Below are 144179 nucleotides of genomic sequence, written 5' to 3'. Positions count from 1 at the left end.
AGGGACTATTCCTCTCTATACTAAGATTCTTAACCTTTTTATGCCATGGACCTTTTTAACATTTTTTGTAAAGCCATAGACCTCATCTCATAATAATTTCTAAACTCATGAAAAATATGTAGGATTATGAAAGAAACCACTTTTATTAAGGCACAATTATGAAAATGTTTTTTCAAATTTAATTTTAGAGTACAACATGTGTTTCTTTATTAAATTAAATGATGTCTAATGGCAGTCTAATAACTATCATAATTTCAAAGCAGTAATGGTTGTAAACAACATTTCAAGATATGTACAACAACTCTAACGTGATATGAAAATATCTGTGTTTTCTATTGGTGATAAGGTTAGAGAACTGCTCTTATTTCTGTAGCTTGTTGCCTACATTTAAATTTTTTTACATGCTAAGGTTTAGCATTTGGAAGTTGGAAGTTACTGAAAATAGAGATGTGTTTGGAAGTTACTGAAAATAAAGATGTATTTTTTTTCCCATCCAAGTTTGTGGACCATGGACTCCTTGGGGATATTTGGATCTCAGGTTAAAAAACTCCATTCTACACCTATCCTTGGATCCCTCAGATAGCCAAACACTTAATACCACTTCTCAAAGTGTGATCAGGTGGTCACAGTTATGGAGTGTTTATTAAAAATGCAATTCTCCTGGTCTTTTCCTAGACCTGATGAATATGCATTCTTAACAAGCATCAAGGTGACCGATACGTACATAAAATTTGAGAATTGCTTCAAAGATGGATACGTCAATCACTGTTTTTCAGTAGAATCATAATTATCAAGCCAGAGAGTCTTAAATATTAGTTTGAGATGTTATAATATGTTGTAATAATGTGACAGGTCTGCAAAGGGCCCAGAAAGTTTAATTTTTTAATAGGCATTTTAAACATTTTGATGAGTATGTTCTCAACTCCATTATGGGAAATAATCCTAAACAAAGACACTGAAAGTCAAAGTATAAAATCTGTCTGGGAATGAGAGGAGCTCATAAGGGCCTTTGCATCAGAATTGTCATAACTATACTCCACCCCCCCTTTCCTTTTCTGAACCAGTTAACACACCCTTCAAAAGAAAACCTTTACATAGAACAATCAAATATGGAATCAGTGCATTATATCACAGAGGATGCAAAAGATGAGTGACATTTACCATGCCCATTTTTAACATCATGCTTTAAACCAGTAGGCAAAAATTAGTCACCAAGAACATGAAAAGCAGGAATAACAGAGAGTGGATAGGGCTATGTAAGATCTGAAGATCATCTTGAGCTTTTAACTGCTACCTTTATCCTCTGCCTCACAAATCTCTATCCCTATCCCAGAACTCTCTGTAACCTGAACTTCAGATCAGTATATCCAACTGCTTATTAGACATTTACCCCTGAATATCAGAGACAACTCAAACACTACAAACCAAAACTGAATTCATCACATTTTCCCACAGAACATCTATCTCTTTTATACTGTCTTAGATATTGTTATCACCATCTAGCAAGATATTCAGAAATTGTCCTAGATGTTTCTCTGTTACTCATTAAGTTTTTCTGTACTTGGGAACACGTTTGGAGTGATGACCAATTTAAACTTCCAACCATGGCCGTGTTCTCTGAGTCAGCATTTTTGGAGTACCAACCTCTAATGCAGCCAATGTCATAAGATAGACATAGTGATTGGAAGGGTCCTCCTCAGACAACTCTCAGGCACCAAACTAACTCCAACAACACAACGGCAGCCCTAGGAAGACTCGGGAGAAGTGGCTCACACCAGCTCAAATTTAGGGCTCTGAAAGAAATGCTTTTTGCTTCTATGATTGATTTTCCTTCCTATTCATGTTTTCCTGCCCTTTACTTCATTCAATTAGTGAGATTTTTGAGGTATAAATTTAGGGTATAGTTCTTGGATTATGGCGTCTCAGTTTGCCACTGATCCAGGCAAGAGAAATTCCTAGAGGCTCACAGGGTTCTGGCTGAATCATAAGTAGACAACATTGGGGTTGAAAGCCAAAGGCCAACCTAATAGCACGATTCAGAATTTGGAATTCTGGGGCGGAGGGAGGAGCCAAGATGGCAGAGTAGAGAGACTCACAGCTCACCCTCTCTGACAAAGATACCAAGAATTACATCTACAAACCCCCTGAATCACACAGAACATCTACTAAACTCTGGCAGAGTGTCTCTTGCTTTGAAATACAGGAGGATTCTCACAAAATCCAATAAACAACAAGTTCATACTACAGTGTAGGGAACTATATTCAATATCCTATAGCAACTTATGGTGAAAAAGAATATGAAAATGAATATATGTATGTTCATGTATGATTGAAGCATTGTGCTGTATACCAGAAAATGACACAACATTGTAAACTGACTATACTTATACATATATACAAAAAAAAGTTTTGGAATTCTGATCACCAACACCTGGTGTAGTTAAGCTGTCCAAACTGAGTATATAGCTAGGTTTGGGAGGTAAGATCACTTGAGAATCTCAAACTTAAAGGGCTGTTGCACTATTTATGGGTAAATCCCCACGAGAACAAAGCTACTGCACCAGGAAGGTGCGAGTATGTGAACCACAGTCCTGTCAAAAACGAAGATTCAGTTCCAAGGTATCAGGCTGATCTCAAGGCTGAGCTCAGTACGTAAACTTCTGACTTAGCAATGCCAGTCCCCTTGCTGGACTGCTCTGTGTTCTCTACTCTCAGATCTGTTTTCCTCTTCATCCTATTCCTCAGCCAGAGCTGAGGATAAGATGTAACTCCAGAGACAATTGAGCAAATTCCTGCTGAAGCAGGAAAAGAGGTGACAGAGAAGAATGTATGCATCACCATGAGAAGATAAGTTTAACCAAAGCCATGTGATTTCAATACTGACAACAAAGGTGCGATTTGGGGCATGGGACAAGGCAGAGATAATGTACTTCTTAATGAGTCGCTGCATGTAAACTAGTAGGAAGTGCTTCGTATAAGCAAACAAAGCTGGGGTTCTACTGGGATTAAGGCAGCTCAAAGAGTGGGGTTCCATGTTACTGAGTGCAGGCAGCCCTCAATTCAGGATTCTGAAGCCAAAACAATGGGACCCTTAGGGGACAATAGGAATAATTCAGAGAAAGATAGAAGAAGAGGATCTCAGGAAAGGCCTGTGTCATGGAGGTGACCTTGCAGTCAGTGGAAATGGATCCAGAACAACTAACAGCAATTGATTGGTTTCTTGGTAAGGTTGGAACCAAAAAACAAAAAAAAAGTACTTTATTTTTGTGTCTACTCCCTTAACCCAGAAAATACCACTGCTCTTTTGGCCTATGGCTGGCAACAGCAATGGGGATCTAGACCTTCTCTCTCTAATCTAGTAGGCACTAACGTCTTATGGCTATTGGCCACTTGAAATGTGGCTTGTCTGAACTGAGAGATTCCTTAAATAGAAAAATACTTAGTGAATTTCAAAAACTTGGTACAAAAGAAAGAATGTAACATACTTCATTAATTTTTATATTAATTACATGTTGAAAATATATTATCTTGGATATACTGGTTTAAATAAATATATTATTAACATTAATTTCCTCTGTTTATACTTTTGAAGAAGCAATTACTAGAAAACTCAAAAATTACATATGTGGTTTCCCATTGGACAGAGCTGATCTAGCCCCGTGACACATATTAGTTCTGGTGCCATTGCTCTTTTTGTGTGTATGTGCTGAATATAAAGGAACTATTATTTAACCAATGGTTCTAAATTTAGTGTGTTTAAAAATCATCTGGGGAACATCAGAAAATGCCATTCATACCCTCACCCACCCAGCAAGATTCTACACAAGCAGTGAGTTTGTATTTTCAACCACTGTCCTAGAAGATTCTGATACAGGAAGTCCTCTGATCTTACTTTGAGAAATACTGGCTTTGGGTGTACAGTGCTACACCGATCATCTTTGTTTCTAGGATGGTCTTCTGTTTTTCCACATTTTATGGATGGGACTAGCTACTGTGATAATCATGTTCTTGTTGACCCTCTGGAACTTGGGCTAAGTATACTGATGAGGGCTTTGGGACTGCATTAACTAAACCTTGGAAATGCTAACACTTTAACCTCAAATTTAGTGGAAGATGGCTCCGGATACAGCTGCAGAGGAGAAACCTCAGGCTGCAGTGAGGACCCCGAATTCATCCTGTGTGAGGGAAAGCATGGATTAAAAACAAAAGGTGCTTGAGTGCAGGCAAGCAGAAGGGAGGCATGTAAGAGGGTATGAGACACTGGATCCTATATTGGAGCTCTGACTTCCCTGTAGGGACAAGAAATTGGCTTTACACTGGGGAGAGGTCTGTATTATTAAAATGTATGTGGTATATGCAGTAAATATCCGACATCACTTGCTGCAGTCAGCAAGGGTGCACTGTGTATAAACAATGGTTAAGAGATGAATTTAGGAGGTGGACCAACCTAGTTCCAAAACTATCCCCACCTTGGGCAAGTCTCTTAACCTCTTTCCTTTTTGTTAAAATAGAAAAAATAATTTGTTATGAGGATTAAGTGAACTGACTTATGTAGAAAACACAGAATTGGGCCTGGCACATAAGACCTAGAAGAATGTTAGAAATTAAGACTGTATTTCAGTGTGGTGAAATCTGTTGGGCAATATACAGCTGAATATACTGCAAAATAAAAAAGGGAATAGAAGGAGACGGTTTTGCCGATCACAAACAGCAACAGGAAGCTGCAAGCCAGAATGCTTGTAGAGGGCAGGGAAGTTGCACAAATACACATATAAGGTATATTAAGGGATGAGGAGAGAGGTAAAGAAAGTAGAGAATGATGGAACCTGGAAGGAGTTTCCTTTTGCAAATCAGAGTAATAAGCATGTCCAGCCTAAGGACATTCGAATTTAGCATTCATCAAGTGCCAAATATAAAAAACGTGTTTGACTCAGATGACCCTCAACTCCCAGTCAGCCACATGCGTAGATTCTGGAGCTGCTATGTGTCCTGTCAGCTAAACTATTATTCCTTTCTCTTTAAGGGAAACTTCAGGCCTTGAGGAGGCTGAATGGCCCATCTCCGGATGATATGCAATTAAGGCATTTACAACACTGTGAAATCTCTCTCGAATTGAACAGCAGCACCCCAAGGCTTGAGTGTCAAGTCCACAGGAGAACAGAAGACAGGCTCCTATGGCCTATGTTACTTGAGGGAACTCAAGGTGTTTCTTGCTTCACTTCACCTTCAAAAGAGGACAAGTGATAAAAACAAAAGTAGATAACAATGCTAGGGGCTGGGGCTTTTAATGTGACATGTGACAAGATTAAAGCAGAACTTTATCAACCTTTTTCGATTTATGTCACAACCTGAGGCAACTGGCATGGGGGCCTGGATGTCTGGCTTCCATCCCCTCACCTGGCCCAAAGGCAAGCTTCAGACCCTTTCCTTTGAGAAGCACTATGTAGAGTCCTGTGAATCCCTGTGGTATTACATCTGGCTTTTCCTCACTCAGTGTCTCTCTAAGAAACTTGCTTCCTTTAGGGGTAAGTAGCAGATGACTCCAGGGCTCCTCTTAACTGGGAAGGTGGCTTCTCCTTTGCTTTCTTCTCTTCCTTTCCTAAACTGTGCCTTTTAAAAAGAGCCCTTGGGAAAGCAATCAAAGAGATTATTTATGTTTGAAATGCTCGGTCTTCAGGAAAGAAAGAAAAAATCATTTTTTGCTTGCAATATACCTTTGCTTGGGGTAGTTCTTCCTAACTTTCTACCATCTATAAGCCATCAAGAGTCCAGATTAGCATGTGGGCTTATGAGAAAGTGGTCAGGAGTGACAGATGGGCATTAAGAAAGTGTGTAAGGGTGTAGACACAAAGGAAAAGGGAAGCAAATTTGCCTAAGCAAAATACAAAACTGGGAATCATAGTATTGACCTTCATCTACCAAACTAGAATAATTTTATTTAATATTAATTAAATATACTAACTCTGGAAAAATTCATTGCCTCAGGTTTCAGATATTCAGAAGTATTAAGTATGGGAATGGGGATGGCATATAAAACCTCAGTAATAGTACATAGAGTCAGTTACAGTGCAGCTCTCTTAACACATTTAAATCCTCACTCCTGCTGGCTGATGCCCATAGTTTGATGAATCTTGCACTGAAGTGCCTTTCTAGTGCCTTCTAATATGCTACTCTCCTAGCTGAGTTGTAAACTTTTTAAGAGTTATATATGCATTCCTCTACCTATTTCAGCCAACTGCGATTATCAGTATGATTACTTAATTTAATAAAATAAATTAAATATTTAATAAATTAATATTTTATTAAATTATAAATGAACACTAATATTTTAATAAAATATTCTTAAATTTAACATAATATTTTCCATTTTATTATATTGTAAATAAATGCCAAAATATAATATGAAATTTAAAACTAAAGAAATATGATTGTAAAAAGACAGAGTTTATCTATAAAAACTAAATTTAATGCCTATAAAGAGTCAATAAAGGTGAGTTTTTAAAATGTTTCTGCAAAGTTAGTGTTCAAGGCAACTGTAAAAACTGGCAAGAAAGTCTTAAAATTCTAAACAGGCCGCATTCAAATTGATTTATAAGTGTCATTAAGTCCTATTTCACTTCAAAGAAACAGAAACTAAAAAGGGAAATTCATGAATAAATGAACATGTATATGTTTTAAGTCAAGATAAACTATTTGAGATACGTTTGTATCATTAAAAAAAATGATTTCCCAATCTTAATTGTCACTTTTGGTTTGAACCAAACAATTTAGGGTCATCTTTGGGTCCCAACCACGTGGAGTAAGGTGGCTACTACTGAGTTTTTTAAAATTTGTAACTGGATGCATTTATGTTGCTTCCTAGGGTTGAATGCTTCTATTTCCAGGGGAAAAGAAATGGCATCATATTACTAGAGGATATTCTGTAGTACCTAGAAAACAATGTATAGGTGGTGACAGTGTAACAAATAGTAGGGATGAAACAGGCTTCTCAGAACACCAAACTTTCAAAACAGCCTTAAATAGCTAAATAAGAATTTTTGGAATTTTTTTGCACTTAACTTTTGTTATTTAATAGTATTTTCATGTAACAAAATATTTCAATAATGTTACACAACAATTTTTATACTGAATCGAAATTTTTGCAATATTCTGAAGGAGGTAGCGGAAATACAGTTACTGAATATAAACTGAAACTTATGTTTTCTAGCACAAAGTCACACTGCTATTGGAGTTCATCAAGGTCTATCAAGGATGCTGTACTCAGAATTCCTTTCCTTCTTTCTATACCAAATTACATTATTCAACTGTAAGTTTTTGTAAAATGCGTAAGAATTGTGCCAAACTGTAGGTGACTTTCAACAGACTCTAATTTTTCTAGGAAAACTGTGTAGCTAAAGTAGTTACCCATTCATCTCTTTTTAATACCCTAACACATTTCAGAAACCAAGAGATGAAGAGGAGTAGTATCAAAGTTAAGAATTTTTACATTAGTGCTATCAAATAACTTCATCATTTAATATTAGAAGCTTGGTTTTTTTCACAGATTTACTTTCTTATAGAAGACATACAGGACAACTTTTCAATCACAGTAACAAGTGACTAAGGGAAAATTTTTATGCCTAAGGGGAATCTGACTTCTAAGCATAAACAGAAAAAAAAGTCCAAGTAAACTCCTGTCATAATGCACCGGTGTCCCATTAGAAAATATCTTCCAGTAAATGCTAGAGAGGGTGTGGAGAAAAAGGAACCCTCCTACCTGTTGGTGGGAATGTAGTTTGGTGTAGCCATTATTGAAAGCAGTATGCAGATTCCTCAAAAGACTAAAAACAGACTTATCATATGATCCAGCAATCCCACTCCTGGGCTGAAACCTATCTGGGGGAAACCCTAATTCAAAAAGATACATGCACCCCAGTGTTCACAGAAGCACTTTTTACAACAGCCAAGACATGGAAGTAATCTAAACGCCCACTGACAGATGAATGAAGAAGATGTGGTGTATATATACAATGGAGTACTACTCAGCCATATAAAGGAATGAAATACATTTGCAGCAACATGGCTGGACCTAGAGTTTATCATAAGTGAAGTAAGTCAGCCAGAAAAAGACAAATGTATGATATCACTTATATGTGGAATTCAAAAAATGACACAAATGAACTTATTTATAAAACAGAAAGAGACTGATCAACATAGGAAACAAACTTACGGTTACCAGGGGGAAGGGGGAAGGGAGGAACAAATTGAGATTTTGGGATTGGCACATATGACGTACTATCTACAGAACAGATGAACAACAAGGTCCTACTATATAGCACAGGGAACTATATTCAATGGCTTATAGTAACATGTAATGAAAAAGAATATGAAAAGGATATGTATATCTATGTATGCATAACTGAGTCACTATGCTGTACACCAGAAACTAATACAACATTGTAAATCAAAAAATAATAAATAAAAACTAAAAACAGAAGAAAATACGTTCCTTTTCTTTTTATTTATATTGCCAGGAATAGTAATATATTTAACATTTTATCAGAATGACTGATTAAAGCTTTAAATAAAACTCTATAACTCTTATTAGAGCAGTTTTATGTGACAAATTATGCCTCAAAAAATTACAACAAAATTCCCTTTACTTAAAGATCCCCAAAGGATATAAAAATATTATGAAGTTCTATAATGATAATTAATTATAAAACCTAATCTACACTCTTAATGGCACATATTTTTAAGTTGTCCTTTTTTTAACAACCAAGGAAGGACATACACTTTTAAAATAATATCCCTTTTCATTTACAGTGAAAATGGGAATAAACCTACTTTGCCTTAACCGAATAGAAATCTTTATTCCTACATTTAGAAAATATGCATGGAGTGTTAGATATGCTTGACACTATTTTACACACTGGAGATACAGCAGTAAACAAAATAACCCTTACAGTGTTTACATTATAGCAGAGGGAGACATAATAAAATCAGTAACTATTAATGACTAAGGTTTTCAACTAGTGACAAGGCCTCAAAATGAAGCAGGAAAGGAAGACAGAAAGTGTGGGGAATCTGGGGGAACACAGAAGGCAGTGTGAAATTTTTTTAAACTGATTTTTTCTTTTTTTAACAAATATTTTATTTATTTATTACTTTATTTTATTTTGGTGTGTGTAGAGGGGATTAAGTTTATTTAGTTCTAAAGGAGGTGCTGGGGATTGAACACACTCTACCACTGAAGCTATACCCTGCCCCCTTGAAATTTTGAATAGGTTGGTCAGGAAAGGCCTCAGTAAAGAGACATTGGTAGGGCTTGTAGACATTTGTAAAAACGTTGACTTTCATGTTAAGTGAGGGAAGCTTTTAGAAGTTTGGAAAAGAGAAGTGGCATGATCTGACCTACCCTTTAAAAGGATCCCTATCTGCTGTGTTGAGTGTAGACTGGAAAGGAAAGGGATAGGGTGGAGGGTAGGGAGAAAGCAGAGGATGAGTTCAGAGGCTACTGAAGCAATTCAGATAAAAGATTAAAAGGTATTAAAAAAAAGTTTTGAAATTGGGATAGCTTTTGAAGGTGGATTCTAAAAGAATTAGTAATTGATTAAATGTGAGTATAGAAAATAAAAATAAAAATTAATGATTAGTCCAAACTATAAATTCCTTATTGTAAAACAGCATTCCAAAAAAATAAACAAACACAGCAGTTAAAAAAGAACATCTTTCGAAATAACAGTAACAACAAAAATAATTATCTGTATTAGTCGGGAGAGTCTACATTATGCTGTTATAAGAAAAAAAGAACATTTTCAGATAAAAGTTAATTTCTTCCTTTATGCAAAGCTTGTTGCAGGTGCAGGAGTTGTTTTAGGGCAGCTGTGCTCCATAGACTTTTCAGTGCTCTAGATTGCTTCAGTGTGTTGGCTCTTTCACCTCAACTTGTGGCCTCCTCCATGACCAGTAAAACAAGAAAGATGAAGAATTGCAAGTGGACTTTTCAGTACTTCTCCCTAAAAGTGATATGCATCGTTTCTGTTCACATTTCACTCATCAGTTTTAGTGCCACAGCTCTACTCAACAGCAAGGGAGCTGAGTTGTCGTCTTCTGGGTGTCAACAAGAGGAAAAGAACATGTATTACTAAAGCCAGCTGACATGTTAGCTAACATGATATAGCATTTTCAATGTGGCAGGTTATATGTACTATGACTCGCAAACAAAGACTTCCAGTGACATGTTTTCAATAGTTTCTACACTGATTGGTGTAGCACTTAGGCGTGTCTAGTCTGGGCTCATCACTCTAGACCCTAACAGAAATGATTTCCAATGCTTGGGGATATATAATGACCTGGATTTAAAATTGCTCTGGGAAAATCCAACTACTCCTAGATATGTACATGCAATAAGGAAAACAGGGATTATGCCTGCCAGTTTGCACCTTTATTTGTGGGTCATAGTATACCTTAGAGATGGGATTACAATACTAGCTAAAGATACTTCCACATAAACAAGCCATAGCTCTCAGCAGAATCCATGCTTAGGCATAAACATTCATCAACTCTGTTCTTCCAATGCTTGGATATCAAATTTCATGTCCTGGGAAACTGGTGCTGTGTTTGAAAAGATTAATTACCAAGGTGTCCGGTATTCCTATTCTGGGGCATCCTCCCACTTCACAAATGTTACCCCTGCCAATAACAGTTAACTTTTATACCTAGTAGGACTCAAAGACATCCAGGCACCCAAATGGCACCATATGCAATAAGGATTCCTGTACCTAGAACTGAATTTAGGCCCAGTGTCTTTATTATATTGCCTCTCATTTACCTCATGTCACCCATCTCAGGCCAGAACACAAGTGTTTATCCAAAAATACAAACTTAGCCTACATAAGCAATTCTCCAATGAAGATAAGCAAATGGCCAATAGGTCATGAAAAAATGCTCAATATTGATAATTATCAGAGAAATACAAGTCAAAACTACAATGAGGTATCACCTCACACCAGTCAGAATGACCATCACTCAAAAGTCCACAAACAAATACTGGAGAGAGTTTGGAGAAAAGGGAACCCTTCCATACCATTAGTGGGAATGTGATTTGGTGTAGCCATTATGGAAAACAGTATGGACATTCCTCAAAAAACTAAAAATAGACTTAGCATAAGAGATCCAGCAATCCCACTCCTGGGCATATATTCAGAGGGAACTGTAATTCAAAAAGATACACACATCCCAATGTTCATAGCAGCACTATTGACAATTGCCAAGACATGGAAACAACCTAAATGTCCATCAACAGATGACTGGATAAAGAAGCTGTGGTATATTTATACAATGGACTACTACTCAGCCATAAAAAAAAATAATAAAATAATGCCATTTGCAGCCACATGGATGGACCTGGAGAATGTCATTCTAAGTGAAGGAAGCCAGAAACGGGAAGAAAAATACCATATTATATCACTCATATATGGAATCTAAAAGAAAGAAAGAAAGAAAGAAACTTATTTACAAAACAGAAACAGACTCATAGACATAGAAAACAAACTTATGGTTACCAGGTGGGGAAGGGGGCGGGAAGGGATAAATTGGGAGTTCTAGATTTGCACATACTAACTAATATATATAAAACAGATAAACAACAAATTTTTACTGTACAGCACAAGGGAACTATATTCAATATCTTGTAGTAACTTATGGTGAAAAAAATATGAAAATGAATATATGTATGTTCATGTATGACTGAAGCATTGTGCTGTATACTAGAAACTGACATACACTGTAAACTGACTATACTTCAGTAAAATTATATATATGAAAAAAAAAACAACACTTTTGACCCCTTAACATCTTTGAAGGGCATTCCTCCATGTTAATTGTCCTAGAACCATGCTGCAATACTAAGTGGTGGTGGACAGGTTAATACTGATCAAAAACTTATCTTTTATTTAAGGCCATGCTCAGCCCCAGACATTACAATCCTTTGTCCTTTATGGTGCACCAAAACATACTCAGTTCAAGTTCAGTTTTTGGAAAATATAGACTCATTGTAAAGATAGAGAGATTTTTATTATCTTAGAAGCAAATGTGAGAGTTTTTTTGGGAGAGAGAGAGAAAGGGAGAGAGAGAGAGAGTGAGCTGTTTTTATTGGGAAAATACTCTTCTTAAAGCTAAGGATAGGAGCTAAGGTCCTGAAGTCTGGATATTAGTTGGCATGAAAAATTAAGAGGAAGGGAAAAGTAACTCTTCATAATAGAAGCAAAGGAATTTGAGTTTCTGAGGAATATTACAGAGGGGAGCAAAGAAAGAATTCAGCAAAGGTGACATATAAAAGAGGGACGGGCCAGAAAGAGCAAATCCCTATGGCATGTTATCTAAGAAAGAACTTATGAAATCAATGATGTCTTGCGAGAATATGAACCGTACCTAGAACTGAATTTAGGCACAGTGTCTATATTACAGCATGCAAACTACACCTTCTCCCCTGCAATAGCTCAAATGAAGTCTATATTTCTCACTAATGTTTTAGTGCAAGTTGACTGTCATGTGAAGGATCTGAGTTCCGCATCTTGGATGAGACAAAGTAAAACAGAGTGAGCATATGGGGATGCAGTAGGCAAAAGGAAAAGGCATTTTCTGTTGATATCTTCATTACTTCCTAAGATCTCCATAACTAGGTTCTCCCCACAACATCCACTAGATAGACTGTGTGAAACTTGTTCTAGGAGAAATCCTCTTATCTTATTATCAGCCAGTGGTTTTGAAGGAGAAATAAAAAGCGTTTTAAAGAGAGGAGTGCACAGTAGAGACCAAGAGAAATTCACTAGAGCTTTTTTTGTGAAATGTTCTTATTTGACTGAGGCCATAACTCATAAAATTGTTGACTACCTCAAAAAGTTTGGCAGATTTTGTCGAGATGTCCACAAACGTGTATCTCTTCCTAAGCAAACCGACAACATTTCCCTGCCTGTTATAATTAAGTGTGTGATAAGACTGAGCTCTAGCCAACAGAATACAGGTATAAATGACATGAGCCACTTTCAGCCCGGCCCATGATAAATTCCCAAGTTAAGGTCTTCAGTCTGCTGCCTGATTAGAGAGGTCTTGGAGGACTTAGAATGGGGCAGAGTCTGGGTCTCTGAAAAATACCTGGAAGGCTTCCCAATCAGGGCACCTACATAGGATGGTTGAAAGAGTGAGAAATAAGCTCAATATGTTAAGTTACTAAAATTGGTTTATCTGTTAGAGCAGCTGGCATTACAGCTTAACTAATACAAAGAATCACAGTTTTCACTACAAGAAAAGATTTCTATTTTTTATCTGACATTTAAATCATAGAATTCTGGATTTAAAAGCGAAATAAGAAATCATATAGTCCAACCTATGTTCTACACTTACTGAACTCCAAGTTTGTTAATAATTCTTCATAAACTCTCTTCCAAGTGGAATAACTAACTTCTTGTTTCACTTCCAACATCTTTCCACCATATAAGTCTGACTATGCAACATTTTTGCCTCTTTACCTGGCCTCAGGTGGTGGTACCATCTACGTTTCAAGTCAGAAGTATCATTTTCTCATCTGGGAGAGAAGCAGAAAGTCTATGATAGATAGAGGAAACAGTATGAACAAAGAGATACTCATACATATGAGGCATTCAGGAAAATTGGAGCTGTCAATCATTTTGAGCATAGTTCCATCACCATCACCACTTCCAATGGCAAATCAAGTAGGCAGATTGGGGTACCTGCCAGTGGTCTGCAGCAGGACTTGAGGTAGAGGGTAGAATTACTCACTAAGCAGTTAGCCATGATAGTGTATATGTTGCCAGAGGTGTTCTGGAGCAAGATGGAGCTATCTGCTGTCCCATCCTCAAAGCTAATCACTATTCTAACTTCTAAAATTTAGTTTCTGAAGTTTATATTAATGTAATCACACAGTTTTATTATTTGATGTCTTGTTTCCTTCAGTTAACATTATATTTCTGAGATTCATGTATATTGTGTATGTAGCTATAGAATATTTCACTTTCACTGCTGAGTGGTATTCGATTTTATGAATAGGCCACATATAATTTATCCATTTATTATGATTATTTTATTGTGACTTAACATGAGATCTCTACTCAACCAATTTTGACTATACAGTATATGATTGTTGTCTACAGGTGCAAAGTTGTACAGCAGGTCTCTAGAGCTTACTCATCTCACTTAACTGAAACTTCATGCCTGTTGATTAATAACTCCTCATTTCCTCTCTACCCAGCCCCTGGTAAGTACCATTCCAATCTCTGACTATGAATTTAACTATTTTAGATACATCATATAAGTGGAATCAAGTAGTACTTATCTTTCTATTTCTGGTTTATTTCACTTAGTATAATATCCTCAAAATTCATCCATGTTGTCACATATTACAGAATTTCATTCTTTTTTTAAGGCTGAACAGTATTTCACTGTGTGTGTGTGTGTGTGTGTGTGTGTGTGTTTTCTTTGTTTAAGACGAACTAAGGAAAAGCTGGCATGCATTCAGGGGCAACCTTGATATGGGAGGCTGGTTTGCAGCACACAAGGTCATCAGGCCACTGCTTCCACTGTGTACCCTGATTCCTCTCCCCAGGCTGTAGGCCCTAGATGTAGAGCAGGGTGTATGTCAGCCAGGCTTGACATGAAGGAATTAAAGATGGTGTAAATGAGCAAGGGTGAATACAGGAGGGAATACCAAAGGGTGGGTTAATTCAGTGAATCATCTTAAAGAACATTATCAATTGCCTTCAAACAGGTGCAAGTGTAAATGCCTATAAGGTAGGGGGAACCAGCCAGTGTTTCTCACGTGGTCTGACTGCTTTAATGTTGGTCTAGGTTTCTATATATTTAATATTGCTCTTTGCATAATGGAGAATATTTTACTCAGGTTTTCCAATTATAAGAGACAAGCTGACTTCTAAAAAAAGACAGGGAGGAGTCACAGACATAGAAAACAAACTTATGGTTACCAGGGGGGAAAAGGGGTGGGAAGGGATAAATTGGGAGTTTGAGATTTACAGATACTAACTACTACATATAAAGTAGACAAACAACAAGTTTCTACTATATAGCACAGGGAACTGTGTTCAATATCTTGTAGTAACCTATAATGAAAAAGAATAGGAAAAGGAATACATGTATGTATATGAATGACTGGGACATTGTGCTGTACACCAGAAATTGACACAGCACTGTAAACTGACTATACTTCAATAAGAAAATTTCTTTAAATAGCAAGGGGAGAGAAATTTCTTTGCTTGTTTAATTGAAAAAAATTGAGAAGTTCATGATTTCAGACATGACTACATCCAGGGACTCAAAGACAATTGATTGGGTCTCTCTCTCTCTCACTGTCTCTCTCGTAAGCCTGTGTATTGATTAACAACAGCATATATCAAGGCTGAGTAACATAGTGATAATAAACACAGGTTCCAGATCCAGACTGCCTAGATTCTAATCTCAGCTTTACCATTAGCCATAAAACTTTGGGCAAGTCATTTAGCCTCATTTACCTCATCTAGATCGAGGGTGATAAAATGCTGACCCTGCCTCTAAGGTTACTGTAGGATAAACGATTAAATGTGTGGTTAGTTAACACATAGCAATTGCTCAATTAATCTTGACTCTATCTCCTCTGCATTAACTTCAATCTCAGATAGGCTCTTCTCAGACAGGCTCTCCACAAATGGTAGCAAAACTGCTACGAGCAGCCCAAGATTTTTATTATTAGGTTTAAATCTGCTGTAAAGAAAGCTATTCTGTCCCCAGTAATTCCAACATATAGCTCAGAAATTATCTTCCTATCTTCTATTGTGTAGTTATCCATGACCCAAGCACTGTGGATAGACTAATGCGATTTTCTGACTGGATCACATAATCACTCCTGGATCAAAGCTGGTGGCATCAGTCCCAACCTAACAATGTGGATTGACAATGGAAAAGAGGCAATGCTCAAAAAAAAAAAAAAGGCTGATGCCTTTACTGTAAGAAAGGAGAATGTGCTGGCTAAGCTAAAACATCCAATGTGCAAGAGCAGAGAGGATCCTGTAGGTTTTCTTGAGCAGCTCATCCAGGTATCAATCAGAGGCTTGTTAACAGAGGGGCAAAAAATGGGAAAGTAGGGATGGAAGCTGTGATGAAAATGAATGTTGTGATTAGCTGAATGGGGAGGGAACATACTGTGAAGATCCCACTGTGATGAATTATTCCTTGGGCCTCTATATGTGTATAGTGGAAATGATCTTCTATAAATGATCTTCTAGAACATGCTTGGTGCAGTAATTGTGCTAAGATGGTGGGTGGTGGGCAGTGGATATGGGGATTTAAAACACTGATGAGGCAACGTGGGGACAAATTTCTGTCGTCTATAGGCAATATCACCTTGTCACTTAATTACAGCCGGTCTAAGGCACCCAGGTATTTTCTAAGTATGCAAGTCTGTACACTTTTTTTTTTTAAACTCGTTCCTTAACTTCCTTTTCTCTTTTCTTTTTCTTTTGCCAGTCTGTACATTTTTATGCCTAATCAAGTTTATCATTTTTATGTTCTCATCTTTCTTGAACAGCTTCCCTCCCTCTCCCCCACAATAAATGCTCCCAGATTCTTCCTTTAAGGGGACACTAACTAGACCACAGATTTAACAATTACTTCATTTTTAAACTTTATTTTCTTATTAAAATATCAGTGTCATGAGGAGGGATTTGACTGCCCCCATCAGGAGTGCGGCCTCTACAGTATAGCTAACATCAGTTGTGGTCTGTCCTTTGGTCAAACTCCAATTGCAGTTGTGGCTCATCCTATGCTTATCACCATAAGAATGTAAACACTGTGCAGTTGCCTCATCCTTATCTATTTTCACAATGTCTTGATGATCTTACCCTTTCCTCTGAATTCAGTAAGTTCAAACATTCTGCTTTTTATAACCTACATTAATATAATTCCATTCTCTAATATAAGACATTTTCTCTCTGATCAGTTGTACTCAACACCAGGGATCTGAACTCTCAGATCCTTCAGATTCCTTCCTTTAGCAGAGGCCCCAAGCACATCCCCTCCAGAAGGTGACAACTCCTCTCTCTTTCTGTCTCTTTGAATCCTCCTTTTCAGGGTGGGGGGAACCCTAGGCTAGTTTTGTTTTTGTTTTTGTTTAGTGTGTTATGAATAATGGATTAAAAGGAAATGAAATTGTAGTGGACATAGATTATATCAAAATGCATTGCAAGTAATAAAAGATTTTTATGTGAAACTTTTCTTTCTATAACATATATATACACTGAACATTATACATATATGTGTAACTGGGTGATAAAACAATGTTTGCTATTGTCATTAGTGGTGCTTTGAAAGCTTGGTAGCTATTAGGCCTAGCCTTTGATACGTTAAATGCAAGTAAAAAGGAGGTTGGGAAAACCTTTTTGACCTCCAGGTTTGCAAGACAATTATCTTTCTAGAGAGGTCAGGAAAGTCAGCTTTTGAGTCTAAAGCTTATCCTTTTTGGTATAGCTTCTTTTGTATAATAGCCTTGGGCTCCTTTTGTGCAATAAGCCTCAAACCCAGGGGAAGAAAGGCTGCAAAGAAGCACTCTTGTATCAGTAAGATATCATCTCACCCAATGAAACATGCCAATTATAAGCCTTGGGCTTCCATATGGAGTCGCAGTTGCTTAAGCAAGAAAGGCAGTTTTCCTTCATGACTCCAGGACACGTTTGAGGAGGTGAAGCAGTGATGGCTTGCAGCTCCCTTGGACAACTGTGCGAGGAGATGCTGATACCTGTAGGGCAAGCAGTTCCTCTTTTGAAGGAAGGTGGGTATGTATAAATATTGTGGTCAGCATTCCTCTCCCTCATGTCTGAGCTTCAACAGTAGCACTTATTTCACTAGAATGTAAGGATTTTTGTTGATGGCTATATCATTAGTAACCAGAAAAGCATCTAGCATGTAGTGTGTGCTAAAAAAAATTTGTTGAAAAAGCTGCTGATTTAGTCTATTTTTGCACATATCTTTAAGAAAACTATGTTCCCAGAATCAACAGTTAGCAGCAAAATATCCATTGTCCCTACATAGGGACTGGAAGTTAAGTTTGCCTGGGCTGCAGACCGTTGGGCACGAGAATGACCATGGTGACTAAAGTACCCACAGAGGTCCAGAATAGAGAGCCAAGTCAGAGTCCCAAATTCAAGATTTTAGGGTTAGAACTTACATAGACGTGTCAAGCTTAGGAAGTAGAAGAGATAGAATAAGGGCTCAGGATACATATAAGAAGTAGACTACAAACAGGTAGTGGGGGCCAGAATGTCTTTGCAAATCTAATGGGCAGTTTCTTTTACAGGCCTACAAGTAAGTGGCACATGGTGAGTTAGAACGCTTAATTAGAGATGCAACACTGAAAGAGAAAAATGGGAGGATGGTTAAAGAAAAAAGATTGGATATGTAGGTGGGGTTTTGGGCAAAAAAGAAAAAAAGTGAAGGCCTGAATACAGCAGAGAAAAAAAAACAGACTTTAGACACTCTTCTGATTAGAATTTTCAAGACTTGGTGACCAATTGTTAGTATAATATGAAGGAAGAATAACAATGATAAAGGTAATTTATTTTGGGGAACTGGGAAGATAGTGATTGTATTAAAAAAAGAGATGGAGACTCTATGAGGGAGCACTTTTCTTCCTCCATAAATTCATTACCTTTATAAATTTAATTTTGAACACAATGAATTTGAAGTGTCTGTACAAAATTCAAGTTGAGAGGTAAAAAAGGCCTTTGGAAATTTTCATCTAAATCTCAGAGAAAAGGTTAGAGTTGGCCAAACAATCTTGAGAAAGAAGAACAGAGGTGGAGGCATGAAGCTCCCTGACTTCAGACAATACTACAAAGCTACAGTCATCAAAATAGTATGGTACTGGCACAAAAGGAGACACATATATCAATGGAATAGAATAGAAAGCCCAGAAATAAACCCACACATTTATGGACAATTAATCTTTGGCAAAGGAGGCAAAAATATACAATAGAGAAAAGACAGCCTCTTCAATAAGTGATGGTAGGAAAACTGCACAGCTGCATATAAAAGAATAAAATTGGTACATTTTCTCAACTATATACAAAAATAAATTCAAAATGGATTAAAGACTTAAATTTAAGACCAGAATCCATAAAACTCCTATAAGACTACAAAAGCAGAACATGCTTTGACATAAATCATAGCAATATTTTTTTGGATCAGTCTTGTAAGGCAAAGGAAATAAAAACAAAAGCAAACAAATGGAACCTAATTCAACTTAAAAGCTTTTGCACAGCAAAGGAAATTACTGACAAAGTGAAGAGTCAACCTACTGAATAGGAGAGAATATTCGCAAATGATATGACCAATAAGGGGTTAACATCCAAAATATATAAACAGCTCATATATCTCAACATCAAAAAGAAAAAAGATTAAAAAATGGACATAAGACCTGAACAGACATTTTTTCTTAAGATGACGTACAGATGGCCAATAGGCACAAGAAATGATGCTCAATATCACTAATCATCAGAGAAATGCGAATCAAAACCACAATGAGATATTACCTCATACCTATCAGAATGGCTATTGTCAAAAAGACCACAAATAACAAATGGGAGAAAAGAGAATCCTTGTACACTGTTGGTGGGAATGAAAATTGATGCAGACACTGTGGAGAATAGTATGGAGGTTCTTCAAAAAACTAAAAGTAGAACTACCATCTGATGCAGGAATTCCACTCCTGGGTATATATCCAAAGAAAATGAAAACACTAATTCAAAAAGTACACCGTAATGTTCATAGTAGCATCATTTATAATAGCCAAGATACGGAGGCAACATAAATGTCCATCAACAGATGAATGGATAAAGAAGATGTGGTATAGATATACCACATATATATTATATATATATATATATACACACATACACACACACACACCAATATTCAATGGAATATTACTCACCCATAAAAAGGAACAAAATTTTGCCATTTGCAACAAGTTGGATGGACCTGGAGAGTATTATGCTTAGTAAAATATGTCAGACAGAGAAAGACAAATACTGATGTTACAACTTCTATGTGGAATCTAAAAAAATTAAGCAAATGAATGAATATAACAACAAAAATAGACTCAAAGATATAGAAAACTAGTGGTTACCAGTGGGAAGAGGGGAGTGGGAAGGGTCAATACAGGGGTATGGGGGGTAAGAGGCACAAACTACTACATATAAAATAAATAAGCTACAAGGATACATTGTACAGCACAGGGAATATAACCATTATTTAATAATTACTTTAAATGAAATATTATCTATAAAAAATTTGAATCACTATGTTGCACATCTGAAATGAATATAATAGTGTAAATTGACTATATACCTCAATAAAAAATGATAAATTAATTTTTCAAAAGAGGTTAGAGTTGGAGCCAAAGATATAGGAATCCATTTGTGTGTAAGTGTTGATTAATTTCATAGGACTAATTTGAATGCAAAGGTTGCTCTTGGGATCTTACAGAGAAAAGAGAGGGAAGGATGGAAGGATGAGGCAATCTAAAATTGGGGGCAAATGGAAGAAAGCAATCTAGTAAGAGAAATACATATCAAATAGGACCAGTGGTATTTAAGAAAATGAATTAATACCTATCGTCCTTTCCCCTACGATTATGCCACAGATGATAGACAAGACTAATTAGCTCATTCAAATTTCTCCCTTTCTCTCCCACTATGTCCATTTACACATATATGTATACTGTTGCAGGTTGAGATCCCAGGAAACAGACTCTGAGATTCTGATATCCGCATGTAGGAAGCCGCTGAGGGTGGAGGACACTCTAGGGAACAAGATCTGTGAGCGGTAAGATAAGTAGGATTGGACACAGGGAGAAGTTGAACTGTGATGCAGTTGTAACAGAGTCCTCAGCTGACCCATGGGAGCTCTGAAGCCCCTTCAGAGAAGTTCTGCATTAAGGCAAGGGGCCCAAACCTTTGGATCCTTACATCAATGAAGAAGGTGTAAACTTGGATAAGGTCGCTTCTTCAGGTCAAGATGAATTTCCAGAGAAGAATGTAGCTAAATGATTGCACCTGCTGCCGCCAGCAAAGTTGCTAGTCAGAACAACTTTTCAACTCATATCCCAGAGGCAGAGACAGCATAAACCTGGGCAGGAAAACCAAGGTGGAGGGAGTTCATTTCTTCCCTGAGAGAAACAGTCATAAAAATGATCACTCTTATGCTTCTGATCTTCACAGTTTTCTCATCTTGTTGTCTTTAAATGGGAACTATGTTATATTATCTAGAACTATCTAAATAATAACAAACAGAATTTTTGCCAGAAATTTTTAAAGCTTATCAAAGTTCTAAGAATAATTCTAATAGGCATATAGATGTCATTATAATGCTCTGTAAGTAGTGATTTTTATAAATTATCCAAACTTAATACTATAGTACAAAGCAAACCTAAGAGTTTTATGCTTTTTAAAAAAATATTTCCAGGTTGTCTCAAATCCTCTTTGTAAAGAATTTGAATATTATAAACATTAACATACTAACATAAAAATAGTTAATGGAAAACTAGATAATAGGATCAGGAAAATGCATCAGATTTATCTGTAAATTCAGATAAGGTAAATTAAGGATTTTGAATTAAGTAATTCTGAGGGGGTAAACCTGACTTTATTCAAGCCTAAATTTCTTCAGATCTCTTCTGAATCCACTACAAAGTTCATGACTAGTTTCCATATCAGGGACACAAATTAAAGAAGTGATTAGTTGTTGGGAGTTCATATTAAAGACAAAATTAAGCAAACTTTGCCATCAAGTGGCTAGGTAATTTTGGATACATCACGTAAGCTATTTAGCCTTTTCTTTTCTTGCCTATAAAATGAGGGGGTTAGACAATTACTTAGTACCCTGTATTCTCTAAGAAATGTATCAGAGGTAAAAATGATTCATGAGCAATGAGTTCAGACAGCATGTAGCATGTTACTGAAGGAAGAGTTTTTAAAGCAGAATTATAAAATTTTGCCTCAAATGTATGTAAACTATAGAATCCTTGAAAGTAGTCAAGGACTGCCCTCTCCTGTTAATTATATGGTAAAGATAAGAAATAAACCAAATACACAGTGTTTTTATTTTAAACTAACTTGAAACATTCCTACCACCCCTCCCAACAAATACTCATTTACTCAGAAAGGAGGAAGTATATTAACATATACATTCATGTGGGTCTGATTGTAAAAATTTACAGTAAAAGCCCAGGGCTATCATTGCATTAAGAAATTTATCCAAGAAAATAATATGTAACCTATTAGGCACCATGAATTCAGGTCATTAAATGCAAGGGTAATATTTACAAGGCATAAAAACATGTTTATGCCATAAAGAAGCAGAGTTAATACAGTCACAGTTTTGCCTCTGAACAAGCAGCAATTTCTACTATATACATGCTTGCCAAAAATCTCAAAGCTCAAGGATATATTCCAAGTATACAGGTAACGTCCCCTGACAACTAATTATGCTATTTAGATATTTTATTTAAATTTCCTTTGTTTTTATTTTATTTTAGTTTTATTTATTTATTTATGGTCATTGTTGTTTTATTCTGAGCATCAGAAGTCAGCATTTTAAATTTGCAACATGAATTCTTTACATCTACATTCAAAATACAACTACTTTATTCATTCAACAACTTTTTCTTTTAAGTTGAGATGTAACTCAGATACCATAAAATTCACTCTTTACAAGGGTACAGTTCAATGGTTTTTAGCCACAATAGACACCAACTATTTCTTGAAAGCCTACCATGTGACAGGTTTCTGTTCAATTTGATATTCACGCACTACAAGGCAGAGTTTTGCAATTACAACATGTACATTTCATAACTATGCCAGATAAACCAGGCAATGTTGGAATAATTACTGGTTCCTGACCAGAGATCAATTTAGCCAATGTTGAAAATGGAACATGCTTTCAAAGTTAAAAACAATGGAGCGTGCAGAGTCAAGAACTGTTTCCCCTTTGCATAGCTTGGCCTGCTTGTGAACATAGACTGAATCTCTGTTATTGGCTGCATAGATGAGGAATGATTTATCAGCAGGTAGAACTGGAGATCAAGATCATAGAATTTTAGAACTAGGAAGTGCCTTAGAGATCATTTATATCTTCTATCTCCACCATACAGATCAGGGTACCAAAGACCAGAGAGTTAACAACCAGCTTCAAGTTACAAACTCAGAGCAAAGCTTTCAGATTCTTATCTAATGCTTGTTTCTTTATAACAGTTTGCAAACTGCATTTCTCAGGGACTCAGGATTCTTGGAGGAACTCACAGAGCTTCTAGGATGATGGCAGGGTGTCTGAATAAAAAAGCCCCTGCATCTCTCCCTAACTTCGACTCTAACATCTTTGACTTCATAAGATTCTAAGCAAGCTTTTGTTTTAAAATAGCTTTACTGATAAAAAAAAACAAAACATGGAAAGGTTTTCAAAATTGCTAAACTACTCTATAGTATCGGGAGGAGGTCTGGACCTAGTACTGCACATACAGTTTAAATATCCTGCCTAGAAAACTGCTCAACACCATCTAAACACTTAACCGGTTTCTTAGTAAATGGTGTATGTTTTAGAAATTGCTCCCTTTTCATGCTAGCAGAAGCTTTAAAATATATTATGCATGCTTGAAAACCCCCAAAAGAAAGCATTTTTCATTTACTGACCTCAATTTCAGGTAGTGAAATTACAGGAAAAAATATAGATGACTATATTTATTCACTGAATGCCAATCCTATCTATATTCAAAAACAGTTTTTATAAAATTAATCTGAATGGAAACTAGAATAGCATCTTCCCTAGAATACTTCATTTTTAAAAATAAAGCACTTATAAAGAGTTTGAGGTCAAATTATGTCTAAAGGAGTAATAAAGATGCTCTGCTGAAGAGTCTAGTCAAATACATGTTTCTGTACGAGTATAGTACTACTATGAGCATAACAAGTATTTATTTCCTAAGGGGACTGGCCTTTGAGGAGTATGAAAGGCTGACTTGGTATTTGGAGTGCCCAATATGTTTACGAAGTGTCATCAAATGTGTTGGAGTAAAAAGAGTGGGTGCAGACACTCACTATATCAAAGTTCTTTGAAAGTCATTTCAATAAATGTACTTCCATAGCAACTTTGACGCTTTCTTTGGTCACTTACTATATTCCAGGGCTGCCATTACAAAGTACCACAAACTGGGTGACTTAGACAAAGGAAATTGATTTTCTCTGAGTCCTGTGATGCAAGAAGCCCGAGATCAAGGTGTCAGCAGGGTTTTCTTCTGAAGCCTCTCTCCTAGGCTTGTGGATGGCTGTCTTTGCCCAGGGTCTTCAAGTGGTCTTCCCTCTGTACCTGTCTGTTTCCAAATTTCTTCTTATAAGGCCAGCAAGTATACTGGCGTGGGCCCCTCTTAATGATATCATTTTAACTGAATTACCTTTTTTATTTTTAATTTTTTAAATAAATTTTTTTGGGGGGGAGGTAATTAGGTTTATTTATTTTTAATGGAGGGACCGGGGACTGAATCCAGGATCTGGTGCTCGCTAAGCACGCACTCTACCACTGAGCTGAGCTATACCCTCCCTCCCTTGAATTATCTCTCTAAAGAACTTATCTACAAATGCAGTCACATTCTCAGGTCCTGAGGGTTAGGACTTCAGTATATGAATTTTGGGAGGACACAATTCAGTCCACAATGCTTACAGGGAGCAATAAATGCTGCTGGTAAATATATAACAAGCAGCCCTCCAAAAAGAAAATGCCCTGAATTGTAGCATTTACTTATTTCTGTGGTTAAAAGCCTCCTATCACAGCCAGGGTCAAGCTACCAGTGTGATTCCTCTGAACGCAGAGCTGGGGAGAGATATGAAGCAGCATACCATTTTATAGGCTTTCTCCCACAGAAATACAAAGCTGTAAATAAACTTAAGAACAGAGATCAGGAGTCAGCAAACTTTTCTGTATATTAGGCCAGGTAATAAATATTTTCGAATTTGCTCAACTCTGTGTTGTAGCATGAAAGCAGCCATAAACCATATGGAAAGGAATGGGCATGGCTGTGTTCCAACAAAACTTTAGTTTGCAGTTGGTCTTTTCCTAGTGATAAGGAGTTGGCGAAATCAAGTGTTCTAATTGCTTCTTCAGCAGCTTTCAACCAGCCCTTCATGTTTCAGCCTTCCTTCCCACCCCTGCCCAATGAAGTTCTCCTGCTACAGTTGTTGGCACCCCCTGAGCTTTCTCAGGCTGGATCAGCAGCACAGCCATGAAAGGGCACTACATAGAGTCTTCCTTAAAGACAGAACTTGCCATTCAGCTGCAGTGGATTCTAGTAAGCTACCTGCCTTCATCTACAGCATTTTTAAGATTTGCTATAGGGTTCCAGTTGAGGTGACCTCTTCCCTGGCAGCCCTCGGCCAATGACTGAGTGTGGTGATGGTACTAGGGTCATTTCTGTCCAGCGTAGGATTTCTGTGACAGGCAGTGTTTGCTCCAGAGCCCCACACTGTATTGACTGAGCTTTTGTCAGGTCTGTATCACCATCTTAAGCTTTTTTTTCCCAATCCCACTTTCTCCCCCCTTTTCTATTCCGAGACTTCTTGTACTCGGAGCTTCATATCTTCTATTTCTTGGAACACCCAAGGCGACACAGTGGATAAAATGAGTTGGAGAACACAGGCAGTATGATGGGGGTGGGACTAGATCAGAACCGTCCCACTATCAACCAACCTCATTCCCGATGGTATTTGGGGCATAGATAGTCCTTGGCAAAACATGGTGGCCTGATTACTAAATCTCTCACTAGTTATGACTTGGGAGATTATTCTGACACAGAGGAATGCCTGGCTGGGGAAAAATGCAGGCAGTTCAAAAGTTTGTTTACGCGTATGGAACAATGGACACAAGTTATTATTGGCTGGCCATTATTAACTAGCGTTGAGGCCTGCAGAAAGTTAATGAAAACCTCAGAGTAGTTAACAAACAAGTGAAAACTCACTGCTTCACCAGAAGGAAAACAACAGCTTCTTTAGTCACTTCCAAAGAAGCCCTTATCTCCTCATCTCTGGGAAAACAGACACAGCTTTAACACCAAACTCAGAACTTAATCGTCAAGAAGGTTCAAAAATAACTGAAGCCAAGGATAGGTAACTTGCTGGAAAATCTGGGACCCTGACATGTGGATGGAGACAGCTGGGTTCATGCCCCCAAAGATTCTGGCTACCCTCAGAGCCTACCCACCTTCCTTTCTAAAAGCTAGTACAAGCAGGAAGCCACTGCAGTGAGCGCTTCCCAGCAAGACAACAGAGGGCCCCTCAGAAACCCACCCAACCTCCTCTCAGGGCTGCCACACCAACAGCTAGGGGAAAGTCACAGCATAACCCACATGGGAATGTACTAGGCCTGATCTATACCCCAAAGGATGTGCAAGAATTAGTCAGCACATACTGGAAGGAAACGGGGAGTATTTAGGACTGGATTTTGATGGTGCTTGATCAAGAGAGCTAGAAAGTGAATCTGGATAAGGTTGAGCTTATTGAGGCATTCTTGGGATATGGGATTTAACACCCTGGCACCAGGGCATGGTGCAAACTCCCTGTCAGGATGATTCCCAGAAGTCTAGAGGAAGTAATTGTCTGTGCTGAGATGCTGAAATGCCAGAATTGCAGACAGTGGAGTGTGGGTCTAAGAAGTTCAGGGAAGTGGGAAGGCTGAATGGGAATATATTACTGTGAGGCCAGAAGCCCACAGGGAAAAAATCATGTTCCCTAGGACGGGCCAGAGGGTATACCATTCACTGAGGTTATTGGGAGAGCCCTGCTAAGAGAGATGCCACCCTCACTAAGAAGTTCAGGGACAGCTCACCTCTGAGGGCCAAGGTTCACAGTAGGCGACGCTGTCACAGACTTGGCCCATTAATTGCAATGGGAAAAATGGGGTCCAGAAGCACAGTAGATCCAGGAGGCAGAACTTAAAGCCAAAAATCAGGGTGGTCACAATTATCATAGTGACTGGCAAAATATTAGAGTGACAGCCAAGGGAGCTTAACCTGGAGAGAGCTGTGGAGATGTTTTACAGAACCCAGTGCCCCTGGGGGAAAAACAGATGGTCAGACAAGGGTACTGCATAATTTATGTCATCAAAGAAAAAAAGTCAGATGAGGCGCCTGAGGGTGGCCACTACAATAAGAAATGTCATTATAAATTGGGAATTCAAAAATTGCACCTCTTGGGGAGAAATGGAAATGTTAGCTATCTTGATTGAGGTAGTGGTTTCATTGGAATATACATCTATCAAAATTCATCAAATTGTACATCTGAAATATGTGTAGTTTACTTTATAGGAACCATAGCACAATAAATGTGTTCCAAAAAAAAAAAAGTCATGATCTCTTGCCCAGTTTCCAGATCTGAGCCAATTTTCAGACCCAGAACCTGTTGACTGCAGAAGTGGCCAGGTCCTGGAGGAAAGGACCCCACAACACTATGCCAAATGTATATTGCAATGATTCTTCCAGTCCTTCCCCAAAGGGAGCTAGGCTATTTTCTCAGGGGACTGTGTACTGAGAAAAAGGAAATATCCAGACATTTCAGGGAAAATTAGACACAGGGTCTGGGCTGACATTAGAGTAGAAACATTTAGAGGCCAGGTAATAAATGCAGTCCTGGCCAAATTGTAGCTCACAGCACGTACACTGGGTCCATGGCAATCACTAGTGGCCATTTCCTCAGTCCCTGAAGATTACCATTGCAATTGTATACTCAGCAGGTGGGAGTAATCCCCCCACATTGGGGTTTAGCTCCTGAATGAAATAAGAGCTATTGCAATGGGGAAGGCCAAAAAGAAGTCTGGGAAACAGATACCCAGCCTACTTCAGACAAAATAAACTGAAACCAACAAATCGTATTTTGGCTGGCAATGGTGGAGATCAGTGCCACTCTTAAGGATGCCTGGGTGGTGGTCTGTGACAGTTAATTTTCTGTGTCAAGCTGACTGAGTTACAGGTTGCCCAGATATTTGGTTAAACATTCTGGATGTGTCTGTGAGGGTGTTTCTGGATGAGATGAACATTTGAATTGGTAGATTGAATAAACTACCAATGTGGGTGGGCCTCATCTAATCTGTTGAAGGCCTGACGAGAGCAAAAAGGCTGAGTAAGGAAGGATTTGCTCTCTCTGCCAGACTGTCTGTGAGCTGGGACATCAATCGTCTCCTGCCTTCAGACTCAGACTCAAACTGGAACTTACACCATCAGCATTCCTGGGCTTCAGGTCTTGGGACTTGGACTGGAACTACTCTATGGGCTCTCCTGGGTCTTCAGTTTGCCAACTGCAGATCTTGGAACTCCTCAGTCTCTAGAAATGCATGAGCCAATCCCTTACAATAAACCTCTGTTTATAGATAGCCTACTGGTTCTGCTTCTCTGCAGAGCCTTCACTAATACATGGTCCCCATCATATCTCTATTTAATTCAACTGTCTGCCTCCTGCAAAAACTGGATGAACCCTGGAGAATGACCACAGACTCCTGCAAGCCCAACCAAGTAGTAGCCCTAATTGCAGGTGCAAGGGTCTGCCCCCTTATGAGAGCATATTAATTCGGTTTCAGGTACACAGTATGTGATAAAGCGAACTGAACCTTCTGCATGTTTATGCTGCTTTCCTTTTTTAACAGTTGTTTCATCAACACCTCACTTATCTGAATATTTTTAGTCAATTGTCTTCAGTTTTTAAAAACGGTTCCACAAAAATTTCATAGAAACAACTGCTTGCCTTCTTATAGTTCATCAGTTTAAATAGTTTTTTCAATGACATAATTGCAAGAACGAGTGGCCTTATTAGCCTTAAGAACAAACACATCATCTCTTAAGATACACAATTCAACTTATAGGTGCAGAAATGTATGTTGCACTAGAGCAGCTCACCACCTGTAAGCATTTGGAGATTCAGCATGCCCATGACTAGTGTGTTGTACAGATGGAATGGAGAAGGTCTGCTGTTCATTCCAAGGAATTAGAGTGGATTTAAAGATTAAGTGGAGCTCAGTTATGAGTGTGTTTACCCTCAGAAAGGACATGATTCTCATCTCCTCCTTCCTCCTGTGGGGGTGGGGGGAGCAGGGCATGGAGAATAGTGATGGGGAAATGTACTTTTGCTCTTTTTTGACACTAAGCAGACATGATCTTATCACTTGCCTGCCCCCAAACTACCATCAGTTCCCACTGCCTTCAAGACAAAGAAAATTCCTTAAAAGTAGTGAAAAAGGCCCATCACCAGCTCAGACTCCCTATCATTTCAGTCATATTTCTACCTCATGCCACTTCCCCCTCTACCAAACTCTCTGTCATGTCAAACCAGAGAACATCATGCTTTTTCACTTAACTCTGTCACTGAGTCCAGAATGACTTTTTTCCTTCTTTTTAGGGTAACTGCAAAATTTACTGTCCAAACTGGTACCCATATGATAGTGAAAGGGACACTAACCAGACGTGACAATGGGAAAACAGATACAAGCGGGAGCAGTCCTAAGCAGACAGGTCTACGATCTCCCTACTCATTATGGACTCACTGATTGTTCATGTCTGTGACCTCAATGCCTAACACTCAGTGGGTGCTCCAAAATGCTTAATTGAAATTGGTTATATATTCTACGACCTTCTCCTCTTGCTGTTTTTATTTCCCTCTCCAACCCTGGTCACCACTAATACATATAGAAATTCTGTGTCAATGACAAAAACTGCCCTTTCTTCCTGGAAGCAAATTCCAGACTGCACGGTGAATGGACACAGGATGGATTTCAGCTACCACTTTTCCCTCACGTGGGCACTTCTGTGTAGTGAAAAAATTACTCAATGTGTCTCCAACTATTAACCTGTATAAAAATTAAGTGGTTGTGGAAGATACTGAAACACTCCACTAAAATATATGTCAGATGACACTTGAAATCTCGATGAGAAAAGACGTAAATTTGTAGTAAGAGGAGGAAAGTATCATACATTATCTGGAATTTTATGCAGAGTGAACATGAGAGCACTGTGAACATCTACTGGGGAGTAAAACGTTTGCTTCACATAGAAACAGAAAAGAATTTTACAAGAGGAATATGGGCCATAATATTATTTAGAGAAAGTGTATTATTAATATCACTCTAAGAAAAACTGATATTCGTACCAATCAGAAACAGGCCATGATACCCATATATATATATATATATAAAGTGTCCATTTCATTTTAAGAAATGTCTTAATAAACAAGCACTCAGAACTTTTTTGGTCATTCAATATTTTTGCAGCATAGTGCATACATTTAAAGATATTGGTCATTAGGCACTTAAAAAAATAAAAACATATTCAAATCTCTTATTCTTTCTACATCTAGAGCACCAAATACTTTAAATTTTTAAGTTGCTTGTGTTAAAATAATAATTAAAGAAATAATTTTTTAAATGAACTCAGTTTGAAATTCTAAATTTCATTAGGTTCTTTTTGAAAAAAATCTAATTAAGAATAGCCTGGGTCTCACCTCTCTTCCCTCCATCCCTGGTCCCTGTTTCCCAGAAACAAACACTTCAACTATTTAAAGTTATCTCTTCCCTTAGCAAGCTCCACTTTTCTAAATTATACATATTAACATAGGAACATATCATTTACATATTTTAGATAATATCTTTTGACTTTTTAAAGAATTGGATTTTGTCAGTTAGGATACCTCAACTTCTAGTAACCCCAATCCCACTCGGCTTAAGAAACTAAGAAATGCAATGCACTGATTCTCACAACTGGAAGCCCAGAGTTTGTAATGAACCTGAGTCACCTTCACTCAGTAGCTCTTGCTCCATTTCTCCATGATTCCCTCAGTTCCATTCTCCTCTGGGTGATGTTCCCACCCTTAGATTCCTTCTCCTGTGGGGGCAAAAGAGCTGTTATAACAGTTTCTGGTTTCACACTGACACACCTAACATACAGAGGGAGAAAGAGGTCTCTTCTCTGATCTTTCCCATCAGAATACGGAAATCTCTTTTTTTCTGAATTCCTAGACAGCTTTATACTATAAATTGGGTCACATGCTCATTCCTGAACCATCCCCTTTGGCTAGGAATGCCATGAATTTATTGGCTTAGACTTGCCCATATATACATATATATATATACACACATACCACTCTAATATATATATATAGATAGATAGATATATAAGAGGAATTGGATCACACAAATCAATCAAGATAAATCAGACCCACTTCAAAAGCTGAAGTACATGGCCATTATGCAATGGGAGAAGGAGGGAACGGATGTTGCATGACAGTGCTGACTTCCACTGTGGACATTTAGCACTCACATACCACTTCCACCTCAACCACTCCCTACAGAATTACATCATCACATTTATTCAAAACAGTAACAGTGTTAAAGGGGAAGGTATAGCTCAGTGGTAAAGTGCATGCCTAGCACGCAGGAGGTCTTGGGTTCAATCCCCATTACCTCTAAAAATAAGTGAATCTAATTTCTGCTACCCTAAAAAAGAAAAAAAAAAAAAAGATAAAAAAAAAAACAGTAACAGTGTTAACTAAACCAAGACCATGGAAAAGATAGCAATAGGATACTATGATTTTATTTCCTTTCTATAGAACTTTTACACTTTATCAGTAATTTTTAAAGTGGTTTTTAAAAAATCCTACAAAATTTACTTTCTATATATCCTTAACTTTTCTAAATGTTTCATGATAACCATTTACCAGGGAGCTTACCTTCTAGTAGGAGAGAAAGCAATAGACAAGTAAGACTAGTAAAATGAGGTAACTGTAAAACATGGTCATTACTACGAAGAAAATAAACTAAGTAACTAACTAGAAAAAGTAAATGAGGAAGCCCTCCTCAGAGAATGGTGTTTAGAAGGCCTCTCTGAGGAAGTGACATCTGGCCTGAGATCTGAAGGATGACGAACAGCCTGCATGAGAAGAGCTGAAAGAAGCATTCCAGGCCTACAAACAGCCAGAGCGAAAGCCTATGAGTGGTGAAGAATTTGGCAGGCATGTGGACAGAAAGGAGGCCAAGTGGCTGGAACATAATGAGTAGGGGGAGAATGATGGGTAAGACTTTGGAGAGCGGGACTGGAGTGAGATCACGTAGGCTCTTGGAGGACCATGGAAGGGAGGTTGGCTTTTTCTGAAAGGGTGTTAAACAGGAGAGCAATATGATTTGTTTTATGCTTTTAAAGACCCCCTCTGCTTTCTCTGCTGAGAGTGGGTAGAGGGTGGGGGGCAGGGCAAGGCAGAAATGGAAGTATGAAAAACAAGCAGGCTACTATTGCCACTTGCTTCCTCAGGGCAGCTCTATTGGACTGTACTTTTTGTCCTATAAAGACAGTTTTTAAGGAGGAGGTTTGAACAATTTTGAAAATGTCTAATCAGCTTTATTTATTAATATATTGCTATTTAAAATTAGACTAATTTAACTACAAAGACTTGTAGGACACCAAACAAACACTCTCACTTATTTTTCTTTCCCTTCAAATATGTCTATTTGTCTTGGCTAATTATTTCAATGAATCATGTAGGCTCACTTATCACCTCCTCTGGAAGTTTTGTTAGTGATACATATAAATTGATAGTTTCATGTAAATTCTACCTACATTTCTCTAATTAAAGTGATAGTAACTGGTCAGAGTAAAAAATAGGTGATTGACAGTGACAAATAATACTAAGAAACCATAAAATCAAATTGATTTTTATTTTTTCTCTGAAATAAAGTATTTATGCCTTATAACTGTTATACCCAGTGTCCCAATACTTCAGATTTCAGGTTGAAAAACTAAAATTGATGGAGAATTTAAAATATGAAAAGACAGAAGCTTCTAGTTAAACAAGTATTCTTACTTCCTCTAATTTGTGTTAATACAAAAATTAGTATATATAAACAATTTTTATAAATTAGTATGTGAGTATGCACTCTACTGAAATCACAATGGATTCTTTGCTTTTCCACAAACATCATAAGCACACTGTGGCCTTATGGCTTTTTCCTCACTCTTCCTTGTGGTGGAATGTCCCTGCCCCTGCCCCTGCCAAGTATCTGCAAGTCTCTCTTCTTCACTTTATGCAGGTGTTGGCTCACATGTCTATTACCTTATCCGAGAAGCTCTCTGTGATCCTGTTAAAAATACCATCCCCATCACCCTCTACCCCTCTCTCTATGTATATATTTTTCTTCAGAGCACTTACCGCCACTAGGTATAACCTATGTTCATTTTCTGGCTCCCCTCACAGGGATGTAAGTTTCCAAAAAAAGCAGGGGCTCTGTTGTTGATTGCTGTATCTCAAACATCTAAAACAAATGGCTTGATACACAGATGTTCAACACATAGTTGTTGAATAATAACAGGCCCTTTTCATATTAAGACATAGTCTTGGCATTAACTGAGTCTAGGCTGTCTTAAACTCATAATGATTCAACTAAATCCTTTTCAAGTGGAGACTTTCTTTGCTCCTATATTATGAATCTTAGGGTTAGGACCTGGGGCCAGTGACCTCCTTGCAGCCAAGAATATAAGCTCCTTTGAAGCTAATGTTATCAGCTCTACCACTGTTCGGTCCTCTATAACTGTCCACTTCCAGTCACTCTCTAATTTATTTCTAACTTTAGTTTCTGGTTTACTATCATATTTTTCCTTTCCAAGACTCCACCCCATGACTGAGTTCCCTGAAATTTTTAACCCTTAAGAGCTGCCTGCACTGACCGCCAGCAATTCACAATTATAGTTCAGATCTTCTCACTCTGGACTGGTTTTTGCAGTGGTTTCTGCTCATGTCTGTTTAGGTAAACCATGACTCCTTGTATTCTCCTGTCTCTCCAATCTTGGGGACAGAGGTCTGTCCTGCCCTTTCTTATGGCTCCAAGAAGAGTTGTTGATTTTTCAATCTGTTAGGATGGAGTGGAGACTTGAAAGCTCCTTATAGGTAGAACTAGAAAAAAACCTTAATTCTTTAACTTCATCACCTTCAAAGACTACTACTCAACCTCAATTCATAACCTAGACTAACCCAGGAGCAGGGAAGCCCTGATAACTGCACTTCCTGTGAAATATCATTTTAAAACATCTTATTCAGTCCACTGCCTCACTTTAGCTTGGCAGTAAGTCTGATTTCTTAGAGATGTACTGTCCATTGACCACTCCCAAACCCCCACCACTACACACACTACTTTTTAATTATCTGTATTTACTCTCATGTTTACCCAGCTTGTATCTCATGGTTTATCATTATATTCATTGCTTTTCAAGGATAATCAATAGCCTTGGCTCCCATTTTCCTCTTTTGAACTCACTTAACAAAATCCCAAACCTCCTTGAACTCAATTTGTTTTTTGTGCGGAGAAACAGGCAACTTATAAATAAATAATGCAATTAGCTGATTGATACATCTTTCATTTCATGACCACAGATGGAAAACGAGCACTCAAGTCAACCTGGCAATCCTACTACGCTTCCATAGGAAGTTCATGTTTACAATCTGAGGTAAAAATATCTTATTTTTTTCTGTTGTCTCAAACTCCTTCACTCTACCCATTTTCAAATGGTTATCCGACTCCCTAATTCATTCAACACAGAAACCATCAGAGGATTTACTTCATTTTCATTCCAACAAATATTTGCACCTCTCTGTATCTGTTACTCACCTTCTCAGACTTCTTTTCTGTGAAAAACTGAAAGAGTATCATTTTTTCCTATCATGGGCAATTTTAACTCTTAGAACCAAAAGTTTCTCTTCTCGATATTTTGGTTTTTCGGTTATTCCATTTGTCTATTGTGCAAATTTTTATTCTCTACTTATTATTCATGCCAATTGACCAACATAAGGATTTTCTACTTAAATAAAAAATTCTTCAATGACTTCTTCCATCTACTACTACACCTCTCTGACCTTTTCACGGCAAAAGTTACACATACACATATTTATATATACAACTTTTATAAGAAAATAATATTGAATAGAATATTTACAATAAAAAACAACATTCCTCTCCCAGCCCTCTCCACTTCCAATTATCTTCAAATTTCTAGCTCTTTGATATGTCTCCACATTTTCACACAACATGCTTTTATTGCTATTTATCAGTTAACGTATTCAAATACTAATGTATGGTGGGTGAAGACTTCAGCTCAAATGCTGTTACTTTAACATCCCCAGTGTATCTTGCTTCCATCTTATCTATATCTCCAAAGCTACTCCTCTAATCCCAATAGCAATTATACTTGAGAAAAGCTTTCTAAGTGCAGAGACACTCTTGCTACTACTACTATCCATTTTCTACATAGCAGCTAGAACAATCTTATAGAAAGCAAATCAGATCATGCTATTCTTCAGTGTAAAAACTTTCCATGCCATCCTATTGTGTTTGGAATTAAACCTCAAATGCTCTCCATAGCCCACAAGGCTCTAGATCAAAGGAGGTTCCTTGACTGCCTTTTCAACCTACTATAAACTCAGCTTCTCACTCACTCTGCTTCTGCTCTCCTTGCCTCCTTCAATTCTTCACACATAACAAATCCTTTCTTACCTTTGGGCCTTAGCGCTTGTTCTCCTCCCTACTCTTCTCATGACTCTTGCCACACTAGGCTCCAATTCATTCTTCCAGTTATAGCTCAAAGAAGCCTTCTCTGACCACCCCACTGCTCTTTCCATATAAGTACGTCTCTTTACTCTGACATTACCCTAGCTTCCTTTCCTTTACAGAACCCATCCCAATTTGTAAGCTTACTTCCTTATTCACCTATTTCCCCTTCCCCCAAACCAAAATGTCAATTCCAAGTGAGAAAACCCCTTGTTCATCTTAACATTGTTTTCCACATACCTAGCCCTAGAATAGGCAGATAAAGACCATACAAGTACTTGAATTAATTCTGCAATCTGTGGACTAAATACAAATTTAACTAGCTTGTACTAGGTATATATTGTATCCAGCAAGAGTGGGATATGTAATGGGCCCTTGAAATCTTATAAGGCATGAGTTAAGTGACCCACTCCCTAGTCAGTTATTAGAAAGTCTGGCTGCTCCCAATTTGGATTCTCTTTTACAGAGTCCTCCAGGGCCACTCCTGATAAGGGACACTAAAAGGTCTTCATCTGGGGCAAGGATACCTACTTCTGGCTGGTACAGTCTTTTGCACCAGAGAACAGGAAGCGCTTGAGGGGTCGAGACAGTCTGCGATCTGAGTCTACTTTGGGGTTTCATGGCATGCAACTGCTCTTCTGCAGAAGACTGCCTGATCATTTTCTTGTAGGGAGATTCCTTCTGTGTTTAGCTAATGCTGAAGAGTTTAGTGGGTCTGGTTTCTCCTCAAGTTGTCAATTCTTCTGGATTCTGTTTCTTAGCAACAGTTGGGACTCTGTCCATCCCCATTATTCTCTGCTTTAGCTTCAAAGCAGAGAAAAAGTGGGCATGGGAGCTTGCAGTCTGCCATTCAGTAATACCCCCAGACACACAGTGCATTCCAATCCTAGTGGCTATTGACAGACAATGGGAAGCATCATCACACTTTTATGAGGCATGGGAAGCAATGGGCAGTAGAAAATGTTCTGGAGGGGGCTGAGGAATTGGAGTTCCTTAATATCATTTGTTCCTACTTGAGAATTCTATTCCTATTACTAAAATTTCATTTTCTGGTATTCAGTGTCAAAACTTAATGTTAGAAATAGGTGGCCAAAAAAAAATTATGTTGCAATTCAATGAGCTCCTTCGGTAATTTCTTGATTTGGTTATACATTCTCACACCAAAGGCAAACTGGCTTCCAATAATTGTCAAATTTGCTAAATTGGGCACAATTTCTTCCAATCTGCTTTTACCTAGCAACTTTATTTAGAATTCCTCTCTTTTCTAATGTACTTTTCAAAACTCCACATACAGAAACCAACGCACTAGACATTTTTTACATTTGGCTACCAAGTTCTCCGGCCCAACCTCAGTGACTGTATAGTCTGAGTTCTAAGACGCTGTCGGAGAAAGCCAGTATAGAAGATTCACTATTACATGGCAGAAGCTAACAGGTTCCCATCATAGGGTTCAAAGTCTTTATTGTCTACTACCTACCTTGATTCAGCCAGTCTCTCTCAGGTTTGTTATTTGCAACCCCATTCATAGTCCAACTACAGAAGGACTCTTCCAGTGGCAAATGGCTAATCCACTTAAGCAAAGACATTAAGTTTTATTATAAGGATAAATTATGATAACTAATTCAAAGATAGGAAGCAGACCTGACCTTCTCAATGGACTGATATCAGGAACTGGAAAGCTACCAGGAACCAAGGCAGCTATTGTATCTTTATCTGATATGTCAGCACTGCTTCATGAAAATATAGATTCCAGACTCAAACTGCCCAGGTTTTATTTTAGCTTCAGCATATATTTACTTTAGTCAAGCTTTTCAATTTCCTTATCTGTAAAGTAGGATTAACAGTAAGCACAAACCTCATAGAGTTACATTTAGAACACTGAGTAACATAGTAAGTCATCTGAAATTATTCTTGTTTTGCAGCGCAACTCTTGACTCTCCATATGCTGCTCCCCAACAATGTAGCTCTGGCCTAATTTTATGTTTCTTAGGAAAATATCAGCTGTCTGATAAACTTTATCAACCCTAATTTTAACTTCTCAAGACAATCTGATTGGTCCAGATAGAGTTCACTGGTTTATCTTAGCTAAAGCCAGGGTAGTGTTCCTATGAAACCCTTCACAAGCCTAAGTGATATAGAGCAAAGAAGCAGTTACCTTAGGGCACATCTTGTGAACAGCTGCACAAAATAAATGGAGATAAAGGACAGATGCTCACAGGTACAGTTCAAAGCTATGAAGCTTGATCCTGAGATGCTGAGTGTAGTTTCCGGAGAAGGAGCTTGGAGGTGCCACTTTCACTGCTTGGGGTGTGTGCTGCTTGTATAACGGCTCACTGTAAAACAAATGCTGAATGCCATTTTCGCTGAACTTTTTTTTTTTTAAATAAAAGCAAAAATTCTCTTTGGATTTCTTTCATTTAGCGAAAATAGATACTAATGTAAGTTTTTCATAAAAGCAAAGTTTGATAAGTGGGGAATACCTGTACAGGGATAGCTGCTGAGGTCCACCCTGAATGTCTGTGGATATTTCTCAGTGGTGGGGGACCATGAATCAAGACTAATTTTTTAAAGAATTTTTTTTATACTTCTCTCAACTCACTGATTGTCTGCTTTTCCTGAGTCACAAAAAAGTCCCAATAAAAGTGACTTGCCCAAAGTCATATAGCTAAACTGGATGAAGCTGTGGTTCCTAGTAAGTTTAGTAAGAGTGCTACCGAATGCCCAGGCCCCTCCTCAGAATAATAGAATGGAGTCCCTTGAATCTACTCTACATAAGAACTTAAGCCTTGCTTATAACCAAGAACAGAAGAGCCTCAAATAAATTTGGTCTGACTCCAAATTCAAAATTTATTTTCACTAAACAATGAACTAGAGCTGTTTATATTTATTGAGAACATATTAGGTAGCCAACCCTGTATTTAACCAAGTACTTAAGATATGACTTCAAGTAGTTCAAAACTGGGTTTCCTGGTTTTTTTTCCTAATTTTAAATTTTTCAAAATTGGGGTATAGCATATGTAAAGTTCACAAAATTTAAATGTTCAACTTGATGAACTTTTTCATAAGTATGCATTCATGTAACAACCACTGAGGTCATGTTATAGAGCACTTCCATCATTTCATAAGGTTCCCTTATGCCCCTTCTAAGTCAATATCCATGCCCAGAGGTAACTACTACTCTGACTTCTATCATCATAAATTAGTTTTGTTTGTTCTTGAATTTCATATAAATGGAATTACACAACATGAATTGCTTTGTGTCCATTTCATTCAACACAATGCCTGTGAAATCTGTCTAAGTTATTGTGCATAGCAGTTTATTCAATTATTTTTTATGGCTGAGTAGTATTCCATTGTATGAAATACTTCACTTTGTTCTAGTTTGAGGCCATAATGAATCAAACTACTATGGACATTTGTATACAAGACCTTTAGTAGACACCTGCACTCATTTTCTTGGATATACACTCAGGAGAGAAATTGCTGAATTATAGACCTAAATTCAGATGTAGTGGAATTTCCCAAAGTGACTATAACCACTTTACACCCCCACCAGCAATATGAATTTCAGTAGAACTATAACTAGAAAAAACAAAAGAAAAACACACAAAAAACCAACTAAAACCAAGGAAAATAACCATTTGTCTATTGGGCTAGTCATATTTCTTGGTCCTGCAAATTTATTTTATTTGAGGTTCTTTTGTTGCTGGTTATAAGCAAGGATTAAGTTCTCATGCAAAGCAGATTCTCATTCCTTAGCATTCTTACTAAATCACAATCCCCACCTGCTAAGATTTTACTAAAAAATACTACCCAGGGTTCCTCAACAATGACACTATGGTCATTTAGGGCCAGATAATTCTTTGATGGGGGGAGTGTAGTGCACTACAGTATCTTTAGCAGCATTCCCGGCCTTTATCCACTGTATGTCAGCAACACTAACCCCCTTTCCCATTCTTTGTGACAACGAAAAATGTTTCCAGATTTCACCAAATGTCCCCTGGGGGCAAAATCTCCCCCTACTCCATGAATAACTACTATTTTCAAAATAAGGCCTGTCCTCTCTACACTTCATCTAAACTAAATATAAAGTCAACGCAGTGCTAATATGATGTCCATAGTTTTTAAATATTAATGGTACATTAGAATCATCTTTTAAAGATCTTTTAAAGAATGCATACGTCCAGGCCCCTCCTCAGAATAATGAAATAGAATCCCTTGAGGTAGGGCTTGAGCATTTTTATTGCGAAGGTCCTCGGAGAATTCTAAATGTTGGCAAAGTTGAGACCTACCTTCTTAACAGATTCTTTCCCCATGAATATAAGCTTTAAAATAGATTTCTATCAATGAATTTTCAAATATTAATAGAGCATGAGGCATGTATTTGGGGAGTAGAAGGCTCACAGAAACTCAAATCACACCAAGTGACCACCTATAGCCCATAACTATATGTAAACATGGATATCTAATGTTCAGTTCTTGATTAAAAAAAAAAAAACCCAGCAGATTCTTTTCCCCAAATCAGACTTTTAAAATATTCATACATTTCCTTTTTGAAAGATTATTATGTGGTAATCCAGCTAATTTTTTGTAACTAACTCTTCTTTAATATATTCAATCTCTCTCTCAAAAGGGCATTTCCCATTGTCTTTGAAACACTTCAAGTCTTTCACTTAAATAAAAATCTGCAAAAACCTGCAAGAAAAAAGTTGATATTCTCTCCCAAGTCAAAGTCAAGTCATCAGAAGTAGAAATTTAGACTTGCTGATTCCACTTCTTCATTTATCACATTCCATTCCAATCCGGCTTCCAGCCCTATTATTACAAAATGTTTGTGGTAAGGTAACCGATGACCATCATGTTACTAAACCCAGTGAATATTATTTAGGCCTTATTTCATGTGACTTCTCAACAGCACTGGGCACTATTCACCACTCCTTCCTTGAAGCACTTATGTCTTTGTCCTCCATTGCACAATATCCTTCTGACATCTGCAACTCCTTATCCAGCTCATCTTCCTCTACCTAGCCAAAGATTAATTGAAGCTCTGCATTGCAACTCCTAGGCTGTCTTCCAAGCCTATTTCATGTATACTAAAGCCTTTAATTTCTCCCTACACATTTAATAGTTTGGGGGGGGGGGGTTGGGGTTTTTTTTGTTTTTGTTTTTTTGGCTAGATCTCCCTTCTCAGATCCAGACTTCTATCCAAAAGCCTCTTGGATGATTCAAAGGCATTAAAAACTCAGTAAGTTCTAAATTAAATTTAAGACCTCCATTTCTACCCATCTCCAAACATATTACTGTTCAAGTGGGTCATCATCATTCAGTTCCATTCCATTATACAGTTCCACTCCTCCTCCTAACCCTGAATCAAACTGCATCAACAAATTTTATGGACATTTCCTTCCAAATCTACTCTCTCCTTCTATAACACACTCCTGGTCCATTAAGTTATTTCTAATATTTTAGCCTACTGATTCAAGAATATTATGTCTACTCTGGTCTGTCTCTAATCTTTTTGGAATTTACAGCCAGAGTAAAATTTTCAATTTGTAAACCCCACTACTACCACCCAGTTTAAAATCCTTCAAAAGTTTCTCTTTGTTACAAGAAAGGAACCTACTTCTTTACCTGGCCTTTGGGCCCTGAATGGCCTGGCCCCCATGTAGCTTCATCTTCCTCAGTTGTCTGCTCCAGCAGGGCTGTACTTCTTGTAGTCCCTAATAGAGTGACAGTGTAATTTACCATCCAAACCAGGACACTTCTAAAAGTAAAAAAGGCCTATCCTTAGCAAACTGGGATGTAAGTTGACATCACCTCTCTGGCCCCAGAATTTTTGCCATGTTTCCTTTCACCTGTTAAGAAACTCTTCACTTCCCCTTTATTTATCTAATCCACACTAAAACCTCAGTTCTCAGATCATGTCACTTCCTTTAGGGAGGCTTTTCTGACTAAGGTTCTGCATTATGAATTCTCAGGGCACTATATGCTTCTTTAATCCATCTTTCTCAGTTATGATCTCAAAGCGTGCTCTTGACTTTAACTCTTCAAAGTGTCTATTTTTGCTCTATTATAACCTACTCTCTCTGACACCATCAGAATGTCTGGAATGCAATTACTGAATGAATATCAATATAACGCACTGGGAACACAGAGTCTGTGCTCAAGCTCACAAAGCAGTATGGAAACAAATGCTTTATTACAGTACAATGACATGCTGCACTTAGAGAATACACAATTTGATGACCTAAAAGGGAGATGAGAGAGCTGCCTGCCATATCTCACAGGGTGTTGGTACAATTGTGTCAGGGTACTCAACAACTCTTGATAATTTACTTAAACCTACAAAAAAATGATTCATAAGATAGATGGACTATATCCATTTACAATGAGATAGATACCTTTCCAATGACTAGAAGAAATGTGTGGCTAGTGTCAAATGTCTGCTAGGAAAGATGGGAGGCAAAGCTTGAATCTGACTGTGAACAGACTAAGTAATTAAACTATTATGTATGTAAATATGTGGTGTACTTAAATATATGTATTTAAAGCAAGGGAGTGATTTCATTACACTTCAAGTCTGAAGGAAGCCTACAGGGTGAGCTGGAAGGAAAGATGTAGAGAAAATAATGACTAAGTAAACAAAGTAGTGAGGATTGAGAAGAAAGGCTGAAAATAACATACATGAGGTAAAATGGACAGTAAATAAAGGATTTAGGAGAGAATGATATAGCATCAAGGTACAAATCTGATTTTGTGAGGTTAGCTACTTAACTTTTTTCTCCTTACCTACACTCTTAATTTTTAAGTAGAATCTTTGTATCCACCTCAATGCATACTAGATCTTATACATAGATGCATCTTAGTATCATCTTTAAGAACTTCACATTTCAAATTTAAATCGTGGTTTAAGAATATGTAAGTAAAAATCTCCAAATACAGTGGCCAAAAACAAGGTGGATGAGTCACTGGTGGATAACAGAACAATCTAAAATAAGTTTTTCCAAACACTACTTAGAACCTAGAAATTGTGCATGTCAGAAAGGGAGTGACAGGCATGTGTAGTTAGAACAAAATTTCCTAGGTGACAGACCCCTGCCCCAGTCCAACACTGGAACCACAGCTCCTCTGATTTTTATGATTAAGAAAATAGAAAATGTAAAGTAAATTTTCACTGTAAGGTTCTTGGGATTTCATGAGTTCTGTTTATAGAGGACATGATAAATTTAAGTATCATATTTGGAGAGCTCTTTCTGGCAAAAACCTGGGGAATGATGTCATGGATTGAGAGTCGAGTATTTTAATATTGTTCTGATTGGTTTAGCAACTTTTTGTATGCAAATTCTCTAATCAACAAGAACATAATTACAGAATTTAAAATCCTATCTTAGCACCCAAAACATTAACAGAAAAGCAAGAATTGTCTTTGTCTTTATGATGCACATCTCACAATTCTGGGTTAAGTGGTTCTCAATTATCTCCACCTAAGGATACCCACCAGTAACTAGTTCCAGCAGAGCACATCAGAATGAAGGACCCACAAAGTGTTGTCCTAGATCTTCTAAAAGTAATATTCTTTTCAAAGAATAAGAAATTTCCCAAATGGAAAATTAGATAGTGATAAAGACCTTCTGGTTGATGTTAATTTTTAGCAGTAATTTTTGCTAGTCGTATGTTGAGATTATCTACTGTTTGTATATTGTTTTTAGTACCAAAAAGTATACATACATAGTTTATTCAAACAAAGTGAAACTGAGAATTTAATTGTGCAGATGAAATATGGTCAAAAAATACTTTTGTCTTATTTATCAAATGACTTTAAAAAACTGAACTGGCAAGATTGTTCCAATTTTCCACTTACCTTGTATTTCTCCAGTTTCAACAGTCATTTTAAAAATCTGTGGAGTCATGAAGTATATTATGATTTTACTAAAAATATAAATCTCCAGTTCAGTATTTTGTTACAAATTTGGCAAGATTTTTTTTCTGCAAAAAAAGTGTCTAGAGAGTATATGTACTGTATGTATCACACCCAAATGGCAACTCAATAGTTTAAAAAGATTTGACACATGCTTTCAGAAAACATACAAAACAGATCAAGTCCATACAGTAATCCTTTCTGTAAGACAATCATAAAACGTAGGATAGTTAAAATGGAAGACTTTACACAGTATTAAAAATTAGCACTTAGTTCCTATCTCTAGGGTCTTCAGAGATGGAGATTTGTAAGGTCTTATTATACCCCACACCTCAATTTCATAGCTATTAATAACTAGAGAAAAGGAGAGGGAAACAAAGAGGCTGTGCACAGATCGTTTTGCAAACTACGGTGGTCTTTCACTATTCATTGATCACAGACATACACTTTTTAAGACCATGTGTACCTGTTTGCTGTCCTCTATTCCCCAAGGGTGGGTATACCCTTCTTATATGTGAGTACATATTTGGTAATATGTTTGGAGATCTTTTTGAAGGCTTTGAACCAAATTGTTCAAACAGCTACTAGACTAAAACTTGAATGTTTCCCACAGGTGAAAATAATTATTTTGGGAATGCAGCTACTGCATTTAAACTCATTTGGCTTGGAAACTGAAAAAATGGGATTAGAAAGTTTCAAAAATGACCATTAATCTAGAGTGACTCAAGACTGATCTGTGGACGAGAAAAACAACGAACCGTAAATGGATTTAGATTTTAAATAGTTTCAAAAAGAGTGAAGCGGGACACCATCGTGCTTGAAAAGATAGTGTTTCCTTCGACAGATCTAAAGGGTTGTAACTGAGGCCCGCAGTTATAGTTATGAAAGAAACCGTCAACTAAATTGCAGCACCTTAAACTGAGACAGTTACTAACTTCCCTCGTGTTGCATTTTTGTTGCGATTTGGTACCGCACCCTCCACCCTGCCCTCCAGGGAGGGACCTAGAAAGGGTGAAAGTTTTTTCCTGAACAGGGCAGGAGCTACCCACAAATGAATTAAGAAGTGTCACAGGGTGTCAAAGACGCTGTCTCTGCTTTTTCTCCGCCTCTTCAGGTCCCCGGCTCGTACAGGACTTCAGGTCCTCGAGGGAGCCTTTGTCTCAGGTCGCCTCAGCGTAGGAGGCGGCGAGAGGTGACCACAATTGCCCAACAGTTGGGTTCCCAGGCTGCCCGGTGTGACGCAGCAACCCCCTCCCCGCCCCTCCAGACTGGCGCTCAGACCTGGCCGGGGGCCCGGAGGAGCTGCGGGTAGAGGCCTGGGCGACCCGACCCAGAGCACAGCCCCGCCCCCTCGGCTAATCCAGCACGGCCCTTCCGCGGCTCCCCGAGCCCCGTCAGTCTTCAACATCTCCCCACCCCTGTTTCCCTAGTTCCTTCTCAAACTCTCGGTCGCGACGTCCTTGCGCAACCGTTCCAAGTGACAGTAGCGTCCATACCCGCACGGAGCGAGCCTGCAGGTTCCACTTCTCGGGGTTCAACGCCGGGCCGCTAAGACACAGAGCCCGGGCAAGGATAGGCGGCACACGGCCGTAGCCACAGTCCAGCAGCCTCTGCGCGGCCGGCGTGCGCGTTCCCATCAGGGCGCGTGCGCGCACACGCACGCCGCCCCGCCACAGCACCAATTGCTTTTTTCCTACGCCCCACGACTCCAAAACGTAGCCCGTCCAACGTCCGCGCGCCAGCTGGTGGAGTTCGGCGTGCGCGCGCCCGCTCACTAGCCTAGCGCCTAGTGGGGAAGGGGAGTGAGCAGAGAAGCTGACGTCGCGCGGGAGGCGGAGGCGACGGCGACCTCGGTGGCGGCGGTGGCGGCTACGACGGAGACGGTTGAGCTTGCTCTCTTGGCGTCATGGCGGCTGCCGGGAGCCGATAAGCGGCGGGAGCGCGCGCGTGGCCGCGGCGGCGACGACGACTCGTTATTTCTTGCTTTTCCTGTGCCTGCCGTTGGTGCTTCAATAATGAATTGATTGTTGGATCCGCTCCTCAGGGGATCGCGCGTTGGAGGCACGGGCCGGGGCTTCCCCTTCCCCTCCGCGTCCTTCCCCTTCCCCCTCACGGACTCCCGCTTACCCCAAGACGCCCGGAGCCCGAGGACTCACTCGGCGCGGAGACCGCGGGCCCGGGCGCGGAGGAGGCCGCCGGTCGAGTCGGCTCCCTCCGCCCCGCGAAGCCTGCACGCCCGCCGGTAAGAAAGGGGGCGGCTGGCGGGTCAGGATGTGACGGGGAGGGCGGGAGCCAGCCAGGCGGAGGGCGGGGGCGGCGCGGTGGCCGGGAGGCGGCCCAGCGACCGGACTCCCGGCACAGGCCCGGGCGGCTCTGCGAGGGCCGGCGGCGGCGGCGGCGGCCGCCGGGCTTGGAGCGCAGGGGGCGTGTGAGTGGTGAGCACTGGCCGGCGCGGCGGAGCGCATCCTCTCGTCGAACGGGCGTGCAGCTAGCTGGTGGTGGAGCCCAGGCCTCCTCGGCGGGGGTCTGGCCGGGCCGCGAGGGGAGAGCTGCGAGGCGCGAGCGGCGCGCTTGGCCGGTGCACGAGTCCTGCTGCGACCCGGGCTCTCAGCACGTGGGGAGCGGCGGGAAGGGGGAGGGGGCGGCGGCCCGGGAGGGCGTGGGGTAGGTCTGTGGGAAGTTTGAGGCGGGAAGGGAGACTCCGGGACTGAGATGGAGGCCCTGAGGTGGACCGGAGGGGTTTGGGAGGCTGATTGGAGCTCTGCTGCGACGGACGGATGAGGGAGGAGGAAGGTTTCCCACCTCCTTTCGAGTACCGCTTTGAAAACTTAGAAGGAGTAAAGCAACTGTTAAAAGACGAGGCAAAGAGGCGGATTGAAGAGACTTAACGATTTAGGGCGAGTCATTGTTAAGACGCTTGAACCCGCAGGAGAGAACTGCAAGCTTTTGGAGCTTCAGAACTTAGGTGGTAAGAAGAATATGGGAAAGAGGATTTAATTTTGAGACGAAGGATAGGGGGAAAAGGAAGTTACAAAGTACAGAGAAAGCCATTTTGAGGGGCAAAAGGAAGGTGAAAAGAAAGGAACGTAAAGAGGAGTAAACTTTCTAAAGAGAGATTTTTCGGGAAAGAGGCAGTTTGTTAGAGTACCTAGCTTTTTAAGATCTAATTGCTTAATAGTAAGGCTCTTTGACTAGTTGGGATTAACATTTAACATCAGGAATAAATTGCTTGGAATAATTTTTAGATAACAGTTCTTGTAAAGTCTCCTGAACTGTAGTCTCTGGAGATTTAAAATCCCCTTCTAGATGCAGAGTTTGCTATGATTGAATTGGCAGCAGCCTGTTTCCCCTCTCTTTTTTTGTGGAATGGAAATAATCGTAGGAGTGAATTCTTTGCTGAGGTCGGAGGGCAGCTCTGCTTTCAGTCGTCTGTGTCGGTACTTTCTGGCTGGGGAAGGATCTGACGTCTCCTTCCCCCGCTTCTTCCTCTCCCTCCCCTGCCAGAGATCGCCTTTGTTTATTCGTGGATGGCTTGTAGGTGACTCTCCAGTGTTGTGCTCAAATCTTGAAAGGTGGAAATGTGTATTGGTCCATGATTTTTGCCCCAAATCCCTTACTTAAAAATCATAGTGTATAGTCTATTAGCGTTTTTTCCCCCAATGGAATCTCTGCAAATGCAAACTGTATATATATTGTTTAATTCTTAAAACCCCGCCACCGGTTTACCTGTGAAAGAACACATTTATTTTGACCTGTACTTTTTTTTTTTTTTTTGGCTAAGATTATATGCTATCCTTTTATTCTCCTGTTCTCGTGTGAGCGTTTTCAAAACTTTACCTCACTCTAGTATATGAAGTTTTTGGTAATAGGAGTTAGTGCTTGTTAAAGGTAACCTTTCCCCCCCTTCATTTGTTGACCAAATATCTAGTAAGTCTCCATGTTCTCTTCTCGGGATGTATGTATGTGTTTTATACTACCAATTGGCCTTAGTTATTTGTGCCTATAATGTGTGATATATATATACACACACAGTTGCTATTAGTCTAAAAGTTTTATCACTCTACAAATATTTTAATTTTTTCTGTTAAAAATAAAGTGGTATGCTAAATTCTATTAAGTAGTTAAGAATGTAAGTTGGTGGAAGCCTACGTATTGTGATAAAAAGCCCTCTACCCCTTCCTTAGCACCTCTAAGTTAATTGGCCTAGGTAAATTTGTATAAGTTCTAAATGGACTTACCTTTATCTCTACAGGAAATTTTCTTACTTTCTTAATATCTTTTCTTTAGGTGAGTCAGAAAGGGTTCCAGGAAACCTGTGAATGTTGAAGAAAATTCATCTGTGAATTTTTGATATTCAAAGAGGAGTCAGTATTTATATTCATCTTTTAAACTGGGAAGATTTATTTTTTGTTTTAAAACCTCGATATTTACAATGAATGGACATAGTGATGAAGAAAGTGTTAGAAACAGTAGTGGAGAATCAAGGTAAGCACTTTATTATCAAGTATTTATTATGAAAAGAATTGAAAACTGGTGTGAGTCTTCATAGTTTTTCTAACAGGTGGCAGAGTTTTGAGATTCAGATTCCCTCTTAGCTATCCAAAGAGTAAAAAGTTTCTAATACATGAAGCTTTTTGAAAATACAGGTTTTTAATTATTTTTTCCCGTTGAGATACACAAAAATTTAAATGTGGAATATCTGGTTTAGTTAAATCTTTTTGAACGTTTGTATCGTTTGGGTTAATAATTGAAGCTAGAGAAAGTTAAAAAAAAAGACGTTTAAATTAATTTGATGTTAGTACACTCTCCAAATAAAGGCAATAAGAATTTCTTTACTCATTTTTTTCCTGGCATTTTATCTTCTTACACCTGTGCTGTCTAATGTAGTGGTGACTAGCCACATGTGGCTATTTTAATTTAAATTAAGTAAAATTACAAAATATTCAAAAGTCAGTCATATTAGACATATTTGAAGTGCTGAATAGTCACATGTGGCTAGTGACTACTGTGACGGATTGCACAGAAAACATTTCTTTTACTGCAAAAAGTTCTTTTGGACACTGCTGATCTGACACTGCTGTTAAAATACTGCTGCAATCCTTTTTTCCCCTTACTTTCTTTTCAAATTTGAGTTTTAATTATATATGAATGAATTAAGAATTGTTACTTGCAAAGAAGATATGGTTTATGGGAATAAACCATGTTAACGTGTAAGAATCCTCTTCAAATACAAAGACTTTAAATTCTTCTCTAGCCCCTAAATTTTAAGTTACTGGGCATATTAATAATACAGTGCATGTAGTTGTATGTGGTTAACAAATGTAGAGATCAGGAATATGTACATTGGAGTCAGACTGCCTGATTACTTATCCTAGTTTTACTCCTTATTGGCTGAATTAGAGCAAATTTTTTAACCTCTAAAGCCTTGATTTTGGTACTTACAAAGTGGAGGTTGCAATATTACTTACCTTATTTAAAGTTGAGGATTAAGTGAGATGCTACATGTAAAGGATTAAAATAGTTTCTGATAAAATGAACAGCCTGTATTATAATTAGCATCATGTTTTATGTCACATATAATACTTTGTAACTGAAACATTAATACAGTGATGGAGAAATGTTAAGAAAAAAGAACAGGAAAGTTTTGCCAGTTAGGAGGACTTAAAAATGTTGGATAGAAAATGAAACATGGGTATCTGTATTTGACCTGAGACTTGGAATTTTCTGGTTGTGCTTGGTATACTTTATCAGTTTCACAGTTTCTTTGAATAACAAGAACATCATAGGAAAAAAGGAACAGTATGAAAAGCAGATTGATTTAGCTGAACAAGTATTGGTAACTCTAGGAATTACAAAGCCTAAGTTGACTCTGTCTCTGCCATAACTAGTTCTCAGAATGATTTCTCAACTGTAAAGGAAGGAGAGTTGAATTAAGTGATTTTGAAGTTTTGTCTTAGCATTTAATTTATGAAGTGTATTAGGATTTCAGACAACAGAGTTTGACTGTAAGCATCAGAGTTGAGGAGCTAAATTAGAAGACTTGAATCTCAGCTTTGAGTTAAATCTCTACAGGTAAATATTGACTATAGTAAGTACATAGATAGAAGAGTCGTATTGTCCACATTCTCTTATTCATTAATGAGCAATGAAATGGTTCATAGGTAGAAATATTTAGAGGAAATAACAGGAACCAAACTACCCACAAAATGTGAAATAAGACTCTTGAGAGTAAATCCTCTAATTGAGTATGTAGTGAGATCACGTGCTGTTATATTCTGACCCCTTACCTGTTCCAGTAATCTTTTATGTTGTTGCCACATCTACAGTGAAGGGGAGTAGTTAGTCAAATTTGATAGTATAGATGAAAAAAGTTAATCCTGTGAAAACAGATTTACTAAAGGAATCTTTTACAAGTCATATTCATTTTAAATAATTGCAAAGTATATTCTCTGATTATTCTGAGTCATTGTTTCTGCTATATAGGTTTTATGTACTTTTGAGCAGTGTGACTGTCGAGTTATCTAGTTCTTGCAGTTGCCTTGGTGTTTATCAGAAGGAAGGAGGCCTGCTTCTATTTTCCTTTCATTTTCTTCCTTACTGCTGTTAAGCTATTCTTTTCCTTTCTTCCAATGTTATTACTAACCCTTAGCGTACACCTACCAAAAGCTTTCATCAACAAGGCAGTATAGAGAAGGAAGAGTGAGGAGGTCAACTTTATAGATACAGGGATTTTCTTGCAAAAAACAAAAAGTTACTATAACTGTGTATATTAATATAGAGTAATGAGGGGAAAATATGCTCTTTTAAAATTGATATTTGTAAATCAGATATAAATTGGAATTTTTAAGGTATAATTTGATTGTTATTGATAGAATTTTTAGATGTGTTTTTGCTTCAGATTTTCTTTTCTTTTTTCTGGAAATTTGTGAAATGAAAAAGAATTAAGAAGTCATTTGGCATTTTTAGTTGATATAATTAGCTGTCTACTTTAAAAAAAATTTTTTTTTTAATGTGAAAACATTTCTATAACCATGGACTGAAAGGGAGCAGAATACATAGGAAAATGTCTCTGGCTATGCTCTAACTGACAATTTTGAAACGTATTTACTAAGAAATGTGGGTCAGGATGCACCTGTACATAAGTTTCAGCTCAGCACAAAGTTTATTATATAACTGAAGTTAAGCTTTCTAAAGATACTATCAGAAGATTTCAAAGCATCAGTTCCCAGCTGTGTGATTTCTGTTGTTATTTGTAATGAAGTTTTTCAGATCCTGATTAGATATTTTTCATTTTAAAGTTCTCTTGAATGATCATTTGTCCAGGAATAGATTTATGGGTAAAGACCAGAAATACATGGTTACATTTTGCTAATTTTTGGATGAATGATAAATGCTTAATACTCAGAAGAATTTTGCTTGCTGTAGATTAAGTTTTCAATAATGTAAATTTGAAAATTTAATCACTTTAGTCTGTGTATTATGCTCTTGAAAAAGTCTTACAGGGTGAGGGAAATTGTTGATGTGCTATAATGGTCTTAACAATTTAGAATTGATCTAGAGCTGGCAGTTGAACTTTGTTGACCTGATTCTAAAAAGAATTATTTTTCTTGATTCATTATAGTTTTTTATAGCATTAACAATGCTTGATTTAACATATTTATATTTACTTAGAGGACCTCTGTTGCAATTAAATTTCTTTGGCTTATTGAAAATATTTTAATTGTTTTAATGCTTCAGGAATCTTTGGATCTCACCCTGTAGTGTTTGGGTAGGCAGTGAGTAGGAAATATGACCAATGGAAATGTTCTAAATGAAAACCTCATTTTTAGACATTTAGAGTCTCTAAAAGCCTTTTTAAAGGCTTTAAGAAAGAAGCCCGATAGTCTAAATGGACTGTTAAGGAACACCAACTCCAAGTTTATTTGAACACAGGGCCATGTTTTTCACCATATATGTGTTAATGTCCTGTTTACAACTATGGTGTACCATTTTTGGAAACATTGCTTTCATGTATACACACACCAGAAATATTTCTTTCCATCAACATCAGTTTCTTTTAATAAATAAATCTGAACTATTTCTAAAGGCAATACCAGTTAAAATGGTGTTTCCTGAGCTTACTTTCAAGTTTTCTCAAGAGTTTTTTTTAAAAAGGGTCAGTTTATTCATAAATTTCCAAAATTTCTGCTAGGAGCATTTTAAGGAGGACAGGAAAATGTGATATCACAAAGCCAAAATGGCTAGAGATCATTTAGTTAAGGAAACTGGTTTTTTAAATTTCCTGTGATGTCATTAATTGCAGGAAAGTATGACTCTTTTACGTCTCATTTTTTGTTGAACCCTATTTCTCGATGCTTTCATTATCTTTTCCTATTTTTTCTTTCATGAAATATCTTGTACATGCTACTGAATCTAAGATCCTTTCTTAACGCTTTGAGAACTCAAACTGTTAAGCAGGAGCTTTGGTAATAGGTTACTCTATCCAAACAGAATTCACTGAATTAAGATTTTCACAGAACTTCCTAGGATTTTGTGGCTAATCTAGATTACTGTAATACACTTAGACTAATTTTTAACTGGTAAGGATAAGAGAATCAAATGTGACTTGACTTTTGAAGACATTACTTTTATTTACATAGACATGAGATAATGTGGGGACAAACATTAATGTGCAGTCGCCCCTTTTTTATATTGCTTAGGTCATTGCTTATTTAAGATCTTGATGACTTGTGCATTGTAGCTGGTACAGTTCTATGTTTAAAAATATGAGTATTTGTGGTGAAGACATATAGAATTGATGGAGAAAACTTTTTTTTTTTGCATTTTTTATTAAATAATTTAAAAATATTACAGAAATAGAAAAGTTACAGCTCCAGGTGTGGTCCTTGGGCCAGAAACATTGGCATCACCTGGGAGTTGTTCAGAATGTCCAACCTTGGACCCCACCCCAGACCTATTTAATCAGAATCTTCATTTAACAAAGATTCTCAAGTGATTTGTATTCATACTAAATTTATATGCATTTATATGAAGCTGTTTGACTGGAGTCATTCACCAGCTTGCCACTTTTTTTTATCATTACTGATGTTGTTACTATGACACATGTTTTTTATTTTCTGGGAACCCCCGGAGAACTTTGTCATAGGCCATGGCAGCAAGACGCTGGATAGATTTCATTTCTCTAGAAACAGTAATAATGACAACCAATAAATATGGAGCTCTTACTCTAAGCCATGGTGTGCATAGTGCATGGTGTATTTATGAATTTATCATAGCTTATCCTTATGAAACTCCTGTGATGTGTGAAGTGCTATGATTCCCACTCTCCAGAAGGGGAAACCAAGTTTATACTCCTTTTAAAAGTCTAAACTCCAGGCTTTACTTGGATTTTATTGGTTTTTCCATTAATGCCCTCATTCCTTTCCAGGATTCAATCCAGGGTACCATATTGCATTTAGTTGTTAGCTGTCCCCAGTGTCTTCTTATCTGTGAAAGTTTAAGTCTTTCCTTAATTTCCTTAACAGTCTTGAGAAGTACTGGCCAGGTATCCTGTAGAATGGTCCCCAATTTAGATTTGTCTACTTTTTTTGTTAGGATAAACTAAAGTTATTAGTTACCAATTATTAGGAAGAATATCACAGAGATGAAGTGCTCTATTGATCACATCATGTAGGGAGCATAATATCCACTTGACGTTACTGATGATATTAACCTTTATCTCTTGGCCAAGAGAGTATTTACCGTGTTTCTCCACTGCAAAGTTACTGTTTTTCCCTTTCCACACTGTTTTCTTTGGAAGCAAGTCACTATTTCTAGCCCACTCTCACGGGATGTGGTAAGTGGTGAGGTGGGTGAAAATTAAGTTCTGTCTCCTGCTGTCAGGGAGTATTTACATAATATTAAATGGAATTCTTCTGCAAAGAAGTGATTTCTTCTTCATTAATTCAGTCATTCACTTATATAAGCATTGGACCTATGTGTATTTTATACTTTGGGTTATAATCCAACAGGTTAATTTTGTTGCTCAGATTGTTTTAGCCTTGCCTATTAGGAACTCTCTTTCAAGTTGGCTTCCATATTCTTTAATGCACTCCCATTCTTTTGCCCTAAAATCAGCTATTTCTCCAAAGATCCCTGGTTACTTTATTGGAGAAAAGAGTATGAGAAGCTAAGATTTTGGTGCTGAGTTGCTACTCAGGTGTTGCTGCTTCTAGGTCCTCTCAGTACACAGAACATACAGAGCTAGTTTATGCCTATATATATGTACGCACACACACACACATAAATATATCTATAGTTGTTAGTAATTTCTATATCTGTCCATCTGTATACATGTTAAGGTAACAGTAGTTTGTACTGTTGTCTCCAACTCTAATCCTATTCAGAATTAGATCCTAACTACAGGATTCATCCTAACCTTCCTCTCCAATAGAGACAAACCTGACTCCCACCATCTACCATCTACCATCTACCATGCATGCACTTCAACCTCAGTGTATAAATGAAGCAGTTTCGGAATTTTTAGGCCATACTCCCAGAAGAAACAAATTTACCAATTATAGTGTTTATGTACAGTGTACAGTTCCTATTGTATTTAGCCTTATAGTTTCTAGTCAAAACCTTGTTTTCCAAAGTTACTCAAGGTAACTTTCCTCCTCTCCATCCCCCTTCAATGGTTATGTCATTAATTTGTAACAAAGTTAGATGAATGTCACAGTTTGCATTCCATCCTGGGATCCTCAGCCACATGAGTTGATGTTTTAGACTTGCTTATGTTACATTTACTTCGGTACACAGTTTTATAGGTTTTGATAAATGCATAGATTCATTTATCCTCTACCCCAGTACTGTACAGAATGAAAAGTTTCATCCTAAAAGTTCCCCTTTGTGTCCCAGGTCTACTGAATCAAAATTTTCGCTTTAACAAGATTCCCAGGAGATGTGTAGGCATGTTAAATTTACATGCATATATATGAAGCTATTCACCTGGAGTCATTCAGTATCTTGCCATGTTTTAAAATTATAGATTAAGTTGAAGAAAGATTATTTTGACCTAAAGGTGATAATGGAATAGCCAGGTTTAAATACACAACCAAGGAAGTGAGTATATTCAAACTCATGGGGTTGCATAGAAAATGGAACTGGGCAAATTACTAGAGTGAGGTAATGGGCTATATGGGAAGTTTTCATGGAGCTCTCTAACTCTTTAACTAAAGTTAACTTTTAACAATGATGAGAAATGATGTGATTTGGGAAGAAATGAAAAACAAATGATATATCTTCAGAAGCATGATGGAGAGGAAGGATTTTACAATAAATAAATATAGAAGTGCAATAAATAAGTACAAGTTCCCTAATACAGAGAATGTGTTGGACATCTTTAGCTTTGTAGTTCTTTACCCTGAGGTTTATTCAGTGTTGCACTGAAGTTTTTAAATCGTTTAGTCCCAGGTGGAGGAAGGAGAAAGAAAGAGGAGCTGAATAAACACTACATGTATTGAGAGATACCCATTGGGTGGGGGGTGTGTATTACCCATGTGAATGGGTTGGTCAGAACCACTGGTTTGAAAGAGGGGCTCTAGAAATCTTTTGTACTAGAATCAAGTTCTGGTATATGAACGTCTGAGAAAATTGCTTTTTATAATTAGGAGTATATTATCTGTCACTGTGACATGAGGTGACTGCTTAGAAGTCAGCTTTAAACAAATGCTAACCTGAACTTGAAAATTTCTTTATCTATTGAGATCTAAGTTATTGAGATTAACATACAGAGACATGAAAAGTTCTGATTAAACAGTGCTGGCTTCTGGGATCCACTGTCTACAATATCTATCAGAGCTGAGGTATAAGGCACAAAAATTGTGGGAAACTCTTCTTACAGAAAACTGTTCCCATTAACTGTTCACATCTCTCCTGTTAACTGCTTTCAGAAATACAGTTCTCTGTCGTCTTCAGATACTTACCTAGATGGTTGGGCAACTACTAAGTAGTGGATACCATCAGATGCTAAACTCTGAGATTCTTTAAAGCATATAATCAAGAAAGAGACTAAGTGTTAAATATTGTAGTATCAGATGGGTATCATAAATACAAAGAGAGAACAGTCTGCAGCAAGCAGTTCAAAAGTAGGAGACAGAAGTTTGATCATAAGACAAATGGTTAATCTCTACATCAAGCCCAATATCAGAATAAAGTTTTGTGGGGTTTTTTGGTTTGTTTTTGAGAGAGCGTTTAAAACCCTGGTAGACTTAAATTTTATGCATGTTAAAAGTCCTGGTAATGTGGCTTTTATGGTGGTGAGGTGTTTTGACAGGCTTAGGAAAAAGCAAAGAGTAATTTTTACACCCAGGAAAAATGATGTTAGAAGGCAATAAATACTATGCTAAAGAGTTTTTATGTAAAGGATTGAGATCATTGGAGAAGAGCAGAATTGGCCTAAATTTCCTCCAAGAAGGCTATTCTTGTTTTTATGCTTGAAGTAGATTATAATATGATTATTGCCATCTGATACAACTACTGCAGTATTCCCAGTTCTGAATTACAAAATTAATAAAAAGAAATTGGACTTGAAATTTTATAAGAATTGTAATTAGCTGTACATGAGTCCTGAAAATGTAAATAATCTTACATATTCCAGTTTTAGCATGTATTTTTGTACCAAAGGATTGATCTAGTGTGCAGTAGCTCATCTCAGTTATACTGTTCTTACATTGATCATTTCACTTTTTTTAACTAAATGACTCAAAGTATTGGAGGTTGTTCTTATGTGTAGCACACTCCATGGCTATATGCAGAGTGATGAAATACCAAATTACAAATAAGTTTGTTAGAAAGTAAAGCATATAGTGCTGGGAACTTTGTTTTCTTGTGACAGTATTCATTGAAGTAATTAAAAAACATATAAATATTTTTAAAACCTTTTTTTAAAAGGCAAATCAAATATTAATTTTTTAAAATTGAACTCTTAAATGTAGATGTTTATTTTATTGTTTGTGCTAATTTAAAAATCATGGATAATTTCAAGCATACGCAGAAGTAGTAGTACAGTGAACCCTCATATATACATCATCTAGCGTCAGTATATTTCATCTCATGGCCAATCTGGTTTATTCTGTAAATCCTACTTACTACTCCTTCCCTCAGTTATTTTGAAGATTGTTTTGAAACATATAATTTGTACACGTGTTAGACTTCTACATGGTAGGTAGTACTAATGGGGAAAAATAAATGTTATTAAGTTTGCCTGCTTATTATAAATGATAGAATTAGAGGTTTTAATCATATCATTAATACTGTAATAAATTTCTTTATATATATTTTTTATTGAAGTATAGTTAGTTCACAATGTGTCAATTTCTGATGTACAGCATAATGCTTCAGTCATACATGAATAAACATATATTTGTTTTTATATTCTTTTTCACCATAAGTTACTACAAGATATTGAAGATAGTTCCCTGTGTTATACAGTATAAACTTGTTGTTTATCTATTTTACATATATTGGTTAGTATCTGCAAATCTCGAACTCCCAATTTATCCCTTCCCACTCAATAACAGATTTCTTACGTATTTTATAAAACTTACTTAGTGACTTTCCATATGGACATAGTCCTTATTTCTCATCTGATTCCCTGAATGCTTACTAGAGGAACTTTTCAGTTTACTGTCTTTCTTTCAGATTCAACATGACTAAAGATTCAGCTATCTTTGAAATTAGTCATGGTAAATGTTACCTTTCCTAGCATCTGTTTCTAGCAGTTATATTCTTGTTTATTCAGTTAGAGACTTTAAGATGATAGAATAATACTGTACTTTAAGGAGAGTTTATAAGTGAAATTTTGTCTTTGATAATTTAGAATGCTAAAAGAGCTGTTTTGTTTGCTATTCAGTACCTAATAATGACACTAACTGGTTTTCGAAACCATACAGATTTTCTCAAACCTTTGATAGTTATTTTATGGCTTGTAGTAAATGATAAGGCAGATAACAAATTTTAATACAATGTAATTTTATAGAATTTAAAGGTGGGCTGATCTTAGTCATGATCTAGCTGAACCCTTCTCATTTTCTAAGTAATTTGCTCTAGGCTAATATATTTTAGTGAGATCAATACCTTAGAGTCATAATGGATTTTTTTTTAATGAAAGAGAATAAATATAAATTGGAATAGAAAATAGTGTTCCATTTTAGAGTATTTCATCAGGTTTTTGTTATGTTTACCTGTGTATAGGTGTATTGCATCATGATATGAAATGTATTTATATAACTCAAGGTTCAAAAAGTTCAAAAGCCATTGCCTGTGGCCACTAATTTTTTAAATTGTAAGTATTCAATACCTACGAATTTCTATATTGTTTCTCTAGGCCTGTTGAAGTGATAATGGTCTATAAAAATAAAATAAAGGCCCCAATTTAATGAATTCCAGGATGTGGTTAGAAGAGAGATACATGTATAAACATAATTGTAATATTATGAAGGAATTATTAGTAACATGTGAACAAAATTCTATGAACACGTGGGCTAGAACAATGACCTGTTCCTGGAGAAATTGGAGAGCGTAACATGAAGGATATGATGTTTTGGGGTAATTTTAGAGTGAGAAATTTTATAAGTTGCTTCAGAGAGGTGTTCTCCAGAGAGAAAAGTGTGACGAATACTACCGATAACTAGCTCTAAAATCACTTCCTCCATGAAGCCTTGCCCCCTAATTTCAATTGCCCCATCTCTAGTTCCTCAATCAGGAATTGACCAATCCTTATACCTTTGATTCTCGTAAGCTGTACTTTTCCCATGGCATTTTGTTTGTACTAACTCTTGCTCAGTACTTCTTAGGTGAAGATATAATCAAATGAATTCAAATTACACATGTATAAAACTTGTTATTTCAAAAATGTTTATTGCACAAACCTTATTATAGCATATTAGTTAGAGAACCACTTAACATGCTATATATATTAGAGTCCTCAAAACACAGGGTCTCAAAAATAGTTATTTTTTTTCATTATTAGGTAAGTGAGTGCTTCCCCTTGAGGTTATCCAGGTACTCTGGCTAGTGGGAGCAGCTTGGTTGTCCTTAATATGTGGCTTCTATTATTCCGGTGCTTGGCATTTTCAGCCATCAGGAAGATGGGAATTGGGGGGATTTAAGGCAAACCAGTTCATGTTTAAAGCTGAGATGTAGAAATTTCACATCACTTCTAGCCATATTCCATTGGCCAAAACATGTTCACATGGCCACCCAAGCTGAAAAGAGATACTGGGAAGTCTATAATCTGTATCTGGGTGGGCATGTGCTATTTAAAACTGGAGTGCCAGTTATGTAATAACAAAGAGCAGATAGGAAGTAGATACTGGGTGAGTGAGGAGGGGCAAGTAGACAACATTCATAGGGCACAAACATTAAAGAAGTATTACTAAAGCAAACTTTGAAGTAATGATTCTGATTTTGAACTCAGGAAAAAAAGTCAAAATTTTTTTTATTCTAATAGCTTCTAGTATATATTAGACAATATGCTTTATACCTTTTTTTTAATATTCACAGTAATCCTTAAGTATGTTTGTTATTTCTATGTGATAGAAACCTGACACTTATCTAATGAGTGTACATATATAAATATAACGAGAAGAAAGGGTTGGAGGCTAGAAGAAAGTAAGTCAGGGTTGACCCTCAGAACATCAAGTTAGTCCTGAGTTTTCCCACAAGTGTCTGTCAAAAAATTCTTTCAAAAACTCCCTCAAAGAAGTCCTTTTTAATGGCATTGACAATTAAGCAGTAGTTAAGGAAGGGATCAAGAAATAAAATGAGAACTTAGTGTAGTGTGCTTGTTCTTTAGAGTAGTAAATACAGTTCTTTGATTATGTATTTATTACTGTATTTGTCAGGCACACAATCCTCTATTGTAATATATCTGTGGAAAATTAGTTTACCATCTATCAGAGTATCCTATAACATTTCTTCTTCTCCCTTGAGGCTAAATTCGTCTAAATTCTACCAGTTAAAAAAAAATAGGAAAGAAAAAGGAGGGAAATAGGATATATTAGAAAGTAAATCCTTATATACTAAGAATAAAAGTAAATAAATGAATAAATTATATAATAGAGTTAGGATGAAATCATTGGTCTAAGCCTTTGATATAGGTAGTCTAATTACATATGGTGTTTAATGCAGTCTTTTTTTTTTTCTTCTGTGTTAGTCCTTTTGTTCTGAGATGTTTTCTTCATTCCTCCTCAGTACTTCTACACCCACTTCAGTATGACTTTCTTTTGTTTTTCTTTTTAACATTTTTTTATTGAATTATAGTCAGTATGACTTTGTTTTGACTTTAATCTGTTTCAGGATTTTTTAGGGCCAGTTTCTTCTATTGGTGATCTGGTTGGTGGTAAGGAAAGCAGCTGCTCATTGCTACTTTCTTAGGTCATTCATTATTTTACTCATTCTTCCTCTATATCCCATTGCAGACTAGTTTCCAATTCCTGAGATAAAAAGCATATTTTTCCTCATAATCTAGAAGAATCTTTGTTTATTCATTTGAGAATACATCATTCTCAAGTACCCATTATATTTATTAGTGTTTTTTTTAGTTCAGAGGACTGATTTGAGTGGAGAGTTAAGTATAAAGAAAGGTATTGCGATTCTGTCATAATGCTGTGCTGAGTGAACAAAGACTTTCACTCCAAAGCACTTTCTACCCACAAACACATCTGTTCTTAGAAACAATGGTCAGTACATATACTGTAAACTAAGGAAAAAGTGTGCAATAATTGCATTTATGTATTTACATGCAATATAATGTATATGTGCAATCAAACTGTAATAATTCTACCTAATAAACCTGAAAAAGAAAAAAAAGCAAGTTAAAAATAAAATGATTTGAGATTAAAAAAAAAGAAAGAAAATACTAAATAATACAGAGCAAAGGGGAAAAATGTAGGTGCACAGCTGAACTTTAGAGGAAACTTTCATGTGCCAGGAACAGAAGGGAACTTAAAGAGCAGTAAGGAGCACCTAGTAAGCTCTGAGCAAACATGGCAACACAGAGGGGATTTGAAAGGATACAGGCCCTCTAGACAGGAGGCTGAGGTTGATGTTGGAACTAATTTGAATACAGAATTAAGTTTCCTTAAAGCTGGGACCCTGGAAGGGTTGTCTCCTCTGAAAATGGTCCATAAAACTCCTTGTATGTGCCTTCAAGGATTTTTTTTTGTTGTTGTGAGGATAAAATGGAATATAGTATCAAAGTATTTTGAAAGCTATGGAGATATTAAAACATTTGTCTTAATTAGAGTATAAATAAGAAAAAGTACTATAAGGGCCAAACAGCTAAAATAAATGAATGAAACTGTCCAGGTATAAGACATCTGTTTAGGGGAGGTGACTAGTGAATTGGAGAGCATATACATCATCGAAAGGAACCAGTGCTACTAAGAATAGACAGTTGTGACTCTATGGGAAGTGGGTCTAGTGTTTTCAGATCCTCTTCAAAGAAAAACTTCTTAAAATTATTTTTCCCAAAGCAATTTTCATTTAGATGATTTGGAGGATGAAAAAACCCAAATGAAGAAAAGTAGAGTCAGAGAAACCAGGAGTAAAAATAAGAAAATTCCTGTGAAAGACTTTGGCTTATGATGTTTTTAAATGAAAAGTAATGAGGAGGTACTATTCACAAATATATTTTCAGAGTGTATCTACAGGTAGGTGGGATGAGGATTAGCACATTTTCCAGGTACAGAGAGCTGCTTTATATCAAGGCTGTGAGGTGAGGAAGCATGGCAAATTTAAGGGCTGAAGGAAGTCAGTGAGACTAGGGTACAGAATAGAGATAAGAAAGTAGTTTTAAGATAAATCAGAGAGGTAGGCAGAAAGCAGAGTTTAGTCATTTTATGCTAAGAGCAGAGGTAAGCCGTTAAACCCCGCAAGGTGCTGGCTTCACCATGTGATATGGGACTGGGCCCAGGCATATGTAATTGAAAAATTGGAGCGGAATGATCATCTTGATGTTGGTTAGAGTTTGAGAAGCATTTCTCTAAGCTGATCCCTAGATACAGAATTGTAACATTTTAGTTACGTGGAACTCATAAGGAAGTAGTAAACCACTGATGATAGCTGCACTAAAGCTCCTAAAAACTTAACTTGGAAAAAAAAAATTTTAAAATGGATTTAATGTCTTTCTTACTGAACAGAATATTAATTTTTTGTGGTCATTCAAGTTATTAAGAACATTGACTTATCATAACCTTGGGAATATTAGAAAAGCATATTGGCTTTTATACTAAAAGAACCTATGCAAATGTGAATTTTAAGCGCTCTTCCTACTGTCAGACAGCTGGAAATTTTCAAGGCAAATCTGAAAGGACCAAAAAAGGGAGCATCTCCTAGCTGAATCAGCCCTTATTGAATAGCCTTCTGGGAAGTACAACCCAACATTTCTGCATATGTCTCATTTGTCAGAACTTTAATAGCCACACATAGCTACAGGGAGTTTGTGCTGTGCGCTTTTTTAATACAGGGTGGACCGTAACACTGGGATTTCTGTTACTAAGGAGAACAAGGTGACATTCTGAGTTCAGAGACTGGCAGTTTCTGAGGCGGCTGTTCTATTACAGTTGGTCTTTGATTTCCCTTCCTTAGTATTTTTACCTTTTTATGTTTCTTTCTTTTTTTTTTATCAAGACCTTTATTAACAGGTGCTTGCAGTTTGTTGACTTTTTTTTTGAAAAAGTCAAGCTGTAAACTTTTATTACAAATTAAAAATGAGGTTCTTAAAAATCTCAGCTTGACCAGATATGAACCAATTTAAAAACCTTTAAAGGTGTATTGAGAAAAACCAGGCTTTTTTTTTTTTAAACACGTTTGTTGTTACCAAAAAGAGACATCTTTAGGTAAAAATAATAAAAACCCCATGCTGCATAGATAATGCAGATAGTTCTAGTTATCTGGTCAACAGGCAAAAAGCAAGCACTTAAGGTCTTCAGCTTCAATCTTTTGTTCATTTCTTATTGCTGGAATTTCATATTCATTTCTTCTTGTTGGATGACTAAACCGGATGATGGTAGAGATGGTAAGCCGGCATTTACTCAGCCCCGCCCTGCTCAGCCTCAGGAGTCGACGAATTCTCAGCTGGTGGATCAGCTGCTTTTGTCTCTTTGCCATCTTGTAGCTTAGGGTTTTCTGGGTATCTGCGTCGGTAATTGAAGTTGCGGCGGTACCGACATTGAGGTGGCTGCTGACCCTGGGTCTCATCTCCTTGATTTTCCTTATCTTCTTCATTGCCATCCTCTCTGGGCTGTCTTTGGCGAGGAGGGCCCCCGCAGAGTCGTGGTCTATAACCCCGATACATATTCTGCCTCACTGGTCTACCTTGTTCTCCTGCACGCTGGTTGTCAGCACCCTCCATCACTTCTCCCTGCACAGGAGGGTTGGAATACTGTGGTCGACGCCCACAGGGCCTCTGCATGTAGTAAGGTGGGAACCTCCGCCTGCGGTAGGGCCGGCTCTGCTGGGCCTAGCCTTCGGGAGCGCTTTCTGATCCCTCATTCTTTTCCCCACTCTCACCATTCTGGTAGTTCTGCTGGTAATTGCGTGGAGGACCCCTGCGACGTCTATAGCGTCTGTAATGGTTACGGTCTGCTGCGTATTTACTGCCTTGCACTGGAACTCCACCATGGCCTGTAATATTTGCTGCCTCTGCACCCTTTTCTCCTTCAACAACATTAAGCTCCACAGTCTCTCCATCTCCTATACTGCGAAGGTACTTCCTGGGGTTATTCTTCTTTATGGCAGTCTGGTGTACAAATACATCTTCCTTGGTGTCATTCCTGTTGATGAAGCCATATCCGTTTCTTACATTGAACCATTTTACTGTTCCCAAAACCTTCGTTGCGATGATCTTGTCCCCGCCGGCAGGCACCTCCGATGTAAGGCCGCCTGGGCCGCTGCTGCCCTTCGTGCCGGGCTTGGTGTCAGCAGCGTTGAGGGCAGGGGCGGCGGGGGGCTGCTGGGTCTCAGCGTCGCTGCTCATGGTTGTGGTGATGGTGACTGGGGCTGGCTGCGGCAGCTGCGGCTCCTACCGGGGTGTGATGGTAACTAGGCCGGCGGCGGCGGTGGGGCTGCTCAGGGCTCTCTGAGGTCTGCTCTCCGCTCCCACTACCGATCGAACTCCTTTCTATGTTTCTTAAGGCAAAGCTTTATGTAGTTCTTACATATTTAGTTTGGCCATTTTATTGACTGATTTTAGGTACTTTATTTTTCATACCACTGAATGTTTACTTACTTGCTTGTTTCATATGCATTTGAGATCAGCGGCTTTAAAATTTTCTCATTTTTGTACGTTTTACTACCTGCATATGAGATTTCACTATTTTAAATATTTGTGACAAAAGCTGTGGTATTGGAAAAATTTCGTTTATTAAAATTTTAATTTTGAAATAATTTGAAATTACAGAAAAGTTGCAGGAATAGTACCAATAACTTTGCCCAGATGTACTAATTTTTACCTTTTTGCCACATTTCCTTTTTATTCTATGTATATATACGCACATGATATGTGTGTAGTACATATTTATTTTTCCTGAATTATTGAGAGTAAGTTGCAAAAATCATGCCCCCTTTTGTGTTAATACTTAAGTTTATATTTTCTAAGAACAAAGGAATTCCCTTACGTAAGCCCTGTATAGTTACTAAGTTCAGGAAATTTTACATTAATGTAAAACTTTAATCTTTAGTCTATTCCGGTTTGGTCAGTCATCCCAGTCATCTTTCAGTACAGGGTTCAGTTTAAAATTAAATACTGGATTTGGTTGTCATGTCTCTTTAATCTCCTTTAATCTGAAACATTTCCTCTTTCTATGTCTTTCATGACAAGCATTTTAAAGGCCATAGGCTAGTTATTTTATTGAATATATTTTTAATATACTTTTTCTGTTTCTTTTCTTTCTTTTGGGGGGGGGGAGTATTTTTGTTTATTTTTTGGCAGGAAAGGGTAGTTAGGTTTATTCATTTATTTTCTAATGGAGGTATTGGGGATTGAACCCAGGACCTTGTGCATGCTAGGCAGGCCCTCTACCACTGAGCCATCCCCTCCCTAAATATATTTCTTAATTTAGGTTTGTCTTATGTTTTTTATGATTTGATCCAATTTATGCATCCCCTACACTCTGCATCCCCTTGCTGGAGGACTGTGTGAGTGATGATAATGCCTTTCACAAAGGTATCAAATTGAGAGGCTCATAATGTCTGTCTGTCCCTATTGGTGTTATTAGTTTTGATTGCCAGGATAGGGTGATTGTCTGTTTTTTCTACTGCAGTTTCTAATTTACCTATTTCAGCTAATAAGCAATTCATGAGAAGATGCTTTGAGACTGTGCAGATAATCTTACTCACCAAAGTTTCCCACTTGATTTAGCATCTTATGGTGATTTTTATTTGAACCAATATTTTCTATGATGATTGCAAAATGGTAATTTTCTAACACTACTACCCTGTTCACAATTACTGGTTGACATTCAGAATTCTATCAGAGCCCTCCTATGAAGTCTGTCTGTCTTTCCTACCTGCCTTCCTATCATCAGCATGGACTTGAGGATTCCTGTTTTATTTACTGGGTAATAATCTCTTATTGTCTGTTTTGATACTCAAATCAGATTTGGCCAGTGGAAGCCCATTCAAGTTGACTTTTATATAAAGTTTTGTTTTTCTTCGTTTTTTGTTTTTTAAGTATTTTGTTCTTTGGCACAGCAAGCTTGTTTAGGTTCATCTTGCACCTTCCTTGACCCAGCTTCGAATTTGCCATTTCTTTTTCTTTTCTTTTTTTTAATGTATATGTATTTTATCAAAGTATAGTCTACAATATGTCAATTTCTATGTGTGCAGCATAATGCTTGTCATACATGAACATACATATATTCATTTTCATATTCTTTTTCACCATAAGTTACTTCAAGATACTGAATATAGTTCCCTGTGCTATGCTGTATATAATCTGCCATTTCTCAAGGGACTCCTAGTTTACTTAAGTGTGGATTTGTTTTTAGAAATCAAGATCTGGGTGCTAGGTGATAATAAATTTAAAACTTGAAAGGGATATATACATGGGTTGATAAATAGCAAATCAGAAGATACACTGCCATAAATACAAAAAGATACATGCAGTGGACCATTTTTTGTGTTACTGTTTGTGTATCAAAAGACTGGAAACAGCATATTTATCTTTGAGGGACAGGTTGAAATTGTGATATATCTATCAAATGGGGTATATGTAGTTGCATAAAGGAATGGGAAATATATCTATTCCTGCAGTGCTGTGGAATGATCTCCAGGATACAATGTGTGTATAACTCGGCATCATTTATATAAAACTGTAAATATGTGAGTAATCATTTGTGAATATAAACATACTCTTATTCATAATTTGCTTATATTAAAAAAGGGAAAATAAATGAAAAACTTAAAAAAAATTACTGTAGAGGGAGAGAGGACATGGTATAGAGAAAACAAGGATGGAAGCTGGATTTTTACTATAACTTTTGAGCTCTCAAGTTGGATCCGAGTAAATAATAAACCAACGTTAAATCAAAGTGAATAAAAAGCAGTCCCTAAAAATGAAAGCAAATTATGCTAATTAAACCAAATTGGTGGCCATGCAGAAATGAATTAGTTTCGTTGACTCAAAGCAATAATTTGATTGGGGGGCTGAGTATTCCTGAAGGCCAAAAAGAATTTAAAGAAATCTTAACATTTAGTAATCATATAATAATGGTATTGTTACTGTGAAACTAGAATGTATATTCTAAGATACAGCAAGTAAAATAAATGAAATGCCTGAATTACTTCAGTCTGAGGTGAGAAGTACACAAGATGAGCCTGGTTCATCTTGTCAGACCAGAAAGAGAGGAAACTATCAAAGATGACTTGAGGTCATATCAGAAGGATTCAGGAATTAAGAAAGGGTTTTCTGCTCACTTAAGATGGGACGATTTGGACAAATTATCAACGATAATAGACTGTTAAAACTGATAATTTCAAATCCATGGATTCATAATGAGACTTAGAAAATTACCGGTCTACTTTGAAAGGCTGCTAGGAATTTAACTCATTTTGAAAGCTGGAAAATAAGGAGAAGAAATGAAATCCCTCTCAGATATGAACTGTATACCTTAAGGTTAACAAATATGATGAGAGAAAGTTTCTCTTTATAAAAATACTCCACCTATTAGTGAAGAAATGATATATTCGGTAAATAATGATATAATATCACTATTTTACTGCCTCTGAATATATAGTAGATGAAGCCATATGATCAATTACAACATTATATATAGGGCTGAAAACATTACATATAGGGCTTATGAGGAACTGTATAATGGAAAGATAAAGCTGAACGTAACTGAACACACAGATTGAACTTAACCTCATGCAAAAGGAGACAACCAAACATTGTTTCTTCCATTAGGAGCCCACAACTCTTAAAAAACATTCTTGCCTAGAAAAACTGAACTTAAATCTGAGCCTCTAGATCTAACAGCTTACAAGAAATACAAGAGAAAGAAAAAAATATGTTAAATAATACCACAGGGGTACAGTCAGCAAAATCTGGAAAGCCGGAAGAGTCTACAGAAAAAATTACCTAATTCTTCCACAAGATAAATTGCAAGAGAAAAAAAAAGGAGGGAGAAGAATCTGTCAGATTAATGAAAAAGACAAGAAAAATGTGACTCAAGTGCAATGTGTGAACCTTGTTTGGATTCCCATTCATAGGCAATGAAGAAACAAAATCAACTAAAGGGATAAACTGAAGTGGGTATTTAATATTTACTTTAATATTTAATTTTAAGGAGTAAGTGATTTTTTACAAGTATGATACTAGTATTGTTGATGTTTAAAAATATTTTGTTACTTGTTTTACATGAGTACTGAAATGAAATGTTTATGGATGAAATTTTAATATGTTTGAGACTGTGTGTGTGGGAAGCTGAATTATTTAAAACAAGATTGGTACTGAGTTGATAATTGTGAAGCTGGTTGATAGATTATATATAGTTATTTGTTATATTGTTCTCTTGTTTTTGTTTGAAATTGAATATAAAAACAAACTTGAAAAGAAACTAATTTCAATTGTATTTATGTTTTAAATATGGTATTTCTACTTAATTTACCTTAAGAAAACTATAATTTTATCAAAATACCCATAAACATGATGGTGGGTTTTCTTTTGTAAGTTGAGAAAGATGAGGAAAAGAGTTCAGTGTTTTTAATAATCTACCACCTTATTACTTTTGTACTAGTGGGATTTAATATACTTAACAAGGATAACTCTTTTAAGTGCTATACAGATACTTAACGTTGTATAAAAAATCAGTGGTATCGGTTACTACCTAAATAAAATGTTATTTAGGGGTTAGAAATATTTCTTATAGCCAAACTATATTTGTGAATTTAAGGATCTGTATCCATGGATATCTTTGATTTGTTTGCTTGTGTATATATCCATCCACACATCAGGCATATACATTGAGTTCATTTAATGCTCACCATTTAAAGAACAAGTAAAAATCCCAACATTCTAGGAACATGTGGTGGAATAACAAAGGTAGGTTACCAAAAAAAAAAAAGAAAAAGAAAACAGAAAACTACAGTGATTATTACATAGTATGCTTGCAGCCAAGATAGTTATAGGTACAGGATGTTGTGGAAATGCTGAGGGAAGTACCCCTGATATAATTTGGGGTAGATTTAATGTTGGAGTCAGGGGAGATGGGTTGAAAGAAAAAAAAAAGAGAAGTAATTATACAAAAGCAGGAAGTGGAAAGAGAAACTCTCAGAGAATTACAAGTAGTTTACCACCCCTAGAATTAAGAGTTTAAGTGGGAAACTGGCTAGAGATAGGTTGGAAGAGACAAATTTCTGAAGGACCTCATAGGTGTCCAAACTTTGTTACAGAAACACTGAAGACTTACAAAAAGAAAGTTAGGCCATGTTAGATTTTCATTCTAGAAAAAACATGCAGCAGTGGGCTGACATAGAATAATCCTAATACCTAAGGTAAAGACATTTTAATAATAAACCCTCTTATGCCATTAGAGTAGCCTAGACTCAGGCTGTTTGCGTTTATCTCCGGCCAGACTACTTCTTTCTAAAGAGCCTGAAAAGAAAGATTCCTACATTCACTTAAGAATTCTGATTTATTAACAAGGAATTTTGACTAGCTGTTCATCTGGAACGACTAATCAACATACAGTTAAGAAGGCACATGATAGCCCTCCAAATCCAATCATTCATCCATCTACTTTTCGAGTATTTATTGAACACCTGCCTGTGTAAGGTACTCTGGAAAATAAAAACAGTACCTCAAGAACCTTATAAGCAGTTAAAGTGAAGCCCTTCTGCTTAATTCTTCTTTCTTAAAGGATTATTAACATCTTCACTTTCTTCTAAGTGTTCCCCAGTTACTGTACCAAACTTGTTTATATCTTCATCGCTCCCCATATCCCTGGACCAGTTACCTTAAACATAGCACATCATGGTATTTATTGGTTGACACGACTGTCTCTCCATATCAGGTTACAAGTTCTTCAATGGTGAAAGCTTTGTCTCAGTAAGTCAGACTCAGTCTTCCCAGTGCATAACACGCTATAGTTCTCGGTAAAGTTTCTTAAATAAATGGTAGATGTCTTTTACCTAGTGGGTTAAAGGAAAAACAAAATTGTGTGTCAGGAAAAGTATTTTCTCTAATATGCTTGCTCATATTTCAAGGAACCTAAGTAAAATACAGCAATTTTTGTTTTTGTTTCTTAATTAAAAGGCACTATGCTGTTTTTGAACCTTGTGACTAGTGGGTAGAAACTGTTGGAAAAATGATCTTGACATCATAGACTTTAAGAGGCAAATTTTTGTTTCTGTGAAGAAAAACATTCCACTAGATTCCCAGATTTTAAAAATAGACGTTTGTTCACACTTTAAGCATTTTAATTTATATCTAAGTTTTGGAATCAGAAGTCTTCTTGCAGACTTTTGTGTCTGTTTCCATGTAGAAACTATTAACTCCTTGCTCTTGAAAAGGAGAAATTACTTTTAGAAAGGGGTTACTTTTTAGTATTGCAGTCTGTTTTCTTGGAGTAATACCTCCATCTGGTGGTATTTCTTAAAATTACAGCAGAGGACCTGAAGCTTGAGTTTTGTTGTATAGAAATAAACTACGTTACCTGTTGTTTGTCATAGAGCTGGATGAAATTACATCAAAAGCTTAGTGTACCATGTATTTAAAAAACTTAATGCCCTGGTTTTCAACAATTCAAATGTAAACACTATGGGAACAGATGGCCCTCAGGATTACACAATCAATCATTTAGACCGAGACTATTTCTGGTCTACCTTGGAGTGAAAATTAGTACTGGAGAGAGTTAGTTTCTCAGCTAACTATTTATTGCTTTCACATGTGTGTGTATAGCAGCTAGGAATGATTGTGAAAAGTTGCTATTTCAAATTTATAACTGAGGAACCATAACAGATTCAGTATAATTTTCTGAGAAGCACTTACTGATCTTCTTTTTTAGTAAATTGTATTTTATCATCGCTCAGTTATAATATGCAACATTCCTCTGGGATGGTGATAGAAAATAGATGTAAACTTGAAAACAAGTTGAAACTACAAATAAATTTGTATTCTACCTTTTACTATGAGGATATTTAACATTTAACCTTTTCTTCACACAATTTCTACTTTAGCCTTTTAAGAATAGGGATTCTGACTTAGACCTCTTGTCATCCCAAGTTTCTAGATCAAGATTCTGTGCTTGGTAGGTTTTGTTCATTATCTTGGAGGAAGATTGTGATCTGATTGCTTATGTTTTAGCCAAAACTGTACTAAGTCTTTTAAGTTTGTCCATTATTACTGATTAACATTAATTTCTTTTTCTTTTTTTTTTTTTTTTGGCTGTAGAAAGCTAAAATAAGAAATAAAGTTTGATGATTTGAGCTTTCTGCTGACTTAAGAAAACTAAATTTTTAATGAATTTTCTTTGAAATCTGTTTATTTTCAAATTGTAGCCAGTCGGATGATGATTCTGGGTCAGCTTCAGGCTCTGGATCTGGTTCGAGTTCTGGAAGCAGTAGTGATGGAAGCAGTAGCCAGTCAGGTAGCAGTGACTCTGACTCTGGATCTGAATCTGGCAGTCAGTCAGAGTCTGAGTCAGACACTTCCCGAGAAAACAAAGTTCAAGCAAAACCACCGAAAGTTGATGGAGCTGAGGTAATAAAGTATCCAATGAAAGGTAGATTTCTTGTATTACTTTGGGAAAATTTATAGCATTGGTTTAGAGCATTCTGAATCTAGATTTTAGAAAATGTTAATTTTAAACATTAAAATACACTTTCAGTGATTCTTCAAATTGTGGTTAAATATCTGTGGACTAATTGTTTTGGAAGAAGAGCAGTCTGTAATTATAAAACAAGTACAGAATAAACACACACACAAGTACAACTGTCTTTTTGGGGGGCTGGGGGGTAGGTAATTAGGTTTATCTATTTATTTTTAGAGGAGAAACTGGGGATTGAACCCAGGACGTCATGCACACTAAACACATGCTCTACCACTTGAGCTATACCTTCCCCCACAACTTTCTCTTTTGAGGCAGAAATTGTTTCGTAAATATTTAGTATCTTACGGAAAAAAATTAAAGGCTTTGTGGTTTTTTTGTCAGTCTTACAGTATCTAATCTCTGTCAAGATCTTCAAAAGAGATACTTTATTGCTAATAGAGGAATTTAATAGAACTCTTCTTCCTTGAAGATACATAGTGCAAGTAGGCTGTTTGATAAAAGCTACTATAAGATTTACTAGAACTTGTCTGTACTTCAGAGTAGGGTTACTTAGAGTACCAGTCATGATAAGATGCTTGGGCCAGAATATAAATGAACATTCAGCTTCCTTCATGGAGGAAATCTTGTACCAACAACAAAAAAAAGTCAGCTGAACTCAAACTGTGCATAGTTACATAGCTGATTTGCATCCTGACTCAAGTTCTTCATCTTCACCTCACAGCAATTAAAAAATAGCCACACTTAGAGTAGCACTGGTGTTGCACATTGGTTTTGAGAATAGTAGTCTTGGACAGCAAAGAGCATATTGATTAATATTGTCTGTCTGTGAAACTCAGCACAACATAAAGTATTTATATACAATGAAAGCTCAGCATTTTATTTTAATTGTATTGCAGTAATACTGTATTTCATATAATGTGAGTAAAGAATACAGTGTTAACTTACTAGGAGGCATAGGAGGCAGTGAAAATGTTGGTGCTGCTTTTCAATAAATTAAAACCTTTTCTCAGAATTTTCTCAGAATTTCATCTTTTATTTATTTATATTTCTATTATAGTTTTGGAAATCTAGCCCTAGTATTCTGGCTGTTCAGAGATCTGCAATGCTCAAGAAGCAGCAGCAGCAGCAGCAGCATCATCAAGCTTCATCTAATAGTGGATCAGAAGAGGTGAGTTTTCATTGAGAAAGCTGTTAGCTTAAAAGTAGACATGATGCCCAGTCACTTAACTGGGTAGGTATTTATGAAATTATTAGAAACAGTATGGGTTTTGGAACAATAGGAAACAGTTTTATTTAATATGTGTATCAAGACCCTTGAAAGGTGGAATTATTTTTATCCAAATTTCCACTTTTAGGGATTAGTCCAAAACAAGCAGTGGAAATTTGTTTGCATTTGCTCATCACAGCAAAACTAGAATTTCTAAACTAAATGTGAATACTAGGGAAATAAACGTACAAGAACACAAACATGTATTCACACACATATATGAATGAAGAAATGTACTGTAAAGTCATATTTGTATAGACCATTAATAACAATTCTCTACATGCTTTTAAAAGAATAGGCTTCAGCTATAAACAGTGTAGTTCCTGTGTGCACATGAGTACACGTGCATGTATGTTTGCACAGAAACATTCAGGAAGAACAGCAGGTTTCCTAGACTACCTGAAAGTAGAGTATTCCTTTCCTAAGCCAAAATGGTGTAAAGCAAAGAAGCATTTATGTTAGAACACATCTTACTAATAGATGCACAAAATAAATGGAGATAAAGCACAGATGACCACAGGTGCAGTTCAAAATTATGGCAGCTTGATGCTGAGATGCTGAGTGTAGTTCCCGGGAAAGGAGTTTGAAGGTGCCATTCTCACTGCTCTGCATGTGCTGCTACCTCTGTAACAGCTCGCTGCAAAACAAATGCTGAACGCTATTTTTGCCTTTTGTCTGTTTTCGTAGAAGTGAACATTTTCTTCAGGTTTTTTTCATTTAGTGAAAACAGATACTAATGTAGTTTTTTTTTTTTAAAGCAGTGGTGTAAATCTACTTTCAAAAAGTGGGGGATATTTGTATATCAAAAACTGCCTAATGAGGAAGAAAAATATTAAATCAAAATTTGACATACCAACAATTAGGATTCCTTTTTAAGGCTGTACCAGGCAACAATAATGTTCTCCAGAGATGGTAGATTTTAAGATTTTATACAAAATGCTGACATTGTGATGTTTACGTTATTTCACTGGCTGTGTTACAAATTTACGATAAAAATGTTGTTAATTATGTGCTAATTAATGGTATAAATAGAACAACATGGAAAAAAGAGGCTTTACAGTTGTTATTAGCAAGTTAATGCTAAATAGTATATAGCAAGCAAAAATTTATTATAGTTAAATTCGAATCATTAACTAACTTAATTTTTCTTTATAGGATTCCTCTAGCAGTGAAGATTCTGATGACTCATCGAGTGAGATCAAAAGGAAAAAGCATAAAGAGTATGCCATTTTTTCAACTGATCACTTTGATATCAAGAAAATCCTAATGTTTTTGTGTATCTTCCTTTATGAACAGTTATTGCCAAATGTGGACTTTTGTAAATTCTTGTTCATAACATTTATTAGATTAACTTAAATTGTTAATTTCTAGCAGTTATTTTTCTGTAACTACCTGAATTTTTTTATGCCCTTATCTCCTATAACTCCTTTCCCATATACATACATATATATATATTTTTAATGGAGGTACTGGGGATTGAACCCAGGACTTCATGCATGCTAAGCACATGCTCTACCAGTAACCCTCTCCCCATATATTTTTAAACGTCAAAGACCTACTTAGTCACTATATCTCTTGTCTGGTTATTCTGCACTTTCACTTTGTTATCCTAACTTTGGATTTGTTACTTATCCTACTTTATGACTTTATCTTAATGCATCTTTAATGTGAAGATTCATATCTTTTACTAGTTTCTTAGAATTTAGTCATTATATCTCTAGACATTTTCTCTTTCTCATTCCGTAAATCTCTGTTACTATTATTAATAGATATATTTTGTATTTGTCTTATTGGATCATATCTATTGTATATATCTGTTGGATCATCCATCCTATCCTCCATGAATCTTTTTGTATCATGTTTTTTATCCTTTATTGCTATGCTACATTCTGGCTGATTTCTTCAGATCTGTCTTTTATTTACTAAGTGCATTTTCAACTACTATGTCTCATTAGATGTTTAACTTTTACCCTGAGTTAGGAAGTTCTAAACTCAGCAGGGTGCAAGCAAAGAATGTTTTTAAAAGCAAGAGTCATTTGGGATGATGGACAGATTTGGTTGGATATAAAAAATCATTTTAACTTTTATTGTAAAAATAGAAAATGGAGACTTTCATATATCCTGTCTATTCTACTTCTAATATGCAAACTCTGAAAAAAATTTCAAGATGAAGAATTTGCTTCTCCATTAAATCATAAACCATATTTTATCATATGCTTGCTTACGTAACCTTTAATATAGTCGTAATTGGTGCAAGAGATGGAGAGCAACAGTAGGAACAGTAGCTGTGAGACAGGGTGTAATGTATCTATAAGAACTTGACGTGTATTTTCATTTGAAGTTTATATTATAGCAGAATATTAACAGTGCATCCAGTATTTTTTCTTTACATACTGATTGGAGTTAAATAGACTAAAAATAGTAACAAAGGTAAGGTAATCATTGCTGATTGAGATGGACTGATTTTTTTTTTTTAACTTTTTTGATTCTATATTTTAAGCTTTGTAATGAACATATGTAGTATTTTAAAAGTTATTTTGAAAGGTATATTAAAAATTGTAGTCTCCAGAAAATAAAAATGAAAGGGATTAGAATCTCATTTTTGAAAGGGCAAGTATAACAATTATAAACAATTTTCAGAATTAAATCCTCTGAGTCTTTAAATTAGTATACTGTTTTCATCTGTGGCAGTGTTCAAAATAAGTTTCCTTATTTGCCCTTCATTGAGACATAACTAAATGATTTAACAAAAAACTCTTAGAGTTATGGGAGAAATCTATGAAGAACACTTTCCAGCATTTTTCTTAACTTTATAAACATTTTAAAATTGGTGAAAGCAATAGTATTTTTTATAGTAACTGGAATATAATTTAGTTTATTTGATTTTTGTATTTTATTGGAAACAAAATTTGTTATAAATATCTTTTATATACTTTACATACAGTGAAGATTGGCAGATGTCTGGGTCGGGATCTCCATCTCAGTCTGGCTCAGATTCAGAATCTGAAGAAGAAAGAGATAAAAGTAGTTGCGATGAAACAGAGTCTGATTACGAGCCAAAAAACAAAGTTAAAAGCAGAAAACCTCAAAATAGGTAAGTATAGTATGTTCCTGGTTTGGTGCTGAAAATTGTTCGTTTTAGAAGGTATTCTTTTTTTTAATTTATAGTTTCTTAAATCTTGTTTTGTGCCAGTGTTTCTGTAAAATACTTCTCATCCTCTGGTCTTCCCTAGATCTAAGTCAAAAAATGGGAGGAAGATTATTGGACAAAAAAAGAGACAGATTGATTCATCTGAGGAGGAGGAGGATGAAGATTATGATAATGATAAAAGAAGTTCTCGTCGCCAAGCAACTGTTAATGTTAGCTATAAGGAAGATGAAGAAATGAAAACAGACTCTGATGATCTACTGGAAGTCTGTGGAGAAGATGTTCCTCAACCTGAGGAAGAGGAGTTTGAAACAATAGAACGATTTATGGATTGTCGAATTGGAAGAAAAGGAGGTAGGTACTCTTTTGTTTATTTATTTATTTTTAAACTTTTTTTTTTTATTGAGTTATAGTCATTTTACAATGTTGTGTCAAATTCCAGTGTACAGCACAATTTTTCAGTTATACCTGAACATACATATATTCATTGTCACATTCTCTTTTGCTGTGAGCCACCACAAGATCCTGTATGTATTTCCCTGTGCTACACAGTACAGTCTTGTTTATCTATTCTACATTTTGAAATCCCAGAGGTACTCTTTTAAAAAGCATATTTATTTTTTGGTTGTTTGAATAATATTTACTAGAGTAAATTATTTCTTGAATATTTTGAAAGCCTAGAGGGTAGAATTCTTCTGTTTTACTTATTTGCTATAAAATATTCTTTGTTTGGCTTGAATATTTTCTTCCCAGTAAGTATCCATTTGATCTCACTTTATATATTGCAGATATTAGAAAAATTTTAACCTGTGCATTTGAGTTTTTCTGTTACCATGCATAAATAAGTAATTGCTATTTAGGTATTTTCAATTTGACAAATGGTTTGATTTAAAACATTTTTTCTTTCATCTTAGATATATAGGTTATTTTTTGCTTATCTTGACATGCATTTTTTCCTTTCAGTTTTATTGAGATATAATTGACAGTCAGCACTGTTTTAAGGCTGGACAGCATAATGACTTGACTTACATATATTGTGAAATGATTACCACAATAAGTTTAGTTAATATTCATCTCTTTAGAGATACAATTTTAAAAAATAAAGAAAATTTCCCTTGTAATGCGAACTTTTAGAATCTATTCTCTTAGCAGCTTTCAGATATACCATACAGCAGTGTTTACTATAATCGTTATGTTGTACATTAACATCCCCAGTACCTACTTATAACTGGAAGCTTATGCCTTTTGACTGCCTTCATCATATTCCCTCTATCTCTAGTAACTACAAATCTGATCTCTCATTCATGAATTCCTCCTTCCCTTCTTCCTCTCATCCCTTCCTCCTTCCTTCCCTTTCTTCCTCTGTTTTCCGTATATTAAGTGGGGTCACAGGGCATTTGTCTTTCTCTCACTTATTTCACTTGGCATAGTGACCTCAAGGTCCACTTGTATTGTCACAAATTTGCAGAGTTTCCTCTTTTTTGTGGTTGAATAATATTCCATTGTATATATGTGTATGTATATGCCAGTTTCTTTATCCACTTATCTGTGGGTTAAAACTCAGGGTCTTTCCCTGTCTTAGTTGTTATAAGTAATGCTGCAATGAATATGGGAGTGCAGATGTCCCTTCCACATAATGATTTCAGACATAACTTTTCAAAGATGATTTTAAATATTTTAATTTTCAGTTATCAGTATACCAGTTATCAGTTATAAATTGCTATATGATCTTAGGCGTGCTGCTGTGTTTTGACCTTATTTTTCCTAATTTTAAAACTGAGGAGATTAAATTAGGTTACCTTTCTGTTCTAAAATGCTGTTTCTCTTATAAATGTGTAATATCATTTCTCCAAAATTCTTATACCCTATCACCTTCCTTATTTAAAAGAACATATCTTTTTCTATTTATGTTCTTGAATGTTTGAGTTGAAAGGAGATACTTCTGTAACAGTTTTAAGTAGACTGTATTGTGATTTCCTTTTCAGCTACTGGTGCTACTACAACCATTTATGCAGTTGAAGCAGACGGTGACCCGAATGCAGATTTTGAAAAAAACAAGGAACCAGGAGAGGTCCAGTATTTAATAAAGTGGAAAGGATGGTCACATATCCACAATACTTGGGAGACAGAAGAAACCCTTAAGCAGCAGAATGTTAGAGGAATGAAAAAATTAGATAATTATAAGAAAAAAGATCAGGAAACAAAAAGATGGTAAGTTTTATATTAAAGTTAAAAAGTAATGATGCTTTATTTCTATTTCAGTTTCTTCGTTATTCAAACTGGCTCACGTGATAAATGGCACAATGGGAGATTTTGTGCTACAGATGGTATTTGAGGGATGGATTAGTTAGAGGAGATTTTGAAGTCTGTTTCTGGATTAATAATCTTTCAGGTTGAAGAATGCTTCTCCAGAAGATGTGGAATATTATAATTGCCAGCAAGAACTTACAGATGATCTCCATAAGCAGTATCAAATAGTGGAGCGAATAATTGGTTAGTAATAAATTATTCTAATTATATCTTTATCTTTCCATGCTTGAAATAATCTGAAAAAAAGTCTTAAATTTACTGCTTAAACATCAAATACAGTAGCTTGCTCTTACTATAATAATAGAGTGTTGTAAACCAGATGACATATTTTTATTTGTATAGTTTTTACTAAGAATTATTCCTTGTGTAGAATTCAATGTAAAAAAATTATTACCTGATTTATCTCACAGCTCATTCCAATCAGAAGTCAGCAGCTGGCTATCCTGATTATTATTGCAAATGGCAGGGCCTTCCATACTCAGAGTGCAGCTGGGAAGATGGAGCTCTCATTTCCAAAAAGTTTCAAGCATGCATAGATGAGTATTTTAGCAGGAATCAGTCAAAAACTACTCCTTTTAAAGATTGCAAAGTGAGTATTGTTTGCTATTTTTAATTACTGAAAATGTATTTATGTCTCATAAATATTACAAGCCCACATAGAGAGTTGGTTCCTGATTTCAGATAGGCTGAAGGTGAGAACTGCTTGGTTGGTAAGTCTTATGGGAAATGATGTTCCTGTAATTGCTGATATCTTACATGTGGTACTGTCTTAACCTTGGTAAGTGAAACTGTTTCAGAAAGATAATAAATTGGTGGTAGTTGTGGGGAATGGTTTAGGGAGACCAAATAGGGAAAATTCCATGGAAATTAGATGTATATGCTTGACTTAAAATATAGTGAATATTTTCCTTGAAAGTAGGAAAGGAAAAGAGGGATGTCCCCATAAGAAAGTAAACAGGACTACCTTGCCTAATATTGTAAAGTTATTAAGTGATAGTTTCAGGGTCTATGTACTACTAGAATTTGTGTTCTTATTACAAGATGGAATTAAATTCATAATGGTAGTTTAGAAGTCAGAAACCAAATAGGAATTTAAGCCAGTTTTATGGTTTTTTTTCAGGTCAGGCCTGGAACAATGGTTAAATGAATGAATTTAATACAGGTTTTACTTTACATAGGACCCAAGTATTTCAGCAAGCATGTACTTACAGCCGTCATTTTTTGTTCAAAAAAGAGAGCAAAATATGTCATTGGTATATTGTTATAGCAATAGAAAACAGTCTTTGAATCCTCATATATTTTGAATCATGGAATTTCTGAGCTTTATCATTTGAGATGAAATTTCAGAATTTATGGTAAAAGCTGAGATCTTCATCTTTTAATATAATTTCTTGTGTTTAATAATTCTTCATATTAACATTTATTTCTACTAAAGGTATTAAAACAAAGGCCAAGATTTGTAGCCCTGAAGAAGCAGCCGTCCTATATTGGAGGACATGAAGGTTTAGAATTAAGAGATTATCAATTGAATGGTTTAAATTGGCTTGCTCACTCTTGGTGCAAGTAAGTATATTTTGAATTGTCTAAGAGGATAGGATAACAATTTTAAAAATAGAGGATTTGGAAAAGATTTCCACCAATGTAAAAGAAAAGACTCTTTGGCATTTAAAAGCAGGTCTTTGAGGTTCCCACTGTATCAACAAATACTTAGTCAATACTAAGAAGAAAATCCAGCAGAGTTTAACCTTTTGATTTTTGCAGTACTGAAACAAGTTTTCATTGAACTTGAAATCAGAAAATATATATACTTGATTTCACACTAATCCTGGACTGTATTTCTAGTACCCTTTTAGGCCTCTCTCCTATGTCCCTTACTCTGTTCTTGGCAATGTGGGTGACTAGGGTGTAATTTTTTTTTAACTGTACCATAGCTGTAGTTTTATATGGACTCTACCACTTGTAGTAGATAGATTGTGTTCATCTACATAATTGATTATAGATAATACTGTAAATCTTTAAGCTGCTTTTGGCCTAAAATGATAAACTTCTCCCTCTTCTCTTATACAATGGCCTTTACATTTATTTACAGTTAATAAAAATGGCATGTTGTCAGTAATGCCTATCAGATTAATTTATTTAACTGCTCATATAAATTTGTATATGGGTTATGTAAAAGGTTTCTTATAAATTTGAATATTGTATACATGCTTTTTGTTTTCAACTTTGTAGAGGAAATAGTTGCATACTTGCTGATGAGATGGGCCTTGGAAAAACAATACAGACGATCTCATTTCTGAACTATTTGTTTCATGAGCACCAATTATACGGACCTTTTCTATTAGTAGTACCCCTCTCCACTCTCACTTCCTGGCAAAGGGAGATTCAGACATGGGCTTCTCAAATGAATGCTGTGGTTTATTTAGGTGACATTAACAGCAGAAACATGGTAAGTTGTTTCTCCACAAATTTAGAAATTTAGATACACTTGTCTTTGAGGGCAAATTTTTAAATTTTTCTTTATAAAGTCTTAGTTTGTAGCATTGAACTTGACACAAAGTACTCCGTACATTATTAACTTAATAAAAATTAATTTTTGGTTTAGTGTTACCTTATGTATATATTTTTTTCCTGTTCTTATGGAAAATTTCAAATAAACGTTAAAGCATACAGAAGAGTATAATAAATCTCCATGTGCATATCTCCAACTTCACAGCTTTAACCATTGCCTGTTTGCTTCATCTGTGCCTCTGCATGATACTTTCCTCTCAATTATTGTAAAGCAAACCTGAGACATATTTCATCAAATAAATGTTATATTATTACATGAGTTAATCATTTGTGTTTTGTCAGACGAGAACTTCCTTCAGTGAGAAATGTGTATTTTAAAATGTGTCTTTTTTAATGGAAGTTTTTGATATGTTATTCTCATTTTATTTATGATAAGTAAGATCACTGTAGCTTGTTGGACTATGTAAAGGATAGTTAAAACTATTTTATTACATAAACATATTATACGTAGTTCTATGTGTATTTTGAATGGATTTTATTTTAGATATTCAATTAAGAGTATTCCTAATGTTTGTCTTAAAATTGTTTTTTAAATTTCTGGATAGATAAGAACTCATGAATGGATGCATCCACAGACCAAACGGTTAAAATTTAATATACTATTAACAACTTACGAAATCTTACTGAAGGATAAGGTGTGTATTATCTGTGTTTTTCTGTTTGGTGTATGTCACTTTTTCCTTAACTGTACGTTGTAGGTAGGATGAGAAGATAACTTAAATCAAGCAAACTACAGCCTATGGGTCAAATCTGGTTTATTTATTTTTTTTATGATCCTTGAAGTAAAGGTCACCTTTTCCTTTTTAAAAGTGTTGTTAAACAAACCAAAGAATATGAAAGTAGTTTGGCACAGTGCCTTTTGATTTGTAAGGTCTTTAAAGAGGAGGAAGATACCTCACAGGATTAAGCTACCACTGGGTGAAGCACTGTGCTGAATGCTTTATACCTATTGTCTTATTTAATGCTTCATAGTTACTTTATAATATACTGCTATCTCTATTATAAAGAAAAGTTAAGTTAGGTCAATGAACTTGCCTGAGGTGTTACAACTATTAAGTAGTAGAATCAGATCTGTCTCTGTTTTGTCAGAGACTGACATTTATATGTTGGAGATAATGCAGTTTATTAAAAGTCGTGTGGTAAATTGTAACGATACTTGGAATAAGACACTGTTCCAAAGTTATATTTTCTCCAAATTGACATTAATAGAGGCTTCTACTGAGTTTAGGCTAAAAATGTTTCATAAAATTTTTAAATTATATTACAGAAGTTTTCTTTATTAATGTGTAAGCCAGTGAAAAAAACTTATCACTTGATATTTTGCTCTTTTTCTTTCTTTTTAATTTTTAAAATTATTTTATTTATTTTTAGTTTCTTGGGGGGGATGGTAATTAGGTCTATTTAGTTTTTTTTTTTAATGGAGGTATTGAGGATTGAACCCAGGACCTCATGCATGCTGAGCATGCACTTTACCACTTGAGCTATACCCTCCCCCTGCTCTGTTTTTCTGATGGCTAACTTAGTCATGGAAGGAACTTTATTTTGCATGTTTAATACATAATTTTTATTTGAATATTAGACAGGTTTGTAAATTTGCTTTATTTTAATGATTTGAATTTCATTTTTCTCTAAAAATACTATGTTCTTCTGTTTATTTTAAGGCATTCCTTGGAGGTCTGAATTGGGCATTTATAGGTGTAGATGAAGCACATCGATTAAAGAATGATGACTCTCTTCTGTATAAAACTTTAATAGACTTTAAGTCCAATCACCGTCTCCTTATCACTGGAACTCCTCTGCAAAACTCCCTCAAAGAGCTCTGGTCTTTGCTACATTTCATTATGCCAGAAAAGTAAGATAAACTGAGATATAAAATTAAACAGTTTTACTGTTTTGTGTGCAAAGTTTACCAGGAAAATAATTAATGTAGGTAATAAAGTCAGAAAGAGGTTTTATTGCCTCTTTCTTTGGACCAGAGATTATTAAGAAGAAAAGAAATAGGAAATGGGATGGAATATTCTGTGTAGTAATATTTTAATTTTTCAATTTTGTAAATAAAGCTTAAGCCATGTGTAATAAATTGTAACAGTTGATTTTGCCTGTGTTCAAAATATACCTTGCTTGAAAAAATGGAAGTAGTATCATTTTTAGTACTTAACAGCAGCAGTGACACAATAACGTGGTGCTGTTAGGAAATCCCAGTTTCTAAATGAGGAAAACCATACTAAATAAGGATTCATAACTTGTCCAAATGATCGCATACGTCCAAATGGTCACATACACGTTTTCTTTCAGTAGATTCAGAACTTTCTTTGTAAAATATTTGTGATAATTACATATTTGAAAATACTTCATCTTTATTTAACTCAAGGAGAATCAAAATTTTTATGAAACAACTATATTTTATCTCTATATAGATATTTAATAGATTTCTTGGAAGGATAGTTATTAGACGTGATTAATTTTAGCTCATTTTTTCCCCTAAAAATCTCTATTTTGTTATATCTGAGTACCCTGAAAAATCTCACATGCAGGTTGACTTCTTTCATGATTCTTCCATTTGCTTAAATTTTTAAGGTTTTCTTCCTGGGAAGATTTTGAAGAAGAACATGGCAAAGGCAGAGAATATGGTTATGCAAGCCTCCACAAGGAGCTTGAGCCGTTTCTGTTACGCAGAGTTAAGAAAGATGTGGAAAAATCTCTTCCTGCTAAGGTTGAGCAGATTTTAAGAATGGAAATGAGTGCTTTACAGAAACAATACTACAAGTAAGATGTAAACAAGAGTACATGTTTTGAATATTTAATTTTACATAACCCCCCATCCTTGTGTCATTGAGGTGCCCCGCATCCCCAGTTGAGTCTTAGAGCAATAGCAATTACTGAATTTTAGAATTGCTTATTCTGTGGCATATTGAGGCAAAGAGAGATTCAATGGCATGTCCAAGATCATGGGTGACATAAGACTAAATAATTCATTTTCTAACACATCATTAATTGCTTTTCTCAGTTGCATCCTTTGATACACTATAGAATGGATATCGTGTGTTTTTGTTTTTGAAGTGTAGTCAGTTTACGGTGCAGTGTTAAAATTTCTGATGTACAGCGTAGTGATTCATTTGTACATTTATATATATATATATTCCCTTTCATATTTTTTCATTTTAAGCCATTTTACAAGGTATTGAATATAGTTCCCTATTCTATATAGTTTGGTGTTTTCATTATGGAAAACAGTATGAAGTTTCCTTAAAAAGTTGAAAATAGACTTACCCTATGATTCAGCAGTCCAACTCTTGGGCATATATTAAGAGGGTTTCAAGTGTTAGGATTTCCTTGCTACCAAAGCATTATTATGTAATTATGAAAATCATGTAATTGACAGAGGTAGAGGCCAGAAAAAGAAACTCAGAACAAAATTTTAGGCCCCTTGCTTTCTGAAAAGAACCGTATTTTATATAACTCATGTATGTCAGATCTATATAGTAACACTTTGGAAGAATCAAAAAGAAATACCTGTTCTAATATCTATTTAAATATTTAATTGCATAAAATGCACTGCTACATTCATTTGAATTCTGAGAAACATATTTTATGGTAAAATCTTTAAGTGCCATCTATGTAAAAAAGTACATTTATTACATAAATTTTAGGTTTTTGTTATGGAAAGTTTCAAATATATACAGAAATAGGATAATGTAATGAACTCCTATCACTCAGCTTAGTTTTCAGCTCATAGCCAGTCTTAATTGTACTCCCTCTTCCTGTACCTTCTATCACTTTGAGGCAAATGAGAGATATAATTGTTACAAGTCCCTCTGAGGAGTAACTTTGTAAAAAGGAAGAAAATAAAAGGAGTTAGACAAGGTAGATCATGGTGAGAGGAAATGTTATGTCTCGTTTGCAGTAATAAAATAACCACTCATAATTCTTCTCTAAGTTGTATGTGTATTGTGTAATTGTAATTCAGAGAAGGCAGTGTGGCTAGACAAGGTATCCTTATGAGGTTTTTGGTATCTTCATTAGCTGCGGAATGTGAAATTTGTAGAAAGGGTAAGATATTACAGTTGACCATTTAAAAAATAAATTTTGGGGAGAAAGGGATTAATACACTGTATTCAGTATGTTACATTAAGCCTTTACTGTGTATAGTTAATGGTTCAGTTAACAAGTTATGTGTTCTGATTAGTCTTATGAATGAGGTTCATCAGTTTGGAGAACAAGGTTTGTTCCATTGTATATGCAGTTGTGAACTTCATAATGGTGCAGTTTTGCTTTGATTTTTTTTTCTATGGTTTTAGAATTCATCCTGGTAATTGTTCTGCTACATAATTTTCATATTTTTTTTAAACAGATGGATATTAACTAGGAATTACAAAGCCCTCAGCAAAGGTTCCAAGGGCAGTACCTCAGGCTTTTTGAATATTATGATGGAGCTAAAGAAATGTTGTAACCATTGCTACCTCATTAAACCACCAGATAATAATGAATTCTATAATAAACAGGAGGCCTTACAAGTAAGAATTTTGAAATATGGTTACTTTGTGGTAAAGCAAAATTCTAGAAATGTTTATTTCAGTTATAACTGAATTAATATGTTAGAAATTCTCTTTGGCTGGTTAATGATATATTAAATAATGGTATATATTATTTTTCAGTCTTATAAAAAGATTTAAAATTATAATTTATACAATTAATCATTTTTCCAAAATTGGATCTCTAACCATGGGCTGTGATACTTTATCCAGCAAAAATCCGTTAGTGTATTCTTAATTCTGAAAAAACTTCACTAGTGATTGTGCTGAATTTGTGGTATGACACATGGTAAGAAGGGCGTCTAGACCTTAGGTCTCATCCTTCCTATCACTTCCAGAAGAGAAATGAAGTGTGTGAAGAAGGCATAATGGCCACGCAGAGCATAGTAGGGCTTTGAAGTGCTAGGATAAGTGACTTATACTTATAAATTAGAATATATTTATAGTCATAGAGCAAAATGATGAAGGTTCTAGAATATTTTGAAAACTGAAATAAACTATTTTCCAACATTATGAAAATTTTAAATCTCAATTTAAAATACTTAAAAAAAACAAGTGTTAAATGAGGCACATTTCGTTTTATTGGCTTTTTTAACATGACAATTTTGATTTGTTTTCTTATAGCACTTAATCCGTAGTAGCGGAAAATTGATTCTTCTTGACAAACTCTTACTTCGCCTAAGAGAACGAGGCAATAGAGTTCTTATTTTTTCTCAAATGGTGCGGATGTTAGATATACTTGCAGAATATTTGAAATATCGTCAGTTCCCCTTTCAAGTAAGCATTTCATTTGGCCTTTTTTGTTGATTTAAATTTCATCTAATTCCTGAGCATGTTCTACAAAATGATCTTTGAAATTCTTTTGCAGATGAAGTGTAGATTTTATGTAGGCCATACTTTTTTTTAAAGAAAGTAGATCTGTTTAAAAAATTTGTCACTATTGCTTTTTTTTCTTCTTGACCTTATATTTAACAGCAAAGCAGTTTTTCTTTTCTCTAATTTTTATTTGCTTTTAATTCTGTATTTCTCTATGTTCAAATCTAAAGGGGCAGCCTTAGTATTAGGCTTTAGTCTGAGGAAGGGCAAGAGAGAGCAATTCTTGTGAATGTTACCAGGACTATTGGAGATTTTGAAGATTATGGGTTCACAGTTATTCTAATGCATAGTTGGCTGAATGAAACTACGTGACTTTAGGGAAGATAGCAAGATCAAAATGGACTTATATTCCATCTATTCAATATTTATTTTGAAATTCATTCACTGTAATTACAGATAGTAGAAATGAGTGTTGAATGTTAGAGTCAGGTGCTAGTCTTAGGCACTTTACATCTAATAGTTAACTTAATCCTTCCAGTAATTTTATGAACAGTGCCTGGAACATAGGAAACACTGTGCATATACAGCTAGTAAATGATGTATATTTAGTGCAGGCAATAAAATAAAAGTAGAATTATAATGATGAACCTCAACACACATAGTTTGTGTTCTGTTGGAGCTTACAACCTGGTGTGGAAGATAGACATTAAGCCAGGTAATTACAAATATAATGTTACAACTCTGGTAAGTGCTATGAAGAACACGTATTGGGTGGTATGAACATGACTGAGATACATGTAGTCATTTAGGGGAAAAAGTAGAAAGAGTACTGTTGCTTGATTTTTTTATTTTAATAGCTTTAATGACATGTAATTTCCACTGTATACCATTCATCCATTTAAAGTTTATGATTCAGTGGTTTTTAATATATAGACAGTTATGTGCAATCATCATCACAGTTTAGAGTATTTTCATAATCTCAAAAAGAAACTACCCTTAAGCTGTCAACCTTGGTTGCCCCTCTTGTGTTCCCCATCCCCAACCCAGCCTGTTAGGTCATGCCTCAGTACATGATAATACTACTATTTTTTAAAAGTTTTCACCAAGTATAATTTTTAATGGAACAGAAATATAACACTTTTAAGTTTTTTTTTGATTTTGGACATCTGTTGTTTAGCTAATGTTTAGTAACACTCAGTATATGTTAGACACTGTGCTTAGTGTTTTTTTAATGAAGAGGAGGTAACTAGGTTTCTTCACTGATTTCCGCTTAGAGGAGGTACTGGGGAGACAACCCAGTATCTCTTGGTGCCGAGCATGCGCTCTACCAGTTGAGCTATACCCTTCCCCCACGACGCTGTGCTAAGTGTTGAATTACGTTCTCTCACTGAATCTTTGGTATTCTATGAAGGAAGTAATAGTATTATGTCCATTTACTGAGGAGGAAACTGACAAGAATAAGAGTCAAATTTCTTGCCCAAGATACCATGAATACTCAGGATACTCAAATGTGGGCTATTCAGCTAGAGCCTGTAGTGCCCTGAATCAGGGATTCTCAGCATTTAAACTGGAGGGCTTTTGCTGGATCCCTCTCTCAGAGTTTCTGATTTTAGTACTGGGATGGTGCTCAAAAATTTATGTTTCTAAATTCTCAGGTGACATTGACATGTTGGTGCATAACCATGCTGGGCTCAGAGTTTTTTAAACTGTGGGCTGTAACATATTCATGGATCTGGGAATCAATTTAATGGGCTGTACCAACATTTTTAAAAAAATGAAATAGATCATAAACTATGAGGGTGTATCACAGTACACTGTGTCATGAAACCTATTTTGGTTGTACAGCTATGTACTCATTCACATGCAAAGTATATTCTTACAGTGGGTCTCAAGCAAAATGACAAAGCCAGTTCTATTATTTATTGTTAGCAAAAGCAGTGCTGCTGGTTATGAGCGTGGACTCTGGAGATACAATGCCTGGGCATTGTTACCCTACCTATAAGTACCTTCTAGCCTTAGGAAAAGCAGTGCTGCATTTGCATTACTTAATTTCATAACTGATTTCAATTCGTTTTTAAAGTTTTGATTCTGTTACTATTGCAGTATTTTAATGTGTTTTATTCTAGAGATTAGATGGATCAATAAAAGGGGAGCTGAGGAAACAAGCTCTAGATCATTTTAATGCTGAAGGATCAGAGGTATGAACACTTGTAAAAGTGTAGTGTTTTGTCATTATTTTAGTCATTTGTAGTTTAAAAGAACACAAGTGTTATTGGTGCTAGCTGGTTTGATTTGCAAGTGAGATTTTAAAATTAGTATTCTGTGTTAAATCTGAAGAATTTTACCCTTTCGTATCAGTAGTATTTCATCATAGGACAGTTAATTTGCTTAGAAATAAATTAGCCTACTTTCATTTGGAGTTCTTGTTGAATTGCTGTTTTCATATATGTGTGTATATGTATATATTTATGTTTTGGAGTCTTGTTGATTGGTTTTTCTAGAGGTCTATGTGTTTTATAAGTATTTTTTAAAACTGTCTTTCAGTCTTATTGGTAACATACTTTTTAAATTCAGAAATTAAATTGTAAAATTTTCATACTGATTATTCACAGTTTAGAAGAATTTAAAATCATGCCTGTTTATAACTCCTTACAGGACTTCTGCTTTTTGCTTTCCACAAGAGCTGGAGGTTTAGGAATTAATTTAGCCTCAGCTGACACTGTTGTTATATTTGATTCTGATTGGAATCCACAAAATGATCTTCAGGCACAGGCGAGAGCTCATCGAATTGGGCAAAAGAAACAGGTATTTTTCATTCTTATTTTACTCTTTTAGGATTTTTTTTGTTATGAGTGCTTGGAAGTGATTTTTGTTTTTCTTCTGGTAAGATCATTGAAACAGTCATGTTGCTATTTAACAGATAGGGTGATGAGGAATTCACATTTACCAAAATCACCTGGAAATTCCTGACAGAACTGAGGATGCCTAATAGGATCGTGTACTCTTTTTGGATCATTATTCTGTTTACAACTGTAGAATATAGTATTTCATTCAATATATGTAACTTTAAAATGCCTTCATAAACTTAGTTTAACTATTGAAAGATTTTGCTCAGTACATTGCTTCCTTTTTGTTAGCCTGTGTTTTATTCATGTGCCTACAAGATTCTCTATGCAAAAAAGCCACTCATAATTTTTGTACAACTATCTGGCACAGTTGTAGTAGCCCTTAAGAAAAACCATCTGTCATTCTTTTAGTGCCTTGGTCCTTGTCTTTTAATTCATTTACCTCCATCTAAAGTAGTATTTCTCAAACTTTTTCAAAGCAGGAGATATAAACATGTAGTACCACAGAGGCTTAGCAGATTTTAATTTTTGAAACATTCATATTTTCTACTGAAGAATAAATCCATAATCTAAAAAATGTTTTACCCAGATAATTCTTATTAAACTGTGCCCCATCAGGAATGGATCATGTATCTTCCTATCATTTTTATACTCTGAAACAACATTGCATACCCCTGAATAAAAAGACTGTATTTAAAGTAGTGGTTCTTAAATTTATCAGACCCAGTGACCTGTTTTTATGACAGTTATTTTTAGCACCCCTTTTTCTGTCTTGAATTAGATACATGTAGTTTGAGGTCATCCTAATGCCCTAACAATAATTTAGATTTTTAAAAAAAGAGAGCTCTTTCCAGTATATACTGGGATGTAAAAATAAGTTGAGAGAATAAGAGCAAGACTTGTTCTCTGTAAAAAAGTACAAAGGAAAGAAACAGCAAAGGTATATTTGTGCATAACAGAATGAAAAATAGTATTAGGTTGGATAATAACTGACTTACTTGTACATGATAAAGAGAGGGAAACTTGAAGTAGAAATAACAACATGCCAAGACAAATTATAGACTGTCAAAGATGAGAACGTAAGGAAATAGGATTTCACAGGTTAATTAGGCCTAATGTATATGTGAAGAGTTGAAATAGCCCTGTATTATGAATGAGTTGGGGAGTAGTTATTAATTGCACTGGACATATTTGCATGCAGCAACTACCAAATGAGTAGTTGTAGGTTAGTAATACAGGTGAGTTTTATTGGTGACACCGATACTAGAAATATATGGAAGTGGTAAGTAATGATAAAGATCCAAATAAAACAGTATCCAGTTATCTACTGATACACACAATGGTTTATAATCCTGAAAAAATTAGTGTGTATTGTAACTCTGAAAGTACTTCATGTTTGTGTTAAAATAGTTATAATTTAGACTCACAGTAAATTTCAGAGGTTTTTAAAAATTCTTGAAAAACTTACAAGATAATTTTTCATTTTGCCAGAATGTTCAGTTTAATGAAGAATGTCTACTATCCCAGGTCTCTGTGCTCTGAATGCTGATAAGCCCACCTAGTCACTGTTAAAACTAAAAATGTTCCTATAAATTTTCAAAATAGCCCCATATTGTGATATTGTTTGATATAGAACCACTGACCTTGAGAAATTACTACACATCAATTATGGAAAGCTTTTTTTTGTTTTTAATGGCTTCATCATTGACTTGAGAAGAAATTCACAGAATTTTAGATTAAATGGAATAATGTAATGTTAATCAGAATTGAGGGAACTGGTATAAGGTTGTCATAAGTTTACCTTTTCCTCCACCAAAAGATAATTTAAAAGTCACTGTCATTCCTTAAAAAAAAAAAAAAAAAAAAAAAGCAAAAGCAAATAAAATCTCCTAACCGAGGTATAAAAAGGAGGGACATACTCTCAAAATAATCTTTAAATTGAAGAAACTTTAGCTTTAAATGTATTATTGTATGTAACAACTGTTTATTTTGCTTCTGACCAGTGAAAACATCATACAGGATGAGCTTCAGTCTAGGTACCAATATTTGGGCATGTAACATTAGCAAAATGAATCCTTTTTACTGCACTTTAGGTTTTATCACGTGTATCTTTACAGGTGAACATTTATCGTCTAGTTACAAAGGGATCAGTTGAAGAGGATATTCTTGAAAGGGCCAAAAAGAAGATGGTTTTAGATCATCTTGTCATTCAAAGAATGGACACAACTGGGAAGACAGTACTACATACAGGTTCTGCCCCCTCAAGGTAGTTACTTTCCTGTTAAAAAAATATCCTTTTAGAATCATACTATATCCATTTTTCTGGAATGTCACTTACTGTAAGCAGATCATTGAAGTACTGTATTTAGTGTTGTGATTTTATTTTTTAAAGCACTGAAATAATTTGTAGTCAGTGATAGACATTCAGTACATGGTTTCACCACTCTAGTTTTGTAATCTTGGGGGAATACCCTTTAACTTCTAGGTTTCAAGTTCTTTAGTTTTAAAGTAAGTATATTAGTAATGCTTGACCTATATTTATGTCATATTAATTTTTTATAAAGGTAACTGTCAATAAGTAGTAAGTGTTGTGTAAATGTTAAATTTGTGACTGTTAATATTAAGTATTTTTATTTGTTTTTCATTATTTCAGTTCTACTCCTTTCAATAAAGAAGAATTATCAGCCATTTTAAAGTTTGGTGCTGAGGAACTTTTCAAGGAACCGGAGGGAGAAGAACAAGAGCCCCAGGTAAAAAAAAAAAAAATTGTCCCAAAATGTGTCGTTTTTAAAATTGTAAATGTGAAGTATATTTATTTTTAAATATATTAAAGTATATATTTAAAATAGAAGATTTCTTTCTTTCTTTAGGAAATGGATATAGATGAAATCTTGAAGAGGGCTGAAACTCATGAAAATGAACCAGGCCCTTTAACTGTAGGAGATGAATTACTTTCTCAGTTCAAGGTAGGTTTTTCAAATTTTTTCTTAATATTAGTTATATAAATTGAGAGGTTCTGATTTTTTTTTTTTTTTTTTTTTGTCATTTAGTGTTTTATTCCTCTTTCTTTAAACATGATCAGTAAGGTAGTCTATAAAAATGTTTAACATTTTTGTCTTAACATTTGCTGAGGTATATAAAATTTTTTTCTCTTATTCTGACAAACCATCAGTGACATGATTTGAAAGGGATCAAATCATTTATGAATAGCTATGCTTAGTGGAATGGGGAGGGCTGTTTCCTCAAATATTTGGGTAAATGCATGAATATGATCTCTTATTTCAATTTCCATGACTGAAGAATTTTAGCTGATTTTTGTTGGAACAATTTTTGACATTAGATTAATTTAAGCAGTATTATGACTAAGAAAAATCAAGCAAATGCGGTCACACAACGTAAGCAATAATATTTATAAATACCCCTGGTTTGGTGAGGGCTAAAAGGTTGACAGAAGTCCTAAAGCAACATAAATCAACCTACATCATAGAGTAAGTTGTATGCCAGTTACGTAGAATAAAGAAATAGGTTGCTCTGTATCCTAACCATTTTCCATGAACTGGGTTTTTTAAGGATCAATTCATGTCGTTCATTCATTCACCAAATAAATATCGAGCATCTGCAATGTGCCACACAGAGACAGAGCAGTGAATAAAAACTTGTAATTTTAATGGATCACTCTGGCTGAAGTGCAGAGGATTTACTGTAATGGGAAAGAATTGAAGTTGGAGAATAAGTCCTTAAATGTATTATCTTATTTAATCCTCACAAAAGTTAGTGTGCTATCTAACTTTTAGAGATGAAGAAACTAGGGCTTAGGGAACCTAAATAAATTTATCTATTCTCTCAGAGTTCCTTGTGTCTTGTCATTAGCTCTTTAGGTACTATTTTTATGATTCAGAAAAATAATATTGGATTTATCTACAGCACTTTGTAGTTCATGGACTGGTGTGATAATTACTGCAGAAGGTCATTTAGCACATTACCACTATAAATTACTTTGTTCTTATTCTTTTAACTTAGAGTAATAATTTTTTTATCATCAGGGCAAAAGAGAATCATTCCTGAAAGAGAATTCTTAGAAGTCATTTGATTTCACCTACTTTGACCTAATGAAGAAATAAACTTAGTTTAACAATCATATTTGGTTTAATCCATAGTCATATTCATTATCCTGAGGATATTTAAGTGTTACTATCTTATTGTGGTATGCCTCTTCCTCCCTGCTGAAAAAGAAAAATATAATTTAAGGATGAATTCTTTAATGCGAATATATTCTGCTAAAATTCTGTAATTTCTCAGGTTGCCAACTTTTCAAATATGGATGAGGATGATATTGAGTTGGAACCTGAAAGAAATTCCAAGAATTGGGAAGAAATCATTCCTGAAGATCAAAGAAGACGATTAGAAGAGGAAGAAAGACAAAAGGAACTCGAGGAAATTTATATGCTCCCAAGAATGAGAAACTGCGCAAAACAGGTAACTTTTTAATTTGAAAGATATTTCTATATCGTAAGAGTATTTACACCGTGCTATTCTTTGTTTAAGAGAAATAGTGATCCTTAGTTTTGTTTTCTTACGACTTATCTGACTTGATAATGCTTGTCTCATACAATGAGTTGGAAAGTGTTTCATTAAATGTTTGGCAGTGTTTGTCAGGGAAACTGTCTAGGCCTAAGTTTTCTTTGTTAGAAGATTTTTAAACTATAACCTAAGTTTCTTTTGTAAATATAGAACTATTGAGAGTATCTGTTTCTTGAATGAGTTTGGTTGATTGTTTTAAGGAACTTGTTCCTTTTATCCAGGTTGTTGAATTTATGGGCATAAAATTATTTATAAAATCCCCTTATTCTTTTGGTATCTGTAGGGTATTTAGTGATTTCCCTCTTTTCATTCCTAATATTGGTCATTTTTTCCTTGATTATGGTTAATTTTACTCTTTTCAAAAACCACCTTTTGGTTTCATTGATTTTTCTGTTTTAAATTTCATTGACTTGTGCCTTTTATTATTTCTTCCTTCTTTTGCTTTGCTTTTTTTTTTTCAAGTCTCTAAAGGTATAAGATTAGATCATTAAATTAAGATCTTCCTTTTCAAATATTAGCATTTAATTCTGCATGTTTCCCACTAAGCACTGTCTTTTCTGAATCTCCTGAATTTTGATACTTGTTGTGTTTTCATTTTCATTTCTTTCAAAATATTTTGATTTCTTTTGTGACTTCCTCTGTGACCCATAGGCTTTTTCAGAAGTATGCTGTTTAATTTCCAAATATTTGGGAGATTTTTCAAGTATCTTTGTTACTGATATCTAGTTTCTTTTATGGTCAGAGGGCATACCCTGAGTGATTTGAATTTTTAGAAATTTCTTGGTGTTTATTTTATTGCCTAAATGAACAAAATATTAGAGTTTTAAATAATGCTAACAGTGCTGTACCAAGATATACTGGATTCTGTGACCAAAGGAAGAACTTTAATATAAGCCCTCTTTGCATTATCTTGATTACTGAGTTTTTGGTTTCTCCTCAAATTTAGAGTCTGAGGTAGATGAAGGACTTACCCCACCCTGGTCCTTGCTTTGCTACTTACTTTTATTTTCTGCAACCATATTTAGGACTTCTCCTGTGTTCTCAGTTCATTAGTTGAGAAGGGTCTGGCTAGGCTTCCTGCCTATCTCCTGAAAGGTGACTGCTCTCTTTCTCCAGACCTTCACCGTCAAGGAAATGTTTTCTTTTATCTCCAGTCCTGTTTGTAGTCTTTCTCATGAGCACCTGGTAGGTTGGTGGAGGTTTGTGGAAAAGCACCTGAGAGTAGGTGCAGGTTCCCCCTAGGACCCTCTGCTCTCATGGTAGCCCACACTCAGTCTTGAACAAATCTGAGCTAACTTCCTCTCACCTGCTTATATGGTACTTGATGTCTGTCATTCGTATTACAAGTGAGCTGGTGTTTGAGTGCCATCACTTTTTAATAATCTGCTATATTTCCTTATATTTTAGACTACTAGATTGTTGTGATTTTGATGTGTTTAAGAAAATTTATGATTTTGTAGATTAGACTTGTTAGAGTGGCAGCAACCTACCAACTTTCTATATCTGAGGCAGAAATGGAGCCAGATAATTTGTGTTTGGCCTGAGAGTGATCATGTATGTAGTTTCTTGGTGTTTAATTTCTATAAAACCCTTATGGTTTCTTTTTACAGTGCATGGGAAGCACAGCATTATATTAGATCTAGTGAAAGGATGAGAGAAAATTATAACGAGTAAGAACTAAATACCATTGCTGACTTGCAGTTAGCTTTCAGTGCATTAGGGGTTCAGAATATGTACTGAGATTTTGTAAGGACTCTAAAGACTTGCTGAAAAATGTTTTGATTTATCTGTTAAAGAACTAATGGGTGTTATAAAGGCGCTTTTATGTGGATTCAACTGGCACTTTTTTCATATTACTAACCTAATTAGTAGATATTTAGAAGAACAGGAAAAAAAATGACACAATCAATCTGTTCAGAGATACCATAGTAACATTATGGTATACAGTATACTGAATTCCAGTATTTTTTTAAATATATCTCATTTGCCAAGTTTAATTGGAGTCACATTAATTTGGAACTTGCTTTCTTCCTTTTGATGGTGTATAATGTATGTTAATCATTCTGTAACAATTTTAAATGGCTTCTCAACTTTTTGTTGTATAGATTATTTGTCCAGTCTTTTTTTGATGAACAGATTGTTTGCATTTAAAAATTTTTTTTTTAATGTAAGTAACTTTTGGCTGGTGTTCTTTTACATTTCTGATGTCAGGAAAAATGCCTATCAACTGCCTGTTAGTAACCCTTTCACATATTTTTACAAAAGGATAATCGGTGTTTTTCTTGCTGATTATGAGGATGTTTTAAGTGTTAAGGATATTAATACCTCTTTGTCATTAACATGCTATATTTTTCTGGGGTTTTTTGTTTGCTTTTCAATTTTATTTAATGTTTTTGATATATAGAAGAATATTTGAATTTATTTTATCAGTCTTTTATAGTGTTTTCTTTACTCTAAGCTTGGGTAAAATTTTGTTTTCAACTTCCAGATTAGTTTCAATGGAAGTGAAGGGAGGCGCAGCAGAAGTAGGAGATACTCTGGATCTGATAGTGATTCGATCTCTGAAAGGAAAAGACCAAAGAAACGTGGAAGACCACGGACTATCCCTCGGGAAAATATTAAAGGATTTAGTGATGCAGAAATTCGGCGGTAAGCTGACCTGAGACTGTTTTACTCCAACTTGCTTTTAGTAGAGGGTGAAATTAAAGTATTAGAAATCCCATAATTTTTAAAGATTAAGATGCAAGTTTTAGAGGCAGCAAATGTATGATAATTGGGTAGGGACTGGGTGGTTCTGCTTTTGGTTGTTCATCATAACCATGGAAAAAAGTGAGTTTGGCACCTAATTGTTCCACGTTATTTATTACTCTATTTAGACTGCTAAATTATTTTGCTTTAATTAATGTGGTTCAGAATAGTGACCCTTTTGAATAATGAACATACATATTTCAGTATGTTAGGTTATTTATTAAACATTATCACTGCATTTATGACTCCAACATTACTCTTTTTACATAGGAGTAATTTAGTTCTATATTCTAGTTTTTTAACACTGACGTGATTTCCTTTTTGAAAGTAACCATGTTAAAGTGTTTGTGATATGTCTAGGAAGTGAGGTAAGATTGGCCTTGCAGGATAAATTGTAGATTTTTTTTCAAAATATTTTTATTCATATATACAGATTTATTAAAAGGGAAAGGGCTTATAGCTTACTTTGTTTATGTAATATTTTTGCTTATGAAGTTTGTGAGTTTGTTTATTGTTGTATTTTGAAAGTTTGTTGTTTGTTTCAGTCCATTGTAACTCTTTTCTTTTAAATCATAGACCCTGACTGATAAAATTGTTCCTCATTCTTTCTGCCAAAAACCTAAATATAAAAATATCGTTAGATTGTATTTAGGGTACTTTCATGACCTTCTGATTTGCTGGAATTTCTGTCTTTAGTTGAAGAGGCATTTCTGCTTTTCCTGGATATCTTCCCTCATCCATAAACCACTTGGGTAGCTTGGTTCTTAACTAATATTTTTTCCCTGTTAGTATGATATCATACATCTGAATTAAAGCTATATAGTCAGTAAACTTTTATCAACACTTGAAATGTGAGGAGGTGTAATGTGATTGGTAATTCTGGAGACACTTCCTATGGTAGCCTTGAAACTTTCAGTCTTGTGAAAATAGTAAAATAATTTCAAAAATAAAATTTAGCTTCTATTGTTTTATTTATATTGGTTTCTAAACATCTTATCTTACTTGATATATCTTAATATTTTAACATTTGTTTATTTTTGTTAGTAATAGTGCCTTGAATTAATTTTTGCATTAACAGTATTATCTTTATTTCTACATATTTATATTTATTTTTTAATGAATAGTGAAACCCATGTTTAAACCAAACAATTATTTTCTGTTAGGTTTATCAAGAGTTACAAGAAATTTGGTGGCCCTCTGGAAAGGTAAATATATTTGCCATTCTCAATAGAATTATAAAATTTGCCACATGCTGTTAGCTTTGTATATACTAATATTCATTTTAGCTACTTTCTTAAAAATTTGCTTTAACAGGTTTTTATAAAGTTAATCTGTGGAAAACAGATTTCACATAGATTTTTTAAGTTTTTATACTATCCTTAATTCTTTTTAGTCTGTGAAATTTTCCCTATAAAATACATGTCTGTAAAATATTTGCATTTTTATAATTGTAAGAGACTTCCCAAATGCTTTTTCTTTTCTATTTCTTTTTTTTACAGGAGGAACCAGTGATTGAACCCAGGACCTTGTGCATGCTAAGCATGCACTCTACCATTGAGCTATACCCACCCCCACAAATGCTTTTTCTTTTTATCACAAACTTATAAAATACCAGATTCATCCTTATAGAAGCTGACTTGCTAACCTAGCCTTCTGACTTAAAGACCAATTCTATTTATCAGTTAATCTCAATAATTGTTTGTGATTTGAATACTCCTTGTCCTTTGTTGTGGCAAAACCACTCTCTCAATATAGAGTGGCAAAGACTATTCATTTTTTCCTCCTCAAAATCCTGTCTTACAATAGAGGTATTTTTGGTTTTATTTTGAAACGACTTGCATGAAGTACAGTGAAAAACATTTCGTTTTGAACATTAATCATTATTCATATTATCTCCTCAGTGCCTAGTAAAAAAAAAAAGAATATAGAATTTCACTCTTATAATATGTATCTTAAATGGCTCCACTTTTTCTGCATATTTACCTGAAAATTGTATTATTTTATTACAGATTGGATGCAATTGCTCGAGATGCTGAATTAGTTGATAAGTCAGAGACAGACCTCAGACGACTAGGAGAATTGGTACATAATGGTTGCATTAAAGCTCTGAAGGACAATTCTTCAGGAACAGAACGAACAGGTAATATTAAAATGAAAGTGATTTAAAGACAGGTAAATGGAAGTTTTGAAATACACTCTTAATGAATTAGGTAGGTGTTGGTAACTTCAGTTATTACATCAATCTTAATTATATAAGTAGTGTTAAAAATGCTTCATAAAACAAAGCCAGGCCATTTCTGGGTAGTAGGAAATGAGGAATAGGATTGCATTATTAAAGGCAGTAGAATCTATCTGCCTGGTATATTCTGGCTGGGAGGTAACATGAGGAATTATTGTTAGGTATATTATATTTTTAGTATAGATGAGATATTGTAAGTATACATATGTGACATTGGTTTTGGGCCTAGTTATTTCGTTATACTTATTTTGCAATTCATCTACCTAAATAAAAATATTTAGATAAGACTCAGTAATCGGATATACTGAAAAAAAAAATCATACTAAAACTTACTGAAAGACTGACAGTATTAATAAATTGATATATGTTGTGCAATTGATAAAGTGCCCAAAATGGTTTTTGTGAATCCTCATCTGCTTATTTTATAATCGCTAGTATGTACTGAATATACTGGAGTGAAACTTAAAAGTTTGCCAGCAAGCCTCCCCTTAATATAAACAGGTAATACTTATAGGTAAATAAGTAATACTTACTAATATGAGTAATAGCTTATATATAATATGTTGCTTTGTATTTTGTAGAATTATGTATTTTATACTTTTTAATGCTCTTTTAAAAAAAATTTAAGGTGGTAGACTTGGAAAAGTAAAGGGTCCAACATTCCGAATATCAGGAGTACAGGTGAATGCCAAGCTAGTCATCTCCCATGAAGAAGAATTAATACCCTTGCATAGATCCATTCCTTCAGATCCAGAGGAAAGAAAGCAGTGAGTTGTTTCCTTCTTCCATTATAAAAAAATTGTTGGTATTCAGTAATTTGAGTATGAATTTGTTAAAAATGTTTTATGCCGTTTGCCAGTTTGAATCAAATCTTTTTAAAAATAAAGTATAACATTTTGAAGTTCCTATGACTTAAATGTTTTCAAAATTAATTTCTAATAAGGCAATTATAAACTTGACTATGGTTATTAACTTTAATAATAGGTATACTATCCCATGCCACACAAAGGCAGCTCATTTTGATATAGACTGGGGCAAAGAAGATGATTCCAATTTGTTAATTGGTATCTACGAGTACGGATATGGAAGCTGGGAAATGATTAAAATGGATCCTGACCTCAGTCTGACACACAAGGTACTTAAATAGTTCTTCATTTTGTTGACCATTAATACTAAGTTGAATTTTTGCTTTTCAACTATATTAGAAATCAACTCAACTGCGAGTCAGGAAACCATAGCTTTGAGTAGCTGTGTGACCTTGGCTTCTCTGGAAGCCGGTTTTTCACAAAGGGATTGAATTTAAATGATCTCTTAAGATTTCACTTACCTCTGAAATTATATTTTTATTAAGGCATGGGTATATTTTTCTTCCTGTTATCAGGTTGAAAATGAACTTCTCATTCCATCATTAACTATACTATTCAAAACACAAAGCAGGATTCTGAAATCTTACATATATATATACACACACACACACACACACACACATATATATACACCTACTTATATGTATATTTATTTCTTTTTTAGTGAAAAACAATGTTTAAGATTTTTGGTAATTCGATGCTGCCACGCTAGCTACAGTCATTTCTTTGCATAGAATGGAAACCACTGGAAGAACTGTTCTATTCTTACCATTTAAGTTACGTTTTTATATTTTACTTCTTGGAAAAATGGGAACCTGTAGATATTTATCATTTGCTACTAAGAAGCAAAACAAATTAACTGATTTTCACTGAAAGTTTCATCACAGTGCATGCTTTGGGTCATCTTCTAGATGGATGATACTTACGTATTCTAGGAATTTGTATATACTTTATAGTTAAATATACTGTTGAGAAAGAAAGGAAATCTAAGTTAAATAGCACTGGATGCTAATACGGTATTAGGTATTTGAAAAAAACTTCTAACTTCACACTTACAATGTCTCATTTTGAACGGAGGGATATTTTTCTCATGTATTTAGAATTCATTCCCAGGGAAGTTAAATCTTTGTGGCATAGGTATAAAAAATGTATTTTGCATTCTAATTTGTTTATTCCTACAAGTTTTAAAAGTTGTAATTTGTGAATTATATGTATTTTTTTGGTAAGCATTTTTTAGCCAATAATTATTACTTTTCATGTCATTTATTAAAACAACATGAAAAATTGCTTTTCAGATTCTTCCAGATGATCCTGATAAAAAACCACAAGCGAAACAGTTACAGACACGTGCAGACTACCTCATCAAATTACTTAGTAAAGATCTTGCAAGAAAAGAAGCTCAGAGGCTTTCTGGTGCAGTAAGTTAAAATATGGTTAAAAGCAATTTACTTTAGGATAAGATTAATCTAGTTTACTGATCATCCTAGACACCTATGGTTAATGTGAGCTTAAAAGTGTGTTTCTAATTCAGTAGTTTTATTTGAATAGATTATTTATGTTGTACCTAGTGAGTCATATCTTTCAGAAGTAGGATTTTTTTCCCCCTATTATTTAGAGTGGGAATGGGAGCAATTTTTTGGAGTGGAGTGCTTTTTAAAAGGTCACGTCTCCATTACTGTTTTATTTGGAGACATTGGGCAGCTAAAGGAACAAACAGTAAAGATCACTGAGCTTACTTATGAGGAGGCTTCACAAAAGTAGGAAAAAGACACTGAAAGAGAGGTGATTGGAAACTAATGCAATGTTTAAAAGTTTGTGTGACCACAGTGTCAGTAACTACCTATGATTAAGAATAATTTCTAATGCTATCTGTGGTATCGTATTTAGCTGAAGATAATTTAGGAGGGTGAACAACCCTCCTGTTTCTCTCTACTCCTTTTTTTAAAGGAATAATTATAGTTCGTTAGCATTTATTCACGTTAGTATGTATTTGATTCATTAAGTTTTATCACTTTTGTTGATAAACTACACCAAGCTTAGTAAGTGTATCACCAACAGACTAAGGATTAAGTAGGAATATGTATTTTTAACTTTATAGGTTTAATATTGGAGTTGGTTAGAATAAAAATAATTATTTTTAGGGAGGTTCAAAGAGGAGAAAAGCACGAGCTAAGAAGAATAAAGCAATGAAGTCTATAAAAGTGAAAGAGGAAATAAAGAGTGATTCTTCTCCCCTGCCCTCAGAAAAGTCCGATGAAGATGATGATAAGGTAACAGTATATTTTAGAAAAGCAACCTGTTATATAGAAAGGGAACACGGCATGTTTTTTAGTATACTTTACATTTAAAATTTGAACTAAGGCTTGAAAATTTAAAGATACTGAACTTCTTTTTTATAGTTCATTACATAGTCTCATTTACAAATAAAGAATTCTACGCATCCAATAGAATATTACATATCACTTAGATGGATAGAGCAAAGGTCCTTCATTTTCAAACATTTGCCATTTGAATGACAATTCTGTCTCCATTTTTTGTAAATTTTGAATGGGACTGACTTACCTTAGTTTTTATAGACAGGCCCACATTGCATGTATCATTACTAACGGGATTCTGGATTATTTCTCTTGGAATCCACATACATGCAATCCACAGTCATGCAAAAAAAATTAGTCTTTGTCTAGATTTGGTTAGTAATACATTGGCCATACTTGCACTTTTCAGGATGAGATCACTTCTGTGAAACATCCAAATAAAAAAATTAAAACAGAAAGAGACAGTGAAGAAAAACCTGAGCCAGATGTTTGTATAAAGAAGGAACCAGAAGAAAAGAGGGAAGCAAAAGAAAAGGAAAATAAAAGAGAACTTAAAAGGGAGATAAAGGAAAAAGAGGATAAGAAAGATATAAAGGAAAAAGATTTTAAAGAAAAAAGAGAAAACAAAGTAAAAGAAGCTATACAGAAAGAAAAAGACATAAAGGAAGAAAAGGTATGCAAATCATAATATAAAACTTAGAAAGTAACCAATCAACATTTTACATTTTAGGAAAATAAATTGCCTATCAGCCCAATTAGTCTCAGTAACTGAGTTCTCTAAAAATACAGATGGGTATCTAGTAGAGGAGAAAAACAGATTTGAATCCTTTTAAATGCCTTATGTAATGAGTAACATTACAGAGTAGCTTTATTTTTGGTTTCCCCAAGTAAAATTAGGGGAAAGATAAAAAAGATAAGAATATTGAATGTGAATAAAGAATTATAGACTAAAATGAGACAGTAATTATCTTCTGAAAGTGTTAATCATTTTGCCTTGTTGGATTTTTGTTTAATTTTGTTTTTCATCAGTTGAGTGAATCCAAGCCTGATAGCAAGGAACGATCTAAGAAATCTTCAGTGTCAGATGCTCCAGTTCATATCACAGCAAGTGGTGAACCAGTTCCCATATCTGAAGAATCTGAAGAGCTAGATCAGAAGACATTCAGCATTGTAAGTAGTAGAGTTTCTGGTTATTAGTAATAATTCTTATAACATTCATTTATATTAATCTTTTAAAGCTTCTGATTTAGAAATGTATTTGAATTTAATACTGCTATATGTAGTTCAGATTGATAAAAGCAATTGAATCTAATTGTGAAAGATGTCTTAAAATTAGAATCAACCTGAAGACCTTCTTCATAAAGAGAGTGAACTTTTTCCCTCCAACTTTAAAATTTTTAAGCTTTTCACAATTCTTAAACATATTATAATAGTGCTTCTTATCTACAGTGAATAATTATCTTATCTTTTACAGATCAGTATTTTTAGAAAATACAGTAAAAATGAGAAGTGAAAATAAGACAAAAAGAATACAGACTATAAGCCCCAATGTTTAGTTATGATATTCAGTAGATGTAAAGTTATACTATCAAATTGATATGAAGATTTCTAAAATTTCTGTACATATGCTATTGTGGACTAGCACAGGTTAATAGGCCACACTTTGAATAACACCTTATTGATTTGTCTTGCTAAATAGCAGTATAATGTAACAGTCAAGAAAGAGTAGTGTTGGAAATCAAACATGGGTTTCACAGATGTCATTTCATTCTAAGCTTCAAATTCTTTTTCTATAAAATAGAATGAATAGTATTGTAAAGTTCTGTCGTTAGAATCAAATGAAGTGTGCTTAAAGCAATGCACAGCCTCTGGTACCTAATAAATACTTTATAAATGTTAATTGTCACTGCTCCAATTCCCATCTTCAGGCCTTGACCTTAGCATAGAATTTAGTTGTTAATTCTTTTTCCTCTACTCACATTCAGTCAATGAGCAGTCATATTGGCTCTAATACACTGGTTGAAACCACATTCATCTCTTTCTTAGATTATTTCCGTAGCTCCATAATTACTGTCACTGCTTCCACCCTTCGCATCTCACCCTGTACTCTTTTCATATTCAGTCTGTATTCTATACAGCAGCCAGAGTGATAATGACTGTTACAGGGATAATAAAGTCACCCCATATTACTTTTTCGTTTAAAACCCTCAAATGGCTTTCCCTTTCATTCAGGATAAAAGATAACAAATAGCCTAAAAGAGACAGCATCTGGTTTAGTTCTATCATTGGCTACTTTTCTCACACACTTGGTTCCAGCCACACTGGAATTCATACTCTTCCTTTGAACTCTTCAATTACTTGCTATTACCTCTGCTTGGGATGGCTTACTCTTTCATTTTCTTTAGATATCTTCTCAAACATCTCCCTTCTCTGAAATCATAAGGTAGAAAGCTCCCTGCTCTTTCCTGCTTTATTTTTCTTTATCACAGTTGTCACCAACACACTATATCTTATTTATTTATTGACTCTATTCTACTAGAGTACAGATTGCATAAAAGCAGGGTCTCTGTTTCCTTTACTGTTTTATTTTCTGGGTCTAGGACAATGCCAAGAACATAGTATGCACTCAACCTACATTATGTTGAATTAGCAGAATATAAACTACCAAAATTTAACAAGAAATAGGAAATGTACAGAACAGATAGGAATAACACTAAAAATTAGAAAGGATATTAAAGATTTTTCCTTTTTTTCTTTTTTTAAAAAAAAGACATCAGGCCAGAATTCTGATTTTTTTACTAGAGGATACATAATTCCAGTGATATTTAAATTATTCCTAGGAGGTAGGGTTGAAACCTGAATATGTACCTAGGGCTCTCCAACTTCATAGGTGGGACTGAGATTTGTTTACAGCCCCAGGCAGAGGGGGCCATTTTGCTCCATGGGTGCCTTTGTGGACCTGCGCCTCTAAGAAAAGCAAGGAGCAGAGTTCTTGCACACAAAGGGGACGAGGGCTGGTGCAGCTGGTTTGCAAGCCCATCTGCCCTGCGTGGACATGGCACTGACCCAATGGTACAACCCACCGGCCTCTAGGACGTGTAAGCAGAGTTCACACAGCAGGGTGAGTGCAGGAGTGGTGTTTGGTATTGGGGATGGTGCTGACCCAGTAGTGCACCACAATCCAAGTGTGCGAACCCAGAAGAAGGCAGAACTGCACTGGTAGCTCTGAGGGCAGAGAACCTGGGGGACACCAGAGCAGTGTAGTGATGTTCCAGTGGCTAAAGCTGGGACAAGGGCAGAGTCAACAAAAGTACTTAAAGTGCTCCAACCCTGCCTGCTATGCACCACAGCTCAGAAATGGGTCTGGAAGCCTCCATTCCAACAAAAGTGGAACAGACCCAGCCCCTGTCAGGGTTGTGATAACCTACAGAACAGAAAGGAGGCCTCGCTCAACAACCAGGGCAGACTCTGGTCACAACAGTGGCCACACCCCCAAGCAAAGGGATAATGGCCAACACACACAGAATAAAGACATGGCAACCATCCGCACTAAAAACAGACCTCATGACAAAATTATTAGGGGTGCGCAGTCTACGTAGGAACGCGTCCTCTTTAAAAGAAACAAACAAACAAACAAAACAAAACATCCCTTCAAGACCACGGTAGATAACTGATACTCCATAATCTATAGTGCCAGAGAGGTAATAAGTAAAATGAAGCAGAGGAACTACTCCCAATTAAAAGAACAAGAGAAATCCTCTGAAAGAACAATCAATGAAATAGACTTCAGTAGGCTACAAGATCATGACTTCAAAAAGGGAGTGACAAAAGCGCTGAAGGAAATAAGTGAGATTATGAATAGAGACAAAGAATACTGTAAAAAGGAAATTGAAACTATAAAGAGGAGCCAGTTAAAAACAGAAAACTCAGTGACTGAGATATGAGCCGAGCTAAAGGCAGTCAAAAGCAGACTAGGACAATGCAGAGGAGCAAATAAGTAACTTAGAAGACAGGGTAACGTAAGTCACCCAGTCAGAACAGCAGATAGGAAAGCAAGTAAAAACCAAGGAAAGCAATATAAGGAACCTATGAGAAAACATAAAGCGTGCCAACCTACTCATAATAGGGGTCCCAGAAGGGGAAGAAAGAAAAGCAGACTGAAAAGGTATTTGAAGAAATCATGACTGAAAACTTTCCAAACCTAAAGGAAACAGATATCCAAGTACAGAGAGCACAGAGGGTCCCCAACAAGAAGAACCCAAACAGACTGACACCAAGACGTTATAATTAAGATGGCCAAGGTTAAAGCTAAAGAAATTATTCTAAAGGCAGCAACAGAAAAATAGAGTTAGTTACAAGGGAACTCCCAAAAGGTTTTAAGCTGATTTCTCTACACAAGCACTGCAGGCCAGAAGGGAGTGGCAACATATATTCAAAGTTCTGAATGAGAAAAAGCTTCAACCTAGGATACTTTACCTAGCAAGGCTATCCTTTAGAATAGGCTAGAGAAAGAATTTCACAGATAAGCCAAAACGAAAAGAATGCAGCAATACTAAACCTATGCTAAAAGAAATATTGAGAGGCCTACTCTAATTAGAAAAGCAGTTGTAGAAATGAGAAGACCATAATTGGAAAGGTGATAACGACAATGAGTTGTAACAGAATAAACATGAAGATGTAAAAGAAGGACATCAAAATCATTAAACATGGGAGAGAGGAGCAAGAGAATACAGATTTTTTTTCTTTTCATTCTTTTTAGGATGTGTTTCAGTTTGTATGACTATCAGTTTAAAACCAAACAGATACAGTAATGGGTTAATATACTTGAAAAACAGTGTAACCACAAGTCAAAAGCATAAGGGGTAGTCACAAAAACCAAAAAGAAACCAAGATAATACAAAAGAAAATATCAAACCATAAAAAGAAAGGAATAATGAGGAAATACCAAATCACCTGGTAAACTAAATTCAAAATGGCAATAAACACATCAAAAAAAATAAAAAATAGAAATTAAAAATTATTATTCCTTACAAAAGTTGGAAAGCTTCCCAACTGATTTGGACAAATAGATCAAAACAAAAAGTACTCAAAACAAATTCACACATATATAACATAGACACTTAATTGGTAAGAAAGGCCCTTCACAGCCGTGATGTGAGGATTTCTTTTTTTAAATAAATGGTGGTGGTGAATCAGTTAAATATATGGTCTGTAGCTGATTCATCCTTACATTCTTGGAATTAACCCAACTTGCTGCTCATGGAAGTAAGTATAAATTTTAAAATTGTTTTTGCATTTACATATAATAAAATTTATTTGTACTTTGCTTTTTTAGTAATATTTTTCTTTTGGTATAAGGGTATAGTTTTTATTACACAAATTGAACTTTAGCTGAATCATAAAATTTTTGTAGTATGTCGTCCTTTTATTAGCACGCCAGCGACCTGTAGATTAGGGAAAAGGTTGGTTTCTATCACCCATCCCTTCTCCCCGACTACCCAAAATATGATAGTAGGAAAACTCATCATTAGTTACTTCATTTTGTCCCAAAGATTTAGAAGAATAGAGTTTATACTTGTAAGTTTATTGATTTTAATAGCCTTGTGAGAATATATTTTATTGTATAAAGATCTCTTTTTTAATACTCTTCTGTATTATAGTCAATATAGGATATTAACTAGTACTCTGAAGTATTCTGTTATCTTTCAAAATTCTTTAAGACTGCTTAGAATGTTATACACCAGTGTAAAAAGTAACCATTTTTACAGAAGGTAGGTAAAATCCAAGGCTCTTACTTACGAAGACTGATCTTAAATAATACTAGAAAGCATTGCTTTTTGAATAAAATCTGAAGGGAAAACCCCATACATTTAAGAGCTATGAGGTGAAATTTAGTGCTCATTTCAGCATTACTTACGTATCATTGAAAGGAGTAGATCTTTGTTGCATTCATGTTTTTAACACATGTATTTATATTCTTATTTTCCTATTTTAAAGTGTAAAGAAAGAATGAGGCCTGTCAAAGCAGCTTTGAAGCAACTTGATAGGCCTGAGAAAGGCCTTTCAGAAAGAGAACAACTGGAACATACTAGACAATGCTTAATAAAAATTGGAGACCACATCACGGAATGTCTGAAAGAGTATACAAATCCTGAACAAATCAAGCAGTGGAGAAAGTAAGTGATGTATTTTTCAGGAGGTGTTAAATTTGTGATTTTGTAACCATCTATTTGTCTCTTGTATTTCAATTTATTTTTCTCCTTCTAAAGTTTAGGGAAGAAAATGTTTAAAGAGGTAACCTGAAGATGATTGTTTTTACTTTTTAAAGCTTTTTATTCAAGAATGATTACTTACTTAGACATCATGGTAAGCCATAGAAGGTATCTCTGCCTTTAAATAGTGAAAGCTGTTTCATTAAAATTCAGGTTGCATCTTATTTTTTAAAATCTCTGCAGTTCACCAGATTATTCTCAGTAATATCTTCAAAGTCTGGTGTACCAAATTTATTGTTACATAAATAGCAATTCATTTTCTAAGTATGACTATAAAGTCTTGTAAAAATTTATACCCTCAAGCAGTGTAAAATGCAGACTTTTATTTCCCCTTTCATTTTAGAAGCAGCATCAACACAGTTGATCTTAAAATTACAAACCTGAACTGCTATAATATTATACTAGCCACTTATGGATTACCAAATCCAGGTCATTGTTAAGCCAAACTATTAGGTTAGGAAGAAAAATGAGCACAAACCAGTCACTGATATCAGTTTATTAGCCTGCTGTTTTCTTCACTATGTACAGTGCAGCTACTTATCAAAACAAAAACTTTACTGATATATTTCTGGAAAAGTCATGATTACACTAAAGTTAAAAAAATTCTATCCTTGTCCCCCTTCCTTAAATTCAGTCAGGATCCATTTTAGAAAGAGGAGGTAGGAACTTGATCATGATCACTAGGCTTTTGAAAACAAGTAAACTGAGCTGTCATGTCTAAAGAAACCAAATCCATGCATGGACGATAAGAGCGTGAAGTCACGTGCCTGGAATAACATGGAATGATCACTGGAGTTGGCAATCACAGGACACGCTTAGTCCCCATCTTGGATAGTTTTTGGCTGTGTGACCTTGAACAGTTACCAGTATGAGCCCCCTCAGTATTGTCATCTGTAAAATGATAGCATCTGTACTTGAAGCCCTTTATAAATTGTAAGGCACTACATAGTTTCCAGTTATTGAATGACGGTGATAAGAGATACCATGAGGAACAAGGCAATAATTCTAAAGAACTGTATTCATAGTGTCTGGTTTAATCTTTTATTTAGGTTGAAATATATATACTGGAGCTTTAATGGTTTCCTTAAATACCACGAAAAAGAGTAATTTACCTTTCTCAAAGCTCTTTCAACTCACACAATGATCCCCAAAGAACAGAACCACAGAACAGGAATACAGTAAAGTTAAATTATATATGTGTTGTGTGTGTGTATATATACATGGATTAAATGAGAATATAGCTAAATTCTCTATATTCAAGATCCAAAGTTAAGTTCTCTCTTTCAATGGATCCCAGACATATTCTTAATTATTGTTTGTCTGTGATAAAATTAGGAAAATAACAGAAGTGCTGTGAGTTATTATTCTTAAAGCTAAATTTAGTTAATTTAAAGGATTATGGAAATTTTCTTTTTAGTGTAAAGGAGCTTATTTTCTCTCTGGAAATAATTATTTGATGCATCCCAGTTTTTAAAACCTTATATGTAATTAAGAGTTTAGAATTTTGAGGTTGTGAAGAAGGCAGAATATTTTAGTTGCTTTCTAGATTAGAAATAAGCAGCATCTTATTGAAATTACAGAGTGGCTAATATAAATAGATGTTATTTTAGATTTAGTTTGCTATTAGGAAAAGGAGGATTAAAATAACCTCTAAAAGAAAAGAGACCAAAGAGCCAGGAGCCTTTTTTGTGTTCATCTTTAACTCCCAAGGTTTGATCCTTCTCTTTACCCAGTTAGACAAATTACCTTTGTGTTTCTCCTGTTTTGTGCTCATCTGCCTTGATTTATATTCCTTGGTTTTTATTTCTGCTGTCACTGCCTCTAGTTATAGTAGATTGCCTTGAAGGAGAGGAGAAAATAGACCCCAATTAAGAAATATTTCAAAGCAAATTAGTTTTTACTCTGGTCTGAGTGCTATCTTGGAGATAGACTGGGTGGAAAATGTAGAAGCAAGGAGGAGTCCCTTGTATTAAGACTTATCACTGAACTGCTGACCACCTTGCCCCACCCCACCCCACAGAACACAGTTACAGTCACTGATTCTACAAAACGAAAGAAGATAGAGACCTTACTTACAAAGATAAGGACTTGACCCATAATTATTACAGCAGTTGACATTAAGCAAGTTTTACTATGTTCCTGTTCTATAGCTTTATACCTGATAGTTTGCACCCCTTAGTCCCTTTCACCTGTTTTGCCCACACACCTACCCCTACCCCCACCTTTCTGGCAACCACTAGTTTGTTCTCTGTCTCTATGAGTCTGTATCTGTTTTGTTATATCTGTTTTTGTTTTTCAGATTCCACATATAAGTGAAATATACAGTATTTGTCTGACTTATTTCACTTAGCATAATACTCTCCAGGTCCATCCTTGTTGTCACAAATGGCAAGGTTTCATTTTTTATGGCTGAGTAATATTCCATTTTATGTGTGTTCGTGTATACACACACTCAGATAAATCACATTTTTATCCATTTATCTGTCTGGGCACTTAAATTACTTCTGTACCTTGGCTATTGTAAATAATGCTACAAAGAACACTTAGGTGCACATATCTTTTTGAATTAGTATTTTCTTTTTCTTCAAATAAATAGTGAGAAATAGAATTGCTGGATTGCATGGTAGTTATGTTTTTAATTTTTGAAGGACCTCCATACTGATTTCCATAGTGGCCATACCAGTTTACATTTGTAGCAGCAGTGCACAAGGGCTCCTTCTTCTCCACATCCTGGTCAACACTTGTTTTCTCTTGTTTTTTTAACAGTAGCCATTCTGACTGATGTGAGGGAATATATGTCATTTTGGTTTTGATTTGCATTTCTAGTGATTACTGATGAACATCTTTTAATGTGCCTGTTGGCTATCTGTATGTCTTCTTCAGAAAATACCTCTTCAGGTCCTCTGCCCATTTTTTAAACCTATTGTCTTTTTGATATTTTAATTTCAAAATAAGCTGTTTTAATTTAATGTCAAACACTGGATATTAACAAGATTTGCTAATTAAATTAGATGTCAATTACAAAGATTTTAATATTTTTTAGTATTGAAGTTGATTATTTTTTTCAATTGCTCGCTGATAAACTTTCTCTAGAATTTGTTTAAAGAATTGTCTTTGATGACTTGGTTAGCTATTTCTTCATTCTTTTATTTCATTGATAATTGATTACAGGGGAAAGTACAGTCTAAAGGATATTTCAAAAGAAAAACCGAACAGTATTGACTGTAGTTAATGATATGCATGCTGAGGTATTTAGAGGTAGATACAGTAATACCTATAATTTTTCTTTGAAATGCATCAAAGAAAAATGAGAGGACTGACAGAGGGATGGATGTATGAAATGATATGTGAATAGAGCAAGCACAATAAAATGTTACTAGGAGATCTAGGTAGTAGGTATATGGGTGATCATTGTAAAATTCTTTCATCTTTGATGTATGAAAATTACTTAAAGTTTTTAAGTAATTATGCATATTATGAAAATTTATTGGTTTAAAATAGCCTGCTATTTGTCTTGCTAACTTGATATGCTTTGATCATATGCTACAACTTATTTAAATAGCCCCATTTTACAGACTATGAAGTATCACTGTAGAAGCAAATTCTGAGGATACTGTGCATAAATCTATGCACATTAAACATAAGGATTTGGGTGACTGCTCTTTAGACTGCAGTACTTTTTTTATGTACAAAGAACTTTTTACACTTCTACAATAGGAAAAATTAGAAACTTCACATGAGACTGCAATACATTTTTAGTCTAGTTTTTGTAAAATTACAGACCAAAATATTGATGTAGAATACGTATCATCATATCATGCATTTAAGCAAACATCCTTCACAAACTAAATTGATAATACTAATGGTAATGTATAATTAATGAAACAAAACAGAAACACATGAGAAAGCCACAACCGACTTGACAACACTGATAAAAATTCTTTTAGAAAGTCAACCAGTTATCCATCTTTGTATGCACATGTATGTGCTGAGATAATTTTGTAGTTAATGTATGACTCACAGACTTAGGATTTCCAAAATTTACTAACACTTGGCAACTTTTTAGTACTTTACTAGGAAGCAGCTCTTTACACATATCAATGTCCAAAATCAAAAGGTTAAGAATTACTGATCTTAGTGGAAAGAGAATTTGGGGCTCTGTCTTTTAGCCTTACCTAGTTGTGTGAGTTTAGACAAGCCACTTTAGCCTTATTACCTCATTTGTTTATTTTAAAAATTGTCCTCTGTGTTGACTGTGCCTACCTAAAAGATAAGTTATTTGTGGAATTAATAGAAAAGAGCTTCAGAAATATAAAACCGTATAAAATATCTGTTACCAATAGTATCTCATTCAAGGCTTTATAATTTAATGTATGTTTTGTAGTCACAGGCAGTAGACTCTTGATATTTGAGAGGAATACGTCTCAGCTGTTTAGAAATCCCCAGATTAAGTGCTTCTATATAGTATTATTTCTCCCATAAAAAAAAGAAAATTATTTCCTAGCTAAGAATTCTTGCTTTCTCTTCTATTAATATCACAGAAAGATAGCTTTCTTCTGGGAAGTCATTCACACACAGAGGTTTTTTGTTTGTTTGTTTTTTAATGACTTAAAATCTATTGCTTGGCTCAGTAAAAATGTTGATATTGGGTAGTCCACTAAACCCCCATCACTGGCTGATTAGTAATTTCTGCACCATCTTGTTTATATAGACAAAATTCAAAATCTTTATTTAACACACCTGTTGGAAGGCTAGTGGTTCAAGAAAATGTAAATACATGAAGTTACTATTTTAGTGATGCAGATCAACTTCAACTCAGATGTCACGATTATTAGTGGCTGCTACAGGGTTGTATTGAGAAGGATTCAGAGGCTGTATCTGAATTTATCATGAAGGAGTTCTATGATCAATAACTAATCCAAGCCTTGGGATGGGAAGAGGGACCTGAAGATACAGTGTCCTTGGTTGACAGTGTCTGATCCTGTTACTCCCATGACTGTTAACATTACAATTATAAAATGAGAATTGCTTTTAATTCATTATTTGGGACCTTTCTTTCACAAGCGTAATCCATGTTATCTGATGGTATCTTTACTCAAACTACTAACATAGTGTATTCCTTTTATACCTAATCTTCATCACAATGAGTCCCTAATTGGTAAGTTTACTTTTCTTTGGTTTCAAACTAGGATTGGTAACTACTTTCCACTCCAAAGATTGTAAAATGAAGGAGGTCAGAAAAGAAGTAAAAGTTAATAATGTTTAAGTTTATTTGGAAACTTATCCATACATGAAGTTTTTTTAAATGCTAGAAATAATCTCCTTAGACTTTGTTCTTTAGAGGGCTGAGATGTATAGTATGTATGTTCCTGTCTAGAGGGTAGGGTTTATTTTCCACCAGACTAATTTGTCTTTTTTTCTTCTAGAAACCTGTGGATTTTTGTATCTAAGTTTACTGAGTTTGATGCAAGAAAATTACATAAATTATATAAGCATGCTATTAAAAAACGGCAGGAATCTCAGGTAAATTAATGCATCATTGAGCCATTCTTCCCTACAGAAGAATTCAGTTAATAAATGTAGAAGGAATGAAGGAAATAGGAAGTCACCTTTAGAGTACTGCATTTGTAGTAGAGTACCACATACCAAAGATTACTGTGGGTAAGGTCCTTTGAAGCAAGCTAAAATAAGTGGGCAAGAAACAAGACATCGGCATAGTCTAAAAGTCTCTCCTCCAAAATGTTCATTGATTACAAAGAGAAAAATAATAACTTTGCCTGACACCACCTTAAATGAACAATCAAGGTTAACATCACCAGTAATAAGACATACTAACATCATGAACCCCCTGAAACTATGCACTGCAAAAGGTACAACAACACTTCTGTGGAATTCTTGGCAAAAATGCATAACCTCAATCAAATAATAAGAAAATATCAGGCAAACCCGATTTGAGAGAGATTCTATAAAATAACTGTCAAAAGTGTCAAGGTCATGGAAAACAAGAAAAACTTAAGGAGCTGTCCCAGATTGGAGGAAACTAAAAAACTTGAAAACTAAGTGTAATCTGGAGTTCCAAGTTTGGATTCTGGAGCAGAGAAAAGGACCTTAGTGAGGAAATGTGAGATCTGAATTGAAGTCTGAAGTTAATAGTGTTCATTACTTAGTTTTTTGATCATTATACTATGGTTACATAAGATACTGACGTTAGAAGCTGGTAAAAAGCATATGGGAACTCTTGGTACTATTTTTGCAGCCTTTCTGTAAGTCTAAAATTATTTCAGAGTCAAATTTTTTAAAAAGTCATGGGTCAAATAATTTATTTAAAAAAAAAAGATACCTACAGAAGTTACATTTATACATTCTAATATCTTAAGTGAGAACTTCTTTTAGCATCAGGATTTTCTTTTTCCTGTTTTATGAGTGTTTGAAGCCACTTAAAAGATTCTTAAATATGTGCATTTATTTTAGCAAAATAATGACCAGAACAGCAACTTGAATACTCAGATGATTCGAAATCCAGGTAAGTGAGTCTTACTAATTCTTTTGAATAGTAAATTTAAAAATTGGTTTTTGGTGGGCGGTGGCAGGGTTGGGTGGAGTGGTTTTAGATGATACACACCCATGTTATTATATCAAATCTAGCATCTTAAACAGTAATCCTTTTTAGCTTATTATTAGCTTTGACCAGTTACTAGAAATTATAGAATAATTGTTGAATCTTTTAAAAAAAAATACTATTTGGAATAATGATGCATTCTTTCTATGCAAGATTCACAAAAATATAGACTGTGAAGGAAATGGGCCTTATATTTTTCAGTTGCGATTTTTTCACATTTCAGATTTAAGCAACCTATTTGTAAGCCTTAGTATGTCTTTTATAGACCATTTCTACGTGCTTTAACTGCCTGCATTTGGGAACTAGTTTTGTTGGAGTTGAAACAGGAGTTCTTAAAATCTAGCAGTGACGTTACTTTTGTTTACCTTTTTTTTTTAAGTCATTAACAAAAGTTGGACACTTTTATCTAACAGATGTGGAAAGATTAAAAGAGAACACAAATCATGATGATAGCAGCAGGGACAGTTATTCATCTGATAGACACTTATCTCAGTATCATGATCATCATAAAGACCGACATCAGGGAGACTCTTATAAAAAGACTGACTCTAGGAAAAGACCCTATTCTTCTTTTAGTAATGGTAAAGATCATCGTGATTGGGATCACTACAAGCAAGACAGCAGGTAAACTTGACAGTTTTGAAATTTTGCTTATTCATGTCTTTTTAAATTTTATTTGCTGTATTTGACTATCAGCCAATTCAATCTTCAAGTAATCACAAGTCTTATGTAAAATAAAGGTATTTGTTTATAAATAAGAAAAACTGATATATGGTCATTAAGTTACTGAATTTCTCTCTAAAATTTTTTTTTAGTTATAAATTTAAGATCAAAGTGTGCGATAAAAGATGAAATTTAGTATAGGGAGCTTTGTAATTATAAGTCCTGGGATTCATTATTGTTAGTTTTAGAGAATATTATCTCATACTTTTCAAAATATCATTGAGTAAAGTAAAAGCTTGATGGACTGAAGTATGGTGGTGGGAAATTCAGTGTTCCATTAAAAAGTATGGTGGTGGGAAATTCAGTGTTCCATTACTCATCAGAGAATAATTAATTTACGTGAAGCACCTCACTAAGGTTTAAACTTAATCAGAACAATCCGAGATAGTTCTGAAATCAGGAAGTTTCCTCCGTTTATTATTGGCTTGTTTTTTCTTTTTCTAAAAATGACTGGAATATAATAGAATATATTTTACTCGTTTATTGTAAGGGAGTATTTTTATTAATTATCATTACTATGAACCAAATAAAATGCTGAGAAGAGTAAAAGTAAAGATCAGAAAATAAATTAATTTTCTTTGTATTTTAGTTCTGCTCACTATAGTAATTTCTTTTCTCTGAGAAGCACTGCCACATTATAAACATATCAGTTGTAGAATGCCTGTTAAAATTAGAAAAGAGCACACAATGAAAAGGAAAAACCATATTTATAGGTGTAAATATCTGTAATTTCACAGACTTAAATAATATGATTTATATTTTTTATAAGGACCTTTTATGAACCAAGAAACATTAAATTATGTTTGGTGAATTTTATTTGAAAAAGCAAACATTTTAGAGATTACTTTTAATTAAACTGCAATAGTTATTTTTTAGCAAACTACCACATTTATGTAGAAATTGCACCGTAGTGTTTTTTTATCTTTTTTATGTTTTTTGGTGGGGATAATTAGGTTTATTTATTTAGTTTTTAATGGAGGTACTGAGGATTGAACCCAGGACCTCATGCATGCTAGGCACGAACTCTATCACTGCGCTATTCCCTCCCTTGCATGATTTATGTATCAAGTCTTACTATGTACCTAGTCATATTAAGGAAGCTTCTAATAGTCATTATCAACCAATGAAAATTCTCTTACACAATTTATTTCATAGACTGTGTTTTAGAGGTTTTTATTTTTTCCTGCTTACAGGCTCATAAAAGGCTGATCTCAAGGGTATTCTAGATTGATGTAGTTTTATTAATGCCAGTTTCCAGATAAAGATGCATTAATACAAATGCATAAAATAAAAAGTAGCAACCAGTCTAAAATGGGCTTGCAAAATTAGATGATATGTGAAATGCTGTGTATTGTTCACTTACGTTTTATGAATGGAATAGTTTTTCCAAAGGCATGTAGAGATATTTTTCCAGTGCTTTTTAAGGCCACTTACGAAGTTTTGTGATGAAGCACTGACTTGTGTACAGTTGAAAGTATGCTTTAGAGTATTTTTGTGTTTTATTTTTAATACGATTTTGTTTGGAAACATTTAATTTGCATTATTAACTAAAACTCCTCATTTCTCTTTTATTAGATATTACAGTGATAGAGAGAAACACAGAAAACTGGATGATCACAGGAGCAGAGACCACAGGTCAAATTTGGAAGGAAGTTTAAAAGACAGATCTCATTCTGATCATCGTTCTCATTCAGACCATCGGTTACATTCAGACCATCGTTCAAGTTCTGAATATACACACCATAAATCTTCCAGGGATTACAGGTATCACTCAGATTGGCAAATGGACCACAGAGCTTCCAGTAGCGGCCCTAGATCACCACTAGATCAGAGGTCTCCTTATGGCTCCAGATCTCCATTTGAACACTCAATTGAACACAAAAGTACACCTGAGCATACCTGGAGTAGTCGGAAAACATAACAAAAACTGGTAACTGTCTTTCTGGACTTTTCTTTTAGCCATATATCATAAACCAACACAGTAATTGCCTTACATGACTTGAAAGATAAAAACAGATCTTCTATCAGTAGCAGTATTGTTACTTCTTTCCAGGATGCAAGGTCTATTATCCCAACAGAAGAGAAAATATTTTTATATTTAAGGATTATGCTGCACTGTACTACAAGTATTGTAGTACTTTTTTTTTTTCTTTTTTAAAGAAATGGAAAATGTTTACTATAACAGGGACCTCAACACTGCCCTTCCATATAGGCTGGATAAAACTGTTTTTAAGTCAGTGATTTTAGACTGACATCCATTTAAATTATGTTTGTATATGAACTTTACTCTGACCTGTGATCATGTTTCAGGAAGGAATGAAAGAGAGTTCTTTTCTTAATAAAGAAAAAACACTCTAGGACTTTGTTCACTTTCCAAAGCTACTTGTTTACATTGTACACTGCGACCACCTTGCCGCTTTTCATCACAAGCTTGAATATTTAAATTCTGTACTTATATCTGTAAAATAGCCAGGAATTTCCTGTTCGTGATCTATTATTATGCCTTTTTACACACACACAAACTATGGCTGTAAATTATTGTAAATGGATTAAATGAGCTTTCCTTACTTCCTTCCCCTTCTCAGGCTTTTTTTGACTGTTCCTTTCCCTACCAACTCAGGCCTTCTTATCATTAAAAAAAGAATATATATATATATATATATATATATATATACACACACATATATGTATGTATATGTATATATATATATCTCAGTGTAATAACACTTTTTAATGATTTGTCTTGATGGAATCATTGTTTAGAATGTAAAAAATGGGGAAAGGGGCCACTTAATTCCATTAGTCTGTTTTATATTGACTGTTTTATTAGATATATGTTATTTCTTTCCTTTTTTTCATTTTTTTAGTCAATATTGTGTTTGTAGTAACAAAATGGTGAGATAATATGTAAAATCTAAACTGCATGCTCTGGAAACTTTTTTTCAGAAGCATTTGGTTTAAAAGCGTAGGTGTATGAACACTTTGAGAATCCAAACGGCCAAAAGTTATTGTAAATCCATTTGTTTTCCTTTTCATGTGGGCAATAATGTTAAATGTGCTATGCAGCCAGGTAACATTTTAGATAAACTTGATTGACTTTTAATATAAACTGTTACAATGCACACTGATTGTATATAAAAACCTTATATATGACAAATTAAATTTAAGAAAAAGGATACGTGGGCTCCTGTAATTTTCTGCTGCATTCTTATTCCCTCAAGCACTTATTTTTTTTTTTTAAGTAGTAACATTTAGCTGCCAGAAAATGCTATTTTGGTAAGCAGTTGAATGTGTAGCACTACAAATCTATTTTGAAGACTATATGAATCTATGAAGTAAAATTTAGATACAGAAATCTTTGTTGGACTCTTAGATTTCCTGCAGATATTATTTTAGAATGCCTTATATTTATTTACAGATTTTATTTTGTTATATTCAGTGGGATTTTTGAATCATGTGGCATACATTCTTGGATGTGTGTTGTGATGTAACAAATTTGAATTCTAACTTTGACAAAAATAAGTATACTGAAATATCCTATAATATTCATAAATATGTCTGCTGACTAGCTATGGGAGTGATGCACAGAAATGTGTCCATAGATGTATTTTTTTAATATTTTCCCTTTATCCAGTTAGGTCTAAAATTTATACTAAGTGTACAGAATAAAGCTTCTTCACCCCTCCTCCCTACCACCCCTTTTTTAAAGCAGTGATTCCTCTTTTAGATAGTTACCCTGAAGAACGATAATCTGCCTTTTCCTTGTATATCAGTATATGAGGAATATCTCAATTTTTAAACATCTAAATATAGAAGTGATTTAACAATTCAGGGCTGGTATACATTTTTTAAGCTTTTTTACCTTTTTCTAATTTGATTATTCTACAAGATAGCATTTAATAAAAATTATAATGCTTAATAAAGTCATAATACTAACAGATCAGGGTTGGCACTTTTAATTCATCACTTTGTAGCTGGGACATTTGCATTTATATCCTATTGTGAACATTTCATAGAATAATATTACATTTTTGAGACAATGGAATGGGCTCCAACTTTCTTAATGCTACATTTAGTTGACTATTTCAGTCAACTAATTGGGTTGGATAAAAAATCTAAAACTGTATGTAACATTTATTAATCAATGGAAGATAATGTTCATTATTTGTAAGAATCAGCAATTATGTAGAAAAGGAACAAGCCATAAATTTTTTAAAGACAATGGAAAAGAACATTAGTATAGAGCTATATAACAGGAAACATTCTCAATAAGATATGCTTAATTTTTGTCTTTTTACATGCTCATTCTGATTTGCTCTTTTTATCCATTTGTGTTTGATTTTTCAAGGCTGAGAGATTATGCATAGTACTGTACCAGTTAACCCTCCACTTTAATAATACACAATAAATGACTCTTACTAAAAGCAATGGCCTGTTTGCGTATAAAGAAAATATTCTTCGTTTAGGACCTATTAAAAAATAATTTTCAGACTGGAAAGTTGTGGAAAACTGGAGTGTGAATGATTCATTAACTTGAGAGTGAGTGGCTTAATAAAATTAGAACCGTAATACAGTTGCATAAAACGTAGATTACGTACATAACTTCTCTTTGGTAATCTGTTTTTGTAGCTAAATAATGAAAGGGTGTAGATTATACAGATTTACACAGATTTCATTTCCTTAAGATTTATCAAGAATATGCATGAATATCTTTACACTATGTTACTGTTTTGGACTATAAAATGATCATTGGACTATAATTAATAACTATGACAGTTTTTAAGTCTTGAAGGGGTAGTTGAGAAAGCAACTAATCATTAAATATGGGATTTTTTTCCTGGACCTTCCCAGCTTCATCTGAAACTTATATGTGAACTGGTAAATGTAGCTTAATTGTTAAATTTTGAGTAGTTTATTACTTAGCAAATAATGCAAAAAAATTTTTAATGTTCCTGAATTGCTAATTTAAGCTTATAAACATAGATACTTCTATCAAACAGATTAAGTTCAAGGCTCAATTTTAAGATACAAGTAAAATTATTACAAATTGTTACAGCACTTTAAGCAAGATTTGTGATGAGTGGAATGTGTTTAAAAGGAAGCAGCTAGGCAATAGTGCAACAACAAAAATATATTGAAACAATGTCAAAACTTAAGTGTTAAAATTCTTAAGGTACCTAATTTTAGATATGTAAAGGAAAGTAACTTAATTGAAATTACAGTTTCTCCTGGCAGTGACTATGTATAGTAAGTGATTTTGCAGAATGCTTTATATGAATTTTTTTTTTTTTTTAAAGAAAAGAACCTAATAAGTTGACTTTATTACAGAAAATCTTTGGGTTCTTTATAAAGAAAGATCTGGATATAGGTAATGTTACCAATGTTAAAGAATGAAACATGAGATTATTTGGTACAGCAGAATTTTAAAAAATACTTTTCAGATATTTCTAAGTATGCAAGTTCTCCAATGGGGCTTCATGTGCCATATTTTCTATTGTAAAAGATCCCTTGTCCTTCAGTTATTTAAAAAAAAAAAAAAGTTACCCAATGTTTATTTGAAATGGGATTGGTAGTTCAAATTCCCAAATGAATGAGATGCTTTAATAAATTTATATCCTAGTCTACATCTGAGTTTTCATCTAAATATTAAATTGAAAAGGTTTATGAAGAGTCTGGAGAAACTCCCTAGCTCATAATGATTCTATTAAATGGGCTAAAGACACTGATTGTATTGAAGATATAATACTTGACATGTGGAAATGTGGGTTGCACTGTTATTTCATCATTATAGGTTACTATTAAGTTTCCAATCTGTAGAATGAGCTGTGGAATTCAACTGGCATTTGTTACTTGTTTTTTCCTCTTTTTACTTTAAAAATGTTTGTTTTGTCTGGTGTTCTGCAGTTTCACTGTGCTGAGTAAGGTGTGGTTGGTTGGTTGATTGGGTGAATTGACTGATTTTCTTTACTCAGGTCTTGCCTGCTGCCCAGTTCTTCTTCCCTTCTGGAATTCCTATGGTATTGCTGTCGTAAGACTTTTGATTTCTGTTCTCCATGTTAACAGCTTTATTATTCTTCCTTTTCTTTCAACTTCTGTGCTGATTATCTTAGCTTCAATCACTTCCCTGAAGACATCTCCACTTAGGTGTCTAATAGGTATGTAACTTGAAAATAGTAAAATCAGACTCAACTCTCCTCTACCAGTGATATTTAAAAAAAACTCTAAATAGTCCGTAATTTTTGATGAATGGACTCAGCATTTACAGCTCTCTAATCTGTGGCACTTCCCTCCTAGTTACTTCTGTCAGTTTTATCTCATTCACATTAGTTCCATTGTTCTTAGACTACACCAAATAATACGTTTGCATCTTTGCATTGCTCCTCTTTTAAGAAGTTTTTATCCCTGATTTGCACAAAGCTTATTCTCTCACTTACTTCAGGTCTCTGCTCAAATGTCATCTCAGGTCTCCAAATTAGTACCCTGACCTTATTTTCACATTCCTTGTTTTGCTTTTTCTTTTAGCTCTTACCATTACTTAATATTTTTTCCTTTGTCATTGTATCTTTACTAGGACGTGCCATTATTGGAGGGCCTTTATTTTATTCAGTGCTGTATCCACAGCACCCAAAACAGTGCCTTACATATCAATTGTATTTTTTTTTTTCACTGTCTTGGTGTCTTTCCCAGAAATTCTATGTTCCATAAATGGCCAGCATTACCAAACTTCTTATCCATTCACCAACTGAATTTTCAGTCTTTGGGCTCTTAAGAATAAAGATGTTACAACTTTTCATGGAAAGGTCTGTGGGGAAACATACTCTGCTTTTTCTTTGGTAAGTAACTTAGAGGAGGATTGCCGAGTTGTACGGTAAGGCATATGTTTTACTTTATTAAAAATTGCCAAACCATTTTCCAAAGTAGATGTACCATTTTACATTCCCACCCGATACAGATCAGAGTTCTCATTATTCTGTATTATGTGAACATTTTGCATTATAGTTTTTTTTCATTTTAGCCATTTGATTAAGTGTATAGTGGTAACTTAATTTGCATTTCTCTAATGACTAGTGATAATCAACATCTTTTAGTATGTTTATTTGCTATCCTTATCTCTTTGATAAAGCATCTGTTCAAATTTTTTCCAATTTTATAAAATAAAATTGTTGATACACGTCATCAGATAAACTGCAAATATTTTCTCCTACTCTGGCTTGTCTTTTAACAGTCTCTTGAAATGCGGAATTGGAAAAAAATTTTATAAAGTCCATTTTATCAGTTTATCCAGGTTTTTGTTTGTTTGTTTTTACCCCTCATGTGGTTCATTCATGTGTAGAAATCTGCCCAACTTGAGGTCACAAAGATTTCTCTCCTATGTTGTCTTCAGGAAGGATTATGCTTTTAGGAATTGCTTTTAAATCTGTGATTCATTTCAAGTTGATTTTTGCATGCAGTGTGAGGTATTGATCAAAACTGTGTGTGGGGTGGGTTTTTTGGAGTTTTGTTTTGGGGATATGTATATCCCATTTTCCCAGCACCATTTGTTGAAAAGACTATCCTCTTCCACTGAATTTTTATTTTACCTTGTTGAAAATCTGTTGTCCATATAGATGTGTGTCTTTTTCTGAGCTCCTTATTCTGTCCTATTTATTATTTCTGTCCTTACTCTACCACCACACTATCCTGATTACTGTACTTTATAGTAAGTCATGAAATCAGGTAGTGTGACTTCTAAATTTTGTTCTTTTTCAAAATTCTTTTGCTTTTCCACATTATAATTTAGAATCAACTTGTCAATTTCTACCAAAAAGCTTGGGGGATCTTTATTGACTCTGTAATCAATTTGGCAAATATTGTCAATTTAACAATATTGAGACTTCCAACTTACGAACACAGTATATATCTCCATTGGAAAGTCTTAAATTTCTTTCATCAGTGTCTGGTATTTCAGTGTATAAATCTTACACATATATTTTTGGATTTACCCCTTAGTAGTTCATACTTTTCTACTATTACAAGTGACTTTTTTATTTCAGTTTTTAAGTGTTCACTGATTTTTTTTATTTGATCTTCCTTGATTCTGCGACCTTGCAATACGCACTAATTAGTTGTAATATCTTCTTGCAGATTGAGATTTTCTACATAGACAATCATACCTTCTGTGAAAAAAAATTGTATCTTCACAATCTTTATCTCTTTTCTTCTTGCCTTAATGTACTTTCTGTGATCTCTAATGTTGGTAAAAGTGGGCATCTTTATCTTACTCCAATCTGGATTGGGGGAGGTAAGAATTCAGCCTTTCGCCAGTGAGGGTGGTATGAGCTATAGGAGTTTTTTTGTAGTTCCCTTTATCATGTTAAGGAAGTTCCCTTTTAATCTTAGTTTTCTGAGTATTAAAAGAAAATAATAATTTGTTTTTTATTCTTAAAATAACCATAAGTACTTTTTAATGGGATATGTGTACCTGTTGTACAACTATTAAATCATGGAGACATCTACCCTCATTACCTGTTCACCTTGATTTTCTCCTAGTACTTGCTTTTTTATTTCTTTGCAGTCTCTATTTTTTTTAACATTTTTTTATTGAGTAATAGTCATTTTACAATATTGTGTCAAACTCCAGTGTAGAGCACAATTTTTCAGTTGTACATCAACATACATACATTTATTGTCACATTTTTTTTTCGCTGTGAGCTACCACAAGATCTTGTATATATTTCCCTGTGCTATACAGTATAATCTTGTTTATCTGTTCTACATTTTAAAATCCCAGTCTGTCCCTTCCACCCCCGCCCCCTTGGCAACCACAAGTTTGTATTCTTATGTCTATGAGTCTGTTTCTGTTCTGTATTTATGTTTTTTTTTTCTTAAGATTCCACAGTATGAGTAATCTTATATGGTATTTTTCTTTCTCTTCACGGCTTACTTCACTTAGAATCCTAGTACTTGCTTTTTATCAAATAAAACATCAAAAAAAACAGCTTGGTAATGTAATGGAATCTAACGATGAAACTGAACCACCTCAAGTTAGTAGTCAATGTTATTTTAGGCTGATGGACATTTATCATTGTGTTTCCCTCGAAAATTTAAAATTTCCTGCAGCACCCCTGTGTTTTCACTGCATTTGCAAACTACAGCACTTCCCTACACACAGCATTTAAGAATTTATTAAAACTTAACTGATTTATTCTTATCTGCTTTATAAACTCTCTTCCTGTCACACTATGTCAAATATAGCATACAGTTCATGTATATCAGCTCCTCTTGGAGAGTCTTGTCATTCTTTAGAATTCAGCTCACTTAGATTGCCTGGTGACCTCTGCTTTTGAATTGATTTAAGAAAAACTGCTATTTTTAGATTAACCATCTTTTCTCTTGCTACGACAGGAAGAATGTTCTCTTAGTGCTATTTATATCCTAAAATGAGGCACTCCCAATGAGTTTTTTGAGTCAACTTTACTGAGGTATATAATATACATACAATAAATTGCATGCTCTGTAAGTATACAATTGGGTGAGGTTTGAGAAATGTATTAATCATGATACAGAACATTTTTATCACCCCAGAAGTTTTCATCATGCCTATTTCCAGTCAATCTCCACACTTAAACTGTGGCCCAGGAAACTACTTACTGATCTGATTTAAATTACTGCATATTGGATTTGTCTAACTTGATTATGTAAATTAATAATATACAGTATGCATTCTTATCTGACTTATTTTGCTTAACATTGTTTTTGAGATTAGTTCATATTGTTGTATCCATAGTTCATTCCTTTTTATTGCTATGTAATATTCCATTCTGTGGATATACTGCTCACCTAATGAGTAGGTTTCCAGTGTTTAGCTAATATGAATAAAACTTCTATGAATATTCCTTTACAAGTTGTTTTGTGCATATGTTTGCATTTCCTGGGTAAATACCTTGGAAAAGAATTGCTGAATCATATGGTGAGTACTTATTAAACTTAAAGTGCCACACTGTTATGCAAAGTAGCTGTGCAGTTTGCAACATATGAATGTTCCAGTTGTTTTGCTTCCTTGCCAAAGATAGCTATTGTCAATTTTTTTAAGTTATTGTAAGTATTACAATAATTGCAGTAATATTATACTTACAATAGCTTAAAAAATTGACATTAGCTAGCACTGGCAAGTCATACTACATGTAACGCAGTCGTATTATGGTTTTAATTTGCATTTTATTGACGATCAATGACACTGATCTCTTTTCATGTGTTTTGGCCATTTGTACGTCTTATGTGAAGTACATGCTAACTTTTTTTGCCCATTTTGTAATCTGGCTTCTTGTTGAGTTGTAAGCATCTTTTTTCTGTTGTATTTTAAAATACACTTTTATTTTTTAGAGCAGTTTTAGATTCACAACAAAATGGAGCAGAAGCCAGAGAGATTTCCCACATACCCCCTGCTCACACACATACATAGAGTCTCCCATTAGCAACATTCTCCATAAGCATTTTTAATATATTATGAATACCAGTTCTTTATCAGATATGTATATCCTAAGTATTTCCTCCAAATCTCTGGTCTGCTTTTTTTTTTTAAACAGTAATTTTCAAAGAGTAGAAGTTTTAAATTTTTATGAAGTCCATTTTCTAATTTTTTCCTTAGTATTTTATACATTTTGTATCCCATCTAAGAAATCTTTGTTGAAGATCACAAAGATTTTCTTTTTTTTTCCCTAGAAGAGTTATAGTTTTCACTCTTACATTTAGATTACTGTTCTATTTCATTTTCCTGTGTGATGTGAAGTAGAAGTTGGGGTTCATTTTTTCACCTTCCATGTGGATGTCCAACTTCTCTATTTATTGAAAAGAGTAACCTTTCCTCATCAAATTATTTGATCCTCTTATAAAAAAAAATCAATTGACCACATGTATGTGTCTATTTCTGGACATCCTTCTCTGTTCCACTGACCATATATCTGATATCCTTGGACCAAAATAAAATGGTCTTGATTACTATAGCTTTGTAAGTAATTCTTGAAGTCAGGTATTAAGAGTACTGCAACTTTGTACATTTTCCAAATTGTTTTTGCTACTCTAGGTCCTTTGTATTCCTTTGTACATTTAGAGTCAGCTTGTAAATTTCTACCAAAAAAGCCTTGGGATTTTATTGAAATTTTGTTGAATCCATAGATAAGTTTGGAGAGACTTATTAATATTGAATTTTCTCATTTATGAACATGGTTTCTCTCTCCAATTATGTATTTAATTTCTCTGAGCAGTATTTTTCAGTTGTCAGTGAACTGGATATACATTGATTTTGTTAAAGTCATCTCTACAAGATAAATATTTTTGGGTGCCATTGTAAGTAGTTTATTTCAATCACCAACTTTTTAATCCTAGTATATATAGTTATACTATTGATTTTTGTGTGTTGACCTTGCATTCATTCTGCCAATGTGCTAAACTAAATTATTAATTCCAATAGATTGGGGTGGGGGGTAATTTCCTTAGGTTTTTCTATGTACATGATACTGTTTGCAAATAAAAACAGTTAATTCCTTCATTTCTAACTGTTCATCTATTTTTTTTCTTACCACAGTACAGTGTTGATGTGGGGGAGGTTTAAGTGTGGATGTCCTTGGCTTATCACTTATCTCAGGGTAAAAGCATTTGTCTTTCTCTATTAAGTATGATCTTAGCTGTAAGGTTTTTTTTTTTTTGGTATCTTTTATCAGGCTTAGTTGATCACTTTCTATTCTTGGTTTGTGGAGATATTTTATCATAAATGTCTATTAATATATATTCTTGTTTATTAATATGAATTACATGGATTTTTAAATGTCAAGCCAACATGTCAAACCCTAGTTTGTCAAACGTTAAAATAGGGTTTAAACAAGGTGTATTTCCCCTTTCCATATACTGTTGGACTCAATTTGCTAATATTGTATTTAGAATTTTGCACCTATATTCAGGGTAATATTGGTCTGTAGTTTTGTTGTCGTATTTTGTAATTTTTTTTCTAGTTTGAGTATCAGGATAATGCTGACCTTATAAACTCAGGTGAGAACTGTATTCCTTTTCTCTATTTTCTGAAAGTTTGTGTAGGCATATTATTTCTTCTTTAAATGTTTGACAGAATTTGCCAATGAAGCCATGTGGATTGGTTTTAGTGGATACAAGACTATACAGATTTTCTATTTCTTCAGTCAGTTTTGATAATTTGATAATGTCTTTCGAGGAATTTGTATATTTCCTCTTAAGTGGTCAGCTTTGGGGGCCTATACTTGTTTATCTTTTAAATGTCTGCAGAGTCTATAGTAATGTTCCCTTTTTCTTTTGTTCGTGATGTTGACCAAGAACACTGTGTTTTTACTTTCTCTTGTTCAGCCTACTAGAGTTTACCATTTTTATTGTTCTTTTTACAAAATTAGCTTTTGGTTTTATTGATTTTTTTATTGCTTGTCTTTCTAAAAAGAATAGATTTTACTTTATAGAGCCAGTTTAGTCTCACAGCAAAAATGAGTGGAGGGTACAGAGATTTTCCATATACTCCTTACCCTGTACTAAGGAACAGCTTCCTCTACTATCAAAATCCCTCAACATAGTGGTAAATTTGTTATAATCAATGAACCTATATTGATACATCACTTATCACTAAAGTCCATGGTTTATGTTTGGGTTACTCTTGATGGTATATATTCTGTATACATACCGTGTCTGCCAATTTTTCTATGCTCTGCCTATTCATCCCTTCTTCCCCCCAAATCCCTGGCAACAACTGATTCTTTTACTGTCTCCATAGTTTTGCCATTTCATATAGATGGACTCTTACAGTATACAGACTTTGCTGTTTGGCTTCTTTCACTTTGTAATATACATTTAAGTTTCTGCCATATCTTTTCATGGCTTCATGGCTCATTTTTTTTCTTTCTTAGTACTGAAGTATAATCCATTCACTAGAGGTAACAGTTTACTTATCCCTTGATATATTGAAGAACATCTTGGTTGCTTTCCAGTTTGGGCAATTATGAATGAAACATTCATATAAACATTTGTGGGCAGGTTTTTGTGTGGACATGAGTTTCAACTCATTTGAGTAAATACCAAAGAGACTGTAAGGTAAGAACATGTTTAGTTTTGTATTAAACTACCAAACTGTCTTCCAAAGTGACTCTACCACTTTGCATTTCCACCAGCAACGAGTGAGAGTCCCTGTTTGCTTTATATCCTCACCAGCATTTAGTGGTGTGCTTTGGATTTTGGTCACTCCAACAAGTGTTACTGTTTTTTAATTTGCAATTCCTAATGATATGTGATATTCAGCATCTTTTCATATATTTTTAAAAATCTCATTTTGTTTTTTTACTTGCATTTCTCTGGATTACAAATGAATTGGAGCATTCTCTTCATGTATCTCATTTGAGTTCCTTCTGTGAATTGCCTGTTCATATAGTTTGACCATTTTTCTATTGCTTTTTTTTCTTGTTGATTAATTGTTCTTTAGAGATGCCAGAAAATTCATCCCTTATTTGTTTATAATATTGTAAATCTCTCCTCCTAATTATCTGTCATTAACTTTTTCATGGTATATTTTACTGAAAAAAATTCCTAATGATAATCAAATCCATTATCTTTCTTTGCCTTATGGTTTGTACTTTTGGATTTTAATCAAGTCTTTTATCTGCTTATTGGTCACAAAATATTTTCCTATAATTATTTTCTGTTCACTTTTTATAGTTTTAGATTTAAGTTTTTAATTCATTTGGAGGCTACTTTGTTCATGGTTTTAAGTTAGAATATAGGTTTATTTTTCTCCATTTTGTGAACCAGTTCCCCGAACACAGATAACAGTCCTTCCTGTTTCCAGTGATTCATGGTGTAACCTTTGACATGTATCAAATTCCTGTATATACATGACCTGAGTCTAATTTTGTGCTTCCTATTTTGTTTCAAACATCTACTTGTCTGACCACTTTATTAATATCACAAGAGTGTCACTCTATAGTAAGGCAAATCGACCCTCTTTGCTGATCTCAAAGCTGATGTGGACATTTATGCATCTTTTGGCAAGTATATGTTTCCTTTGTACATTGCCTGTTTATTTGGGACTTAGGTTTCTAATTAATTTGTACAAATTAAAAATGTGTAAGAAAAAAATGTGTGATACATTTGATGCACAATTTTTCTGATTGGATATACGTTTTTTGGTCTATGCAAATCATTACAAAACAGTTAATACCTCTTTTAATAATAATAAGCTTACAGAGGAATTAATGGAAGTATTTTTATATTTTAAATTGTTTTATTCTATATTCCTTAAGTATTTTGTAATTAAATCTATGAATACATTTAGAGGTTTTTATTTACATAGAATCAGAGTCAGAAATTAATTTTAGAATTTGTTTCATGTGCTTCACTTAATATATAAGAAAATAGACACACACAGAGGTCAACTGGCTTGCCTAAGTGGATACAGGCTAAAAGTCAGTAGTAAACATATGTTTCTTAACTTTGCCTCTATATTATAGTTCTGAACATATGTATGATTTATTTGCTTCTGAGACTTTGGTTTAATTATAACAGGAAAACATACTTGGCAAAATTAAATAACATCTTTCTCATTTTGTTCCCACATTACCTTCATTTTGGGGTTAAATCTGGGTGGGGACAATAGTATTTTTGATAAATTTAGGCAAAACTGACACAAGAGGATGACCGTTTGGTAGAAGTTTCTTCCAATCTCAGCAAGAAATATATGTCTGTAAAATCAAGTGCTTTCAGAATATATATTTTCACTATCTTCATATTCACAAGGTGATAAATGCTATCTTATTTATAACTTCTAATTGAAATAGTAGGATGCCTGAGCAGGTGCAAGTATTTTGCAAAACAGATGCTACAAAAAGGCTCTGGTAAAGATGCATGTAAATATTTAAATGTTTCCAAAGGCCATCTTGTTAAGATTACAAAAAGTAATCACAATGATATTATTGACTATTTCTTTCATAAGAGACAGGCAAGTTTTGATGACTTTGTACTGTGTTAACTTGGCTAAGCTACATTACATTCCCTCAAATTCCCTTTATCTGTATGTTGACATTTAGGGCAGGCCACAAGGGAGATTTCTGTGGGGGATTTGGAGGGCAGAGTGAAGCAGCAGCCATCTGTGTGTTAAGACATCTTATTGATATTTGTTGGCTTATTTGTTGGCTCACCTCCTAGGCCAGATTGCACCTGCCATCCTTACAGTTAATGTCTCTGAGTCCTTGACTTGATGAAGGGCCCCAGTTTCTGCAGAACACTCATTCCATTAAGGTGAGAGGCAACAAGAATGAACACATTTGTCAGCCTGTTCTCATGGGCTCCAGCTCACGCTTTTGAGTTTAGGATTGTTCTTACCCTTCCTCACTTTACATCCATTTTCCCTTCCCAGCTGTCTGCTACATGGACTTCAAGGTCCAGTATCAGATGCAAAGTCAACAGCCTAATAGAGACAGCTTAACCAGCTCTCACAATCAATAAGATCAAATTCCTGCACCAAAGCTCCTTTATCTACCTACCTACCTACCCATCCATCCATTCATCCATCCATCCATCCATCATCTATGTCCTAGTCATTCTTATTTTCAAATTAAACTCTGACAATGATATTTCTCATTTATTCCCACAAGTATGATTAAAATGTCCTTTTAAGCTACATTCATTAAATACAGCACATATATATTAAAATTAAAGATTTTTGTTTTTTCCTTTCGAGTTTGGATTAGACAAATGACTTATTTTTTTTCTTATTCTTATTTGACACTGTTGATCCTTACTTCCCTTGATTTTAAAACTCTGACTGTCATTCATATATTAAGTTGCACTTTTGGATACAAATAAAGTAACAGAAAATCTTACTCAACTGATTTAAAAACTGAGAAGTTACCTCCCATAGTCCTGAAGTACCTTCTCTCTGGGGTAAACAACAATTCAGTGACATGACCAAGAATCCAGATTTCTTTCATTTTCTACTCTGCCATTCTTGAGCTAGTTTCCTTCATCACTACAAGGTGGTTCTTGCAGTTCAAAGAGGAGTAACACTCAGCAGAAAAGGGGAGCTCTTCTCAAGTGTTTTTTCTTAGAAGCAAAGATACCCTTCCCAGAAGTCTCCACAGCAGGTTTCCCCTCATAATTTATTGGCCAGACTTGTGTATATGTATATATGTGTATGCATATGCTTGTACATGTGTGTATACATGTACATATCTGTATATGCCTAAGCTAATCTATGGCAAGAGGAATGGAGCATGATGATCAGCTTGGATCAATTAGAATTTACCCCTGGAGTTGGCAGTATTTCACCCTTTCCTGATTGAAGTGGGGCAACATGGAATAAAACTGGGACTTGGAAAACAAAAACAAAGGAGGAAAAATGCCTCTGAAAGACAAACAAATAATGCCCGCTACATAGTCAATGTTTTATCTTCCTTATCTCAAACCTCTTTCTGTTTGAAATCCTTAAAAAAGTACCAAACTCAGAAAGCAATGATTCTAAAGGTAGCAAGAGAAAAACAAAGAGTTACAAGGGAACCCCCTTAAGGCTTTTAGCTGATTTCTCTACACAAACACCACAGGCCAGAAGGGAGTGGCAAGATATAATTCAAAGTCCTGAATGAAAAAAAGATGCAACCTAGGTTACTTTATCAAGCAAGGCTATTCTTTAGAATAGAAGGAGAGATAAAGAACTTCACAGACAAGCAAAAACTAAGAGTTCAGCAACACTAAACCTATCCTAAAAGAAATATTGAGAGTTCTATTCTAAATAGAAAAGAAGCAGGATGCTTCAGAAAGGAGAAAACCATAACAGGAAAGGTGATAACTACCATGAATTACAACAGAATAAATATGAAATTGTAAAAGAGGACATTAAATCATTAAGAAAGTGGGAGAGGGGAGCAAGAAAATATAGTTTTCGTTTTCTTTTTAAATTTTTTTTTTTGTTCTCTGTAGGATGGGTTTGAGCTTATATTACTATCTGTTTAAAACAAACAGTTATAGTAACGGGTTAATATATGTACAAAAAAGGGTAGCCACAAGTGAAAAACTTACAATAGAGTCACAAAAACTAAAAAAAAAAAAAAAAAGATAATACAAAGGAAAATTATCAAACCACAAAAGGAAGAAGAAAGGAACAAAGAGGAAATCCCGTATCACCTGCAAAACTAAGTTCAAAATGGCAATAAACACACATCTATCATTAATTACTGTAAATGTCAATGGACTAAATGCTCCAATCAAAAGACGTAGATTGGTAGACTGGTTAATAAAAAAAAAAAAAGAACCTTCAATAAACTGCATACAAGAGACCCACTTTAGGGAGAAGGACATACATATATTGAGAATGAGAGAATAAAAAAAAAAGATATTCCACACAAACAGAAATGACAAGAAAGCAGGAGTAGCAATACTGATTTCAGACAAAATAGGCTTTAAAACAAAGGCCATAAAGAAGGACATTTTATAATGATTAAAGGAGTAATACAAGATGAGGATATTACACTCATTAGCATACATGCAGCCAATGTAGGAGCACCTAAGTACATAAAGCAAATACTAACAGATATAAAGGGAGAAACTGATGGGAATACAATCATTGCCAGAGACTTTAACAACCCATTAACATCACTGGACAGATCTTCCAGACAGAAAATAAATAAGGCAACAGAGAAATGATACTATAGAAAAATTAGATTTTGTGAGTATTTTCAGAACATTACATCCCCCCAAAATAGAATATACATTCTTTTCAAGTGCACATGGAACATTTTCTAGGATTGATCATATACTTGGGTACAAAAGAAGCCACAACAATTTTAAGAAGATAGAAATTATTTTAAGCATCTTTCTGACCACAATGCCATGAAACTAGAAATCAACTACAGAAAAACAAAGCAGGAAAAAAATGACAGCATGGACATTAAAAAACATGCTACTAGAAAAACCAATGGGTGAATGATGAAATTAAGTAAGAAATTAAAAAATACTTTGAGACAAACAACAATGAAAACACAACCACACAGAATCTATGGGTGCAGCAAAGGCAGTGCTAAGAGGGAAGTTTATAGCAATATAGGCCTTCCTCAAAAAAAGAACAATCTCAAATAAACAATCTAATCTACCAGCTAAAAGAATTAGAAAAGGAAGAACAAAAAAACCCCAAAAGTCAGCAGAAGGAAGGAAATAATAAAAATTAAGGAGGAAATAAATAAAATAGAGATTAAAAAAACAATAGAAAAAAATCAATCAAACCAAGAGCTAGTTTTATGAAAGAGTAAACAAAATTGACAAACCTCTGGCCAAGCTCACCAAGAAGAGAAAAGAGAGCACAAATAAGCAGAATAAGAAAGGAAAATGGAGTAATCACAACCACTACCATAGAAATACAAAATATCATACAAGAATACTATGAACAACTATATGGAAACAAAATGGATAACCTAGAAGAAATGGACAAGTTTCTGGAAACATACAGTCCACCAAGACCGAATCAAGAAGAAAGTGACCACTTGAACAAACCAACCAATAGAAATGAAATCAAATTAGCAATAAAAAAACCTCCCTACAAATAGAAGTCCAGGACCAGACGGCTTCACTGGGGATTTCTACCAAACATACAAAGAACTCATACCAGTCCTTCTCAAACTCTTCCAGAAGACTGAAAAGGAGGGAATACTCCCAAACTCATTCCATGAAGCCACCATCACCCTGATACCAAAACCAGACAAAGACACTACCAAAAAAGAAAATTACACACCAATATCACTGATGAACATAGATGCAAAAATCCTCAACAAAATATTAGCAAACAATCTAACAGCACATAAAAGAGATCATACACCATGATCAAGTAGGGTTCATCCCAGGGACACAAGGATGGTTCAACATATGCAAATCAATCAATGTAATACATCACATCGACAAGAGAAAGGACAAAAACCACACGACCATCTGAATAGATGCGGAAAAAGCATTTGATAAAATTCAACACCCATTTATGATAAAAAAAAAAAACTCTCACCGAAGTGGGTATAGAGGGAACATATAGCAACATAATAAAAGCTATTTATGACAAACCTACAGCCAGTATAGTACTCAATGGTGAAAAAGTCAAAAGCTGGGACAAGACAAGGTTGTCCACTCTCACCACTCCTATTCAACATAGTCTTGCAAGTCCTAGCCACAGCAATCAGGCAACAGAAGAAATAAAAGGGATCGAAAGAGGTAAAATTGTCATTATATGCAGATGACATGATACTATATATAGAAAACCCTAAAAGGTCCACACAAAAACTACTAGAACTAATCAAAGAATTCAGCAAGGTAGCAGGATACAAGATTAACATACAAAAATCAGTTACATTTCTTTACACTAAAGATGAATCAATAGGAAAAGAAAGTAAAGAAACAATTCCTTTTAAAATAGCACCCAAAGTAATAATACCCAGGGATAAATATTAACCAAGGAGGTGAAACATTTGCACATGGAGAACTATAAAACACTGATTAAGGAAATTAAAGAAGACTTTAAAAAAACGGAAAGATATCCCATGCTTCTGGATTGGAAGAATCAATACTGTTAAAATGGTCATACTGCCCAAGGCAATCTCCAGATTTAATGCAATCCCTATCAAATTACCGAGAACATATTTCACAGAACTAGAACAAATCACAATAAAACTTATATGGAATCATAAAAGACCCAGAATTGCCAAAGCATTACTGAGGAAAAGTAATGAGGCTTGAGGAATAATCCTCCCAGATTTCAGACAATACTATAGAGCTACTGTAATCAAAACAGCATAGTATTGGTACAAAAACAGACATATGGACCAACGCAACATAATAGAGAGCCAAGAAATGAACCCACAAACTTTTGGTCAATTAATCTTTGACAAAGGAGGCAAGAACATACAATGGAATAAAGACAGTCTCTTCAGCAAATGGTTTTGGGAAAACTGGACAGCAGCATGCAAATCAATGAAGCTAGAACACTCCCTCACACCATACACAAAAATAAACTCAAAATGGATCAAAGACTTGAACATAAGACAAGACACAATAAACCTCCTACAAGAAAACATTATCTCACATATATCTCAGCAATGTTCTCCTAGGGTGGTCTATCCCAGAAATAGAAATAAAAGCAAATAAATAAGTGGGACCTAATTAAACTTACAAGCTTTTGCACAGCAAAGGAAACCATAAGCAAAACATACGGAATAGGAGAACAACCTACAGAATAGGAGGAAATATTTGCAAAAGATGAAACTGACAAAGGCTTGATCTCCAGAATATATAAACAGCTCACATGACTTAATAAGAAAAAAAAAACCAATCCAAAAATGGGTAGAAGACTTAAACAAGCAATTCTCCAATGAAGACATACAAATGACAAATAGGCACATGAAAAAATGCTCAATATCACTAATTATCAGAGAAATACAAATCAAAACTACAATGAGGTATCACCTCACACCAGTCAGAATGGCCATTATTCAAAAGTCTATAAATGACAAATGCTGGAGAGGCCGTGGAGAAAAGGGAACCCTCCTTCACTGCTGGTGGGAATGCAGTTTGGTGCAGCCACTGTGGAAAACAGTATGGAGATTCCCCAAAAAACTAAAAATAGACTTACCATATGACCCAGGAATCCCGCTCCTGGGCATATATCCAGAAGGAACCCTACTTCAAAAAGACACTAGCACCCCAATGTTCATAGCAGCACTATTTACAATAGCTAAGACATTGAAACAGCCTAAATGTCCATCAACAGATGACTGGATAAAGAAGGTGTGGTATATTTACACAATGGAATACTATTCAGCCATAAAAATGACAACATAATGCCATTTGCAGCAACATGGATGTCCCTGGAGAATGTCACTGTAAGTGAAATAAGTCAGAAAGAGAAAGAAAAATACCATATATCACTCATGTGGAATCTAAAAAAAAGAGACAGATAAGACAAATTAATTTAAATACAAAACAGAAACAGACTCACAGACATAGAATAAAAATTTGTGGTTGCCAGTGGGAAGGAGGGTGGGAAGGGCAGACGGGGAGTTCAAGATTTGTAGATAATGACAGGTATGTATAGGATAAACAAGTTTATAGTGTATAGCACTGGGAAATATATACAAGACTGTATACAATTGTAGTAGCTCACAGTGAAAAAGAATATGAAAATGAATATATGTATATCCATGTATGATGGAAAAATTGTGCTGTACACCAGAAATTGACACAACATTGTAAACTGACTATAACTCAACAAAATTATAATAAAAAAAAAATGTACCAAGCTCTCCTTTTTCTCTTCACATATTCTCCCTTGGCAATCACATCAACTTTCCTGGCTTTAAGCGCTGTTTCAGAGGTTGGGTTTCACAATATTGCAATGATGATCTCTCCCGAACTCTAGAGTGCTGTTTTTAGAGGCTCATCGGATATTTTCATGTGTGTCACCAACAAAGCCCATAACAATTCCAGGGGAATGAAAACAGAACCTATGCTTAGTCTAGTTTCACTTGCTTATAGGATGCCGTGTGCAGAGATTCTGCAGCCAGCACTTCAGACCGGAGTTCCTAGTGTGAAATGGATGCAGACAGCACTTCAGCATGGGCGGGCCATGTGCAGAAGCACTGCACAGGACACTTTAGGATGGCAGTGGCATACTGTGTGCAAAAATGCTGTCCCTGGCACTTGGACTCAGAGTGCTGTGAGCAGCAGAGCTATGCCTGACCCCCAAGAACTCTGCCTCTTCCCTGCTGACAGGAACCCTATAAAGCAGCCCCACCAACAGCCTTTCAGGGAGAGCCTGTGCTCTAGAGTGTGAGCTCACACCTCTCCATTCTATGATCAAAGAATAAAGCTTTCCTGTGCTTCTGAACCAAACTCTGTCTCATTCTATAGGCACGAGCCACACCTGGCAGAATGACTGTAGTTGGGGACCAGAAACAAGTTTTTGGCAACTATGAAAGGACTGAACATCAGCCTTCCACCTGTTCCCACCCACTAGGCTCTGCCCTTGCCCCAGCTCTGGCAGGAGGATGGTAGAGGCTTTGGGAGGTTTGTGTGAAGATGACTGATCACACTCTGATGGGATGAAATGGTGGCAGCCTTCAGCTGAGTTCAGAGCAACTCTGCCCAGCAACCTGGTAGCCTGGTGTGGTGTACACAGAGCCCAGAGAGTATCCTGGACTGTATCCCCTGGAGAGGATCATACTGTGGCATTGCTGCGGATCACCGACTGAAACTCACACGTGTCTGCCTGCTGCCTCTGGCTGGCCATCCCACAGTGCCCAATGGCCTGCGGATGGCAGGGACTTGTGGGAGGGGAGAAGCTGTGGCAGCCTTGCCCGCTGTCTCACCAGTAGTGCCGTCCTCTTGACCTCTGTACAAGGCAACCGTGGCTGCACCAGGGCTTTTGCCATTCTTGCCAACGTCCAGGGGTCAAAAGTAACATTCTTCATAGTCACGTCCGATTCGGTAAAGGGAAGAGGCCAGCCCCACTAGGCAGGAGGTGGAGATCAGGAAAAGGCCCAGGTAATGAGGACCACCTGACAAAATGGAACGAGGACGCTGGATCCAAGTTCAGGAAAGGACACTGGGGACACCTTGGTGTGAAAGGGTCCCAAGGTAGATACATGACCAGTGACTTGATCTCCCTTCCAGTCAGCACTATGCTCTCTGGAGTAAGCTGGGTGGCCCTGTGAGCTGCTGGCAAGAGCAAGAAACACCTATTGCCTGGCCTCTCCTTCGATCTCTCTTCTGAGTCTTCCACCCGGCCTGCCTTTCTAACCCTCCACGCTCCTGCCTGCTTCTGCTTGTGAGGTGAACCTAGGGTGATTCTTTATTGATTGAGGTCCCACAGGCTCTCCTCCCAGTGTCAGCACAAAGCATCAGCCCCCGCAGTGATCTGGGGAGTACCTTGTGGGAATCCCTCGCACTTTTAGCTCTCACCTAGCAGGAAGTCTGAAAACTCCTCCTTTTTGGCTGAAAGGAAGAGATAGAGGACCCCTGCCTTAGACAACTGCCACTTTCTAAGGGATAGGTTGGTCAGGGACTGACGTGGCTAAGCTGCTCTGATCCATCTAACCTCCTGTAGGATATTCTGACTGAGGAGGGACTAAATGCCTCAAGCACAGACCACTGGGCCATTACAAATTCAGAGGTTATATCAGAGTCCACGCCACTTGGATATCTCCTATTTGGGTCTTTTCAGAAAACCACTAACAGTTTGGTGCTCATTTCAAATTTTCTGAACCAGAAATCTTAATTTGGATCAAATCTTGTGGCATTTGCGTGCCAATAAATCACTCCAACCATCCTCTCAGTAGTTGGAAATAAATTCAAAGCAGAACACCTAAGGTATGGGGACCCAAACACCCACTATACTAAAGGATAGCCCATTAGGGTGCACCCTGAAGAACTGGAACTCTTCCCAGTATTACTACCTGACTTCAAAACATTTAACCTTCCTACATAATACAGCCTGGCCTCAATGCTAGCTGGGAGATGGGGAAAGCTGGCCCATCAATGGCCCTCTAATTTACAACACCATTTTACAATTGGACCTGCCATGCCACAGACAAAATAAACGAGATGAAATTCCCTATGTCTGTTTTTTTATGGCCTTATATCAGAACAAAGGCTGTCAAAAGGGATGTGGGCTCTCCTCCTCTGTGGTAATATCTTCCTTGACTCTCCCTCATCTCTTCTGAAACTACAAGACAGCCTGGGGTTGGCCAGGTTTTGCCACATTCGGATCCCTACCTATGGCCTAAGAGAAAGACCTCTGTATGAAAAGTTCAAAGGAAAGGATGCTAATCCTTTTGAATGGAATTTGGAATATGATAGGGCCTTTCAAAACTGAAAAAGCAGTTACTTCAGGCCCCTGCCCTGGCCCTCCCCAATTTAGCTAAACCCTCTGACCTTTACTTTCACAAGAGAAGGGGAATCATTCTTGGGTTATTACTGCTAAAAGTGGACCCCTTTATTTCACTGGTTGCTTATTTTTCTAAACAATTAGATCAAACAATTAAGGGACAGCCTCCTTTCCTACAGGCGGTAGCAGCTACTACAGCCCTGCTAAAGGAGGCTGAGAAGTTAGCATTTGCTCAGCCAGTCACTACATGGATTCCACACCAGGTTCAGACTTTAGTAAATTCTAAGGGAATAGAATGACTATCCCCCAAAAGGTCGATTCAAGTTCAGGCTATGCTTTTAGACAACCAGTAGCTACCAAAGGAAACCATCACATGCTAAATTCTGCCACCCTGCAACCCACAGAATCGCCCCCCGACCCCAACTCCAGAGTGCAATTATATAGAAACCAGAGATACGATCTATTCCTGACCTAGAAAGTGAACTTCCCTCAAACACAGAAGAAGAATGGTTCACAGACAAGAGCAGTTTTATGAGAGAAGGAAAAAGGCTGGTGGGATACACAGTGACCTCCAGACCCAAGTCATAGCCCTCACTCGAGCCTTAGAGTTCAGGACAGGGAAGATCTTAAATGTTTACGCAGACTCCTGGTAGGTGTTTGCCATCCTACATGCACACGGGGTTATTTAGAAGGAAAGAGGTACACATACTGCAGAGAATAAACAGGTGAAACGGTTTAAGCACACTGAAGTTCTTAGAAGCAGTACAACTTCCAAAAAAGGTGACAGTGATTCACTGTAGGGGTCACCAAAAGGGAAATGCAGAGGTAATAAAGGGAAAAAATGAGGCAGACACAATTGCCAAAAGGGCAGCCTTAGGACTAGCAACTTGGCAACAACCCCTCATACATGGAAGGCCAGATCCATCCAATTACTCCCCAATTTACACAAAGGAAGTATCAGATAAAGCCTGAAAATGAGACTTCACTAGATATCTAGGAGGCCATGGGTGGCTCGTTACTGAACACTGGCAAACCCTCTTTCCCCAGACTTCAGCTCATCAAGTCATCAGGGAGGCCCATCAAGGAACTTACACAGAAGGGAGGACCCATATAACTAGTTAGCTGGGGTCATGGTAACTCTAGGCATGAAAAATATAATCGGTCAGATGGCTGAGACATGCCCTATCTGCACAATAAACAGCCCCAACTCCAGACCCCCAGAGGCCCATTCAGACCAGAGGGACATATCCTGCGAAGACTGACAGACTAATTTCACTGTTGGGTATCTCCTGGTGCTAGTAGGCACATTTTCAGGGTGGGTAGAAGCATTCCCTGCTAGAACTGAAACGGCAGCTGAAGTGGCTAAGGCAGCAAGCACCAAGAGAAATAATCCCCGGATTTGGACTCCTAGGATCCCTATGAAGTGTTAGGGACCAGCACTCGTGTCCCAAGCAACAAAAGGGATAAGGAGTGCACTGAGCATAAAATGGGTCTTGCACTTAACCTAGAGACCCCAATCATCTGAGGAAGGAGAGATCCAACCATACCTGAAAGCAAACCTTAGCCAAGCTATGTCAGGAAACTCAAGAAAACTGGATTAAGTTATTTCCAATTGCTCTGCTCCACATGCAGTTAGCTCCAAGAGATAAAGTTATGTGCATTTGAACTTACGTATCCCCATTCCCCAAGCACAAGAGAAAGGACACCTCAGCCCCCTAGGAATGGAACAACTCAGCATGCCCTCCAGCTAAGAGAAACAATGAAAGGTCTCACAGAATATGGTAACCAGGTGTTGTCTGCACCCACCAACCTGGCCCTCCATCCCTTCCGGCCAAGACACTGGGTGTATCTAAAACCCTGGAAAACCAGCAGCCTGCAAGACCGACTCACTCTAAGTAGAATGAACCCCATTTGGTGATCCAAACTCCCTCGTCCTGCTCTGAAGTTGCACGGGATCACTCTGTGGGTACAGCACACTCAAATGAAAAGGGTCCCCGAACCCAGCCTCTGGAGAGACAACCTGGGACAAAGACCCCCTTAACTACTGATGTGAACATCTGTCTCTAATCTGAAGCTGCTCTTCCAAAAAACAACAAAAGTGTAACCAGTACTAAAGAGAAAAACACAGCTAGGCAGGGTACCTCGATGCCCTAGAAAGACCCTACACACACCTATATGGATGAAACACCAAGGTACCAGCCCTTCAAGAACTCAAGTTAATGGCACAGGGCTGATGTGTTTACAAGAAGGATACATGTTCTTAGGTAAGCCCCAAACTCAAGGATAGGCTGGGCATCCCACCAAGGGAAGGGGCTGTATCACCAGTGGAACAGTGGGACCAGATCCGAGCCTGGTTAAAGTTTACAATCAGACCACTAACAAAAAAGAGAAGCTACAACATTCCAGAAGAGCAACAGGACTACTAACTGCAGGAATCACTGCACTTACGGGGCACCACTGACCTTGGCCAGGGAAACCATATATAGATAGCACTGTCATCATAAAAAAGGTAACAGCCACTGTGGCAACAGTGACCAATGAGACTGGCCTTTACTTCACACTATTACAAAAGTCCACTGAGTCACTGGCCAGTATGATCCTGGATAACCAAATAGCTCTAGATTATCTGTTAGCTGACTGGGGAGTGGGGGAGTGCTTGTGCACTGGCCAATACATCGCAACTGAAGAAAGCACAGAAAGCTACTAGAAAACGCAACTTGGCTGGCAGAAACCAGGCAGCCAAACAATAGTAGAGTAGGGTAAAACAGGTCCTCCCTGGTGTCACTGGGTTTTTACCTTGGCCCATTAATGAAAATTACTCTCTTGCAAATATTTGGGCCATGCACCCTAAATTATCTGGTGTCCTTTGTCTTCAAAAGTTTTATGGAATGGAGCAGAACCCTATGGGGCCTTCCCAGAACAGACCCTCCTCCCTTAGTGTCCCCCCACCTGCCTCTTGATTGTAGAAAACCTTCAGCCTCCTAGGCCTTCTTTGAGTTCCAAAGACTAAATTTAATCAGAGAAGTGTGAAAATGCAGAAACAATGGAAAATAGTCAAGCAAAACAAAATAATAATAGTTCAGCCATTAAACAAAGTCAAGGACTGTTAGTTCCTCCTCCTCAAGGGCCATAGATATTCTGAGCCATGTTGAGCTGTTTTGCGGAGACTGAAAGCCCAACCAGGTGGAAGAAATTAACTGCATGCTGATTAAACAAGCACAGAGATCCACCAGACTGGTTGGAACCAGGTTAATGTCGTTGACTCCCAAAATACCACCCTGTTACGTCACCGTCAACCCGTCAGAAGTCCACAAACTGATCACGCACCCCGCAACCCTCTCCCTCACCCTGTCTTTAAAAATCTTTCCCTAAAAGCCATTGAAGAGTTCAGGTCTTTTGAGCATTAGCCACCAGTATGACTTGCTTGGCCCTGCAATAAACGTTGTACTTTCCTTTACCACAACATGGTACCAGTGGATTGGCTTTACTGCACCAGGTGAGTGGATGCAAGTCTGGTTCAGTAACAGAATCTATAAAACTCCAAATGGTGGTCGCGCAGAGGTGCGAACAGTCAGCACTAAGACACGGCGAGAATCAGACAGACCTAAAGGCAGCTGAGAAGAAGCTCTGCTCCTCCACCCAGGGTTATGAGGACGTCCAAACTCAGCAGGAATTAGTTTTCAAAAGACGAACCTGCGCCCTTCAGCACACCTCAGGAATGAGGAGCAGGACAAAAGACAGAGGGACTTGTCACCGGCAAAGCCCAATAACAATTCCCAGGAAATAAACAGAATCTGGGTAATAAAATAAAGTCTAACCTTTCTTTTCCCTTGGAGCTTCGTCTGGTGTAACTTGTTCACAGGGTACCACCGGCAGACGCCTTGCACTCGGAGAGACGGCTGTGCCGGCGCCTCAGCTCCCCTGGCCCTGCGGAGACGCTGCACACGGCCCTGCAGGTCAAGATGGCGGCAGACGCATGCGCAGAGGCGCTGCACCTGGCGCTTCAGTCCGGCGTGACAGCGGCTCAGCTTCGCCCCGCCCGCGCGAGCTCCGCCCCTCCCTGCCCGCTGGTGAGAACCCTGTAAAGCCTCCACAGCTGTGCGGCACCCACGGGAACTCCGCCCTCCGCTGCTGTGAAGCAGCCCTGCCCACGGCCTTCTGAGATCTCGGTCTCTGTAGTCCGTGCTCATGCCTCTTCATTCTAGGTTAACTTTGCTTCTGAACTGAACTCCCTCTCCTTCTCTTGCTACAAGCAGTCTTGGGCAGAATGGCCCTTGCTGGAGACCGACACAAGAGGATCGGTAGCAGTTGTCTTCTGGCCCCCAAGGACCTGTTTAATTTAGCAACCCGTTTTCTTCCCTCAAACCTTTTCTCCACATCTCAGTTTCTGCAGAACTTGTTTTCCGGTCAGTAGAATTCTAGTTAATTATGGTTTTACTCTATGAATAATGTGAAAATAAGATGCACAAACAAAAACAAGACACCACCTCATCTGTATTTCTTCATTCCTTTTAGCATTTGGGTAAGTATTTTTATTTAGCATAGAATTCATGATAGTCTTTTGTTCCAGAAAGGTGAAAAGAGTACAAGTTGTCAGAAAGTGAGGTCAGACTCCTTCCTGCTCTCTGCCTTGGGCTTCTCACCTCTTTGCTCCATTACAGTTTACTTTTCTTATGTGTAGGGTATCTTTTGAAACTGTCACTTCTTCTCTCACTCCTAGAACGCAGAGAGTTCCAAAGTATCCTTCCTATTTTAATTCTAGCCACCGAAACTATAAAATGTCAATATGGATGGGCAAATTCTTTAAAGAAGAGATTGAAATTTACTTATGTAACTAATAATGTTAATTATATTTGTTGATAACATAATAAATACAAATGAACACATGCTAATATTTTAATATGATTGTTGGCAAATCTCTACTTGAGCATGAACAACTGGCTCTAAAAATGTTTGAGATGCGTTGGTAATCATACATGTAGTACATCTAGTATCTGGTTGCTCTGGTCACTCACTTGTCTTCTAAACCTGCTCTCCAAGCACAGGGGAGACTCTTAAGGCCAAGTTTGTTCTTTGAAGCTATTTCTAGAAAAATAAAGTATATTATATATATATATATATATATCTCCCAGAGATTGACTTATTTTAAGGCATTGGCTCATGTGAATGGGGAGACTGGCAAATCTAAAGTTCTTATGGCAAGCCTGCAGCCTGGAAAGTGAGTCAGGGTTTCTATGTTGCAGTCTGGACGCAAAATTCTTTTTTCTTTGTGAAACCTCAGTCTTTGTGTTAGGTAGTTTAGATAGAAATGAGCACTGGGCAGGGGGAGAGAAAGGGGAAAGGAACAAACCAGAACACAAGGAACCTGAGGTGTCAGTTAACCAGGGTGCAGGGAACATGAGCTGTCAATCAACCAGAGCGCAGGGAACCTGAATTGTCCATCAATCAATCAATCACGAAACCAGGATATAAAAACAGGAAAAACAAAGGAACGGTGACATTTTTCCTCTCTTAGATCGGCCTGCTCCCAGTTCTCAGGAGTGTACTAGCTT

At 35.7% G+C, this 144179-nt stretch overlaps 2 protein-coding genes across 6 annotated transcripts; one reads left to right on the top strand and one right to left on the bottom strand.

The window, feature by feature from the left end:
• The first annotated feature begins 45315 nt into the window (after positions 1-45315).
• On the top strand, positions 45316-119159 carry CHD1 (chromodomain helicase DNA binding protein 1). Of its 5 annotated transcripts, none has more exons than XM_032476419.1 (37): positions 45316-45812; positions 47858-48055; positions 70613-70814; positions 71942-72052; positions 73307-73371; positions 75096-75245; positions 75385-75653; positions 77285-77510; positions 77692-77792; positions 78020-78198; positions 79045-79172; positions 79839-80055; positions 80723-80812; positions 81839-82029; positions 82755-82943; positions 84529-84691; positions 85334-85486; positions 87652-87723; positions 88181-88330; positions 90489-90637; positions 91025-91121; positions 91242-91337; positions 92671-92847; positions 95441-95601; positions 96864-96905; positions 97710-97840; positions 98568-98706; positions 98924-99074; positions 100101-100223; positions 100947-101075; positions 101530-101793; positions 102150-102290; positions 107118-107296; positions 112819-112915; positions 113864-113915; positions 114425-114635; positions 116310-119158. In XM_032476419.1, the coding sequence occupies exons 2-37, from the start codon at positions 48003-48005 to the stop codon at positions 116653-116655; spliced, it is 5394 nt and encodes a 1797-aa protein (XP_032332310.1). In that variant the 5' UTR covers positions 45316-45812; positions 47858-48002; the 3' UTR covers positions 116656-119158. The 5 variants fall into 5 exon arrangements, with proteins under 5 accessions (XP_032332310.1, XP_032332312.1, XP_032332313.1 ...); XM_032476420.1 differs by lacking the exon at positions 45316-45812 and adding an exon at positions 45889-46005 and having other exon boundaries at positions 116310-119159; XM_032476421.1 differs by lacking the exon at positions 87652-87723.
• Positions 62276-63691, bottom strand: LOC116662626 (Y-box-binding protein 1-like). Its single transcript, XM_032476424.1, is given in 1 exon segment — positions 62276-63691. A coding segment is annotated over 1 exon segment (948 nt). The 5' UTR covers positions 63591-63691; the 3' UTR covers positions 62276-62642.
• Positions 119160-144179: the final 25020 nt, after the last annotated feature.

The sequence above is a fragment of the Camelus ferus genome, chromosome 3 (genome assembly GCF_009834535.1).
Source record: "Camelus ferus isolate YT-003-E chromosome 3, BCGSAC_Cfer_1.0, whole genome shotgun sequence".
Lineage (NCBI taxonomy): Eukaryota > Metazoa > Chordata > Mammalia > Artiodactyla > Camelidae > Camelus > Camelus ferus.
Note: the sequence above shows the minus strand (reverse complement) of the source record. Positions and strands in the feature narration are given on the sequence as shown.

Coding starts and splice junctions, on each gene's coding strand:
- CHD1 (XM_032476420.1), top strand. CDS start 48,003: ATGAATGGACATAGTGATGAAGAAAGTGTTAGAAACAGTAGTGGAGAA. Junction 72,053..73,306: donor CTAATAGTGGATCAGAAGAG/GTGAGTTTTCAT, acceptor TTTTCTTTATAG/GATTCCTCTAGCAGTGAAGA. Junction 112,916..113,863: donor AAAAACGGCAGGAATCTCAG/GTAAATTAATGC, acceptor CATTTATTTTAG/CAAAATAATGACCAGAACAG.